At 43.8% G+C, this 115548-nt stretch overlaps 2 protein-coding genes across 4 annotated transcripts; one reads left to right on the forward strand and one right to left on the reverse strand.

The window, feature by feature from the left end:
* The first annotated feature begins 930 nt into the window (after positions 1–930).
* Positions 931–73585, forward strand: APC6 (anaphase promoting complex 6). Of its 2 annotated transcripts, XM_087392715.1 has the most exons (17): positions 931–1038; positions 1125–1684; positions 1796–1930; positions 4769–4842; positions 24272–24311; positions 36091–36136; positions 44082–44161; positions 44572–44753; positions 44867–44992; positions 70031–70105; positions 70346–70471; positions 70567–70636; positions 71744–71826; positions 71953–72066; positions 72245–72344; positions 72423–72458; positions 72782–73585. In XM_087392715.1, the coding sequence occupies exons 2-17, from the start codon at positions 1436–1438 to the stop codon at positions 72911–72913; spliced, it is 1668 nt and encodes a 555-aa protein (XP_087248841.1). In that variant the 5' UTR covers positions 931–1038; positions 1125–1435; the 3' UTR covers positions 72914–73585. The 2 variants fall into 2 exon arrangements, with proteins under 2 accessions (XP_087248841.1, XP_087248842.1); XM_087392716.1 differs by lacking the exon at positions 931–1038 and having other exon boundaries at positions 1563–1692.
* A 24422-nt stretch (positions 73586–98007) lies between these two features.
* LOC147888961 (nuclear envelope-associated protein 2-like) lies at positions 98008–112753 on the reverse strand. Of its 2 annotated transcripts, XM_087392865.1 has the most exons (5): positions 112119–112753; positions 111892–111999; positions 101322–101783; positions 101096–101197; positions 98008–98348 (listed from the first exon to the last, which is right to left on the reverse strand). In XM_087392865.1, the coding sequence occupies exons 1-5, from the start codon at positions 112302–112304 to the stop codon at positions 98181–98183; spliced, it is 1026 nt and encodes a 341-aa protein (XP_087248991.1). In that variant the 5' UTR covers positions 112305–112753; the 3' UTR covers positions 98008–98180. The 2 variants fall into 2 exon arrangements, with proteins under 2 accessions (XP_087248991.1, XP_087248992.1); XM_087392866.1 differs by lacking the exon at positions 111892–111999.
* Positions 112754–115548: the final 2795 nt, after the last annotated feature.

Raw genomic sequence — 115548 nt, forward strand, 5'->3', positions numbered from 1 at the left:
GAGTGGCGATGGCAAAGAAAGGGATGCACTGAGACGGATGCGAGGAGAGAGTAGGAGGGAGAGGGGAGGGGAAGGAGAGATCCAAGGAATGCTGATGAGAGAGGAGGGAGAGGGAAGACAAGAAGGAAGAAGGTGGTTGAGGCAACGAAGGATAAGTAGTGACGAGAGAGTGGAGGGCAGCGGCTCGACAGGCTGAGGCGTCGAAGGAGAAATAGCGACAAGAGAGTAGGGAGAGGATTAATAAGGGCATTTAAACGAACGATTAGCTTAGGTTGATTGAAAATTTTCGGGGGGGGGGGGGCGGGATCACTTGTTAATTGGGCAACAAATTGGAGGGGGAACCAACTAATTAATTGGATTTTCTATCTTTTTGTTCGCTTGGGGGACATAAATCACCACTCACCTCTCTTTACATAATCACCTTCACTTGCTTTTTTTAGCACTGCCTCTCTCTTGAGAGTTTTTGCAACAAAGTGTCCTCCCAATAGAATTTGGCCTTGTCAACTACTTTCTATTTTAGTCTCTCTCTCTCCCCCCCCCCTAATCAACTCATCAACATTATCGTGTTTTATTGATATACTCCAACACTCCATAAAAGCTAAAAAGTTTGAAATAATGAAGAGAGTGCTGTCAAGCAAATCATGCACTCTTTTTTTTTCAACCCCCCCCCTTTTCCGCATCGCTTTGCAAAATTTGCAAGCAAACTTCAAAGCAAGCGGTTGCACTCAAACTTTCCAATGGTTCTACACCCTGCTTCCATGGGAGGTGCTCCAAAGTAATCATCCATTCATCTTCACGATCATTTGCATCTAGTGCTCACGAGTACTTACTTATACTTGCTTGTCTCTTTCCCTTTCCTTCCTGGTTTCTCTTTTAGGAGTTATTGGAAATATTTAATCACATTCCACCTTGTTTCAACATCTCACTTTCACTATCTGTTGCATGGCGGACAGCAAATATGAACACACTCTGTTGCTTATCATCTCCACAGAGAGAGCAAGGAGATGTCATATACCATATGCCCAAGCTCAAAACACGGTACATTCAAAACCATCGATAAGTAGGCATTCCCTATTTGAAGAAGGTGATGGAGATCTGAACTGGACCTCCGTGACTTCATGCAGCTTCGCAATGAAAGGCAGAAGTTTCATGCAAATACGCTGCCTACCCTAATCCTACGCAACAGCTTCAGCACTCCACACGGACACTGGGACTCCTAATTGCGTGACTCCAGACTGATGGATTCATAAAAAAAAAACTTAAGGATTGCATTTGACCTCTATCGACGTTCAGCTCCCTCTCTTTTTTGAAACTCTTGTGGAGCTAGTATAAGCAAATCCTGCATTTGAACATCGAGCTTCCACAAGTCACCTCTCATAAAAACTGCAGTAAACCCTTCGAAGCATCTCCTACACCGCATTCGTCATCGCCAAATATGCGAGAAAAGGAGTTGGAGAAGCTGCGGGCAATCGTTCGCGACTGCTTGAGCAAGCATCTTTACTCCTCCGCCATATTTTTCGCCGATAAACTTGTCACCATGGCTGGAAATACCACTCAGGATCTTTACATGCACGCTCAGGCGCTCTTTCTAGGGAAGCAGTACCGCAGGGCTCTCCATTTGCTCAGAAGACATCAGCTAGTTTCTGCGGATCTCCGCTTTCGATACCTTGCGGCTAAATGTCTGGTATGCAAGTAATGGACTCAATATCATAACATTTCAACGACTGTTGTCTTAACTTGCCTGCTTTGGCCTCATTGACGTAAAAAGGACTAAATGGTTTGATCTTCTGGCTAGGAGGAGGTTAAAGAATGGGGTGAATGCTTGGTCATGCTAGGAGACACTGATGTCGACGAGCAGGGGAACGTTAATATGTCAGATGATCAAGATGCTGATTTTTTAGACAAGGACGGAGAAGATCGGGAAATAAATGTAAGTCCGCATTGGTTAGCTCAATAAATCTGTACGGGAAGCGATTAAACCAAGTTTCTTCAAAATCTGACATAGATTGTCTTAAATATTCTGCACAGAGTTTGACCCTACTATTTTTGTGAAACAATGGAAGGGATTTATTGCTCGGTTCATGTTTCTTGTAGCAATTCAGTCGAAGTTCAGCAGTCACATTTGAGTTAGGATAGGGAAAAGAAGTTAGGGGCAACTGTTTACGGACCATATCACAGCTCCTGAGTATGTGGGCTTGGGTATGGTAGTATTCTTATAGTTGCTGGTTTTAGAAAACTCAGCTTGGGAAGATGAAAATGTGCTAAAGTCCTTGACTTTGTGAAGGTTTGTGACCACCTAGAATGATGCATCAAGCTATAGAGGGCAGCCCGAAACTCTGCCAGCAGGGTGTGGAATTGACTGATGGCTTCCTACGGATATCTGAGCAAGACGTACAACCTGTAGTCTGTCAACACACCGGAACAATCTGTCTCAAATTGATCTACCCCCTAGCAAGTACTGCCTTACATCCCAGCTGGGTGAACACGAGAGTCGAAGAGGAGAGACTTGGTCCTAGGATCCTGAAAATGGGACTGAAAGTGCTGGTGCTCTAGTCTGGCAAGTGCAGGATACTCTTTGCTCAATTGAGCTCCCATGTATGCATAAGATGCAACAATCTCAATTGGCTTCCCATCAAAGGTGAACTTCTCTCGATGGGTGGCTGCTCGAGACGTGTGTCTCACAGAAAGTGCGAAGTGCATCCAAGTGTCGCTGGAGAGGAGAGAGTAACACCACGTCATCTGCATATAGTAGAATCAGGATCATAGATCCTATTAAGGATGAGCCTCATCTGCCTAGTGTCGTGATGAATGATCTGAGGACCGAGCTCATCAATGTATAGACCAAAAAGGTTGGTGATAAAGGGTAATCCTTTTTGACTCAAATTGGGCTCATGATCTCTTGTGTCCATTCGGTCATTTTCCTGATGCTGCCTGATACCTGCTCATAGAGTGCATGAACTGCCCAAATAAAATCTCGGCTGTATCCTAAATCATGTGTTTCCACATCTTGGCATGAAAATGTGGCCCATCTTCTCGTATTTTGCTCAAAATCTTGCTTGTCCAATAGCTTTGAAACCTTCCTACTCAGCAAATTGACTAATTTGAGTGTTAAGTGTTGAGGCATAAATCTTGGATATGACATGCCCAATCATAATGGTCTTGTAGTTTTCTGGACTCATGGGATCCTGTCCCTTATGGATCATGGTATCAAGGGTTCAAGTGTGAGGGTACGTGTGCTAACTGCTTCGTCAAATAGCTTTGCTAAGATGATCGGAGCTAGAGTACTAAGTCCATATGCAGTATACTTAGTGCATAGCGTCTCATGATCTTTGCCTTGGCCATTGGGTGATATCACCGGTGGTGATAAGCGAACAAGAGGCAGTGCGAGATAATCTATCAAAGGTCTGGTGTCAGCTGGTGAGGGATGCCATAGAGGGTGCGTGCATGTGTGTGCCAGATGATTGGATTATTGAGGGGGACGTGGATCTCCACTCGCCAAAAGTTCTTGGAGTTATTACTAAACAGAATGTTCATAATTCCTTCTCATTTTGGCAAATAAAGTCCCTCTTCTTCCGAATCTATAAAAATGGCCTTCATAACATCAGTTTAAGCTAGCGAGTCTTTGGGTTTAGTTTGAAATCTCTAATTAAAGCTATTTCATCTCGCAGCCCATTTTCCAGCTTTACGTGCGTCTTTCATTTGGTAAGCTCGACATTCCTTTGTATCAGCTGAGTTGGTAGTTCCTCGGAGATCCAAATTCTTGTGCCCTTCAGCTTGTTTGTCTGTCAAAGAATCTTAAGTCTTCCTGCCTTTTCTCTGAAAACACCTGTACTTGCATTCCCGTTTGGGAGACACAGTTGATATCATTTTAAACCCTCTCTACTTGTGGTATTTCCTTTTCGAGGCATGCAATCTTTTAATCTTCTGTGTACTCCTCTTCTACACTAAAGCAGCCAAGACAACCCTTGGGCAGTCCTTCAATGCGTAGTATCTTCTTATTATGTACTATGGCCTGCTGCTCTTTTACTTCTGTGTAAAGATCTGCCTTGTTAAGTTTGCTGTTGGCAACAATGGCCATCTCTTCTTTGGCTGAACTGACGCGAGTATTGATCATTTCCTTGACCTTGGAGACAAGTATTGGTGCTGGTGGAAATGTGCTGCATTTCTCCATAACTTCTGCAATGATTTCCTGCTTGCCTTTGCTCTCCATCTCATTCATCTTTTTGCTAAGAGCTGCAACTATGAGCCTGAGCTCTCTAATTTCATGCTCCAGATAATAAATGCGTTCCTAGGGGTCTGATCTGATCCTTCTCTTGTAGGTCAGCGCAAAGGGGCTGGGTGTAGCTGCGATAGTTGAGTACGACGGCTTGTTGGTTGGGGTAGAGGCAAATAGCTTCGTTTTGGGGAACTCCATGCTGGCCTTCCTAAACCTGGAGGCCCTTTGCTAGAACCCCTAGAACTGGGCCAAGGGTTCAGCCCACCCGGAGTGACCTCAAGAGAGCTACCTGCGCTGCGCCGCTCCCTTATGCTTCAAAAAGATTTGGGGCTCATGTACGGCATAGGTATGGTGTAGGTACGTGCACTAGTTGATGTACGACGTAGGTACGGTTGAGGTACGGTGCATGTATGACACATGTATGACTGAGGTACGGACGAAGAGGGCTGATGGATGATGGCTGAGCAGGTTGGGACGGACGAGCAGGTATGTGAGAGAGAGAGAGAGAGAGAGAGAGAGAGAGAGAGAGAGAGAGAATTTACACCCCCCTAGATAACTGCAGCAATATGTTTACTTCGTGGACGTGCTTTTGAAGCGTTGGAGAATCGTGCACAAGCTTTGAGATGGTACACATTTCTTGCCTACCTTTAGATGGACTCTTATGTGGTTGACATCTAAGAAACATATGTAATTTCTTCTAAACATTTATTTTGGAATGATGAATTTTATTGAATGTGGTTTACAGTAGTAAATAAACAATCTCTAGATGGACTCTTATGTGGTTGAAATCTAAGAAACATATCTAAACATTTCTTCTAAACATTTATTTTGGAATGATGAATTTTATTTTGCCTACCTTTAGATGGATTCTTATGTGGTTGAAATCTAAGAAACATATGTAAGTTCTTCTCAACATCTATTTTGGAATGATGAATTTTATTGAATGTGGTTTACAACAGTAAATAAACAATCTATTGTTGTACAATCTTTTATTCTTTTTGTAATGAGTGAGCTATGTTAATGAGATGTCAATAAATTATGGTCACCTTGCCATAACTAGGCCCCAACCTAGCCATTCTCCTATGGCCAGCTCTTATCCTAACCTCATCGGGGGCAGGCATAGGCCCTCACCATCTATTGTATACCTGAGATGCCATCTCTAACACCCTCTTTGCAGCTCATGGTGTACAAAAGACTCCTAAGAAGCAAGCCTATGAAGATGCAACCATGGGCCCTCTAGTACCATGACTACTGGATACTCCTCGGTGAAAGCAATTTGTTGCTTGCATCCTTGAAGCAGAATGCCACCTAGAACGGCAAAGAAGTTACCCCCTCCAGCTTTGATTTCCCGTAGTAGTTTGCATTGGGTTCCCAAGGAGTAATATGGACTGTGGAACACACCAGCCCAATATTCTTGTGGTGAACACATCACATACAGGAACCTTGAACATACGAACTCCGGAACACACCAGGTCTGTAGTCTCTGCGACATCCAGCAATGAACTCCTGAACACATCTGGTCCATAACTGTACATCATTACCTTGCCTGCCAGACTTCCAACTGATAGGAGCTGCAATCAGCCCTCTCTCCCGCCCACACCCCCTGTCTCGCTGTGACACGTGGGGGGAAGTTTGCCTTGGCCTATCCAGTGTTCTTGGGTAGTCTTTGCTGCTGCAGCCTTGGAACGACCTAAGAGGATTTGGATGACATGTTTGGATCTTGAGATTGATCCTTGGACCTACAGCCCCTTTGCTAGCTGCCCTCTCTTCCTGCACTCGTAGCACCTGCTCCTTGTTTTCTCGTGCAATGATGAAAAGGTCTCGCCACCACTTTGAGTGACCTGCAACTTACCCTGCGACAACAGAACCTTCTCCTTCTCAAGCATAAGGGAGCGTAGGTCATTGAAATCCATTTGATACCTCATGACCTGGCACTGCAATGCATGGGAGACCATATCATACTCGGTGGGGCGCTTGGTGAGGATGAGCGCTGCCAACTGGTAACTTGATGGCTACATCATTGATAACTTTAATGATTCGAAAGGGGCCAAAGCTTCGATGTGAGAGCCTAGGGCATTTCGTCCCAAATTCCTTAAGTCGCTTCTTCACGATCCGAAGATAGACCCACTTACCCTCTTTGTAGCCCACATCATTCCTGTGTTTGTTGGCTTGCATTTGGTAGGCCTCCTGGCCTTTCGCAATGCGATCTTTCCACGATCTGCTCATATGACTTTGTGTTGCGATCGGCCTCGTACATCTTCTCGAAAGTCCTAGCGAGAAGGGACTTGAATTTCTTGCTGACGGGCTGTGGAACTCTCTCCCTTTCCTCGTCTCCTTGTGGGCGGAGTAGAGAAGAGAAGGAGACGATCCCATTCTCCCTTCGCCTCCCAAGCCGTGTGGTCTTTGAGCTCCTAGGCTTCTTGAGCCTCTCGATTGCGCTCTTCCTTGGCCTACTGCACTGCTCTCTCGCTCTCTCTGGTGGCCTTCTCATGATTTTCCCGCATCTCCTGGAGCTAAAGCATGTGTGAAAAAAGGCTCTCTGATTGCTGTTGCTGCATCTGCATCATGGGCTGCATCATGGCTACCATGTCGGAAGCTGTCATTGGGGCTTCTATGGCCAGGGGTGGTATCTGTGGTAGAGGGGCTGGGGAGGCAACTTCTGTTAGAAAAGACCCAACAGAGGGTATGCACAGCGGAAGACTGATAGTAATGCCCAGGAGCTCACACAGTGTGATGTGGGGTGTGGAATCACAAACTTCTTAACTTATGTGCATAGATGTGCAAGCCAGTAAATAGACAATGCTCAGAGACAAATATAGAAGCAACACTTTATATTTCCGTCTGTCCAGAAACTAGGACAGGATACAATACCAAAAGGTTCTTCAACTACAAGACTGGCACTTCTAGATCTCTGAGCCCGCGTGCTCCACCTCGAGCATATGTAGACTCTCTGTCTAGATCCCTTCCACCTTGCTGTCTGGAAGCCGGCCTAGGTGGGCAGCCACTCTAGCTCAGTCTGCAGCTTCTCCTAGGTCACCTTGTCCTCTTGAATGTAGGCCTAAGGCTCCCCCTTTGCTGCTCCTGTCTGCTGTCCTGAGGGCTGCTCCAAGTGATGTTGATCTCAGCAACCTTCTGCCCTAGAAGACAGTCTAGGTTCAGCCTCTTCCTGGAGCTAAGTATGCAGCAACACCTCTCTCCTTCACTTCCTGTTTAGAGGCCCAAGGATGGTGGATGTGCTGCTCCTTTCTGCTCCTCCCAAAGCTGCTCTGCTGGATGTGAAATGAGGCCTGAGGCCTCTCCTTTTATAGGCCCCTAAGGGGCTGTCATAAAACCAACCAGCCAGCCTCATCCTGGCCGACCTGGTTGGCTGGTCCAACCAGCCCTATATAAGGGCCCTAGCCAAGCCCTTTTGGGCTGCTGCTAGGCTGCCCTTAATTGCTGCTGGAGACCCTCCTGCAGGCTGTATACCTGCCCATAGACCTCCGCCATGTTGCGTCATGCTGCAGCCCTTTGCCGGCGCCATGTCCTTCCCGTACACCTTCCGTACACTGCCCTGCAGCAGCCCGTACAGATCCGGACAGTGGCTGACATCATCGTGCCTTCGTTCCTTGATGGAGATGCTGCATAGATCTGCTCTGCTCTGTCCTTGAGAGTCACCTGGCCATTCTCTGCCAGATCTGCCCTCGAGGCAAGCTTTCTTCTGCCAGGTACTCTCCTTTCTTTGTGTGAGGTGCTGCCCATGTGGCAGCCCCCTCCCTCTTTCTTTTCCTAGGTTCACCCCCCCATGCTCTCCTCATATGGGGGCTTACAGATGGGGAGGTGACCATTCCAACAACTTCTTCATCCACACGGGGTTGTCACTGGTACTCATGGTGTCCCTTCCGGATCTTGTCTGTACCATAAAACAGCGGCTGCTTTGAGGGCTGCTCGGATGTAGACCCTGCTGCTGCTTCCGGGGTTGAGACAAGCCTACAGGAACACTCCTACAGGAACACTCTAGGGGTCATAAATGGGGGGCTGATTTGCTGCGCCTTAATCTCGGCCTGATCCTGCCATAGAACATTGTTGCTAGCTGAGGGTTTCTGCCCCAACTCTAGCTTGGAGCAAGGATGAAGAATGAGCCCATGGGTGCTGGCTTTTATAGGCCCCCCAAATAGACAGACCCAGGCCCTAGAATAAATTGACCTGGGCCTGGTCTGTCCCAACCGGCCGAGTCTGTTGACCAACTGACCTGGCTGGTTGACCGCCACGTGCTAGCTGGCATGTCACGCCTGTGTGGTGTGGCACCTGTCCTATCCTCTGGAGCTGTTGCAGAAGCCTGTTGCCTGTGCCGCCATAGCCGACATGGCCATGGGCTGCATCTACCCATGGCACAAACTTTGCTTTTATCCCATTTCTAGCCGTGATTGGGCCCTGCTCAATTGATGGAGCTAATGAAGAAAAAAATCAAGATCTTTGTATGAAGGATGGGGGCATAGTTTCCAGATTCCATTTGAGAGAGGCTTCTAAGCTTTCCTTGGGAGGAGTAAAGAGGGGTGTAATATCGAAAAATTTCAAAATCAAAATTGGAGAATTAATTCCGTCAAATCCTTTCTAGCTGTTTGAATGAGGTCCTTTTTGTTTCCATAGAAGATAATTTTGACATGGTTTTTTTCATTGCTATTGTAAAAACTATATTGAGTCATCCATCTTCTTTCTCTTATCCTCATTTGGTATTAGAGCTAAGGGTTGTGTATAGGCAGAGGGTAACGAGCGAGAAAGACCAAGGCCCTAGCTTATGAGGTGTCATGTTGTTGGCATTATGAACAACAGTTAAAAAAGGAATGGCACGCTCCAATAGCCCTTAACCCAAGAGAAGAATCCAATAGCTTGTAGTACTATTTCTTTGCAAGGAGGTCTGAGGTGTGGAGGGCAGAGAGACTTGTGTCCAACACAATTGCTAGAAGCTTTCCAATTTCAAAAATTGCACACCAATCAAGGTTGTGGATGCAAGGAGAGTGGAAAGGCCCAAGTGCAAACTGAGTATAAGCACAACTTTGAAAGTGACTTGGACATACCCGGATGACGACCTCACTCTCTTACAGCAAGGGCATAGGAGGGAGGGAATGGTAGGAGTGATGGCAGCAAGAGAAGCGGGGAAATGGGCTGCCTACAGGGATGGCAGAGTGATTCCATGAGAAGCCTATATGAATAGCATTCGCCAGGCTGCACAGGATCTAGATTGTCTAAAGGCTATCATAAACAAGTTAGAACAGACCAGTCTCAAATGCACACCACTTGAAAGTAAAAATAAGCACAATGATACTAACAAATGAACAATGAAGTTTTAGTTGAATGAAGCTGGGATAAAACTGTAACGCCCACAATTTTAAAATGTTCACCCTTCAAGCCTAAACAGCCTAGTCCAAACGTTTACATACATTGCTTGTAATTGTGACTTTGGAATCCACATTCTCTCTACGAAAGTAAATCTTCATTGAAGGAGTCACGTATTCTTCCACAAGTAAAAAAACAAGCAACAACTTCTTAATCGAAACAAGATGGTTGATTCTTGCTCTTGGAAATGTAACGGTCTAGAATCATATAAATGGAAGCTTATACATGAGATGTCAGGAAACTACATAGTGAAGTGTAGATCTGTCCATAGCAGTGGTCTTGTTGGTGTGTCTATCTTACCCACCCTCCAAGCTGTCTCGCACGTGAGATTGACCCCCATCTTGGTGAACAAGTCTTTAGCATCTGCCATTGGGGTGTCTCCCACTGTTATCCACCCTTCATTTTGGAGACGGCTCGTCCTTGTGGTTGATCTCCAAGAAGCCAGATCTGGCTTTGATACCATGTTATGAAGAGAATTGCTTTCTACAAGCAACCCTAACACAACGGAATAAAGAAAGGCCTTGAGATCTCACAATTTCTGTGCTTATAGGGTGAACGATTCAGATGTGGAGAGAATACACAGATATTCAGCCAAAGCAAATCTTACAAGTACAAGTAATATCCAAGTACAAAATTAGCCAAAACTGTCACAACACCTTCAGCAAACATAGCTAAGGTAAGCCACCAACAACAGTCTCGGTTTGTTGATCATCCCTGTGTCCCTGATGGAATTTAGTTAGTGCTCTAGGTTGAACACTCTTGCAAAACTATGCTTTGTTTTGTGCTGCAGACAAAACTCTGTTTCATGTGTGGTCCTTATGCTCTCCTACAGGTGTAGGTTTGCACGTACGTTTGCTGCAAGTGTCAGGGACTTCTCTTCTTGCAAAGTACTGTTTGATGTTGATCCCTAGGTACAGTGCTGCATTCCTGCCCTCCACGATGCTCTGCAGCAGGTTGCTGGTCTGCAGGCTGGAGTGGACAAAGGTGCTCAGCTCTTCAACCTTTGAATGGATGAAATGCCTCCAAAGGAAGGTCTATATATAGACCAAGCCTTTGGTGCTGTACTGCCGACCTGGGGCCAGGCCTATAAATGGCCCCAGCCCCCCATATCAGTTGCCGCTCCTTTGCTGGTCCTACACCAGCGCCAAAGCTCCATGTATGGCCACATGGCTGTGACTGCTCGAGCCCCACGGTCAGCCCTAAATGTGGGCAGATAGTCAGCCCTCCATGCTGGCCAAGGTGGCTCATTGGGCTGCCCCTGAATAACGTAAACAAGGAGTCAGATCTGCTGCCCATGTGTGCTCACAGGTGGGGCATTGACCCTATACCTTCAACACAGCTGGTGCAATTAGTCTCATTTGAGCTTGCTGCCTATCGCGGGGTTTAAGTCCTTGCTGAGGTGTACCAGGAGCATCTCCTGGACGGGCATCTTCACCTGTAACAAAACCCCATAGAATTTTTTTTTGCAACCTACAGATTGTTTATCATAAACTCCATAGGGAATAATTGGTGCCATACAAGTTATCATCCTGGACTAAAACTCCAAATACATTTCTCGGATTTTATTCTGATTCTGAGCCAGCTTGAAAGGTGAATGCACAAACAACCTAAAAAATTCACGTGGTGTGAATTTTACTGCTTTGTCACAAGCCAATGCTTGGCAAGGCAAGTGCAATGTGACTGTAGTATAGAACTAACAGCTTTTGTAGAGATTTCAGTGCCGAAACTGATGTAGAATGCCTTGAAAACAGCAGGAACACCTCCAAAAACAGCAAGAATGCTCTGAATTCTGCACCTGATTCAGTTGCAGGGGTTCAAAACAGCACTAGAATTGCACCTGAACATGTCCAAAGCTTTGAATTGCTGGATGAAAGAGGCCACCTGCAGTTAAAACAGCAGAGGTTTCCGCTATGGAATTCCTGTCCCAAGCTGGGAATGGAATGAGTAGTGCAGGGGCAGGGTCACAAGCAGGCTTTAGAGATAACATAGAGGAGCAAGAATGAGATTACAAGGGTAAAAACTCTATACCCTAGGTTAACCCACACTAGGGTCAAAACTCACACAAACCTGAAATCAACCACTAACTGTGGTTAGGGGGAAAAGCCTTAAAAGAAAAAATGCTCCTAACCCTCCTAACTAATTAATATATTGTCCATTCCCTTAAATATTACAGTATTTCCAACACTTTCTTCTTGGAGGGGAGGAGCTTCTTATTTATAGACTACATGAGATTCGGTTAGAGCTAGGAGAGGCTTCGGAGCCTAGCCATATTTGATTTTACCCCTATGAGGGCTTCTCAAGTCAGCAGGAGTTCATTGAAGAGATTTTCAGCAGCAGTCCTTAGAGCTTGTGGCTCAGTGAGAGGAGCTCTCCTTTAGAGACACCCCATGTTTGTTGACGAAAGGAGGCGTTGGCCTCTTCACCTTCAATAGCATCATCAAGATTGACACAAGTCACATTCTTGGAGCTAGACCTTACTAATCTTGGGGAAGCTTCATCATGAGAGTGGCTGCTAGAGTGGGAGAGTGGATGACCTTTACGGAGTTGCGTGCAGACTTAGAAACAGAGAGGACAGGGACTCAGAGGCACCCAGATCGTGTTACAGGAGTCAGAAAGAGTGTTCACGGATGAGTGGATAGTAGATGTAGTTGGTATGCACTCTTGGGTCGGTTTTCTTTGCTAGGTACGAGATTGTACTTTTGGTGCTGGGTACCTTAGGACTCTCTTCCCTTACGTTTTGAGTTCTAGGTAATGGTAGACTCCTCAAAGAGAGGATAATAAGGAGGAGACCAGGAGGGTTGTGTTCCGTTTAGAGAGTCTGGATGGTAGCTCAGTGTGGATTAGGTACATAGATCCGGACCCCCTCACTGCACAGAACAAAGATAGGAGTTTCTGGATATGGAATTGGAGGCATTTTGGATGCATCAGACTTCTCCTTTTTTAGCTATTGGGTCAAACTAGGAAGGAGGATTCAGATGTAGAGAATTGATAACATATAGCGGACACATGGCTAGGATATGGATGGGGGATTTCCATTTTCCGAGCAAAAGCCCTCGAGCGACAAGCGGACAAACGCTGGGAGGGGTCAAAATAAATAGTCTCAAGTCATTTTTGGGAAGCAAAAAATTTCAAATTATTTCAAGGAGTATGTAAGTAAATATGAAATATTGATAAATAGATATAGATATAAATATACCTTTATATAATATACATATATAATGTCCAAGTGGTGACTTATTTTATGACTTTAAAAAATCCTTTCTTTTTCTTTCACCATTGGTTGGATCATGAAATTTTGAGCAAATATCCTCTTTACAGTTCCTCAGGATGACCTAAGAAAATATATAATGCCTTTTTAATAGACTCTCTATGTGTATTTAGCCAGAGAAATATAGTTTGAAGAGCTTGCCCCAACCCTATTCTGCTGGCGGAATACCCTTGGAGAGCCTACACAGAAGGAGTCATAACTTTTGCTTCTTAGCTCAGATTGAGGAACTGTAAAAAGGAAAAATGTTCAAAATTTCATGATCTATGCAATGGTAGGCTTAAATTTATAATTTTTATAGTTGTAAAAGAGATAAATTGGGCATTATCAATATAATAAATATGCTGCGGTGGGGGGGGGGGGATCGGATGAATAATGCTCAATTGCACCTTTGCTCAGAGATATGCAAGCAAGTCTCTTTCAGTTCAGTTATGCTTATGCTCTAGTGAGATAACTGTATGGGCTAGTCGGAGACTAGGTTACTAAAAGCTTGGCTTTTTGTAAAAGTAGCTTTTAGAAAGCAGGCCCTAGCTTTTTGCTAGACCTACTCTATAAAAGAAAGGCCTCTGGCCTTCCAGATTTATTCATAATTGTACTTAGTTCTGTGCTCTTTGAAGAGCCAGTTGTACAAAGATTATTCTATTGCAATAAAGATCTTCGGGGGGGTCCAGCCCTTATTTCTTGGCCCTAGTGTTGTGTTCCTTACCCTTCTTTCCCAGCACTCTATCTTATTAGCGATTCAATTTCCACAGCTCCAGCACGTATCTCGAGAAGTGTATGGAATTTTCAACGCCAAGTATCCTTGCCTCGGGTACTGCGATTTGCGTAGGAAGAGTCCCGCGTTGATTGCGACTATCCCACGGTGCTGAAGTGACTTGCGAATTTTATCTAGTTTGGGTTACAATGGTATTAGAGCGTGGTTTTGCTACTTTCTTGGTAGCAACGGTCCACAGACCTCGGTAAAGACGTCTGGTAGGTGCATATTGGGAGACCTCGGAAATCACACCGGTTTGTTGGCGCATATCAGAGACCTCGGCTCTTAGCAGGTGGACGGAACATCCGTGTAGGCAGACCGATCAAGTTCACTACTTTTAATGGAAAGTATGGAGCCACTCAAATTGCTTTGCAGTTTATTCGTCAATTTGATATAGCCTTCAAAACGGGGCACTATCGCGAGAAGTCCAAGTTAAAGATTGTAAGTGTCCACCTTGCAAATTGTGCCAGTGCTTGGTGGGGAGCTCTTCTAGTTGCAGAAGAGGCTCCAAAGATATGGAAAGACTTTAAGAAGCAGTTTTATGAGCAGGTTTTGCCCAAGAATTTCTTTGATGATGTTCATACAGCCTAGGAAAGTATGTGCATGAAAGCGTCTGACACCATCGAGACATATAATTAAAAGTTTTGGACAGCTTACCTGCAGATCACACCCTTCAAAGAAATTTCAGAAAAGACGAAGCTTCGAAAGTATAGAGCTGGATTGCTTCCCAACATAGGAACTCAAGTAAGCATTGATTCAAAGAAGACGAAGCTCCGAGATTTGATGCATTTAGCTTCCGTGGTTGAACTGTTAAGGGAAGACCTCCTTCACACTAGGACGACCCAAGATTGGGGAGAAAAGCACATAAAGCAGATCCCACAAGGCTCAAGGAAGGACAAGGGGGACGCCTCTTTAAAAGAGGACCCACAAGATTAAAAAGGCGCCCAAAAGCTCCAGAGCACCAAATTTAAAAGGAAAAAGACTAAAAGCTTGGCTTTTTGTAAAAGTAGCTTTTAGAAAGTAGGCCCTAGCTTTTTGCTAGGCCTAGTCTATAAAAGAAAGGCCTCACTTATCAGTTCTTTGCTCTTTCAAGAGCCAGTTGTACAAAGATTATTCTCTTGCAATAAAGACCTTCAGGGGGGTCCAGCCCTTATTTCTTGGCCCTAGTGTTGTGTTTTGCTCCTTACCCTTCTCTCCTAGCACTCTACCTTATTGGCGATTCAGTTTCCATAGCTCCAGCACGTATCTCGAGAATTGTACGGAATTTCCAGCGCCATGTATCCTTGCCTTGGGTACGGCAATTTGTGTCAGAAGAGTCCCGCGTTGATCGCGACTGTCCCACGGTGCCGAAGTGAATTGCAAATTTTATCTGGTTCGGGTTACGAAGGACATGGTTTTTTGTATGTTCAGTTTCATTTTATGTTACTAGGAACATATCATTACATAAATCATAGGAGTTCTTAACTCCAGAGTTGAATTCTTTGCATGTACTAGATTTGTCCTCACATCTATCACATTTAACGTTTGCACTTGCATTTTCATCTTATTATGCAATTCACGTTGCTAATATCTCAGTTCAATCGTGCCTTTGCGACATGCTATGGTCCCGGCCTCCCTTCGCGGGTTCTGGTGAGTCCCATGCTTGTATGCCATTCCGGCCTCGCATTTTTTGACCGCAGATGATCCAACGGCCGCCCCCCTCCTTCGGGCCCCCTAGGCCACTCTGTGAACCATGAGCTCGACGAGCTCTATTGAGGATGGACTCACAAATTACAATAGCATCCCTTTTTTAATGAGATTGAGTGCGTGCGGATGGACTCACAAATTACAATAGCATCCCTTTTTTAATGAGATTGAGTGCGTGCCCCCATATAATGCCAAACAGAGTATTACATCAATATCTTTCCTCTCTTGTGAGATCTTTAGTATGTTGCTGGTTCTTATTGAAATGCATTTGGTGGCATTAATCTCCATATTGCATAGAATAGATGAGCTACAAACTCTTAATCTAGGAACATAGACATTAAAAGCGAACTGTGTACTTGCATGGTTTTGATGTGTTTGTTTGAAACTCTATATTAGGTCTACATGGAGCAAATTCCAGCCTCTACAATTGAGAAGTAGTGATCTAGACAAATTCTAGTAACTGTAGAAGGTAGAAATTCATCAGGGATCAGGGAAATGGATAGAATTGAAGAGGATGGACAAGGCTCTCCAAAGATAAAGAGTAAATTATAGCAATGGTAAAACATTTACTCACCTTTGGTGGGTGGCACAATCTTCAAGCATTCGTCATTTTGAATCATGCCATAAGATACATAACTTTAGAGTAAATGAGGAACACCGAAACGCCTCATATGTACTTCAGATTTGATCTCAAAGGAGTTCAGAAAGAGATTCCTAAAAATCAATTGAAGGAACATGGTGGGGAGAGGGAGAGGGAGAGAGAGAGAGTAGGCTAGGGAGAGAGAAGATAATACTCAAATGGAAACATAATGAAAGTGAAAGGAAATGGAAATGAGCAATAGACCAAAATGGAAAGACTCACATTGATAAGCTTGATGTAGACTCCTTGATGTGTATTGATGTGACACACAAGTACAATCATATATAGGATAGAACACACACTAGAATACCAAAGTGTATATGGGATATGTCCCAATATGACACGTGGCACACACACATAAGACTCTACTAGAACTCCTAGTAGAACACACTTAAACACACTCAACTTGAATTCATGTTCTAACACCCCACCGTGAAGGAAAGGTGAGGGACTATTGGAATGGAACCAAGAGCAGAACATGACAATGACGGACTACTAATCTATGCACTCCAAGTAACTTAGAGGCTAAAGTCAGAGCATGTTCAGGGGTTGATCCAAGCACTCTCATGGCTTGAGACTCAACATGACTCAAAGGCTCATGTCTTAGCATGGCTACATGACTAGCTCATAGATCTAGGAATACACCAACATCCTGGAACTCGGCTAGGCCTGATAACGAGACCCTATCAAAGCCAATACATGGCTCCCGAACACCATATATAGCAAAACATCATTTTAGGAGGACTATCCAAGGCTCATAATCTTTATTGACTCAAAGAGATCATTACATTCAATTTTTGGGGGACTTCCCAAGGCAGAGTACCCATATACATCAAGCTCATGGACATATTTTAGAAGACATATTCATCATTCTCATCTATCTCCTGAAGGAAGGATAGATTTCGGAGATGAGCAGTGAGAGCAAAAGTTAGTGTCGGAGTGTCATCTTCTTCTTCTTCACTAGTGGTAGTTGCAGCCAAGTTAGCATGCTCCTTGGATTGTTGTTTGGCAATCTTCTGAAAACAACGGTCCTCTATATGGCCAAGCTTCTTACAATACGTACATTTGAAAGGTTTGAATGGCTTCTTACCCTTGGAATACAATGCCTGCTCCTCATGGATATCCTTGTGCCTTCGTTCATGATCGAGAAACATTGCAACCATTTCATCGAAGAACATATCCCGTGCTTCATGAAGCATTGGTATGATATCACGATACTGAGGAATATCCTCAATGCTGAAAAGGAGGACAGCCACCTGATCATCTTCCCCAATAGGGACCTTCAAAGCAGCAAGTTGGGTGATGAGGGATTCCATATGATTTAAATGAGCATTAAGAGAATCTTCATGCTTTATATGGAGCTTAAAGAATTCTTGTCTGAGGAATACTTTGGAATTGATCATTTTGTTACCCTTGGAATATAATGCCTGCTCCTCATGGATATCCTTGTGCCTTCGTTCATGATCGAGAAGCATTGCAACCATTTCATCGAAGAACATATCCCGTGCTACATGAAGCGTTTGTATGATATCACGATACTGAGGAATATTCTCAATGCTGAAAAAGACAGCCACTTGATCATCTTTTCCAATAGGGGCCTTCAATGCAGCAAGTTGGGTGATGAGGGATTCCATATGATTTAAATGAGCATTAAGAGAATCTTCATGCTTCATATGGAGCTTAAAGAATTCTTGTCTAGAAATTCTTTGGAATTGATCATTTTGTTGCCAAATAAGCACTCGAGCTTGTCCCAAAACTCATGTGCAGTGTCATCAAAATCCAAGTGATGAATAACGTCATCAAACAAACCCAAACCAATGATAGAAAGACCTTTGTCCTTGAGAGTTTCCCACGCTAGAATTTTCTTTTCATCAGATTCAGGTTTCTTGTCTTTGCCACTAACCACCTTCCACTTACCTTCCTTGATAAGCAGAAGCCTCAGCTTGGTTTGCCAAGTTGGAAAGTTCTTACTAGAAAACTTTTCAATGACAATTCCCGCCACTAATGCTGTCATGACAAGAGAAATCACTAATCCGTGATTAGTAGACATTAAAACATTATTATATATTATACGCCAATGGTGTAACATGTATATGTATTTATGATGGACATCAATCGATTTGTTATGGTGGTGGATCATATCAGTAGATAGGACTAGTCGAGCTGGAGCCACTGCTTCAGACGGCATCGAATTTGGACATGTGATACTTATTCTATTAATAAAAATGTGCACACACGTGTCTAGGTCCTAGGGGTAATAGGAAGGGAAGGGTGCATTAAGGTGCATTGAATGGTAGATGCATGGGTCATAGGCTAAGGGTAGGTATAAATGGGAAGATGAAACTTGAGTGATCTCAAGGGACATTAATGAAAGGGTATCACCCTTTGATTGTGAATCTCACGTAGCATTCTTCATTCACCTTGCATTCATCCGCCATCTCTCACACACCTTGCATGTAGTGTGAGTGGAGAGTGAGTGAGAGAGAGCAAGAGAGAGTGTGAGAGCTGGAAGCTTGGAAGCTGAAAGCTTAGTTGCAATAGAAGAGTGTGAGAGTACAACACACTGAAAGAAAGATAAGGTTTGGTCTAGTGACAAAACCTTAGTAGTCACTAACCATAGTTAGTGAACTAACTGCGGTTAGGGGGAAAAACCTCTTAAAGAGGGAAAAGTGCCCCTAACTAGCTTATTATATTACATTGGTCACTGCTGAATTATATCTATAATTCTAACACCCCCCTGCAGTGCCAATGTCATGTACAAGGCTGATCAATCACCAAACGGATATAAGTTCAGGGCACTGCGAAATGCCTCAAACTTTTCACGTGGTAGTGCTTTGGTGAAAATATCTACAATGTTGTCATGTGTGGACACAAAGATCATACTGATCTCTCCTGCATGCAACTTCTCTCTGACGTAGTGATAGTGAACCTCGATGTGTTTCGTGCGAGCATGAAACACTGGATTCTTTGCCACTGAGAATTGGAGAGGGACCCTCCAAAGACAGATGAAGATCAGCAAATAGACGTCGCAGCCAGACACATTCAACTGTTGCTGTGAAAGCTGCCCTGTACTCAGCTTCACATGAGGTAGCCACTGTAGATTGTTTCTTGCTCAGCCATGAAATGCAAGATTTACCCAAAAAGAAACAATTGCCACTAGTGGACTGCCTAGTGTCATAATCACCAGCCCAATCTGAATCACTGTAGGCATGCATCTGCAAGTCACCCCCCTTGGGAAATAGTAAGCCAAAAGACTTTGTGCCTTGCAAATAACGGAAGATGCGCTTAACTGCCTGCCAATGCATAGTTTTTGGGCTGTGCATGTACCTGCTCACCTGAGATACTGCAAACTGAATATCAGGTCTAGTGTTGCAGAGATATATGAGGCATCCAACAGCCTGACTGTAAAGTGTGGCATCAACTGATTCTCCTGCATCATGCATTGTGAGTTTCAGCCCCGGCTCCATAGGAATGGCTATGGGCTTACACTCTTGCATGTTAAATCTGTCCAAGAGTTTCTGAACATACTTGGACTGAGACATAACAGTGCCACGTTTCTCTTGAGAGAACTGGATCCCCAAATAAAAGTGAAGCAGCCCCAAATCTGACATGTCAAAGTTGGTCTGCAAATCAGCTTTGAAATTTGCAATTTTTTCTTCATTGGACCCTGTGAGCAGTAAGTCATCGACATAAAGAAGGATGACTAATATTTCCCCCCCATCCATCTTGATGTAGAGGGTGGTCTCAGTAGGGCTATTGTGCAGCCCCTTGCTGGTCCTGGCATACCATGCAGGAGGGGCCTGTTTCAGCCCATATAAAGCTTTGTTGAGCTTGCACACTCGAAGTGCATTTGCTGTAATTTCAAAGCCCGGAGGTGGTTTGACATACACCTCTTCCAGCAAGTCCCCATTTAAGAAGGCTGTTTTTATGTCCAATTGATGAACATTCCACTCAAAATGTACAGCCATTGCAATTACTGATCGGATGGTGGTCATCCGGGATGTAGGAGCGAATGTCTCCTCATAATCTATGCCCTTTTTCTGAGCATAGCCCTTAGCAACCAGCCTGGCCTTATATCTGTCATGGAGCCATCTGGCTTCCGTTTGACTTTGAATACCCATCGTGTGCCAATGGCATGTTTACCCTGTGGCAAGTCCACAACATCCCAAGTCTGATTTTTTGCAATGGACTGCAACTCATCGTGCATGGCATTCATCCAATGCACATTATCCTTTGCCTCTTCGAATGTGGCAGGCTCCTCCTCGTCAAGGAGAGTACCTGCATATGCTGATTCCACTGAATTAGCACCTTCCATGTGCCTTGCTGCACTGCGAGTTCTGCCAGATAACGGAGCATCAAGTTTACTCTCCCTGAGAGTCTGTAACAGCCAGTTTGGGACTGTATTTGCTGCATGTATGTCTGCAATTTCTTGCTGCACCACCTGTTCCACTGCCTGTGGAGGGGGCAAGACATCCTGTGGCTGAACTGAAGCATCTGGAGGTTGCTGTAAATTCTGATTTGGATAAGAAAAATCAGCAGGGGAACCCAAAGCAATGGGTAGCAACCCTTCAAAGACATCCTCTGAAGACGAAGGCAGATGAAAATCAGCCTGAGTGTGAGCTGAATTTTCAGAAAATATCACATCTCTACTTACTATGATTTTGCGTGTAGCAGGATTGTAGAGACAGTACCCCTTGCTTTCTGCACTGTATCCAACAAATATGCATTTGATGGCTTTATCTGACAATTTGTGCCTAAATTCAACTGGCACATGTGCATAGGCAAGGCATCCAAAGACTCGGAAGTGATCCACTGAAGGCTTCCTGTCATTCCAGACCTCAAAAGGAGTTTTTGTTTTTAAAGCCTTAGTGGGAGCCCTGTTCAAAATGTAATTGGCACACATCAAACCCTCTAGCCAGAATTTATGAGGCATGTGTTTGCTTTTCAGCATACATCTGTCCATCTCCATGAGGGTTCTATTTTTCCTCTCAGCTTTGCCATTTTGCTGAGGGGTCAGCCTGACTGTGAGCTGATGCACAATACCTTTGCCCTTGAGAAAAGCATTAAATTCTGCAGATAGGTATTCCCCACCTCTATCCGTGCGCAATGTCTGTATCTTGAGTCCGGTTTCATTTTCAACCATGGCTGAAAAGTGTTTAAACACCGTGAACACTTCAGATTTCTTTTTCAGCCCATAAACCCAAGTAAAATTGGAGTAGTCATCAATAAATGTAACGAAGTAGAGATGACCACCCAACGACGGAGTCCTCATGGGACCACAGACATCACTGTGTATAAGCTGCAATTTGCGAACAGCTTTAACTGAACCATCCTTCTTGAAGGTGAATCTATGCATCTTACCTAAAATGCACCCTTCACAGGCATGTGGAGGAGGTATCTCAAGAGGTGGCAATGCATCAACCATTGAAAACTTCTGAAGTGTCATCAAGCTGTTGTAATGCATTTGGCCATATCTGGCATGCCATAATTCTGCATTTTGCATGGCAGCTGTAGGGGTAGAAACTGCCAGAGCATGGGCTGCTCTTTTCTAAAAAATATCAAGCTGAAAAAGCCCACGCAGCAGAGTACCAGATAACCTTAAGGCATAGTCAGCTTCCCTGTCTCGGACAGCACATTTGTCATCCTCAAAGATGACCTGAAATCCCCCTCTGTTAAGAGTGGACACTGAAAGGAGATTTTTGGTTATGCAAGGCACATATAAGACATCTGAAAGTTTGAAAATTGAGCCATCAATGGCAGTGAGCTCAACCTCTCCTGTGCCACGTACTGAATATGACGAGTTGTTGGCACAAGTGACTTTTTTACCAACGGGAGGTGGATGCAAGGAAGTAAAAAGACACTTCCTAGAAGTGATGTGCTTGGATGCACCGCTGTCAAAATACCATGTGTTCAGTGTTTCATTAACACTGAAAGCAGATGCATCTGTAGAAGAGTCAAAGCTGCAAGTCAAAAATGCATATGTATCATCACTGCAAGAGGCTGTACTATCCCGAGCATCTGGAACAGCCAACCTAGAATCTGAAATGCAGGATAAAAAGGCATAATCCTGTCCAACAAAGTTGGCTGCAGCATCCCCACTGTCAGATGCATGAGGGGCTGAATCTGAAACAGCCATACCTGAGCTGTTTTTCTTTTCTTTTGCAAGCCTTTTCCTGCATTCTGCTATGTGATGACCTGGCTTTTTGCAGTAGTGACAAAAACCCTTCTTTTTGGGCTTACTTGCATCATTTTTAGCCTTTTGTGAAGGCTGTCCCGACCCACTGGAAGGCTGATTTACTGATGTCTTTGCCTATCCCTTTGTTTTTGATTTAAATTTTGAGAGCATGGCTTGTTCACCTGCACGTGAAGCCAAATTTTTCCTGGTCTGCTCTTTCTGAAGCAGAAGTCCTATCAACTCATGAAAAGTGAGGGGATTTGCACCCCCCCTCAATGATAAGTTCAGCGAAGTGTGAAAGCTGAGATAAGACTCAAGAAGAGAATTCAGAGTGGTTGTAATCATCTCTGAATCAGGAATAATTTCATCTATGTTTAGCAATTGCTCTCTGAGATCCTGTAGCTTTGTGAGGTGGATTGACATGGAGTCACCCTCCTCCATATGTGTATTGCTCAACTCTCTTTTCAAGAAAGATACCCTTGCATCATTTCGAGCTGCATACATGCTTTCCAAGATATCCCACGCTGCCCTGGAGGTCTTACACGACCGGATATGTGGAATGATAGATCTTTTCACTGAAAGAGAGATGCATGACAAAGCTAAGGCATCCCGTGAATCCCATCTCTTCTACTCTAGAGTATTGACTGTAGCTGCACCAACAACTTGTCCTGCAGCTGCACCCTGTGCACGACCTCTTCCACCTCCTTGCTGAGGAGGGGTAGCAGGTGCAATATCTGCTGGTCGGATCTCATCCCCATTGACATAATCCCATAAATTTCGAGAGATCAGAATATTACGTACCATGAAACTCCAGAGGGAGTAGCTGGTACCATCCAACTTGTCTTCTTGTGAAAGACCACCGAACTGGAACTCATTCTGATTTTGATGGGCCATTTCTGAGAAAAAGATTGAAGCAGATACAAAGCTGAATTCCCTTACTGGGAATGAAATGCACAACTCCCAAAAAACACAGCCAAGCACGGGCTGTAAATGCAACTTAGATTTCTGTACTTGCACTGTCAAAAATCTGTCCAAGCATCAGAAAACTCTCCAAAATCTGCCAAAAGTGCTTCAAACACTCCAAGAAAGGCAGTATGAGCTGAATACTCCAAAAAATGCTCTCTCAACACAAAAGCCCCAATTTGTGGCTTGAAATTGCAACCAGAAAGGGGCAAAATTACTAAAAGCCCCAAATCTGCAATTTTTGAACAAAAGCCCCAAATTTCAGACTAGATCTGCAGATCTGTCTGTAAAAGCCCCAAATTTTAAACAAAATCTGCAATTTTGCTCCAGATGTAGCTCCGAAACTACACAATGATTGCAATGTCTGCAATATACAAAATGCCCCAAATGTACTCCCAGAATACTGAGCCAAACAATGGCTGTCTGCAAAATTTTCTTGCCAAAGATCACCTACTAGTTCTCTTGTACGAAACCAAGTAGCTACCTGTTGTACGGAAGCAGAATAAGTACGGAATCACTGTACTGAAAACAGTACGAAAGTGCCGTACAGTTGGTACGGCACTGTACGGATTGTACGGCTGGTACGGCGAGCAGGTACGAGGACAGATGTACGTGCAGGTACGGAAGTGATTGCAATGTACGGCGAATCTGTACGGTATTTGGGGGAATGGGAATAGATATAGAACACATGCTCGAAGATGTACTAGCTATAAAGTACCAAGTCATGGATGAAATATTGCCTGAATTGGAACAGAAAATGGGACTTCTGTAGCGAGGCATTTAATACCATCGTTATTTATGAAGGACAACCTTCCTCCAAGATGGGATCTCAATCCATAAAAGAAAGATGCTGTGCTAGGTAAAAGTCAGTTCGCATGATCTAGAAATCGGAAGTGGCTATGAAGGAATGCTATCTGTGAAGGGAGGATAGGGAAGCTTTGCACTAACAAGACATAATTGGCATTACTCTCATTTTTAGTTTGTTTTGTAACCAAAGTCTAGAAGAATCATGAATTGATGAATGGATAATAACTCCACGTCTCTTGTTAGTCGTGGGATGAAAATGGCTTTCCTCATTGCATTTCACAATTTCATATCAATCATCATAATGTTTTCCACATTTGTAATAATTCGCAATCATCATTAATGTTTTTAAAAATTGTAACGGTTTGCTGGGAAAAAATATCTATGTGCAGGTATCAAGCTGCTTTGAAGGCAGATCCTTATTGTTATGAGGTATCCATCCCATCCTGCCTCCCCTCTCTTCCTTTTTTTTGTGGGTTTGGTGACAAAATGTTAATCTTTTCCTTGTAGCGTTTTGGCTAAGATCATCCAATCTGATCTTACCTCATCAGATCACCAAAGATCATAACATCCATAATGCTTTCACTCACATGCACCTATGCTTTCCCTCACATCTTATCACCAATTCTCCCCCTTCAAATGAGTATTAATAGTATTTGATTCCCCTTTAAATGTTCATTCTTTATCGAATTAATTATTAGCAGTTTTGGGAGGGGAAATTCACTACAAAGTGTTACTTTCGTCAATTCTAGCAATTAGACAAGTCTGATATAATCTTAATCATTGTATCATTTTGGCATAGTGATCTATTGTTTTACAGTTTATCAATCTTCATGGGTGAAGCACCCTTGTTTGTAGGCAAGTTGGATATATCCGTGGTAGTGCCTAGTGGCTGCCATATTGTGAGTATGCTGGCTCGTAGCCTATATCTATCCAACCACGTGTACAAGTTTTAATTTGGCATAACTTGGTGATTGTGACCCTTTATATCTTGTAACATGTAGTGTACTAGCTCTTGTTGGAGTATTGACTTGTATTATTTGTGGTTTTGGTTATCGACATGTACGATTTAATTAATGGTTTAAGTTGTTTGTTTTACATGAGGCCTGATTTAGATTCACTTGTCATGAATCCACGAGGTATTTTCTAATTGTGTAATTCCATGAAATCCCATCTTGTCGTATGCTGGAATTCACAAGTGTTTAGTCTCATTAAGTCTTTCTCACTGATCTACCCATTTTTGTTGAAAGTTTTTAGTAAATGAATTCCCAAGGTCTATTGGCCTATGAATGCCTTGCTTTCTAAGGTTTAGGCACTTCCACTTTGTCATAGAGGCATTTGTTGACACTTGCAACCTTGAGATGTCTTACGATTTGCCTTGCTCAATTTCATAATACAAATTGCCAATGGTAATGGTCTCTATGCTAATATTGGACATGAAAAGTCATAGAGGCCGCTTAGTGTGAGCTGGCAATATCACGTGGCAAGTCGCCACACAACTCATCACTTTCTTCTATCTGCAAGAAGTTGAGGAGGTGGATTGGGGGTGCGGATGCGGACCGTGCATGACATAGTCATCTTGTAGGCTCCATGGACCAGCTTAGTATATGTAGCAACCCAAGTGCTCCTAGTGGTTTTTTGTTTGTGTCAAGCCCGTGCACATCTAATTGCTGTCACTCTCTTCAATACATCAATGCAGGCCCCCTAGTTTTAAAAAAACAAAGAAAGGAATCTTCTATTAATGCTTGAAAGATTTCATACAAGACAGCAGCCCCGAAGGTGCTAAGTATGGAAAAAACCGAAAAAAGGTTGAAAGAAAGAATCGGCCTATTCCAGAGAAACCTAGCTCATTGCCTAGGGGATCTCTAGTACTGGGGCTAACAGCCAAGTGGGGGGGGACTATACAACCAGCGAATCCCTCGCGGGGTGAAGATGTAGAAAACTCCTGCAGGCCAAGCCTTGTAGAAACAAGCACGCCTCTCGATAGTCGCCCTGGAGCCTGGAGTCCCACGCTCCCAGGTGGATTGTAGTGTGTATATGATGTCTTGCCAGATGGCGACTAGGGTAGCCGAGGGTGGAACCGGGTGCTCACCCATCACGAGACTGCGATTAGCCACCCAAATGTTCCACGCCGTGATGCTGGGTACCACCTCCCAAACGCTGTCCTCCCTAGGAGAAGGGGGAGCAAGGCTGTCAGGAGCGACTGCCTCATGGAGTGCTATCCTCTGGATGCTCTGTCCCTGTATCCGGTAGGTTGGGGAGATCTCATCAATCTGAAACACGCGTCCTCCCTCTGTCAACTAGGCCACCATCCCCTAGGTGTAGACTCTCTGAAGACTCTGCATACGTGTCATGATCCTGAGGGCTCCCATCCAAATCCTCGCTGCGCTACGACAGCTCCACAGGCGCTGCGGGATAGTCTCCAGGAGACCATCGGAGCAACAATGGCACTGCCCCTCCAGTCGCATCTGCTTCAAACACAGTCCGATGGGTAAGCCTCTGTGGGCGGCCAGCCAGAAGAAGTAGGATATCTTCCTCGGCCGCAAACAAGACCATAACCGCGTCCAAAAACTAGAACAAACATCCCGGGGCACTCTCTAGGTCACCCAATGCGTCTCCCTCGAGGGGGTCCACCTTGACGAGTCCCTCTGAAGCCTCCTACCAATCCATGTGGTGTAGGAAAAGAAGGGGCACCTCATCCACCTGCTCGGCTAGGCCACCCTTGGAAGGCCAGAACCACTCCCGAATCCCACTGGACCTCCCTCAAGGGTCTACCCTCCCACAGCCAACGGTGCCATCTAGGGGCATCTTGCCCTGAGATACTGGGAGGGTCAATGTGCCACTCCTTCCCCAAACATCCCACCACTCTGATGATCTGCCCATCAAGACTCCCATCCATTTCAGGGTCTCTCTCAATGAGTGGCTGAAGTAGGCCTCCAGGTCCTACACAGAAGAAGCCGGGGTGTGTGCTGCCTCGCTGCATCAACATCCTCAAGGGGATACTAGTACAAGAAAACTACCCCGACCATCTGCCGTCTCTCCATACGCGAAGTCCCTCTCACCAAGACTCAGGAATGGCTAAGGCAATCTCGTTCATGTGCTGCCTTGCCCCTCGCAGATGCGCTAGGGCGTCAAGCCTCTCCTCTGCTTCCATGGGTAATCTGCTCCAACGGCCAAAGGACCTGGCCGGACCACTGTCCCACTGTGCCCAACCAATGCGAGTCTGCTGTTCGAGCATACGCCCCTCCTGATCACTGATCTCTAGGTGCTATATAAGGGGCTGACGCTCAAACTCCTCTATGCATTTGAGCGTAGCACGAATGAGACCCACTGCTAGTCTCTGCTAGACCCTGTGGAGGCTCCTCATCAAGGGGGAACCCTTCCCCGTAAGGTGGGCCTCTGAGAAGATCCATCTGTGTGAAGGATACCACTGTCCCCGAGTGCGTGGGGTGTTCCTTAGAAGCCCTCGCTGTAAGAGGAGCTTCCAAGGCTCTGCACCTGGGGTGAGGCTGCGAACAACCAACTTGCCCAGGAGGGCTCTGCTCTGCATCTCCGGCTGAATGATACCCAAGCCTCCTAGTGCCTGCGGCATGATCACCGTCTGCCAAGCTACCCGAGCTCTAGCGTTCCTCGTGCCGTCCGAACTTGCCCAAAGAAAGGCGATATACCAAGCTGTGGCAAGGACCTGGTTTGCCACTAAGGCACGACCTGTTAGAGAGAGTTTGGCGGAGCTCCAGTAGAGAAGCTTGTGGCAAACACTCTCAAGGACGGGGGTGATCTGCTGCTCTGCTGTAATGTCAATACCAACTTGGCATTCGAGGTATCTTGCTGTCTCGCCCTGCTCACGAATCTCTTGTGTCTCCTTAAAGCTTGTGAAGAAACCTATGGATTTTGTTGAGTTGATCCGTGCACTTGAGGCCTCGCAGTAGATAGCCAGGGCACCCCTGACTCTCTCCAGACTCACTCCGATAAGCATCTGACTAGAGCTCCCCGCATAAAGCATAGAAACTCCTCTGACCCATCTGTATGAGAAACCCAATCTACGCATAGTACCCTCTAGGAAGGACCACTCCACCCTGTCGTAGGCCTTCTCAAAATCCAAGAGAAGGACGACCAGCGGCTGTGACGACTCCTTGAACCAATCCACTGCCACCCAGAACGTGAAGATGTTGTCGAGGATGATGTCGGTAAGATGGGGCCTTAACCGCAAGGTCAAGACTTGGCGAGGATCTTGTATGCAGTATCAAGCAAAGTGATCGGTCTCCACTGTCGAATGTCTAACCTATCTCCCTCTTTCGGGATCAAACAAATCCACCCCCTGCTCAAGGACTGAGGGAGGGAGCCTGTGTCAAATATCTCTTGGCATGTTAACTGGAAAGGAGAGATAATCTCCCAGAAGTTCCTCCTCCGGGGCCTCTCGGTCAACCCTGTCTCTCCTTCTCTCTACGTCTAGCCCTCTGCTTGGGTTTTTTCTTTTTAACTTGGGTCTAGTCCCCTTCGTAGGGGGTAACCCAGGGGGTTTGAGACTCCTGCTGCTCCTGCCTGAGAGGGTGCTAGACTTGGGCCTGCTGACTCTACCTGCTCTGCGGAGATTGGGGGGGAGGCACTTGGCCATGGCCACGGGGGCAATCTTTGGCTTAGTGACCCATCAGTCTGCAACGGAGACACTAGCGTGGTAACCCAAAAATCTCCACTTGCTAGCGAAGTGTACCCCCTTCAAGGGTCTCTAGAAGAATCAACTCTGGGAGGGACTCTAGGCTCTCAACCACCAGTATGATCTTGGGGACCCCGTCATCTGCTACCACTGCTGCAGTCGAATTTGGGGGAGAGTTGAGCACTGTGCCAAATGCCTGACCAATGGAGGGGAGGATGGTTGTGTACTCCTTTGGGATCCCTGGGAAGCGAAGCGTAATCGGGAAGCGGGGAACATGGTGTGTCGTGTCCATGTCCTCCACTATTAAGCCATGGTACCAAGGAAAGAGGTACACCAAATGCAGGCCAAGGAGGATGGGGCTTTGCTCCACAAGTGTAAAGGTTGTATCGGGGGAGCTCAGTTGGATGAGGAAGATGCCTCTCCCATAGATAGTGACCTCTTGAATGTGGTCGCCCTCTAGTGCCAAGCTCGCCTAGGTCCACTCTCGTACATGTCGCCTTGTCGGTGTGAGACCCACAATTTTGCCCACTGTCGCCTTCCTAAAGGGACTGAATTGCTAGCTGAACCTGTTGTTTGTTGACTGGAGAAAGAAGGACCTTAACGGCTGTGGGATTCGAGGGTGCTGCGATAGAGCCCCTATGGCCAGACCAAAGGTCACCACCAGGATCTTCTTCCTTCTGACAAACACAAATGCTCTTGCTGCTGGTGAAGAATGAAGTGGAATGGACAATGCGAGAGGGCGGAGGCGAAGAAGGGAGATGAAAAAGAAGAAGCGGAGCGGGCAAGACGAAAAAGCAACGGGGGGGGCCAGGAAGAGGGCGGAAGGGAGGTGGAGGGGGAAGGAAGCACGGGGGGGATGGAGAGGAGGCGGGAGGGGGCGAAAAAGGAGGCGGGGTGAAGGTGCGAAGGGGCGGGAGGGAGGTGAAAAGAAGGCAGGGGAAGAGGAGGAGGTGGAGTCGGGAGGGGAAGGCGGGTTGAAGCGGATGGCGGGAGGGCGAGCAGGCTGGGAGGTGGAGCAAAAGGCGGAAGGGGAGGCGAAGGCGGGGAGGGATGGCGAGAAGGCGGAAGGGCGTTGGAAGGAGGGGCGAAGAGGAGACAGGGCGCGGATCGGTGGCCGAGGCATGGGCGGAGGGTCAAGGCGGGGCGGAAGATGGGGAGGAGGCGAGGCGGAGAGGCAGAGGGGAGGCTAGGGGCGGGATGGCGATGGCGTGCGCAGTGGGAGCAGCCAGGTCTGCAGCAGGGCGCAGAGAGAGCAGCTAGGTCCGCAATAGGGCTCTCTCTCTCTCTCTTTCCCGTTTTTGTTACTCACCAAGTAGGCCCCCTGGTTGAAAATGCTATGCAAGGAAAGAAGACAGCTGTGAGTAAACTTCTTGGTTGTGTGCTCCAACTAAGGTAGAGGATCACGAGAGCTCTAGGACCACACACAAACACCTCGCCTACTTACTTTGAGTATACAACATTCTATGATCTTCGACACACATACAACACTGCACCCAAGGGGAGATCACTTTAATAGATCCATTGGCATGGTATCAATTGATGATGACAATACATCGGCCCAGTTACATTACGTTGTGTCCATCTCCATAGTATGAGAGGGTGACTGCATACCTCACTAATACATGGTAGTCTTAAGGGTTTAGCCATAGTGGCCCTTGTTGAAATTTTCATGCTAGTGTGTGCACGTGCATGCGTATGCTTTTCCTTTTTTGTTTGGGGGGGATTTTCAGCATGAATTGTTGTAGTTTAGCAATGTCTTGACTAGTGACTAGTTTTGCATATTGGCCTAGGTTGGAAGTAGTTATGCTTCCCTTGAACCAGTTTGCCAAGCGGATTGTAGGGTGTGAAAATTACCAAGTTAAGGTGATAGTCACTCAGCGGAATTGATAATATCCTGTGAGACTTACAAAGTCTTGATGCTCTCAATTGAAATTTGGGATTTGTTTATTGCACTGTGTTGTTTTCTGTGTCGTAGCAAGAGAAGCGCTTACGCTCTCCTACCTTCTGGTATTTAATGTGTTGTATTGTACTTTGTTATAGCCCATGTTGCACGTCTTATGGCACACACACACAACTTGGCTGGCACCTCGCGAGCTTCCTATGAAAAGGAGTGCTCTTCAGCATAGAAGATATCACAACCAGCAAAATGGCCTATCTGACCAGCATACATATGTTGATTATGCTCTTGCAAAGCAACTATATCAGGCTGCGATTGCCTGATATACATCCAAACCAGTTTCCATTTGCGACCATCACACATTCCCTGTACATTGAGAGTAACACACTTCAGATGATTAAGCATATTTATAGTTATGGGATACAGCAACTAATGGGCTGTCTACGTTTGCATTTCCACCTCAATATCCGGGCCTGTGCCCTGGAATGAAGCATCAGCTTGAGGAGAGGACAAAAGTGCAGCAAGTTCTTCTTCAGGAAACAAGGTCCGGTGTTTTCCCATGAGAGGATGCACCACCCCAAGTCCGAGAAGGCAAAGGTCGCGTGGGAGAGATGACTTTGCGAGAAGTTTGCCATCCATCAGTCAAAATTTTTTCCCCTTCCCCTGAGGTGGAGAGGACAAAGGCACATGAAAAGAAGCATTACCATTTGAGACAGCCAGGGCTTTGACTTTGTCTTGCACGGAGAAAAATTGTTTGACCTCTTTGTTTATTACCACAAAAGAGGCATTTGCATTCTTATTCAAAGGCTGAACCATTTCAGCTTGCACTGGCATCCGTGGAGCTCAAGAAGGGCATTGTGAAGCCATGTGCCCAAATTGCTTGCATTCAAAGCAAGCACCTGCAAATAGCGCCCACTTGAGCTTGTAAAAGGCACTCCCCATGGAAACATTATTCATAGTAACCGAATATGAAGCTGGAGTGGGATGATCTGTATCCTAGAAAAAATCGGAGAACCCGAACCGGATGGGTGCGTGATCCTACCACGCTAATACCCCCTTTCAAGGCTGCAAGATCAGGATGGTCAGTTCCAAGGGCATGGGATACTTGTAAAGGACTCCAAATACTTCCACGGTCCCAATCTCCAAAACTTCCTCGATAAAGGCAGCCCAGCTCGCAGGCGATAATCTGAGTGTTAGGCAGCTACTCCCTCTTCCCCAAAGGTGTGTGAGGAAGCTTGTCCTGTGAGCCAGCTATTGTCGTGGAGAGGTCAGTGAGGTCGCCTTAGCCTTGCACTTGCTCAAGGGTGGGGGATCAGCAACCGTTCCGGATGGGATGCGCGAGGAAAAGGCATCGGGCAGGTCGGTTGCTATTGGGAGGGATGGCGGGAAGCGGGAGGGGAGGGGGGGAGGGGAACTCTTGGCATAGCCCATGAGATCCAAAGATTGAGGAGACCACGTCCTCCGCCATCGTGTAGAAGTGATTCGAATTTCCATTGGGTTGCGGTGGACATACCACCTTACCGAGGGAAGCTGCAATTTTAGGTAGAAGAGAAGACAAGCATTGAGGAAAATCCACAACTTCTACCCAAACAGGGCAACGATGCCGAATCAATGCCTGATAATCCCAGGTGGGAGACCAAGGCAGGACATGGACCATCTGCTGGCCATAGAAGAGAGGAAAGTGCTCCAGCAAAACCTGATGGCGCTCCTCATCAGCCATGATGATCTAAAAAATGTCCCTCGTTGCATAATGAACTTTTTTGACATAAGAACCACCTAGGGTTCGAGTCAACCAATTCCCAACATCTGCTGCAGCAGGCATCCGTCCTGGGAAGAAAATTATAATGGCATGCTTTGCATACTCCTTAACTGGATCAAAGATATCATCCACTTTCACCATAATGCCAATGGTGGGAAGTGGATCTTTCCAACCTTTGAAGGTGTCTTCAAACCCTTCATGCATAACCTCATAAACAAGTTGAGCCTCAGGAGAGTCATGAAGGGAATCATCTGAATCCATCACCTGTTTTTGTTTCTTGTTGGAAACCGACTTGTCTTTGTGAAAGGTTTTCTCATAGGAATAACCCGCCATTCAAGTCAAGGAAAAGGCTTGGAATCAGCAAAGCTTTACAAGGAGGAAAGCACAATAGGTACAACAGTAGCAGAATTAGTACGGACGAATCTGTACGAAAATCTGATAGTATGGATTTTCAAACAGTACGGATTTTTTATTGTACGAACGAAAGTGTACGGAAAATTTTGACTGTACAAACGAAACTGTACGGACTGTACGGATTTTTCATGGCTGTACGGACAGAATCATACGGATTTTTGATAGTACGAAAATTTTTTTCCCCGAATTTCGAGGGAATCTCGAGGGCGTCAAACTGAGGGAGAAACAAGCAGCTGCAGTGTGGGAGCATGAGAGCTAGCACGGGATCTCTCTCTTACACCACACACACACCATCACCCAACACTCACACACACCTCTCTCACCATCTACTACTACTACTACTACACACACACACACACACACACACACACACACTCCTATTGCTTTTTGGATTTTTGTTATCCCCTCATTTTCACACGCACACACACATGCGTGCGCACATGCTTACTAACAAGGATGGTACACAGACTTTTGGATGCTGTTGGAATGAGGTGCATGTTATCATTAAAGCCATGGCATTGCTCTTCATATCTCTACGGTTGGCCGACATGGGTGTACCTTAACATCGCGCCATTGGCAAGGTCAGGGCACGGATGGATGGCAATACATCTCTTTCTAGAGAGAGCTTCTCTCTCTCTCTTTCTCTCTCTCTCTTGTGTCTGTGTGTGGACAACCAAGTGCTAGTTCCGTACATCATTCCATTGATTCCAGATTGAGGTCGAATAAGAGGTGGCAGCCATAGAATACCCTTGAGACTAGAGACTATGCACTTTACCACATCCATGAGGTGCAGAGAGAGGGGTATGTATGGATGAGATGCCCCATGCACCATTAGCTCTTAGGCTAATGCCAGTGCTTGTTCCACAAGGGGTTTCTAGACATGTGCCAAATAATCGAGTGCTCTGGACCAGTGTTGCATTATCCTATTTGTATGTGAGGTCATCAGGTATAGATAGACTCATGAGACTGTAGATGAAGGACCTTGACATCAGCTGATCACATATTATAAGACCAACGTGCTCTCGTCCCATTGAGACATACTCATTGCAGCATCACAACATTTTGCTAACTCATGATGCCCATAGGTTGTTCCACAGAGCGGAGCAAGGGATGACAGTCACATATCTCCAATATGTTCTAGGGACACCGATTCTTTGTAGGAACATGAGTGGACCCACTTAGAGCTTATATTACCTGTTGCTGATACGTGACAGATATTAGATCTTGAGGGTTATGCATCACCCCTCAAGTCCCCCTACTAGGGATGCTTTGCCCGTAACTTGGCCTCATAGGTTTTCAGACCTTCTGCAAATGTCAATAATTCCTTGGTCCGCCCAGCAGGGATGTATGGCAGCCCTTGTTGGGGGTTAGACTTGTTGGATATAGAGTGGGATCGTGTGGAGTGGCTACAGGTTCTCATGCTATCGCGGATGATTCGCGGCGGTAAGCAATCCGTTCCTCACCTGATCATTCAGGCTGACTTTGGGTCATCCCAATTACAACTAGATGCGGCATTTCAGGTCATCACGTGTCTGTATCGAGTCAGGGAGTACAAGGATTACACTTTTGGGTGCAGCAAACTACCATGGCTAGCATTCTCCTCCTCTATGGCACTTTCAGCAAGAGGGGACCAAAGATGTTGGTATGCACACACAGAGAAATGGTTTGAGCGACTAGGGCTCCACATGGATAGACTCCCTTCCTTCTAGTACAGTATGGACGCTCCATTTTCTCCCCTCTTGTCACACGAGATCAACTAGGTCATCCGTGAGGATCTGTTACAGCTACGCACAATCTTGACGTGGCTGGGACCGAGCGAGCTTCCAGTGAAGCTCAGCTTCTACAGAGATCACTGCTTGCATATCACAGAGGAGGGTTTCATTTACCCATTAGGATACATACCTAACCGCCCAACCCCGCAACATAACCTCGATATGATCGTGACCCAGAGCCAATGACTCGACAGCTTAGACAGAGGGTTGACGCGCAGATTACACTTGGGGATATCCCTTCTCTATTCAGAGTTGGAGCCCGGCCAACAGGGGTTAATGTAGCCCTTGTTAGGCGCAGAGCGATGACAAGGAGACGTCACAGGGCCACACCCATGAGCAGTCGACAGCGCTCTATCGCCGATTTCATGCCTCCATTGCCTCATCCACCCCGATGTCCTGATGATGCTGATGATAATTATGATGATGATGATGATGAGATTGATATGTAGTCGACCATATGTAGTCGACCATTGACATGACTATGTTGTACTTAACACTATCATTTTGCATTTATTTGCATTCTGCATAGGTATGGATGTTCGTTTGGTAGCTCCCCCCTCACAGCTCATTTGTACCAGGATTTTCAGAGTCTCATAGACCCATCAGTCTTCCGAAGACTTTAATATACTTTCTTTCTTTCTTTCTCTCTCTCTCTCTGCTCCACACCCCCCCCCCCCCCTCGGGCCTCGTTTCCCTCCCTTGTTGTGCCTTTTGCCCTTGCCCCTTTCCCTCTTCCTCTCCTTGCTTTTTCATCACCAAATTTCTCTACATTATTCCTGTGCCCAATAAACCATGGTATCATCTATCTGAAGTTTAGACTACACAATTTCAACTTTTGGATCCTGCTTTCTTGTGTCAATTCTAACAATGTTTGTTTGCTTCGTACAATTTATGATTTAAGTATTTACTCTAGCACCTCTAGATTCAACTTATTTCTTCCACATATCCACATGATGTAGTGGCATACTTTTGTATGTGATATGTGTTTTGAGGCTTCTATTTTCAATATAGCTAGTTTGGATCTCACCCCACATGATTTCAAGGATTGAGGAAGTGGGGTTTCTACTTGTATTGAACATTTGAAATTTTTTACATCCTTGTGGCATTACACTTTTGGAGTCAAACAAATTGAAACTAAGAGTAATTTAAAGGTTAGCGAATGGAGTGTGATGCCTTTATTATTAGTGTTGAATTAAAGAGAGAGAGGACAGAAGCTGTGAATCTATGGTGAAGTGCTCAACCGTTTTAATTAGCAAAAGCTATAGGAAATTGTTTGAATTTGTTGTTGCCATATCATAATTAGTAGTGTATATTTGTTATTGCTTGACCTTTGGTCACTTCATGAAGCGTTCAACCTTGATGCGGCTTGGGTGATTCGTGGATCTATTAGAACTTAGAAGTCTGAGCTTCAACTTTTTGCTTCCAAAAGGGAATTGTGATGATCCGGTATTTCACTCATTATGGCCAGTTTTCTCTTGATTTGTGGACAGTCTGCTTGGCCAGTCTTTTTGGAGATTCCTCAAACCAAAAAATTCCCATTCATACATCTATGTTTTCTATTTTTCTTATGTGATGGGACCTCAGATTGTTTAGAAATGTGGGTTGAGGATAGTATTTGTACCGTATTAGGCATGCCCATTTTTCATTATTTAACCTCCATGTTGCTTCGGAAATGAATAGCTGATGTAGGTTCTGTATGATGGATTTGGATGTAGGCTTTTGAGCGGCTTATTGAGAATCATATGCTGACCAGTGATGAAGGTACAATCTGACTGTCATAGAAGCTTTTTAACAAGAGTTAGACATGCTAAAGTGTGAATTCAAGTCCTTTTTAAGAGCAGCTGAACGTTCAAGGGGGTTTCTTTTGTAGAAATGATGAAGTGTGAATTCAAGCTCTTTTTAAATGCACCCAAAGTTCAAGTGGGTTTCTATTGTAGATGATACTGAGTCCTGACCAGCAATATGGCACACTTTGATGGTTATAGAACTTTTCAATAAGAGTGTTCAATTCTTTTTAACCTGCTAATTCAAGTTTTTTCTTTTGCATTAAAGAATAGGTTTCCTTTGTATATGATGCATGTAGAATTCTATACGTGTGATCATATATATATTTTCAAGGGAAGAGTGATTGCCGTTTCATATGTTTTCAATTGCTTGGCAAAATCATTCAATAGTTACATCTATCTAGCTAGCTATATTCAATGTATTTTGACATAGGTTAATTTCTGTCAGTCTTGTATACCTTTGAGGTTTTGTTTTGACTTTCAGCAGTATCATTGTAACTGGGAGACTATGTAGGTCCATAAAATTGGTCTGCTACGTAAAAACTTGTTATTGCCCTGCAACATGAACTCGTAAAATCCAGTGGTTTAGAGGGTTAACAGCTCTGATTCAAAATTTGGTGGGCCTTGTTATCGTGCGCAGTGCTGGGCATTTCCTGTTGCTTGAAGATTCTTATCACTTATTTCAAAGTTCTACTAATGCCCTTGCATTTCTTGAAGGATACTTGCCAGTCTAGTCAGAAAAGTATGTTGGTGATGTACTTCTACTGCAATGGAGAGTTAGCTTAGTACTAGAACCAAATCGGAGATCAACCTTCCTCTAAGACACCTGACTCACTCCTTCTGCAACACCTTATTTCACTTCAAGCTTGACAATAAAGTTTGGGTGTACAGACGGACTCCTAATAATTTTTGTGAAGGAAGGTTGGAGATCTTCTTGCACTCAGGTTATTGGCCAACTTAATGTTCAAGCCAATTCTTCCGAGGGTCTTTTAGAAAATGGCAGTTAGTCTAGGAATGAATGTAGTTTTTAAATACTTTTCAGGAAAAGGATGATATCTGCTACCTGGGATTTGAACAGCAGTCTTCAGATAAATTTTCTGGACTCACCAACGTACTACTACTGCAATGGAGAGTTAGCTTGGTACTAGAACCAAATGGCAGATCAATCTAAGACACCTGACTCCCTCCTTCTGCAACACCTTATTTCACTTCAAGCTTGAAAATAAAGTTTGGGTGTTCAGACGGACTCCTAATTTTTGTGAAGGAAGGTAGGAGATCTTCTTGCGCTCAAGTTATTGGCCAACTTAATGTTCAAGCCAATTCTTCGGAGGGTCTTTTACGAAATGGCAATTAGTCTAGGAATGAATGTAGTTTTTTAACACTTTTCAGGAAAAGGATGATATCTGTTTCCTGGGATTTGGACAGTCTTCAGGTAAACTTTCTGGAGGACCTACTCTCTCAAGATTTATCTGCATTGTGTTGCCTTCTTTCGTCACTTTTTAGTCTGAAACCCCTTCCTAGTGTAACATGCAAGCTCTCCAAATCTGCTTCCTACATGAGTATTTCTACTTCATATCGATGTTTTGTCAAAATTTTGATGTCTTGGTGTGTCCGTGCAAGAGTAGATGGATTTTTCAGAATGTAAGGGTCAACTCCCCAAATAAGGAGAGCATGGGGGAGTGACATCTGTAGAAGAGTAGGGGGAAGGTTGAGGGATGAAGTGGCCACCACATGGGCAGCACACAGGCTGCCGTGTGGACAGCAAGCAGCTGTGCTTCTTAGGTTTTGCATGGACCCACCCTCCAGGGCAGATCTGTGCTAGAAGGGACAGCCATGGTGTTGTGGGCCACACATTGCCCTGATAGAAATCAGGCTTGCAACCAGGTTGTGGCTCCAAAGGAGGTGGCATGGAGGCCGGAGGGCTGCACAAGGCCTGCATACAGGCAGGTACAATACCCATAATGTGGACAATAAATGCTGGGGCAGAGCCCAGCTAGAATGAGACCTGGGTGGGTGGTTAACATGCCCTGACCTACAGCTGGTCAGCCAGCCTACAGACTGGGTCGGCCAATCCTTAGTCTGTCAGCTGAGCTGACATGCAGTCTGCCAGCTCCAGGGGCATTCCAGCCCCTATATAAATCCCCTGTTGGGGCCAGAACATGTATTAAGTCCAGCACTTGCAGGCTGCAGTTCAACCACCCAGGAGTGCTCATCTGAGGCAATAGAGCAAGCAAGTCTAGGCAGAAGCAAGGTGCAGAGAATCCATCCATTTGTCCAGCTGTCAGATGTGCTTCCTTGCACAAGAGAAGGTGGATGCAAGGTACCAGCAGGGTGCAGGCACCAGCAGATCCGGTAGATCCAGCAGCCCTTAGCCTTCATGAAGAGCGCAATTGAGCAGATCACCTCAGGGCAGAAAGGGTGCTGACGGAGAATATCGGGCTCCACTGAAGACGTCATAGGAGACGCACGAAAGAAGAGTGAGAAGCAGATTGGGCAACTGTGTGTGGCCTCAGTTGCAGCACGAGTAAGCAGCACCCCACTGTCAACGTATTGTGGTTTGTGAATGCACCTTTTGTATCTGTTTTGGGTCCTATCTTTGGACATCATCATTCAGTTATTGGCTGGCATATCATGCTGTCTACTTCAGATATGAGCATGCTACTCATTTGTACACTTGTGAAGTTGTGTGCACGATGGAGAGCCTAGAGGGAGTTCTCGGGTGTGATCTCATGGACGATTTACTTTCTGCTGTGTGTTAGATCTAACATGGTACTGGAAATCATGATGTGAGCAGATTATATATTTTCCAATAGCATTATTCAAGAGATCCTTAGGAGATCACATCTATCTTCCTCCGTATATGGATTCTAAGGGCTTAAAATCCCTTTACCCTATGCATGTGTTCCCTTTCTTATTTCATATGATGTTTACTTGAGGTCTTTAATCTCCCCAGATTTTGGGTACTTTTTAGGTCGTCTGTAATCACCTTCTGCCAAGCGACCCTGGCTCTAGAGTTCCTTGTACCAGCCAAACCTGCCCACAAGAAATTGTGTATTAGGCGCCTGAGCTAACTCATACAACCTCTGTGAAAACACCAGCAGGCGGCTATGTACCAAGGTGTAGCCAAGCATATGTGATTGGCCACAAGGGCCCTATATGTTAGAGAGAGTTTGGCCAAGCTCTAGTACAAACGCTTGCCTCACACTCTTTAGTACTTGGGCAAGCTGCTGCTTTGTCGAAATATCGACTAACAATCTAAATATCTCGTTGTATGTCTGCATGGAATCTACTGGACGAGTCCAGCCTTCTAACCAAGGATCTCTTGAACCTCCTCAGCTGCTATGAAGAAGCTGGCTGATTTTATCCACTTAATCTTGGCTCCAGAAGCCAAGCGATATGTCTCATGGCTCCCCGGACTTCCTCTAGGCTCTGCATCGTGCCCTCCACAAAGAGTGCGGTACAGTCGAGTAGCTCCTCCCTCTGATGAATCAAGAACCACATCCATGTGAAGTTTGCTGCCTAAAAGTGCACAAAGTAACCTAGAACCTCTACCACGAAGAGGAAGAGGAAGGGAGTGAAGGGGCAGCTGTGACGAACTGCGTGAGAAAGAGTGAAGGCCTGACCGCTGATGAGCATCTGCTTGCATACATGGCCCAAATTCCCCGAATCCATCAGTCTGAAAAGCTCGTGCCCTCCAAAAAAGACCAGTCCACCCTATCATAAGCCTTCTCAAAATCCAGAAGAAGGATCGTGATAGGTTGCGCCCAATCAATAGCCTCCTAGAAGGTGAAGATATTGACCAAGATATTGTGTTTCTAAACAAATCTTGGGTGCATTGTGAGTGATATCCGCGAGGTGGGGCCACAACCGCAAGCTCAAGACCTTGGTAAGATCTTGTAAGTGGTGTCCAATAGAGTAATCAGTCTCCAGTAGTGAATGTCTAACCAATCCCTCTCCTTTGGAATCAAAGAAATCCAACCTTGACTCAAGTATCTTGTAAGTGGTATCCAACAGAGTAATCGGTCTCCAGTAGCGAATGTCTAACCGATTCCTCCCCCTCAAGGTCAAAGAAATCCAGAGTCGAAAATGTCGTAAACTGGAAATGAAATGAAATGGAAGGAAAGGCAAGAACCAAAATGAAATCACTTAAATGACCAAAAGCTCCACTAAGTTGATTGATGTGACAAGTGAAGGTGCAACATTCATATAGAGTGGACACACACACTCAAGTACCATATGTATGTGGGATAACTCCCAATATGCCACATGGCACTTTTGTAGGCTAATGAGAAGAGTTCTTTGATCATATATAGGCAAGTTTGTGATTGTGTTCTTCGATGATATTTTTGTTTATAGCCAAAGTAAAGAAGAACACAAGCAACATCTCATGCAAGTGATGGAGTTGGTGTCATCAACGAACATGGAAATCAAATTGATCTAGCCAAAGTGAAAGTAATAAAGGAACGGTGTGTATGGGTACCTTCTTAGAGGATGTTTTATTACTTTTCTTGGTTTACGCAATTATTAAAGAAGGCTCATCTTGAACTTCTCCAAGATTGCATTTGTCACTTACTAATTTCCTTAAGAAGTAATTTGTGTATCATTGGGATGATAGTTATTTTAGTGCCTTTGAAAATTTAAAGACTTACTCTAATGTCTGGTCTTGAGTAAATCTTGTCAGACTTCGAGAAGTCTTTCTTTGTTGTATGTATGGATGCTAGTGGTTCGTCCATAATGCAAGAGGGACATCCTATAGCCTTTGAAAGTTGGAAACTTCAAGGTGCGGCACTTAAGTGCAGTACACATGAGAAAGAATTATTAGCCATAGTTCATGCCTTGAATTTATGGCAACATTACCTTTATGGGTCCGACTTTAAGGTTAAAATAGATTGCCAGAGTATTAAGCATTTGTTCTCCCAAACTGTAGTTTCACCTTGGCAAATCAAATGGGCTTCATATCTTGAAGGGTTTGGGCAGCCTGAATTAGGATACCATCTTGGTAAGGGGAATATAGTTGTTGATGCACTAAGTGGTAGACCAAGTTAGTTATGTTTCAGTAGTAAAAGAGCAATCTCTTAGTATGATGAAGAACACCTACGAAGGTGATAAAGGATTCGGGACTACTTATGATGACTTATTTTAAGGACAAGGTGATTCTCTAGAGGGATATGCAATTGATGATGGGTACCTTCTTAGAGGATGTTTTATGTGCTTACCATCCACCTTTCGATCCCTAGTCTTTGAAGTGATGCATAGTGGTTCTTATGCAGGACATTAGGTATTAGAGGAACCATTGCTATTATTGAAAGACATTTCTATTAGTGAGCATTGAGAAAGGATGTAACTACTTTAGTTCAACAATGCTTAATGAGGTAGAATTGAAGAGTGATCATGGCAAGACCCCTAGATTACTTCAGCCTAGTGAAAGATGGGAATATATTTTTATGGATTTTGTGTTAGGATTCCCAAAGACTAAGACACAAAATGAGCCAATTCTCATGGTTGTAGATAGGCTTAGTAAGCAAGCACATTCGTAAGAAGAACATCACAACTATGGAATCATTAGGGAAATCTTTAGATTACATGGATTACCTAAGCCTATTACATCGGAGTGTTGACAAAAACTCAGTACAAAGACTTTGTGTAAATGGATGCTCAAGTATGTGTGGGTGTGTGGATTTGTATGTATGAGCATATATTTATACTATGGTCTACACCCAATGTTGGGCGCTAATGATGTCATAGTAGCTAGTCCCTGATATGCGTGATGGAGTTTATGGTTTTCAACCTTATGAGTGACTATCATGAGATTGAAATTGTACTATGTTGTGGTTTTAGAGGATGAGTTTGGGCATGTTCCTGGATTCATCTAGATATATGCTTCGGCCGTATTAGCGGACATGCAAATTTCACCTTGTGAAATTTTCGGCCATGTTGCAGCCTGCTGGTATTGCTATAATTCTTTCTATATTAAGTGGTGCATTGCCCTATCAGCTAGATTTAGATGCTCGTCTGGGAGAGACTAAAATGAAATAATTTAGTCCTCACAAGCAATTCTAGCTTGAATGAAGAGATTTTGGACTACCTTTTTATTATCCTTCTCCTTTAGTGCCAACCTGAGTCTGCCCTTCACCTTTGGAGTCTGACAAAAACTCAGTACGAGGACTTTGTATAAATGGATGCTCAAGTATGTGTGGGTGTGTGGATTTGTATGTGTGAGAGCATATGTTTATACTATGGTCTACACCCACTGTTGGGCGCTGATGATGTTAGTGGGGATGTCATAGTAGCTAGTCTCTACTATGCGTGATGGAGTTTATGGTTTTCAATCTTATGAGTGACTATCATGAGATTGAAATTGCACTATATTGTGTTTTTAGAGGATGAGTTTGGGCACGTTCTTGGATTCATCTAGATATAAGCTTATCACATTGGACAACGATCCTAAGTTCCAAAGCCACTTTTGGTTAGCTTTCTTTGAAAACTTAGGAACTAAGTTACAATTCTCTACTAAGTGAGAGCAATTTCACCTCTATCAGAGTTTTCCTTATAGCAACTCCATCCAACTCAGCTACTGCAAGGCACCGTTTAGAAGATAGGATATTGGCTGCTGATCAATTTTCTGACGATGTGCAGAAGGTACTCACATAGGTTAAAGTGCACATACATCAAACTCAAGAAGTCTACAAGAAGGCTGTGAACAAGAAGCAGAAAGATGCACAATATCAGAAAGGAGGTTGGGTTTTTTTGAAGACTAAAAAAAGGCAATCCTAGGAAATACTAAGTTTATGAAGCTAGCAATGAAGTATTATAGACCTTTTCCAGGTTTCCGATATCCTGCACCCTTCTCTTATCTACACCTGTTATGATAAATTAATGAACAGAAGTCTTGCTTCTTCCTGGGCATCTCTCAGCTTAATGATCATCTGCAAGGTTGTTACTGTAAAGACATGACTTGCTCTTCAAGGATTCATACTTCACCAGTCAAGGCTAGTGTTAGTTCCCAATGTTCTACCTTAAGGGCTCTTTGCCTTGTGTCTTGTTTCCCTTTCAGCCAGCTTGCATACTCAACCAAGCATTTTGTCACTCCAACTTTCTATTTTATGGGTTTAATTACACTTGAGCTTTCTTTTAATGCCAATTTTGCTGTTGTAAATACATGACTTGTTCTTCAAGGCTCATTTTTTTCTTCCCTTTTACATTTTGACTCTTCTCACTCTGCTATGTTAGCCTAGCTGTCTATCCTGCAGGAGGTATATGCTCTCCTGTTTCATCTCACAGCATGACTCAGACATGATTTCAAGCACAATGACACTGCATTGCATTGTGCTTGTGCCATGGAAAGGTTTATGATATTCCCTGCTCTGTCCTCTCTGGAGCTCTCTGAAATCAATGCATTCCCTAAGAATTCTGTATCTTTACATGAATGTATCACAACCTTGCGTTTAATCCTTATTTGGAATTTCGGACGTGAATCTAAGACATAAATATTTATAAATACAAATATAAAAACACACACACATGCACGCGCACACGTTCGCATGTGTGTGTATGTATGTATGTATGTTGTTCCCATACCATGTGTGAGGCATCAGTCATGCATACCTTGAGCTCCTCGTGGGTACAATGGGAAGTCCTGGTGTCTTTGTAATGTATCCAAGATTTGCTTTTGATGGTATCATTCGCTTCTTGCTGAGGAGTTTACTTATGGCTGACGTGAGGTGGCTCGATTGGGGGGAGAGAGAGAGAGAGAGAGGGGGGGGGGGAGAGATGCATATGTGCATAGATGCATGCAGTTTGATCTTCCCTCGTACACAGTTGCTAGCATTTGCGTGCATGTATGCTGAACATACATGCTTTTGTACTTCTTTCACTATGTTGACGTTTATGTGTTTTGTGGAAAATGTACTTTTTGCCTACAGAGACAAATGTGCTTTCCTCATTGAAATTTGATCAAGAGGATCGGTGGCTCTTCCTTCTTTATTCTTGCCATATGAAAAAGGTGAGCGGTTGGTGGATATATTTGTTTTTCCATTACGTACTTGGAAAGCTTTTAAAATTTGGTAGGTTTAGACATGAGTAGAAAAGGAACCTAGGGGAAAGTATGTAATATTTATAACCTTTTTGCTCATATGTAAGAATGGTGATAGGTCCCATGTAGCATGAAGAGGTGCATGTGAGGTTTGTGCAACATGTGATGATAGGAATGGGAATCATGCACATTCAACAAAAATGGGAATTCTATGTAATTGTTGTCTTCCTTGCTGCTTTTTGAAAGTGAATAGGATGAAATTAAAAGGTAGAATCAGTTGAAATCACTTGCTCATTGTATGTCATCTTTTTCCTAATATTATCAAACAGGCATTAAATTTACCATAACGTATTTGCTTTTGTTGTCATGTTCCCAAACAGTATGATCAATCGAGTGCAATTGAGTCAAAATTCTTGGAGTTGGAAAGAGAGTCTAGTGACTCCTGCTCTGATAGTGATGGTGTGGTTTGTTTGCTCAAGGAAAACTCTGATTTGATAGCTTGTAAATCTGACTATTATTACCACAGGGGGGAGTATCAGAAGTGTTATGAAACAACCAAAACGTAAGCTCATTGTAGCCATTGCTTTTGACCAAAGAAGGTTTTCTTTCTTGTAAAATACTAACTTCAAGGTCTAGAACTTTAATGCAAGTGCATTGTTTCTTTTATTTTTGCAGGCTGCTGGAAATGGATCCTTATCACTTAAAGTGTATGCCTACGCATTTAGTTTCTGCTTTGGAGCTTGGTCGCAAAAATGAGTTGTTTTTGAAGGCGCATAGTCTAGTCCAAGAGTACCCCCAAAAGTGAGGATATACCAGTGCTTGTGTTAAGTCTGAATTTGTTGTTAGAAGCTTACTTGATGGCGTACACTCAAAATTCGTTAAAGCATAGTTTTTTGGCAAATGCAACATTCATGCACGACGGCACATTCATAGAGATTGTAAGCACGTGTATATGGAGATAAATAGAGAAATCATGATACTAGGTCAATGGATTGAGTGTTTAAAGTACCTCTATGGGCAGGTTCGTCATGTCTTGTAGAAGCACGTGCCAACTCAATGGATAAGATGGAGTCGACTACACACACACACACAGACACAACCACTTTTTTTTGGGGTGAAACCACTGTATTTATATCAAGAAAAAGTTTTTACAAGGAGAATAGTCTAAGGAAAATACTCTTTTGAAAAATCAAAAGCAGTGGGAAAACACCTCTAAAGATGATGCATCCAAGTCATCATGATGACAAGCATCATACATAGATTGCCGTAATGATGTTCTAAAAAACTCATAAGGTTGGAGCAATGACTGCCCCAAGAACACCTGATTCCTCTGCTTCCAAATGGTCCATAGTGCCAAGAATCTGACCCAATGAAAAAAGAGAGAGTATTGGGCCTGTACTGTAGTAAACTTGCCAAAGATCTAGAAATATTTCCCAAAACGATGACCAGGGAAACGCAGTCGAAGACAGTGGGAAATAAACCTTTCCTGCAAGATTTTGTCTTTCAAAAAAGCTCCATCTCATGCGACATGAAAGCATTGATGTCTTTGGAATTCCAATGTAAAAGCGGCAGATAGAATTGAACATGAGCCATAACAATGGATTGTACAATTCTGAGGTGAACATGCAGAGGCCATGTAGATAATTTCCAATAATCCAATTTCTTATTAAGCTTCTCAGACACCCCTATACCATTTGCTGTTTAATAGTAATATTCCAGCCCATAGGATAGCCCAAATGCCTGACAATTTGATCAAGAGGCAAAATTTGACCAAGCCAAAGAAGCGAGTGCCAATCGCAAGCTTTGAAGGGCAAAAGCTTAGATTTGTCAAAATTAATATGCAGACCAGCAGCCAATCCAAAATCAGAAAGAGTACTCATGAGAAGCCTAATTTCAGCAGGACTATTTTGCGGCATGAGAAAAGAATCATCAGCATACACCTGTGCCAAAAAAGATTGAGCTCCAGGTAGTTGAAGACTATGCATTGAGATAATCCATATATAACAACAATGGATGTGTAGCAATGGCATATAACAAAGCAATGAAGGAGCAACCTTGCCACACAGATCTGAACAAAGTCCAAGGCCTAGACAAGTGTCTGCCAATTATGCATTGAGCAGTGTAAGCTGAATATAAAAGATAGATGACATGGATCATTTTAGATCCAAAACCCATTCTAGACATGGTACTAGAAATAAAATCTCAGTGAACGTGGGGCTAAACAAGGCCACAACAAGCCCTGTTTTGCCCCACTAATGTTTTTTTTAAAGTAATTACGAAAGAATGTTGTTTGTTACAAAATTTCCCTTGTGAAAGGGGTGATACAAAATCACTCAAACGAGCCGAGAGACAGAAGCATATACATTAATATGGTTTCACTCTTAGGGTACAAGCTCAAACGTCCCATCAGCGGAGGTGAGCGGTGATGACAAGGGATTTGGCTTACATGGCTTCGACGAGGGCCAGGGATCAAACGTAGCTCACGAGGGCCAGGGATCAAGCCAGCACAACCACGACAACGACGAGGACGACGTTGACGATTCAGATGAGCAGCATAAATCTTGGATGCAATCCATGATGCAAAATCCCCTTAACTCTATACACAATCATCTTAGCAAGGAGCTTATAAATAACAAGCATCAGAGTGATTGGTCTGCAATCAAAGAAAGTTTCACACAAGCGTTTCTTGGGGACCAATTTCACCATGCCATGCTTCCAAGCACGAGGAAGGTGTTGCTTCTGCCAGGCCAAATTAATCATTTTCAGAAGAATATCTTTCAACTCAGCCCAGAAAGCCACAAAAAATTCCACTGTTAAACCATCCCAGCTTGGAGATTCGCCTTTTGCCAAATGTGGTAAAGCATCATCAAGTTCAGTGGCTGAAAAAGGCCTTTCAAGATCTGCAGAAACATCGGAAGTCATGATCGGAGTGACACAATCCAGAAATCTGCACCGCGCTTGTAACTGATCAAAAAAGAACACAGGCTGAGAGAAAATGTGTTTGAAATGCTGCACACAAACATCTTCCAATTGAGATTGAGAGTGCCATCCTGATTTTTAATTCTTTGAATTGATTGTCTCTGTCTTCCTGCATGCAAACTCTTGAAAAACGATTTGGAAGAACAGCCTTTATCCAACGACGGCTTAACCCTAGCTCTAATTTGCCATTTACGAAGCTTTCTTTGATCATCTTGAGTTCAAAAAATTTCGAGCTATTGAAAGAGTATCTAACTCATTAGGAGTAAGATGTTTGTCATGACTAATATGAGTGAGGCATTGACATTGATGCTGAGCCCAATGTCTTTTTTGTCGTAAGTCAACCATATGCCACTTGCCATAATCCTTAATGATTAACTGAACACGACAACCGCAACTCTCCCATGCATAATCCACATCCTCATAAGCATGCAACCGAAGAGGGCGGATAGCAAGTTAGATAGCTTCCTGAAATTGCTTGTGTGAAAGTTTGATACGCATTGTTCATGTGAAGCATTCTAGCACTTGATGGCTGCAAATAATCTACTGTGTGGGCAAAACATAACTCCAGCCATAAGGGAGCATGATCCAACAGTTGAAGAGAATAGTCAACCCACAAATTATAGGTGAAAGCATCAAACTCCGAGGGCATTTCTACTGCCTCTTCAGAGATAGCTATGGGATTTTGTCCCAATTCCTCTCCTATCCAGATCAGAGATGCTTGGCAGGCTTCATTCATGAGGTAGTCAGGTACCGTGGGAGGATACTTTGATCACGGAGACAGGAGTAGACATCTTCCTTGCCAAATCCCTCTCAGAGCTCTATCACGGAGTTCTTTCAGCCATATCACGTGGACTCCCCTGAGACGAGACCTTGACATGATCAGGACCTAGAGCCAGTGACTCGACTGCTCAGACAGAGGACGGACACGCAGATTACACTTGGGGATATCCCCTCCATGTTTCGCATTGGAGCCCGACCGACAAGGGTTACTGTAGTCCTTGTTAGGCGTAGAGCTATGACCAAGAGATGTCACAAGACCGCACCCTCGAGTGGTCGACAGCACTCTATCGCTGATTTCATGCCATGACTATGTTGTACTTAGTGCTTAGTACTACCGTTCTGAATTTTTGTGCATTCTGCATTAGTGTGGATGCTCGTTTAGTAGATCCACCCTCACAGCTCACTTGTATCAGGATTTTCACAGTCTCATAGACCCATCGGTAACTTCCTTTTTTTCTCACCCTGGCCTGCTCTCTCTCTCTCTATCTCTATCTCCCCCCCCCCCCCCTCCTCAACACGATGTTTGTAACAGGGGTATCTCCATTGCAGTTAGATGCGGCATTTCATACAATCACTTATCTATACCATGTGCGAGACTATGGCTCCTGTACTGTAGGGTGACGTAGGTTATCTTGGTCGGCGTTGTCCTCGTCTATGGCATTAGCAGCTCAAGGCGATTAGACATGTTGGTATGCACACATTTAAATGGTTCGAGCGATTGGGTTTCCATATAGATAAGTTGCCACCCTTTCAGTATAGCATTGACGCTCCGTTTGTCTCATTTTGGGACATCCGAGAGGATTTGCTCCAGCTACACATATTCAAGACTTGGCTGGGATCCTTGTGAAGCTGAGCTTCTATAGGGACAATGCATTGCCTACACATCTCCGAGGAGGGGTACATTGTCCTGCGGGGTACCCTCAGATCCACCTACCACACTCGCTTAGGATTGCCATTGGGCAATTCCGGGTTTCATCACATTGACTCCATATCGAGAGTGGGCGGACAGAGGGGATTCCCAGAGAGAGTCTTATCTTTACACTGTGTGATCGGCATGAGGTCTAGTCGGAGGAGCACTTTGCCTTCCGTTGCCCAGCCTACTACGAGATTTGTGGGCGATATTACTACCTCTTTAGAGATGGCTTCGGGCCTCTTTCCAGGCTCCTCTCATACCCAAAGGAGAGGTGCCTCACGACTTTCATTCATGAGGCAGTCCGACATAGAGAGTGTCTCATCAGATCACAAAGACAGGGATGGGAGACCTTATCAGACCCATCTTAGAAGGTGATCACGGAGTTCTTCCAGCGAGATCACATTGTCCCCCCAATCACAAATAGCAGGCTAGGCAGAGACCCTGAGACCAAGACGCGACACACTCGACAAAGGACATATGTGCATATCATGCTCGTTGACATCTCATCTATGTTTAGACCTGGGATACAGCCAACCGGGGTTACTGTGGCGCTTGTCAGGTGTAGAACCTCTGCCAGGAGATCACGATCGGCTACACTTCTAGATAGTAGACAACAATCTATCACGGGGTTTTTGCTTGCACAGCCTCTTGCTTTGACGTTTTGTGCCGCGTGCGCGCTGTGTTGCATTGTATTGACTATGGTGACATTGATGATCATGACATTGACTATGTCCTACACAATTCTTTAGCATGAGTTAGGATGCTCATTTAGTAGCTCCACCTTTTTGCTCATTGTATCAGGTTTTCTATCAGTCTCATAGACCCATCGGTCTTTAGTAGAGTTTAATAAAGTTTTTTTCTTTCTACATTTATCTTAACCTTTTTTTGCTTCCATAGCTTTTCAGCTCCTGCTTCTTGCTAGCTCTCCTTGCCATATTGTGCTTCTTTCTACCAAATCATCATCCCTAGCCCCTCTAGGACTTGCCCTCTAGTTTTGCTGACTTGGAAGACAATGTTTGCATGTAGGTTATGCAGAAAAAGATCTAGAATCCAAGTTGTCGTGTATTTTACGGAGCTGTTGCCATCTTGCGACATTTGGTGCTCTCAGGCACTATATTCTTGGTTCGTACACACAGTTTTGAAGGAATATGTAACAAATAAATTGATTTCTACCTTGGAATTCTTTTTGTATCTGAGTGTTGAAGCTGTGGCTATAGGGTTTTCCTAGCTCAGAGTGTAACAAGGGGCTAGTTTAGCTGGCTGTATAATTAGTGCCAAGTAATCTTGGCTAAGCAGCGGTTGCCAGTTGCACTTTTGGGTATTATCCCGCATATGCAATTGTAAAACAGTTGCTACAGTGATTTGCATATGTTTTTGCGGATCTTCCCCATCACGTACCTCCTCAAGAGGGATATTGACCAATCAATTAATCTGGAGCCAGGGTCAAAACCAGTGAATAAAGCACCCTAGAGGCTCTCAAAGGCTGAAAGAGAGGAGGTGGCAAGACAAATCCAGGAGCTCTTGGACAGAGAATTTATCACTCACATCCAGTCCCCTTTTCCTTCCCTTGCTTGTCCTCTTGGTGAAGAAGAAAGATGGTTCTAGAGGATGTGCATTGTGATTACAGGGATCTTAAAAAAATGACTGAAGAATAGTTTCCTATACCAAAACTTGATGACATATTAGATGAATGAAGGGTGCCAAGTTCTTTACAAAGATTTATTTAATATCAGGCTACCATCAAATAAGGGTGAAAGAGGAGGATGAGCAAAACTGTCTTTAGAACTGAATGAGGTTTATATCAGTCAAAGGTGATGCATTTGGCCTCACTAATGCTGCAGCCAAGCACTCATGAATAAGATCCTATGAGCTTACCTTCTTTGATGATATCCTTATATACAGTATTATAAAGAGGAGCACGTGATGCATGCTAAGCAATTTCTATAAATATTAAGGACACACCGACTCTTTGCCACAGCAGACAAATTTACATTTATGGCAAGTGCGGCGGTTTTGTCAGCAGTAGTGGAATTAGAGTGGACCGCAATAAGGTCCATTGTGTAAGTGAATGGTCACGCCCTCAAAATACCACTCAGTTAAGGTTTCCCTCTTTCTATAGGATGTTCATCAACCACTTGCTAAAATAGCAGCACATCTTACCGACCAGCTTAAAAAGGAGGCTTTCTTTTTGACAGCAAGCGCAGAAAAGAGTTTGCAAGACTTGAATTCTGAGCTCATGGAGAAGATGGGGGCGGGCAACACTGTGATGGTCATCTGGAAGCTGGTTGAGAGATCAAGCCTAAAGGGGGGAAAGGGAGGGAAGGGGAGGGTGCGGGTGCAGGGGGAAGGATGATGTATGGAGTTTCCGTGGCATAAGCCCGTCATAGAGCATTGATGGTTCTCGGTAGGGATGGTTTACTGTGGTCTCCTAGCTATGGCCTTGCGTCAAACATGTGCCACTATCACTCCCTTCGGCCGTACCTTTGGCGAGCATGGAGAAGGTCTCCTAGTCTAATTTGTGCCTCAACCCGCAGCAGAGTGTGCCATGTCTCTCGCTCTGGTCCTCGGATTTGTCGTCTCTCTGAGCTCTACTAGTTAGTGCTGTCAGGTTGGAAAAACTCACTAATCATGCTCTAAATGGAGTCTGGCTGTATATGCTGATCACGTCTTTGCGTCTTGAACAAATGCTTCTTGTGTTGGATGGCCTCATGGATGACGGTTGCCAAGCATCTCTAATCTTGGTAGGACAAGAAGGTAGATAGGGGTCGGAAACCATCCCTAAAGAAAGTGATATTAACCTTGGATCTCATAGCATATAGGGCATTTGAAAGCAAAGTGCTCCTCTAACTCACTCTCCTACTAATCACATAGAGTGCAGATGCAACCCTCTCTGGGTATGCCCACTGTCCGTCCACTCCAATGCGAAGTCAATGTGATGAAACGTGGAACTGCCTTTCGATATCTTCAAGTAGTGAGGGAGATGGATTCGTTTGTATCCTAGTGGATCAATGAAGCCCTCTGCTGAAATCCGTAGCAGTGGTCTCTGTAGAAGCTGTGCTAGCCATTGTAAAGCTTTAGGGCTGTGTGTTTGACCCCACTGGTAGTGAAAATTGTGCAGGAGGCAAGGCGTGGTAAGTGCAAGAGATCAGGTGCTAGTTGGTCAGGTACATCATGTAGTGTGTGTGAATAAGAGTGCCAGAGTGTGGTGTTCATAAGTGCAAATGGGGATTTCAGAGTTTTTTTTTGCGCAAAAAGTAGTGCTAGTTATATTACTTGAAAACGAGAGTACAAGAGGGCCTAAAGGCCAGCGGGCTGCAATCACAAAATGGATACAGCCCGAGGAGCCAAAATGCTAATTACAAGCCTCTCAGGGCATAATCATCAGAGAGTGGACAAACAGCCACGGTGGGGGGGAGTAATGCCACTGAAGACTCTGAGCAGAGTGCTGGAAGAACAGCTCTCGGTGGTCCCAGTTGCGAAGGAAGCGCCTGTTGGAGAGGTCACTGCCCCATCTGTAAGCCCCCATATGAGGAGAGCATGGGGGGGGTGAACCTAAGCACAAAAGCGTGGTACCCAGGTACCAGTGAAGGGACTGGCAGAGGCAGCTCAAGGCGTCTTCATGGCAGGATGCAGTCACGGAAGAAGCGACCTGGATGGCAAGGGTTGCAGGCAGGATCTCGACCTGCAGCAAGCCCTGAACAAGGCGCATTGACAGCAGCAGGAACAGCAGTACTTTGGGGCCTGGAAACAAACCTGGCAGGCCAGCACAGCAGGCTGGAACAGGCCTCACATGGAGGCAGACAGTGGCGCAGGGTCACGCAGCAAAGAGGGGGATCAGAGGCTGGACTGGACCCTATATTTATAGGGCATCTGCCCTTGAAAGGTGGGCCAAGGGCCCTTGTAATGTGTGCCCCAAAAGGGCAGCCCACAGTCCCATAAATAGGGAGCTGTGGGTCGGTTTTGGTCGGCCAGGGGCAGGTGGCTGAACCGACCAGCAGTCGGCCCTTTCTAGGGCTGCTGGGTCGGTTGGCTGGCCAGGCCCTTGAGGGCTATATAAGGGGGCCATTCAGGCCTCATTTCACATCATCTGGAGCAGCAATTCCACCAGCAGAAGGAGCAGCAGCAGGGCTATCTTTGGGCCTACAGTCGGGAGGAGAAAGAAGTACCTTGTGCTGCAGACTTAGCTAACAGGAAGCTGCCCACCTAGACTGGTTTCCAGACAGCAAGGTGGAGAAGATCATTCTAGACAGAAAGTTTACTTACGCTCGAGGTGGAGCACGCGGACTCTAGTCTAGAGATAGCCAGCAGATAGGAGAAGGACTTTGTGGTAAGATCAGAGGACCACACCATTGGTGGGACTCTGGATCTGTCTCTTTTGTATTGTGTCCATAGTTGTGGACGGAAATATATTATTTTGGTGGTTTCTCTATCTAGTTTGGTTCATTGTCTATTCATGAGTCTGCACACCTATTGAATGCACATAAGTAAAGAAGTTTGTGATTCCACACCCACACCGCACACTGTGTGAGCTCCTGGGCATTATTTCCGCTGCGTGTACCCTCTGTTGGGTCTTTTCTAACTGCGCCGTCTCTTTTCCTTCCTTGGCCAGGACTCCCCTTGAATCTGATCCCACTGACCCTTGAGCGTGTGAATGATCGTGCTCCAAATGTCTGCTAGGGTCTGGGTAGCAGAAGAAGCCTGATCTCCTAAGGTCTGCGCGCATCTGGAAGTCCAGATATGCCAGCTTGCAATGCTTCCTATGATCTCCCAAACTGGGTGCCGAGTCATCGCTCCTGCATCTGTCTCTGTCAGATGCCAAGGGAAGCTGTCCATGTATGCCCAAGTGGCCTGCGTGATGAAGAAGACTGGATCCTGCCTAGAGAACTCATAAGCCAAGTGATGTCCCATCTCGGTGCTGTACCAGCAAACGGCTCCCCAAGTGACCGGTCCTAGCTCGGGTGCAGCCCTCACTAAGATTCCCACGACTCCCTTCCAAACTGTCTGCGCATGAAAGCAGCTCCAAAGGCAGTGCTTCAGGGACGACTCCTCTTGAAAACACATCTGGCAGTGCCCCTCCTGCCCCATCTGCCTCAGCCAGCTGCCAACTGGTAGCCCCTTGTGTGCCACCATCCAAAGAAAGTAAGAGATCTTCCTCGGCCGCCAGCTTGCCCAAAGAGTCTTCCAGAATGTGCGAAGAAAGACCAGAGATATCCCTTGGGCATACCAACTATGTGCGTGTGTGGGTAGCCCGCACTGGATAGCCCCAAGAGCACGCCTACCAGTACGCGCACTGTAAGAGAAGAAGGGGGTAGGGTTCTCTGAGGTCTCCAATGGTGGCCAGCGCCACTCCCCTGGGTCCCACTCCACCTCTGTCAAGGAACGGCCCTCCCATATCCAGAGTCTCCAGTCCTGGTCCTGCATAAGTCTCTATGCCACGTTTTCCCTTGCAGCCCTATGATGCGAAGGTGCTGCCAGGGAAGCTGGGGGTCGATCACGGCCTCTCTGCTCTGGAGGCGGCTATCATCGGCGACGGAGAAGAAGTGGATCGAGGAGTCTGAGAAAAGGCTTGCAACCACCAAAGGGATGCCCCGGGGTGTGAACTGTCCTAGCTATCTCTCATCTCCCGGGAAGAGCTGTCTGGTGACCATGGGAATCCTCCAATCTGTAGGAATGGTAGCATCGATCTCCGCTCGCCGAGCCTGGATCCCACGTGCCGTACCTACTATTGCTGCCAGCTCGCCTAGGCTCAGCTAGCTGTAGACGTCCCTCCAAACCCGGAGCGAGGGCGCGGGCCCACGCGCCCAGAGAGCCCAAGGGATATGGGATCTCTCTCCAAGCTGGCGACCTGTATCATCTGTCGCCTGGCTACTCCAGATCAGGGGCTGTCTGTCTATCTCCTCTCGGCAGCTAGGGGAAACCTGGGAGAGGTTGTGTCGCAACTTCCTCCAGACTAAGACGAGGCTACGGAGGAAGGGGGAATGGGGCTGAGTCAATGGGGCAGAAGTGAAGATCCACCGGATAGATGGCTGCCAATCACCCCCTCTGTGGGGGGTACACGCGCTGAGACCATGCTGAAGCAAGAGCTTCCACGTTTGCCCTCTTGGGGTCAGACCGCGGATGACTAACTTGCCAAGTAGTGCCCGACTCTGTAGTTCTGGATCTATGATGCCAAGGCCGCCCTCTGTCTGGGGGAGAATGATTGTCTGCCAGGCGACCCGGGCTCTAGTGGTGCCGGAACCATCTGAGCTAGACCAAAGGAAGTTCCGCACCAGTCTCCTCAGCTGGGCTAACACATGATCTCGAGGAACACCAGCAAGAGGCCACATTCCAAGCGGTGGCAAGAAGGACCTGGTTGACCACAAGGGCCCTGCTTGCCAAGGATAGCCGAGCCGTGCTCCAGAAGGCTAGCTTCCGTCGTATGGAGGCTAGGACCGGTAAGAACTGCTGAGTCAGCGTGATGTCCAGGCCTACCTGGAATCCTAGGTATCGTGTCATCTGTCCTCTAGGGATCCAGCGAAACCCCAAGAAAATACCCCACTGTGAGCTGGCTCCCGGATCCGTAAGAAAACCAACTGACTTATGCCAATTGATTTTCACCCCAGCGGTTAGGCAAAAAACCTCTAAGGACAGTCTCACTCGCTCCAGTGACTCGATATCATCCTGCACATATAGGGCTGTGTCGTCTGCATACTCGGAGTCCAAAAGTTTTGCATCGTCTCGAATAGGGAGACGCATCCCGCGAAGACCAGTGGTACGGGCTCGTGGTCATGGCCTCCGCAAAAAATAGGAAGAGGTAGGGTGCAAGTAGGCAGCCGTGACGCACCGAGTGCTGGAGGGTGAGTCTCTCCCCCATCCTGCCGCTGATGATAACCCGGCTGGAGGCCGACTTAGTAGAGGCTAGCAATACCTCTGATCCACTCGTTCAGAAAACCGAACCGAGAGAGTGTACCTTCCAAGAAGGACCAGTCTACCCTGTCGTACGCCTTCTCAAAGTCAAGGAGTATGGCAAGGTGCTGGCCACTGTGCTGGGCCCACTCCGTCGCCTCTGAGAAAGTGAAGATGTTGTCCAAAATGCTGAGATCTTGGACAAAACCAGTCTGGGTGTCATGGATCAAGTCGTGTAGCAGGGGGCGAATGCGGCTACTGATCATCTTGGCGAGGATTTTTTAGGCAGTCGGGAGGAGGGTGATAGGGCGCCACTGTCTAATCTCCTGACGGTCCCCCCCTTTGGGGATGAGGCAAATCAAGCCTGTCGCAAGGCTCTCTGGCATCTGTCCGCTGGAGAAGATATGCTGGAAGGCTGCGAGCAAGGGCTGGTGGACCTGCTCCCAGAAGGTGGTGAAGAAAGCTCTAGAGAGGCCATCCTCACCTGGGCATTTCTGCCCATCAATAGCGCTCACCGCATCCTGCATCTCTGCCACGGTGTAAGGGGCGAGAAGGGAATCACTCATGCTAGGCTGCACGAGCAGTGGTGTATACCTCCACACCTCCTCCCTGCATAGGCGGCCACGAGGGTGTGGGGGCTCCTGCTGGAACAGGGATCTGTAGAAATCTGTCGCCAAGTCCCGGACCTCGTCGTGATCTGTCCTGACACTACCATCGTGCGCTCTAAGAGATCGGAGCTGTTCCCCTGTTGACCTCTGGCCATGAGTCCTGAAGAACTCTCTGCACATCCTGTCGCCTTTCCTAGCCCAGAAGGACTTGGAAGCATGAAACGAGAACTTTGAACGTCGCTGGATGATCTCCTCTAGCATGGCTCGGGCTCGAACCTCCTGTCGTCTGAGCTCCTCAAAGCGTGGAGAAGAATGCTGCATCCGCTGAATTGAGTCGAGATCTCGTCTGAGACCCCTCTCCTTCGCCCACCACTGCTGCCTGACCTGAATCGCCTCCTGCTGACAGATGAGACTAGATTCGGCAAGCGCCTGAGCTACCTGTGCTGCCATATCCCCCATGGGGTCCCAATCCTGCTCCCACAGGTCCACTATCCTGCTGCGAACTGCTGCTCTGGAGTAGATGGAGTCTGGGATCCGGCATGAGCGTGGAGGTGAGGAGTGAGAGGCTGAGTCCATGACTAGGATGACTGGGGCATGGTCAGAGAGTGTCATCCCTAGAACCACTCCTGACTCTCCACCTCTGCCAAGCGCCCAATCGCTGACATAGAAACGGTCCAGCCGCTCCAGAAGTCTGCCTCCCTCCCTCCTGTAACCCCAAGAGAAGTCCAGACTCCCTGTCCATCTGCGAAAGGAAGGCTCCCTCCAGCTGTCCCGACCTCCCACTGCGAACATGAAGGAGTCCCAATCTGCCTGCTCCACTCGAGCTATACTGAGGAACTCTGGGCCCCGTCCTTGCTGATCCTCTAAGGTCTCAAGGTTGTTGAAGTCCCCTCCTACAATCCAAGAATCCATCTCTGGCAATAAGTCTGTCAAAGAGCTCCAAAAAGCGGCTCTCCATCTGAGGTCGGTCGGGGCATAGATATTGAGGATGCCGATACGGGATCCCTCAATATTCAAGCCCACCCAAAGCGCACGTCCTGGGATCAGGGTGCCAAAACCACACACATGTTGAACTAGAGAAGCGTCGATGGAGGTACAGACACCCCCGCTGCTCCGCTGCTCGCCAATCGAAGGTTCCCAGTAGGTGTGGGAGCGTCCTGTGAGGACCTTCCCACAATTACTGGTCTGAGAAGCCGAAAGCTTGTGTTTCTGCAATAGGAGCACATCTACCCTTCCCACCAAGGCTGGCTGGAGCTCTTGTCTGAGCACCATCTTCCTGGGGTCGCGGGTTCCTGATGAGTGGAACCCATTGACGTTCCAAAAGATAATGCGTATACTCATGAAGAGGGGAGATGGGCCACAAACAGCTGTCTGCTTGCGGTCGATGTCGAGGTGGTCGGAGGATGTCCAGTGTGCAGACGAAGGCACTTCTGTGAGGGTTTCGAAGGAGAGGCTGGATCATCGGAGCCATCCTCTAAAACCTTCAACAGAGGGGAGAGGCCCTTCGTCCCATGGTGGTAAACTCTCTCTAACCAGCTCGACGCCTCTGCCAAGGAAATACTGTAGAAGCCCGCTACCTCTGAGGTCCTCCATGGGCGGAGCCCTTCTGCGTAGACCTACTCCAGAGGCAGCCGAATAATGACCAAAAGGCGGAATTGTTTGGCGTTGTGGCGCCATCTCAGACGAACGTCACCCTCCTTCCACTGCTGCTGAAGAAGCTCCGCTGCTCTCCTACCGATCCAGTCCTGCACCTGCTCCTGGGACTGATCTCGAATCGTCTCCCAAACATTTTCATTCGTCCATTGCTCATTCCCGTCATTGGTGATAGTGAAGGAATAGCTAGGACCATCGTGGGGGGCAAGGATGGACACCTTACCCTCCGCCCCCTTGCGGAGGAAGAAGATGATGATGTCTAGGCATGCAGGGAAGGAGCCAATACCCGCTGCATCCAGATAATCCGAAGGTCCTGCTCGGTAAAACTCCAAAGGTAGAGCTCTAGGAGCAGCCCTTGGGTGTGGGGACGAGGATGAGGAGTTTGAACCAGAGAGAGGGGTGCTGGCTGTCGAACAAGCTGGAGTGGTGCTGGCCTTCTGCGGGGAAGGGCCTCTCCCCTCCGTCGGGCCAGGAGGGATAGGCGCGGGGGAGGTCTGTGCTGGCTTCGGGGCTGCAGGTGGCGCAGGCGGAGAGGGGGGTTCCCTCTGGATCATGCTCGAGGAAGAGAGGGGAGCGGAAACCACCGATGGTGGGGGGGATCCTGGAGGGGGTGGAGGTCGGGGGACCAAGGAGGTGGGAGGAGGGGAGGGAGGGCGGGGTGAAGGATGAGGGGGAGGCTGGCTGATCTTCTCCTTCCCTTTCTCCTTCCCCTTACCAGGCTGTTGCTGATTGGTGACCACCGGGGGGGGCTCTTGCTGTAGATGGGAAGGCTTTTTTGTTCTTGCTTTGTTTCCTTTCCGTTTTCTTTTGACCTCAGTCCAGCCTTCCCCTTCGGGAGGGGGTGTCAATGCCTGGCGGGGGGGATCCTGAGTTGCTTGGATGGGGGCCTTCTGAGGTTCTGTCCTCGTGAAGCGAGGGCAGGAGCGCGCCTGGTGCCCGAAACCGTGGCATCTCAGACACTGATCTGGGCGACGAGTGACCATAATGCGTTGCATCACCACACCTGTGTCCGTCTCGATCTCAAACTCCGAGGGGATACTCTGCGGATCTAGGACCGCCACTTTGACACGTGGCACCCCTTGGGCTGCCGCCGCATCAACGTAGGTGTCCTGCATGGGCCAGCCAAAGTGCACCCCCAGGTCCTTGATGATCGGGCGAAGCTCGGTTGCGAGGCCTGGGAAAATGAGGGTGAGAGGGGGAGAACAGTGGAAGAGAGCAAGAGAGTGAGAGTGAGAGAGAGTGACACTCTAGTGCGGGTGTGAAGAATGATGAGCCACACCACAAACTCACTTGTGTTTTATTAGGATTAGGTTTACCCTATGACTGTCTTAAGACAGTCATAGGTGTCCTATCTTTTAATGAAGGGTTGGCAATGTGCCTTTACCCCAACAACCTCCCACCTAAAGGCCAATGTGTCTAAAGGGGAGAAAAGAATAAAAATTACAGCAATATACAGTTACTGTATACAAGACCATAAAATAAGAATGGTCTCAACCTAATCCCATGATGTGGCGGCAATGTGCAAACCGCTCTGTAGGCAGGCTCTTAGTGAGCAAATCTGCAGGATTATCATCAGTGTGCACTTTCACAAGCTCAAGTCGCTTGTCTTCCAGTACCTCCCTGATGAAATGATATTTCACTTCTATGTGCTTGGTCTTCTGATGAAAGACCGGATTCTTTGCCAACATGATAGCACTCTGACTATCACAATGCAAAACTGGCATATCTCCTGTAATGCCCAAATCTCCCACCAGCCGAGTAAGCCATATTGCTTCCTTGCAGGCCTCAGTGGCTGCAACATATTCAGCTTCTGTGGTTGACAGTGCAACGCATTTCTGCAACCGAGACACCCATGATATAGCACCTCCTGCAAATGTGAAAATATAACCGGTAGTAGACTTCCGGTTATCTGCATTCCCTGCATAGTCTGAATCTGTAAAACCATGCACCAATGCATCTTGCCTACCATAGCATATGCACAAGTCTTTGGTACCCTTGAGATACCTCAAGACACCTTTCACTGCTTCCCAATGCCGCTTGCCTGGATTTGCCATATACCTGCTGATGACTCCCACCGCAAAAGCAATATCCGGACGAGTGGCAACCATGGCATACATCAAAGATCCAACTGCAGATGCATACGGAACCTTGGCCATTTCAGCCTTATCATCATCTGATCTGGGGCTGTCCTTACTGTTGAGTTTTAAATGTGGAGGCAACGGGGTACTAATGGACTTCCCCCCCTCCATTTTAAACCTCTGCAGTACTTTGTCAATATACTCTTTCTGTGACAGAAACAAAAGTCCCTTGGACTTGTCACGAGTAATACGCATGCCAAGAATATGATTTGCATCACCCAAGTCTTTCATGTCAAAAGACTTATGCAGTTGTTTCTTCAAAGCACTAATCTCATGCTGAGATTTACTGGCAATAAGCATGTCTTCCACATATAGAATGAGTAGCATCAAACTGCCATCCTTTGCCCGTTTGGTGTACAAGCAATGATCGGTCTCACACCGATGATACCCTTGGGACTGCATGAAGGCATCAAACTTCTTGTACCATTCCCTTGGCGCCTGCTTGAGTCCATACAAGCTCCTCTTGAGCTTACACACAAGCTGTTCTTTCCCTTTAACAGCATATCCCTCTGGTTGACTCATATAGATCTCATCATGAAGATCTCCGTGAAGAAAGGCTGTCTTCACATCCATCTGACATAAATCCATGTCGTCATGAGCAACAAGAGCTAACACTGCTCTCAAAGTAGTCATCTTGACTACCGGGGAAAAAATCTCATCAAAGTCAATGCCCTTCTCCTGCTTAAATCCCTTGGCAATCAATCTGGCCTTATACCGAGGTAAAGCATTTGAATCCACTTTGACTTTGTAAACCCACTTGCATGGCAAAACCTTTCTGCCTGTAGGTAGCTGCACCAAGTCCCATGTATCATTCTGAAGTAGGGAGTCAATTTCTGACTGCATGGCTTTCTCCCACTTCTTTTTCTCTGCTCTTCCCATAGCTTCCTTGAAGCTGGAAGGCTCACCACAATCTGTCAGCATGATAAAATCAGCCACATTATTGGCTCCTGGAACAAACCTGGCAGGAGGCCGTTGTGCACGGGTGCTCCTCCTAACAAAATGTTCCGGATTAGGCTGCTGTCCAGCCTGTTCTTCATGCATGACGGGTGGCTGTACCACCATATCTGGCTGTACTACAGCCCCATCTATTTGCACATCTAGTGGTGCATCACTGGCAAAATTATCTGGCTGATTTTCAGCCTGTATACCCTCTTGAACAGGGTGATCTGCAGCAGGCTGCTGCTGCATATAAATGGGCATTCTTTGCTGTCCAACATCATCATAAATAACCCTCCTGTATTCCACAGGTTGCACGGGTTCCTTGTGTACACAATCTTCTTTAAAGATGACATCATTGCTGCGTATAATCTTCCGTTTAACGGGATCCCATAACCTGTACCCCATTTCACCTTCGTCACCATAACCCATAAAGATGCATCTGATAGACTTTGGATCCAGTTTGGTGCGTAGATCTTTGCGTACATGAGCAAAGCACTCGCAGCCAAATACACGTAAGTGCTTATATGAGGGTGGCTTGCCAGACCACACCTCCTCTGGCACTTTCAACTCCAAAGCCTTATTTGGTGACCTGTTAATAATGTGAACTGCTGTTTGCACGGCTTCTGCCCAAAAGCCATGGGGTAATGCAGCATAAGACAACATACATCGAACCTTCTCCTGAATAGTTCGATTCATCCGCTCACTTGCACCATTTTGAGATGCATTATGAGGAGCTGTGAGTTCCTGTTTGATGCCCTTAGCTTGGCAAAACTGCACAAAAGCATGTGACACATACTCACCCCCATTATCGGATCTGAGGCATTTCAACCTACGACCTGTCCGATTCTCAACCTGAGCGACAAACTTCTTGAAAGCATCTAAGGCATCTCCCTTATGCTTCAAGGGAGAACAGTGGAAGAGAGCAAGAGAGTGAGAGTGAGAGAGAGTGACACTCTAGTGCGGGTGTGAAGAATGATGAGCCACACCACAAACTCACTTGTGTTTTATTAGGATTAGGTTTACCCTATGACTGTCTTAAGACAGTCATAGGTGTCCTATCTTTTAATGAAGGGTTGGCAATGTGCCTTTACCCCAACAGAGGGTAACTGGATGGCGAGGAATGCGAAAGCGGGCATCGAAGTCCACTACACTGAAACCCCTATACCATGGGACCATAAGGATGATCTTCCCACCCACAGAAGTAGGGGATCGTCTGACCATATCGCTCGCAGCCTGTGCTGAGGAGAGCTTGAGCCAGAAGATACCACATCCCATGAGTGCAACCTCCTCAATGTGGTTGTCCTCAAGGTAGAGGGTGGACTGCAACCAGTCCCTGATGTCTGCTCGTGAAGGGGAGTAGCCAATGACTCTCCCATAAACGGATGTCTCGGAGAAGTCCGTGGCGGCTTGCTTCACCAAGGAGACCTGGTGCTCTGTCAGTGTTACGCGGTAGGCTGATGGAGGGGGGGGTGCGTGTGGGCCGCCGGTTTCGGGCTCTTGGCCGCCATACCGCATCGACAAACTGCGAACGCTCCAAAGTCGGGGGAAAGAGAAGGAAACGGCAGAGACGAAGGAGGGGGGGAGTGGTACGGAGGCGGGGGAGGGAAGAGGGAGGGATGGAGAGGTACGGGGAAGTGGGGGGGGAGAGGTGTGAAGAGGGAGCAGGTGGCGGAGGGAAGGAAGGAGGAGAGAGGGGGGGGGCAGCGCAGCGCAGGGAGGGGGAGAGGAGGGAAAGGGAGGGGGTGTGGTAGCGCCGCACGAGAGGGGGCGAGGAGGAGAGGCGAGGAAGGAGGGGGAGGGGGGGGCAGCGTTGCGCCGCAGCGGGGGGGAGGGGGCGGGGGGGAGTGGTAGCGCAACGCGAGGGGGGGGAGGCGGGGAGGGAACGAAGAGCGGAGAGGGGAGGAGCGGAGCGGGGGGGAGGTGGGGAGGGAACGGAGAGGGGAGGAGCAGAGCGGGGGGGGACGGCGGGCAGAGAGGGAGGAGAGGGGGACGGAGGGCCGCGGCGGGAGGCGACAGTGAGGGAGGAGGGGGAGGGGAGGGGCTGCGCAGCGCGAGGGGGGGTAGACAGGAGCGAGGGAGGGGGGGGCGTTCGCAGGAGCTGTGAATTTCCTTGATTGTTGATTTCAGAGTTATTACTAAGCTATTTCTTCTAGTGTACCAGACGACGGTACTCGCATATCGTCTCGTCCTCATTGGAAGACAATGCTTAGTCTCGGATCTGAGTTGCTGGCGTAAAGCCTTACACTCATCATTCTACCAACTATTATCGCAAGGTACTAAAGAGATGGTGGGCAAATGGAGCTTGTGTGAAAAGTGTGTGGGGAACTTCATGGGTAGAGTAGGTGATGAGAGCTGCTCAATCCTCTAGAAGCGGTATGTGATCAACATATGTGAGTAACGTGGAAAGGTGTGCATAGTACATATGTGAGAGACTATGATCAAAATGTATGTTGTGATATGTAGTGTGTGTGTGAGCAGTGTCGTGGTATGCGTTGTAAAATGTGGGATGGATATAATAAAAACAAGTAAGTGTGATCAGCTCTTGGAGGTGGTGGTGAGATAGAGAAATATGTGATATGTGAGGTGAAGGCAGGGGATCCGATGAGATAGTCAACTATACCAAAGCCCCTCCCATGTGGGAAACAAGTGAAACCATTTGAGGAGAACCATCGATCTAGACCATTATAAATGATAAGATCATGTATCCTACCCGTGGGGAGTGCAGCCATAGGATGTGACTAGTGCTTGTCTATCTGCAGACATCCCAAGCTTGTCTAGATCAACATCTGATAATAAGATAGAATCATCTCGAAAATCTAGAAGCGGTACTCGACTTGTGCCCGTCCTCGCATCGAAGCGCCCCAAGAGGACAACTTCCCCTTGACTCAAGAAATCCATGATGCCCAGGTATAGGGATGCGTATTGTGAAGTCTTAGTCTCCTCGCATAGGTCTCGAGTAAGGTTTGAGGCTTAGGGAGGGAAGTAACATATTGCAATGAATATTGCAATGAGAGGTACTCTCGAGAAGGGCATTGAATCCAAATCCATAGAAATCTGACATGTTTGTCGCGCCTCTCAAATGGGGATTGTCCCAACCATTCCTTGAAGTGAAATGCCTCCAGCTTTTTTCTCCAAAGTATACAAAATCTCCTTCCTCCAATCATCAATGAAGGTCACAAAGTACACTAAGTGATGGGCTAGTTATATTACCGCCAATATTTGTGTGAGTTAATTGCAGGACACTGTTAGCCATGAAGTTGGCTTCTACATGCAGCTATCCATAAAGCTCATGCCATAGCCTTTTGGAGTCGATGTTGGCCTGAATAGTCAAGGCCATCATCCTATAGAGACCCTTTTCGAAATATACCCCTATCATGTTCTCGTCGAAGATCTATCTTCATTCTATTGCTTGTGATTGCACAAAAAGAAGAGAATGATATGTAATGAACTACCACTCCCCGTACTCTACCTTGTCTACTCGAAATTCGGCCTCCCAAGCGTATCCACTTACTATAGGCAAAGGGCACTCTGGGCTCTAATAGGTCTCTGTGTAAAAGGCTATATCTCATCCTATGTAAGACTGTAGGGAAGCTAATTGATGACCGTTCGGGGCCTATTAGGAGCTGCCCACCTCAAACCATTGTCGGCTTCCCCTCCTTGCGGGCCACATCCCGCTGCTATAGAAGGGTGTGCCACTCCTCTACCTATAAAGAGATAGCCAAAGTTAGGGCAAGTTTTGCTTCACAAACTTTGCATCTCCTATTTAGAATTAAACAGTAGAAATGTGCCAATATACATCCTTGGCAGGACCTCGAAGATACCCATTATTACTAATGTGGTAATGAAATTGGAGGATGTTTGGTATATAGATTGTGGTGCCACCAGCCACATGGCCAAAAAGAAGGGAGTAATACAGCTTAGTGCAAGGTGTAGCATTGTAGGATTTACCACAAGCATAGGTGAGACAAAGGTATTAGCTGATGTTCTTCTTGCTCCCAAACTGTGTAAATGAAACTCGAAAGACATTGAATTTAGAGAGGAGGAGAATTCTTATTAACACAGTTTAATCATTTTTGCAACTCAAAAGGATCAGCATTAGCAATGATAGCTCTTGCTCCATCAAGGTGTGCTTTCTAGATGGTACATGAGGACTTTAGCACATCAATTGATCATTCTTGGATTCGATTCAGACCGCTTGGAGGTCTTAGAGATTATGAATCCAAGACAACCAATCTCACTTGCTTTGATAACTTTCAGAATTTGCTTGGTTCGGACCAAAACAATAGTCTAGATATTGGACATTGAAGGGCGGCCGTCGGGGGGGAGGGGATACTCCATCGATTGTAATGCACCTAGATCTAAATTCTTTCTAGTAAGGGCGGCCGTCGGGGGGGGGAGGGGATACTCCATCGATTGTAATGCACCTAGATCTAAATTCTTACATGACGATGATGCAAGGAGCATTAGGATATGTGATGACTGGTGCATCTCCATCTTGTATTCTTCCACCCATCTCATGGACAGCTACAGGGGGGTGACATGGTACCAAGATGGGTTGCCATGGGGTTGTTGACATGGCAATTGTGTAGATGTTGTGGCACTACCGTATATCTGATGTGGTATCTATACACAATGAGGAAATGGATTTGATTGGTTGGCAGTAACACTGTAGTCTGTTGATCATGTGTCAAGTAACTTGATGTGATCGTCGAGTCAACCTGTCAAGTTGGCTGATGTGATAGGTCAGCCACATGTCATATCGGGATGCTAGATGTTAACGCTCAAGTTGAGGCAACATGACCTCGGAAGGGTCAGTCGACATTTTCCTTTGTAAAGAATCAATGTTTGTATTATATTTATTTGGGCTTCATGTAAATGGTCAAAGGGGTTAATGTCAAGGTCCTTGATGAGGGTGACAAGGCACTGACTAGATGGGTCTAAGGCAATGGATCTTAAATGCATTAAGTGGGAAATGTGCCTAGGGGCAAGTGAATAAATTAATATCCCAAGAGAGGGGTTGTAAATATGCTTTTAAGAGGTACCCTAGAATGTAGACATGTGGCATACTAGATCCATCTGGGGAATTGGGGCTTGGTGGAATATGCAAGTTGGAGCCTTCACGTAAGGTGTGGTTTTGAGAGTTTGCTACCACCGAGAATTGGCTGGGAGGAAAAATTGAGTGCCTGCCCCGTGATTGATCGTTGGCTAGGGAGGATTGAACAGGTGGTACGTTAGCTGACTTTGACATTTGGAATCAGAGCGTTAGGTTACAAAGGTGCAGGAAGGCTTGGTCAACGAGCTCTCTGTGTATGAACGTATAAAGGCACCTACATCGGGATGCTAGAGTGGTGATGTCGAGATTATCCTGAAAGGCAAATGATTGTAATATCCACGGCTGCAAGCAGGAAAATCCGGACGTGAAAGGTTTGCCCGCTTTAAAGGAGGGTGCGATGGGTGAAGCGTATCAAGTGGTTGGTATTGCTACCTCAAATTTGCATGACGCATGCGTAGTGTGCGTTTGAAAAAGAAGCTCTCTATCGATATCCACCTTAAGCTTGAGCAAACGTTGAAAGGTGGAGAGATTTGTGGGGAGCCTGTCAGACCATAGAGGTTGCATGGATGCAGGAGTTCACGTCGTTGTTATAGTGTTAGTTTGCAGGTGGTTGGTGAACTCGTTCGTGATCGTGTGGTTGACGGATGCTATGCCCACATGGCTGTTCATCGCTTCATTGTACAACTTATTTGTTTAGCAACACACCAACCTTAGTCTGTTGGGAGCCTCGTGTGCAGTAACAAAAGAGAGGCTGGAGCCTGGGTATTTGTTTATAACGGCTGATCTTCTCTTGAATCCAACGTAAAGGCAGGTGGTTGCAGGACAGATCATAAATACAGATTGGGAGTGGCTTACAGGGAGCTTGGTTGCAATACAGTTTGCCCAAGAGGAAAAAAAAAAAATTGATCAAGGAATTTCCGTCGATCACTGACGGAATCCCGTTTTTTTCGTCCGAATATTGACGGAACTTGACGGAACTTGACGGAAAATCAGTTTAGAGGCGCTTTTGAGTGGATTTGGATGTATCGAAGTGGCATGGTGTTGAATAGGGGCGATCAGGAGCCTGAACACTGAAGTTTGGACGAGGGAGCTTTCTATTTCTTTATGCCTTGGAGTTGTTTGAGTTTCGAAATTTTATTGTGGGTTTGGTTATCTCCCATTACTAAAGATTACTGATATCTCCCTAGTATTTTTAAATTGCGAAGTTGTAGTTGTCTGGATTGCAGGCAGTCCCTAGCATAGGGAAGTTGTGACAGTTTGTACTTACACTTTATATAGAGTGCTATTTATTTTATTTTATTTTAAAAAAAACCCAATCGACCTAAATGGAAGTGGAAGAAGAAGCTTCAAGGGTGCATCTCGTAGAATCGGGAGTCCAACCGACCCCGCAGGTGTCGCGCCCAGTAGGCCATACACTGTCTGGTAGAATTGCATTATTGGAGGATGCCTTGCAACAGATTTTAGCGCAACAATTACAAGCAAATGTAGGGCAATCCGAGCTCAGAAAAATGGTTCATAGTATGTCTGCTAGACCATCTCGTGAAGAGAAGGGTAAAGCACCAATGGAGCCTGAATTCAGTGCTCATACGGTCGAGCCTAGGAGGGCTAAGGTGCCTAATATTGCCACCAATTACATATATTATTTGTTATCAAAGCTTTGCATGTATGATTCTCTCTCTCTCTTGTTGGAATGGTCACCTCCTCATCTGTAAGCCCCCATATGAGGAGAGCATGGGGGGGGTGAACCTAGGAAAAGAAAGAGGGAGGGGGCTGCCACATGGGCAGTACCTCACACAAAGAAAGGTACCTGGCAGAAGGAAGCTTGCCTCGAGGGCAGATCTGGCAGAGAATGGCCAGGTGACTGTCAAGGGCAGAGCAGAGCAGATCTGCACAGCATCTCGATCAAGGAACGAAGGCGCGATGATGTTAGCCACTGTATGAATCTGTACGGGCTGCTGCAGGGCAGTGTACGGAAGGTCTCCAGCAGCAGCAAAGGGCAGCCTAGCACTGGGGGTGAAGGAGAGTGGAAGGTGTGCTACAAACTGAGTTCCCTAGAGGCTTGACCTTGGCTGTCTTCTAGGGCAGCAAGGTATTGTGATCATCATATCTTCTGGAGCAACCCTTCAGCCAACAGATAGGAGCAGCACTAGACCTACCTTGGGCCTATATCCAGGAGGTGAAGGAGGTACAGAGAAGCTGCAGACTAAGTTGAGAAGGCCTGCCCACCTAGGCTGGTTTCCAGACAGCAAGGTGGAGAGGATCACTCTAGACAGCTTGCACATCTATGCACATTAGTTGAAGAAGTTTGTGATTCCACACCCCCCCACACGCACACTGTGTGAGCTCCTGGGCATTACTATTAGTCTTCCGCTGTGCGTACCCTCTGTTGGGACTTTATCATTGAGGACGCTGATGCCTAAAGAGGGAAGGAATGTTACGCTCAAGTTGAGGCAACATGACCTCGGAAGGGTCAGTCGACATTTTCCTTTGTAAAGGATCAATGTTTGTATTATATTTATTTGGGCTTTATGTAAATGGTCAAAGGGGTTAACGTCAAGGTCCTTGATGAGGGTGACAAGGCACTGACTAGATGGGTCTAAGGCAATGGGTCTTAAATGCATTAAGTGGGAAATGTGCCTAGAGGCAAGTGAATAAATTGATATCCCAAGAGAGGGGTAGTAAATATGCTTTTAAGAGGTACCCTAGAATGTAGACATGTGGCATACTAGATCTATCTAAGGAATTGGGGCTTGGTGGAATATGCAAGCTGGAGCTTCACGTAAGGTGTGGTTTTGAGAGTTTGCTGTCACAAGAATTGGCTGGGAGGAATTATTGAGTGCCTGCCCCGTGATTGATCGTTGGCTAGGGAGGATTGAACAGGTGGTACGTTAGCTGACTTTGACACTAGAGGTGAACCTAACCCTAGACTTGTCCTTAGGCATAGTCTATAAAAGCTGGGGGTTCACTCCCCTCTTCACACGTGACACAATCTCATCTCAGTTTCTCAAAAGAAGTTGGGATATGAAGTGTAGTGAGCACTTGGGTATCAATCTGTCCATCAATCGAAGTTGATATACAAGTAGGAGAGTGTGCTTACTCATTGTATTGGTGGAGCTTCTATGTCAGCCTATTCAAGCAACGACTATACAGATCCACTTGTTTTTCTTCTTCCTGTCCACGTGTGGACCGTTCTCGCTTCTGTCTACTCGCATAAGTGCATGTGATTTTTCTCACAAATGTGCCTATGAGCAAAGGTCTTGGCTTGTTCTGTTGTAAAGTCTGGACATCATTTAGTATAAGATTTACTGAATAATTAAGGAAATACACCAAGTATTCAACCTTGGTGGGGAAAGTGGCTTCAATAGTACCCCATCCTTTCCCTTTCATGCAAGTATGAGTTATTTCAATTCTCTAAATTGTGTTTTTAATTCAGGTAAATATTTGTGTGATAATGTGAATCCTAAAATGCTTTTTTATGCTCTAGGAATGAAGTTGAGGACATATATAATCTACTAGATCACTTTTCATTTTACTCTTCTCACTATTACAATCTCAACTGTTCTAGTGGTTTAATGTTCAAAGATACTTTGCAGGTCAAATTGATCCTCTAATTTTTCATTCCATGCCAATGCCTGATAGAGGAAGGTTTTACTAAAGTGGATCAAGTACGCAGAAACCCAAAGAATGCTATCTAGCTGTAGGTTGTGTCCTTTGGTACTGAGGGCTACCTATAAGCTATGTTGACTCCAAATGTCTATCGTGGTGATAACTTCTTTAGATGTTATGTTAGAGTTTAGTTAGGATCGATATTGTGTTGCATCTACTCCTATTGAAATTTGTATAAAGGTTGCTACCTTTCTATATCACTCTAAGCATAGCTTATGTATGCAGGGCAATTGCTTGGTTTGCAGTGGGATGCTATTACCTTTGCATACGTCAATTTGATCATGCACGTCGTTATTTCTGGTATCTACTGTTTTGCAATATGGTTTTTCCTACCTTGTTTTTAAATGGCATCAGGTAAAGGTGATTTTGTGGGGTTTGTAGATTGTGGATAGCTCAATCTTGTCGTGAAATACATCTCATGTGTATGTGATATGTTGCATAGGGACTTGAATGTCTTTCGTAGGAGCTTCCAAAATACTTACAAAGGGAGAATTTTGTATCCTCAAAATAAAAGATTTGTATTGTAATCATGTATTGCAGCAAAGCGACATCTTTGGATGGTGCATTTGCTTCTGCCTGGATAGGGTTCGGGCATGCTTATGCAGCTCAAGATGAGAGTGATCAAGCAATGGCTGCTTATCGAACTGCAGCTCGTGTCTTTGCAGGGTTTGTAATTTTTCACTATAGCAACTGATTTAAATTCAGTGTAGCTTTTTTCTGGATATTGATGGTGGGGCTTATTGCAACAATGTGCCTTGCAGATGTCATCTACCAGCCCTATGCATTGGTATGGAGTATCTTCGAACAAACAATCTCAACCTTGCTCAGCAAGTATGTTAAGAAATAACAATAGTAATGAATAAATAAAGGGGGTGCTTTTGCTCACATGGTTTGACACATTCGTGTTGTGGGTGAATGTATGAGACACCTATGGGATTGGGTGAGAACATGTTCTTTATACAATGATTTTGACCACTGTAGGTACTAATGAAGTCGATGGGGTGTCACATAGCTACTTTGATGTTTTGCCACTGTGGGTGCACGTTGATTTTTGGGAAGTTTCTGAATTTGTATAGATAAATACCTATGGGTGCACGATGATTTTTGGGAAGTTTCTGAATTTATATAGATAAATACCTACGACATTTCTGTATTTGATATTTTGTTTGCCGTACAATGGCATCCATCCTTTTGGAACCATATGTTAAACATAGAAGTCTCTTGAATGTTTATCTGGAGACTTCTACAACTTGGGAGAAGTCCTGGTTGATCATGGCTGTTCTCTTGTTTGTTGTTTTTGAAAACAAGACAAGATTCATCAGAGCAAATCTTCCAGGTTTAGTAAGAACCGTTGCATGTAAAGATACCTTGGATGTTTAGCATGTAATCTTTAGGATGTCTGAGTCTGCTTCCCTTCTCGTTACACCTGACATTTGAGGGAAACCCACAAATTGTATTGAGTCAACCATGTTAGTCCCTGTCCGATGGTCCTGCCACCAAAAGCTTGAGGGATCAGAATCTAACTATGGAAGAAAACCCACCAAATCTTATTGCACAAGGATCTATCGAATGATGGTTGAATTCCCATATACAAAGAATAGATTCATTGAATCGAAGGAAGAAATGTTTCTCTTGAAGGCCGGTGAAAAGGCCTTATGCTTCTCCGCCAGGTCTGAAGGACCAGCATCACAGTTTATGCATATCATATGACTGCTGGTGGAAATTTTTCATGATTTGTGGGGTTTCCCACATCCCTAATGTTAAGTTGAAATTTCTATGGAACCCTTTTCTTCGACACCTATTGTATGGAACATACTGTACTTGTACTGTACTTGTACAGTACCTCAAGGCCCTGGCCATTCAATTGAAAAAAAAAAGGCTACCTGATGTCATGAAATGGTCTTCTTATCACTGCCTCATTTTCTTTTTGGACTGCAGTTTTTTATGCAAGCACGAAGAATATGCCCAACAGATCCTCTCATTTTCAATGAAATGGGTGTAATGGCCTATCGAAATGAAGAGTAAGCTGCATTATTGTGTTCTGATAGACAATTTCTGTTCTTTGAGGTCTAGTGTGCCTTTTTTTAATAACAGGCAGCTGTCACCAGCTGGCTCTTTCTAAGATACATATTTTGGTGATTTTGCAGATATGAAGCAGCTGTCCGAAATTTTCGGAAAACATTGCAGCTGATTCCTGCACCTTTGACAGATGCCTGGGAGCCCACTGTAGTGAACTTGGCACACTCACTGCGGAAACTCAGGTATGTCATATATATATCCCCCCCCCCGCCCCATATCACCCCACTCTCTTTCCACTCTCTCTCTTCTTCTTTTTCCCCCTTCTTTTTCTTTTTTTAAAGGGAGGGGGGGTTTGAGAAATGGCAACCTCAAAGCTCTGGTACCCTCAACTCTTGATCCTGCCAAATGTTGTATTGGCAGGTTTTATGCAGAAGCAATAAATTTCTATGAGAAAGCCTTAGCTCTTTCTTCAAGAGGAGCGGGTACTTATGCTGCTCTGGGTTTCACTCATCATTTGCAGGTGAGTATATGGACAGGGTCAAAGCTTCTTTGGATAAATCATGTAATCCTGTGTTTCTAACAGAAAATGTGGTTGCAGGGTAATACTACTCTTGCCATAGACTATTATCACAAGGTAAATGGAATTACCCTAAGGTGTGGGCTGTCTGTATGTTGAGCGTCTGCTGCACAGGGTGGCTGAGTATAATTTTACTGGTAGAGTGTATGCGCTAGTTGATAGTCATAACATGGTGTCTGTGGTTTGGTGATATCGAGCTGTTGTGTATTTAAGGGACCTTACTTTGGTTTTCACAGTACTTCCCTCCGCATGCCTACTTTTTACTTTTGGAAATATGGCTGAATGTATCTGATGTGTTGATCTGGGTATTTTCCCTTTTTTCTATCAAGTCGAATTTTCAAGTTTAGATAAATTATGTTTCTTTCCAATCTTGCACCTAGGCTCTTGGTCTGAAGCCCGACGACACGTTCACAGCTGAGATGCTTACCAATGCCCTAATGGATGAATGTCTTCGTCCATCTTCTGCTCGTGACTCACAATATCACTCAATTGGAATGGGGCTTGTGCAGTAGAACATAAACTGACTGAAAGTCAGATGAGAACCTTGAATGCTAGAACAGAACATAAAGGGGCTGTGTCCAACATTACAGTGGATGTTTTTCCAGAGAGAACCATATTGTCTTCCTCTCAAAAGATTGCCCTCATAGAAAAGGGCTTGGCAGATACAGCGATATATTCATTCTTCAACTTTGGAGAGGATCATTATTCGAGATAATAGCCACACCTTCTGAAATGATGGTCTATGGGGAGATTGCTTACAAGTGTACAATTGAAAACTCAAGGTGGATGGTTGTTTTTTCCCTTCGTTATTGAAGATTATTGGTAGAGTTCCAGAGTTGGGGCATTGCATTGTAGTAGTTACTGGTAGACTTGCAACCCTAAAGCTTATGATTCCAAATTAGAATTCCACGCAGGGATTTTAGGTGTATGTTGAGTTGACATCTGTGGAATATGTACGCATGATGTAGCGAATCATGTCAATTGACATGAATGTCGTTTTAAGAGCTCAGTTTGTGAGGTAAATCCATGTCTGATAAGAGGAACTCTTTTCCGACTATATCACGTTACAGTTGATAGTCCATAGGTACAGTGTGTACGCACGCAACATTAAAAACGAGGGATTGTGTGTGATATCAGGTATTCAGCAGTAAGCAAATTTGTGGTTGAGCTTTTGTTCAAATGGAAACGTATTCTTACAAAAAATTCCTAACTCGTGACAAACAGAATCGCATGGTCATCATATTTGATGCTTTCAGAATCTCAAAATTACCGTTTTTTCTTTTTTTCTTGCTTTTGGTTCAGTCTCGATATTGCCTTTGTTGGCTTTATCTAGATGCACTCTAGATGTGAGCTAAGAGTTGTAGGCATATTGCTGTAGGGATGTAATAGTAAAAAGGTTTGACTTTTGGGTTATATCAAAATTCTTAGTTATTGTGCTATATATGTGGCTTTGTGTAAACCCTCAGGTTAAAGATAGTAGTGTTACTTATTGTGATGGGTCAACCAAGTTAGTGTCGAGACAATATGTCAATTTTGTGCATACACAGAGCTAAACATGTAAACCGTCATCCCTTGCAGTATGGCACAGGTGGGATATGAATATCCTTTTCCTTTTTCAATAAATGTGAGGGCGTACATGGTAAGGTCTCTTCTCCTCCCTCCATATTTCCATCTTAATTGCACTACCACTAGAGTATTTTACCCAAGACCTGATAATTGCTTAGGCTGATTTCCCACCTTTTAAAAACGTCTCTCTCCCCAAACACATTCGTACTCTCTTGCATTTGTGGAGCACATTCAGCGTGGTAAGGTTTGTTCAAGTGATAGTAAAGGTCCGTTTTATGTCCTAAGATGCACAGAAGTGTCTTGTTGTCATCCAATTGTTTTAATATATGTTGTGCACCATTGTGCCAAAAGGAGAGCGAGATAACATTGATAAGAATTGTTGTCAAAGGTTGTGAGAGGAGTCTTTGAGCATAACTAGAGAGCTTAGAGAAGCAACTAAGCTATTGCATAAGGAGAAAAAATAACAATGTAGAGAGGCGTATTGCAACTAAGAAAGCGGAGAGGCAAGCCTATCTCATGGTTTTGGTTGTAGGACAGAGATGAGGTACGAAGTAATGCAAGACATATGCTAGGTAAGAGAACCAATAATCTAATTTTATAGTGTAAGTAGCATGCATTTGCTACACCCAAGATAACTAGTCGCACCACAAATTACACAAAAAAATCAACAAATGAAATAATGTAGATTGAGGGTCAAGTACTCAATCAAAGAATCAAAAGCATCTATGTATACATAAAGGTCTATCACATGTAACAAAACATAAAATGAGAGCCTAGATTTAGGAAGAATATCTCAATCAATTGCACAAATGTTATAAAGATAAGAACAACACATGGTGAAGCTACAAGAATCATCAATTGCTAGAATCCTAATCACTACTTGTGAGCTTTCTAAAGAGTCAAGGGGACATCATAGATAGTAGAGGCATGCTTGCACACTAATTAATGATCTAAATGTAGGAGTTTTTATACAAGGGATTATGAGGAAAAAGTTGAGGTTTGGTAAAGAGAGCAAAGGAAAAGCCTTGAAGCTATGAGACCTTTGGCATCATTTGTATGAGGCTTAGGGATTCCCATGTCTTGAGTTAAGTGGTCATACATTCCCATATTAGTCATAGTCTAACACCTCGAGCAACGTAATACTTTGTGGTGAGGAATTTATGTCTAAGAAAAATTCAGCATTGAAGTTAAGGGAACAAGAAGTGATGTAATAAAGAGCATGACAATTGGCAAGAGAGGGTTTGTTGGAGAGATAGTAGAGGAGGATAGGGAAGTTTTGATGTTCAGGGTTAGGCATGTGTGTAGGGAAGGGGTAGGGTGTAGATTAGAGAAAGAGGATAGAGGAGAGGAAGGAAGAGGAAGGGGTTGGGGAGAGAGAGAGAGAGAGAGAGAGTGGGTTGCAAGTAGGAGGGAGGAGGGGGATTAGACAGATTAGATGTCACATCAAAAGTACAGAATGAGTGGTGGATATGGACTTATATAGGCCCTCCACATTTTCTACCTAATTTGTTACTAAAAGTAGCCCTTCCCCCCCCTTCATTTCGGCCATCCCTTCCCATAGAATTTTGCCCTCGCTACGCAAGGGTGTTGGGACATCAAAGAGATGTTGATCAGTCTAGTAAAAGATAGGGGTACTCCTGGACAATACTCTTTTGTTGCCATGATTGTTCATCCTTTGGAAGCCCTTTCCATCTTATGAGGTACTCAATGTATACCCTGTTGCAGAGTACTTGATCTTTGAAGTCCACAATGCACTTCGGAACATAGAGGATATGACCCTCCTTATACAAGGGATGATCTTGTAAGGGCCATGATACCGGCAATGACGTAGTTGTGTTGGTATTACCCCTCTATGAACCATAATGGCTTTTGTGGACACGTAAATGCACATAATCTTTGTCTTTGAAGACCAAATATCTCCTACGTTCATCCACATGTTTCTTCAGCTTGGTTTGGGCATCTTGCATATTCTTTTTAGCCACCATCCTTTCCAAGTCATCTCGTGCTTGTTGATTTTTCATAGCAATGTCGGCAATTGAGGAAGGTATTCCCACTTTACACTCATACATTCCTCAAATAGATTCATGCCAATAGAGAGATACTTGGTATTGTTCTAGCACAATATAGCAAGTGCTAACTAACTTATCCCATGCCCTTTAGCTATCACGACAAAAATGCCTCAAGTATTCCTCCACTTATTTGTTCACCCTTTTTTTATTGTCCATCAGTCTCCGGATGGTATGCAATGCTAGTGTGAGTGAGGATGATTTTTCGATGAGCTTTCTATGGTGAGCTTTTAGGCTCCAAGTAAAATTTAGGTGAGCTTTTAGGGAAATTTAGGGGTATTTTCACCCTAAAACCTCGCCATAATTGTTTGAAAAAGCCCTAAAAGCTCACCTGAATTTACAAGAAAGAGCCCCAAAATATCACTACAATGTTGGTCCCCTTTGTTGAAATAGCAAATGTTCATCTCAATTTCCACTTCCTCATTGATTTGACCATGCTTTCTTGCTGATTTTACCACTTCACAAAGCTTGTTCTTCCCAGCATTTTTGCTATCGTGGGCATGGGTAGTGTGTGGATTACACACCAATCAGATGCGATAAAACTAACAAGTGCTCCGTTTATAACAAGCACGTGAAAAGTCCTACCGGCTATAGGCTGAGAGACTTCTGATTGGATGTCGTGTTTTCGATTCATCTTTGTCAGAGGATGGAGACCACTCTCGGAGCCCATTCTTTGTGTTATCTAGCGCACATAAAATGGGGTTGCAAAGTGGGTTAAAATTGTCGTGTATCGAAACGAAATATTGAGACATTGCTTTGTGCAAAATTACAAAATGCACTACTTAGGAATTTGCAATCTGATGGCGAATAGTACACTTGATCGAGCAAGTAGAAACAAAAGAAATCCATCATGCTTCAAATGAAGACAATAATGCACAAACGGAAGCATTGCACAAATGGAAAATTGTGAAATACTGTCTGCAAGTTTTTATTAAAGGGGAGGTACGTCCCCGGAAATAGACCATAGATACAAAAACTGCCCATGCAAAACGAAAGTCTGCACACTACGCCTATGTCGCCCGGCTACACTCTACTTTTGCCTTCGAAGTGTGGGTCATGCCTTGGCTACCCTCTGATGTGACCTCCAATGCCTCCCTGGGTGTGGCTCGATCGACTTCTGCTTTGGCATTCGGCAGTTGCAGGGGGGTGTGGCCCTCACGAGTTATCATGCACTCGATATCCTCAATTGCATCCTCCAGTGCCTCTCTTAGTCTTGTCTTTGTCCTTTGTATCACTATCGGTATGTCTCCTAAGGAAAAGGAGTAAGATATGCCCTAGAGAGATCACAAGGGTCCACGTCTTCACCCCCACAGATGTCGAAGTACTAATAGTGCAATTCTTGCAAGTGCACAGCCAACTCTTCGTCGATATGAAGAGCATTGCGTGAGAGTTGAACTAGGTGGGATCAGCTTGCTCATGCTCGATGTGGGCCGTTGGGTGAGTGACAAGCCTATGTAATCATTAGTCTAGGAGGTATAGACAATCTACACCAATGAGGTATGATCAAACTATGTATTCAAAACTCCCTTGGTGACTATTAGTGGCAGTGATTAGCATTTACTGCACGTGCGAAAGACGGACAACCTCCATGCGTGCCACATGTTGCCCAAGGGATTTGATACAATAGCGTTTTTAAATATTAAAGTTAATATTAAGGTATAAGCGGGATTGAATGTTTAAAATCCAAAAAACATGCAAATTCTATCGGCAATTCTGTTTACCAAAATCATCTTGGAATTGAACATGAACAGTGTCTTGCACTTTATGAGGGTTGCACGCTAGTGGATTGATCAAATTGGATAGGTAAATCTTCCAAATCCTAGTCCATGGCCACTAAATTCTATAAGATGGGTCTTCTCCTCTTGTCCTTCTCAATGCCAAGATAATGATGACGAGACATGGCCTTGCATTAGCAGCCAAGCTCGCCGTACTACCAGTGAATACGTCAATGACCGCATCCCCAATAGACGTTCGGATCAATAAAACCATACCGAATCACAATAATAGCAACGCTTAAAGTATGGGGGGACATGCTCGCTCAACTTTATTTCATTCCTATTTGTTTTGGAGTGTGGAGGCTAATTAACTTTTGTTTGTCCATGGATTAATTTATTTATTTGGGTTAATTTATTTATTTAAGCTATGCTTAAGAGGAGTGCACATTATTCAAGAGGGTAGGATTCGAGCCCACAATGTTGTCTTTCCCACATGTGAGCCCTACCACTAAGTTATAGAGTGGAAGAGCATACCTAGTGCTAACTAAAATATTATAAATGGTCCCTCCTCCCCCTCCCCCTTTAGTACGTGAGTTCTTCTTTAAAGCCCCTCAAATGGTCCCTAGTACCCCTCCCCTTTTAGCACTTGCGTTCTTCTTTAATTTGTCCTTAAGTGGTCCCTCTTAATTGAAACTCCTCCCTCCCCCCTTTATCCCTTAGTTTAATAATGCCCTTTCCCTTTTCCTTTTCAACCCTCTTTTCTTCTCCACAACTAATTAATGGGAATTTTCCATTTTTCAATGTATGGGGGGACATACTAGCAACGTTTAAAAATGTTGCGATCGTTCAACACCCCCTGTGAACAAATGCATCACCCAACCTCTTACGTTCAAAAGCTAGCCTGCGACCTTCCTCCTAAGCATGTATTAGTCGCTTCGAATAACTGAGCAAACTCTGCCTCCCCACTCTCTCTATCCATCTTCAGTGTCTCACTTGTAGCCTTCCGACAGAAGACACCCATGAATAGGGTCCGAACGTACGAATTGAAGATTAGCACATTTCTTGCCAAAAAGAATCCCTAGGGTAAACATTTAAACTTTCACCTTCTCACGATTGTCAACATAGAGGTAACCAACCTCTAGAGCAATGTGTACATTCTATGCAAAATAAAGCCAGACTTCTTTGCATGAAGGCCAATGCTTTGCAGTTGGTCCGGCAAGCCAAGAGTGATATCCCTCGTCCATAGTGAAGTTGAAGGCGATGATTGCAACTACATATCCTAATTCTCTGGAGTATCCATTCCAATCAAGAGTGCCTATTTTTGGGACAAGCTCAACTGGCAATCCAATGGGGAAATCTGTCCATACGAGCCGTGCGACCTCCACAATACAGACATTCTCATGTGAGAGGTCCAATGCAGTACCACTCTATAAGAATGATTTTATCCTATCAACAAGCGATCCAAAAAGCAACAAGAGTTCATCCAACTATCCGTTCCCCCCCTTCCCAATATTTGACTTCAACTGCTTTACAAGTCTGACCTATCTGGAATAGTTTCCACATCCTGTAGCAAGAGCTCCACATTCGTACCTACTGCACAAATTTATGGGTTGAGGAAAGCATGTATAATATTACATAGCTGTATGATTGAGTGTTGAGGGAGAAGTTGTTACCATTACTGGACCTTACGAGAGACGCATGGAATTGTTTACCATGGTAGAAGTCAAGCACATTTTTAGAATTAATTTTGCACGATGGCTTAGAAGAGTCATTCTTGTGCTTGCACGATACTCCTGTGGGTGTAAGGACGTGTGATTGAGGAAATGCACTCATGAGAGAGGTGCATGCAGTGGTTTGCCACAATGAGCATCCATATCATGTGGCTATTGTTCATTGCACTTCACTTCGACAAATGGATGGTTTTCCTCAAATTGTACAAACATCATATAAAATTTTCAAGCTCCACAAAACACCGGTGGATTTGATCTTATGTTACGTGAGCCCGCTCGCTTGGACTCAATTGACACAATGGGTAGTCCAACCGCTATGGACACACTTTACACTCCCATCGAGAGATAGGTTTCTCTCTCTAATAGGTGGCCACATACTCGACTACCCTTTGCTCGCCATTGGCACACCTAGCATTGTGATGCTCAAGAAGTTTGACTTCGCCAGTGATCAAATCTATCTATGTAGGACCATCATTGTTGTTAGCCCCTACTTTCAAAAGAAAGTGCATCGATACATTCATGATCACAAAAGATGGATGCCTATACACAAGTCTCTTGGAGCAAAGATCAATATGTTTCTTTTGGTTTTGTTGAACTTTTCATGCTAGTCTAGAGCTCATATAAGGCCAACTCCAAATGAGGTGTTCTTTGCTCTTTCCAAAAAATGTTGAGCCCACCAGGAAGCCCCAACCCTTGAGCTTGCAACCCCTCCACCATCTCTTGTCCTCAATGGAACATGTGCTCCCAAAAAGCTTAGGGTGCCAAGTCACTTTAGTAAGAATACCTATCAAAATCTTGAGTATGAGATGAATTTAACAAAATGCCATAAGTAGAAATTAGTAAAATTAGCATGGTTGTGTTCTACACTAAAAGAGCTTCAAAGATGTCTTTACACCTTGAAATTTGGGTAGCACATAAAAAAGTAATATGATTTTTGAAGGAGGTTGGTCTTCATATTTTAGTGTATCTAGGGTTTTACCCCAAAAGAACCCCCTCCCCCCCCCCCCGCCCCTTGGGTCTCACATATTATGAAAATATGTGCAAATCGTAAAACCTTGCATATTTTTCACTGTATATACCTTATGATTTGTGGGATGAGGGACTTGAGAATTTCATATTTTTTCCTTGCATATTTATAATTTTTGTAAGAAATCCATGCATATTCTACATGGGCCTTGTCCGCCCATACCCTAGATTTTGGACGAGGGTAGTAACATAATACATATTGAGTTAGCACCCGAGGCCAAAGTCCTCTTCTTGACAAACATATGCACTTTTTTGTCATCCCTAAAGATGAGGCTTGAAGAGTCTTTAACCTTGGTATTGATCATCATGTGTAATATTTCCTTCTTCCTTCAAAGTGATATAGTTGTGGCCATTAGAAATCATCTCATTGCCGAGACCCATCAAGCAAATGCATACATAATTTCAATCCATACCTCTCTATTCCAAGCCGACTGACACGATGTGTATAATTTTTCCTTTGTTTCATAAACAAGTCCCTTTTGACTCCAGTCAAAGTTGTACAACATCCAAAAGAATCCATCTCTCTTTGTTGCAAAGAATTTGCAATGTGCACTGTCTTGTAAGCTCTATGCTCAAAGGTGGTTTCCACGCCCCTTAGTCCTTTTTTGTACTTTTTAAAATACTCCTCGTTAGAGGGATTGGCCTTTGCGGGCTGTCGTTGCTTTCCTAATGGTTGTAGATAATTCCTCCTGCATGAATATTGTCAATCATAGATACTCCTACAAACTTGTACATCCATGATCAATTGATGAGAAATGAAATACCTTCCACAGTAGATAAGACAATACAAACGTTGGAGCCACGTACCAGGTCGAGGCACTTCTCTTCTTCTCAATAGCCATCTCAATCTCCACCCATCTCTTGTCCTACTTGGTCAAGAGGCCCATTAATGAGGACTGGTTAGCCATCCCAAACGTTTGGAACAAAAAGGTCTCATGTGACAGCATTGGTGTGGCATGCGCCCTAGCCACTTTGTTCACCCAAATGAATGAGTAAACATTGGAAACTTCAACCCAACACAACGATGTTCATAAATGAGGAAAGACATAATCATTTGTGGAATTCAAGGCCAATAGGAGTTCTGTCTTGTGCCCTTTTTTTATGATGACAAATTGGTATTGCAAGGAAATGGATAGTGCTTAGGCTACAAAAGATCCATAGTAAGATTAGGATTCAAAACAAGAGACAAAGGCATGAAAAAAATTGCATAAAAAACTTACCATCTCAAATACAAGCAAGCGAAGATTTTAACTTGTGATTACCATCCAACATGAGGAGCTTGAGGCCCTTCAGGCCTTCCCACTAGCTCATTCTCAACCTTATGATTTACAGTGACCCATGTGGGACCCTATTCAAACAAATCTTGGAGGGCAATTGGCAAGGCTACATTACTTCTTGGCATGTGCAGGGATACACAAAAAGGTGTAGTAGAAGGGATATATCCCTTGCATCAAAACTCTCCCATAGTGCTAAAATCCTAGTTAAAGCTGTGTGTATCGCTTCATTAGGGAGAAGTCTACAAAGTGGTATAAGAGGGGTCTCTATTTGTTTGCAAATAAAGAAGCTGGCCAGTACATCTTGGACTAGCTTCAGTTCAATGTCTTTGCCCAACACCCTGTAGTGGGTTTCAATAAGTTTTTTGGTGCTCAAACCGCCTATGGCAATTGTCTCATTGGGGTTACTTAACCATCCTCCTCCATATGGGGGCCTATCCATCACTTGCCTTAGAGACCGTGGCAACTCACTATCTCCTTCACATTCATCTCCTTCCTCTTCATGTCCTTAAATGCATCCATTCCTATCTATGCCCCCTCTATCTCCATCCCCTCGTTGTGGGGCTGGTGTCCAACATCTCTATCCTCCAATAAAACTTCCTTCTCATTGGCCTTGATGGTGATTCCAGTGTGTTGAGATAGAGCATGTCTATTTGATGCCCTCGACATTGCCTGATTATTTGAAGTAGCCTCGTCGCATATTGTTCTACATCAGTTCTCCCAAAGTGCAAAGTATAGCCTTCTAGACTCCTTGATAAATTAATTAAAATTACATCCCTCCACGAAAACTCAAAGTTGCATGTAAATCTAGCATAGTGACTTACAATAAGTAGATTTGTGATCCCCTATTCTTTCCTGTCTTCTTATCTCTATCTATGTCCAAGTAGTACCTATGGATGGTAGACCACCTATGCATTAGCCGAACTTGGTTGAGAGGGAGTAGCCAAGGGGATGATACAATGAGGTGCAATCGGTATACTTCCCCACCACATCAATGGGGGAATTACAAAGCCTGTTCCGAAAGGCACATGCATGTTTTGTGGCACAATAGTGTGAGCTTTTAGATTCTTTATCTTGATGTCGAATTGTCCTCTTCAGCCTTGACCAGGTGCTCTTCAAAGCTTGTTTTGGATGTGTGCTAGCGCACATCCAAAATGGGCATTGGGTACCATTGTTTTCCACCTCATACGAATCCCATTTCAGCATACCTCCATCCATCCCAAACGAAATTTGGGAAACCCTATTTTCCACCCCTAGTGGAGTTGAATATAGCTGGAGAGAGGAAGATATATACAGAAGGTGGATCTCCTCGAAGCAATCTAGTAGGAAATACTTGAAGAAGAAGACCCTTGTCAATAATGTAAGTTGGCCTTTCAATTATGTGATATTTTATAAAACTGTGTATTTGTGATATAGATATGAGCTAATCAATGTATTCTATTGTGTTTCAAAGGACGAAATGAGAAAAGTTCAAAAAAATCTGGAGCCTGAAACAACTCCTCCTTGTATTGACAGGTCTCCACATAATCTGATCCCAGAGAAGGTATGTTCATATCAATACCTTTAATGGTTCTCTAGAATGAAGTAAAATTTTGTATTTATAGGCATAATTTGTGTGACTTCTTACTTGGATTATTTAACTCTTTGGTAGTCTATTGGAGATTCAATTTCTATTAGAGGGGAATTTTATGAGCAAGGATATCCAACATCTGAGGTTGTTGAAGTATTTGAAATATAAGATATCTTTTTTTTGTTTTTTAGAATATTGTATACCAATTGAACAAAGTTCTCATTCCTTTGGATTTCAAAATGATATATAAGAGTTAAATAAAATTTTCTATGTCTATTTGAAACTTTGTAGAGAAATATGGAGCCTCAAGCAACTACTCCTTGTATTGACGAGTATCCACGTAATGCAATTTCAAAGAAGGTATGTTTATATTAATACCTTTAATGGTTCTCTACTTAGGTATTAATGGTTCTCTACTTTTAGTTACAAATTATACTTATTTTTGTAAATTATGTGACATCTTACTTAAATTATTTAATTCTTTAGCAATCTATTGGAGATTCAATTTCTATTGGAGGAGAATTTTATGGACAAGGATATCCAACATATGAGGTTTTTGAAGCATTTCCAATATAATATATCGTTTGTTTTATTTCTTAGAAAATGAAATGCTTTCTTTAATTCAATCATATGGTCTTTTATTGTTATTACGAGAAAGTATTTCTCAAAGCTCTTGTTTGAAATGACGTAAAGTATTTATAGGATCGCACCAGACGTGACGGGGGTTCTATTTAATACTCACATTAATGGATGGTCATTTGTAAAGACCATTACTTAGCATGATTGGCCAATCATTTGATGTATATCATTGTGCTAAGTATTTGACTAATGGTGGATTGGTTTATTGAATACAGGAAATGAGATGGACGGATGGGAGTAAACAAGCTCAAGGGAATAAAGGCTAAATGCCATGGTTTTATGCTAGCACTATGTAATGTATTAAATGGCCAAGGGTCATTACATTTTTTATAAGGGAGAGTGCTTAAAAGCCTTCCACTTTTGACATGTAATTTTGGATGAGTACGTGAGTAAAGGAGTGACAAAGAGAAAAGTATGGTAAAAGGATGCTCAAGAGAAAAGTATGGAAAAGGAATGTTCAAGAGATGAATACATATCAATGGCTCATGCTCTTATTAAAATATTATAAATACTCTCGGTGTGGGATCGTGAGCCACACACCTCGAGGGGGGAGATTGTACCCAGTGATTGACTCTTGTCTTTTCATGAGTTTCGTGCATATTCAATTTTTGGTGCTATTGTATGTGTTAGAATTGTTATTCACGTTTCAATCGTATTTGAGCTCTTGGTACGCTCCACAAGGACCTAAGATTGAGAGGTACTTCTCCAAAGAATTGTTGGGAAGAGAGCTGAAGGAGCCATCGACTCAGATTTCGAAAAGGGAGCTTCAAATAGTACGTGGAGAGTGGTAAATGTGAGTCAAATTTTTGGGGCCTTATGTCTTTAGTTAAAGTCTCTCTTTCTTTTGAAAAGAAAATAGAGAACTTCCTCTCTATTACATATCACCACGCGACGGGCCGCCTCTCTCCTCTTGCTTTGCCATTCTCCTCTATCTCTTGCTCCAATGCATAAGCCTTTAAGCTTCCCTCCAAAGCCTCTCCAAAACGGCTGAAAATAGCCCTTGAGAAGAAATTGCTTCTTGTTACTCTTTCTGTGACGGACGACTACGTGAGGAAGAAGAAGATCATGGCATAAAAATTTGGCAACGAATTGGTCTCTAGAGCTGGCTATAGGGTTTTCAAACCCTCTGAATGCATTCCCTCGATCCGTTTGAGCTATGGTGGAGCAAATCAGCGGGTTCAAACGCGCTTATCAAGGGAGAAAAGCTCACAAATTGTGGAAGAAGATGATAAGTGAAGTTTCTTTTCATTGATAAGAGAGAAGAGAGTATCTGATAAGTTATCAAGCCCTCAACAACTTATCAAGCCTCTAGTCCTCTTCTACCCCTCTTATTTTCGCAATGTTTTTCTCAAAACTCAAGCAAATGGATAGCTTTCTTCAAGCTGATTTTTGGAGGCTCTTCTTCTCTAGCAACGTCATATTCAGCAACATCCAAAAGTCGTAAATATCTTGTCACTAAGCATCAAGAAGGTTCTCTCACACATTGATATCATCGTAAAGTTGGTATTGCAAATCTTGGCGAAGACGATTGGCAATGCTAGTGGGCACTCTCAACTTGGGTGGCGAGCGCACAAGAGATAAGTACATGATTGAGTAAATTTTGTTTCATTGACTGTAAGAGAGTTTATTTGCTTTCACAAAATGGCTCAGCATCTTCCACGTTCTCCAACGATTTAAGAGCAAATTAATGAACTTCACCTTCAACTTTTGCAAGAGAGAGATCAACGAGAAAAATTAGAAAATGAGCTTGAGAGATCTAAGAACAAGAAAAGGAAGAGACATGCGAGAGATGAGAGTACTTCAGGATCTGATTCTAAGGGAGTAATTCGTAGAGCCGTTAAAAGCCACCAGAAAGACTTGCATTGGAAAGTATACATTGTAACCTTTCCTAAATGGTGCAGTTCATCTTTTCTATAGCTGGATTTTGCTCCAGAGTACGAGGGGACGTAAGCTCCCTCTTGATCTCACATGTATCACCAAAATGCTAAAAATCATGAGAGAGATATTGTCCACCATTGTTAGTCTGTAGACATTTAAGCATTCTACCTAACCGATTTTCAACCAAAGCCAACCATTTTTGAAATACCTAGAACACATCGCTCTTCTGAGCCATAGCATAAGGCCACACTTTCCTAGTTGCATTATCAAAATGAATGTCACATAGTATTCAACCCGCCTAATGACCGTGTAGGCATGGGACCACATATGTTTAAATGCACCAAATCAAGCTTTTCAAGCTCTTTCTTTCCCCTTCTTTTATGGGCTGATTTAGTTTGCTTCCCATAGAGACAATGCTCACAAAATTCAAAGTCAAAAAAACTCAAATTTGGTATATAACCTACACGGCATAAAAGTTTTATTCATGTGTCCCAATCGGCTATGCCACAAAGAAGTACTTGGCTGCTCGGTTATTGCAACAATATGATCAGACACCCCTAATACATGTAAGAGATACAATGTCCCACACTTGGCACCTCTTGCTAAAACCATAGAGCACTTTTGAATTTTCCAACTTTGAAAGCCAAAGGTTATCTAAAAACCAGCATCATCTAGGTGACCCACTGAAATGAGACTCTTGGTTAGCTTAGGCACATGTCTCACATTTTTCAAAACAAAAGCAAACCCATTTGCAAAAGAAAATTTTATGTCCCTTGCTCTCACTATGTCACATGCATAATTATTTCCAAGATGCACACAATCTGTCTTTCCATTGTCATAAGTGGAGAACCATTTCCTATGGTGAGTAAGATGGAATGAAGCACCAGAATCTAGAATCCAATATTGGGAATATATATCATCTAAAGTGGTAAGCAGCTTTGCAGGTAGACTAGACATGGTGAGAATGTCATTGTGACTATCATCAGTGCCTGCATTGATCTCCTCAATCTTCACTTTTCCTTTGTCCTCCCTTGGACTCTCTTCCATTTTATTTGCACACCAATTAGCATTTTTTTTCTTATCCTTTTGCTCTCTTTTCAACTTGTAGCAATCCCTGTCATGTGGCCCTTCTTGCCACAATGGTAACAATCAATGTTCCATGCCCTGGATTTGCTTCAAGACTTCCCTCTTTCTTGGGAGTTCCCCCTAAATTGTGATCTATCCCTTTGCACATTTAAGGCTGCATCATGCTTTTTTCCATCCATAGAATTCCATCTAATCTCCTCGGCCAACAAGCTACCCACAACATCATCAAACTTTAGTACTCCACTAGGTGTAGAAACTGTACGAAAGGTATCCCATGAGGATGGCAATGAAACAAGAGGAATATTGCCTTAGTCTCCATATCAAAATTCAGCTTTTGAGCCTGAAGTTGGCTAAAAATAATATTGAATTCATTCAAGTGAGAAGCAATGGAGACCCCTTCCTTCATCTGCAGCTCAAATAATGTTTTCATGAGGTAAACTTTATTAGGGGCATTATGTAAGATGAAGTCTAATAGTAGACTTTCCTAATGCATCCAACTCATTCCAATCATCCTCAGACATAATTACAGGCTTAGCTACAATCCCTTCCAAGGGTTTAATATGCTTCTTTTGAATAAGCACATCCCTTATCTATTCTTTCCCACAGAGAAAAGTTTGTCCCATTAAACTTTTTAATGCTGAAAAACTCCTTTTTCAGACATGGAAGAGGATGCCATTATGCAAATAAAGCAAAATCCCAAATGCTAGTGCCTGCAAGAGAGAAATCACACCAAATACCAAGTGCACCCAAATATGTATGCCATAATGGAAGGTAGTATCACCACATAAAAAAATGCAATATATCCTTTTTGTGTGTGTGTGTGTGTGTGTGTGTGAAGACTTGACAAAACCCCATTTCATAGTGAAATGAAAGTAATTTTGGTAATAGAAACCAAAGGGAAAACTGCAATGAGATGTTACAAAAAATCGAGAGGAGTATAATTGGCAAAATTACTTATATAATGCATGATTGTACGGACAAGTTTTGCTTTGATAAGTCGTCACAAGCCTCACTTTTATTGAAGAGGGGGGTTTGCATACCTGCCACCATCCAACAAGAAAAATGGTAAGAACCATGTTTTAACTTAGTTGGGAAGACAATTGTCATAAACACCCCTCCTCATTATCGGGATCACAATAAAAATAGCTGCTTATGCTATAGACTTATAAAGCTAATTTTTAATATTATGCTTTAAGTGAAAATAATTGGGGTGAGTTTAAGGAAAAGTAAATAAATGGTTATGTAAGGTGGAAAAACTGTGTATTTAGGTGTGTGAACATAAAGGAGAAGAAGGGGAGAAATTGCTAATAAATGTATTTTTAAGATTTAGAGCATAAGGAAATGAGAATTTATAAGAAAGAGAAGCTTAAAGGAATTTGAAAGATATTTTTAAGAATTTTAAAAAAGAAGACAATTAAAGAAAGAAATTTAAAGAAGTAATTTCAAAGAAGGGAAAGTTAGAAAATTGGGAAGAATTACAAAAAATAGAAAGGATTTGAATGAATTAGGAAAAATATGAAGCAATATGGAGTTAAAGGGAACAAGGTAGAAATAATAAGCATTTACATTGCAAATACAACATTATGATATGGAAATGGAGAAAATAATTATCACTTATAGATTTTGAAGGGTACAAGGTAGAAATAGGTGGAGAGAGAGAGAGAGAGAGCAATACATGAATTGCAAAGACATGAGGACAATTCTAATTAAAGAATCTAGGGAGTATGGATGTAGCGGGTTCTTATAAGGTGAGACAGTTAAGTATTATCATAAACAAACTAGGCGTGCATAACCAAACAAAGGGAAATAAAAGTGTTTGCAACATCTCAAATCATGCCTAATGAGTTTCACAAGGGGGGGAGAGAGAGAGATAGATAGATAGATAGATAGATAGATAGATAGAGAGAGAGAGAGAGAGAGAGAGAGAGAGAGAGAGAGAGAGAGAGCTCAGAGCACATGCATGTGCACATGTGAATGCATTTGACCTATGTTACTTTGCTACATAAACCGGCTTAGCGATTCATTAGGTACCTATGTTACTTTGCTACATAAATATGATTAGAAATTCATTAGGTGGCAGATAGATCTATCATCTTTATTTTTGTTAGGCTATTATAGGATCCTTGGTTGCTTTCCTATGGTCAGCTATGAGCTTGAAGTAGTGCTATGGTGACATCTCTAGTCTTGTCATTTGCAATCCTCACCAGGTATGACCGATTTGGCAGATCATTTGCTTTATTATTCACATTTTGTAAGGGTTTATTTTGACATTCTTTGCTTGTGTTGAGCCCCTCTCCTAGGTGTAGGTTCGAGCAGTCGCCTAGGGTTAGGATCCTTTTTTTCCATTTGTGCCATATCAAAATGATTTTGTCCTAGATTAGGATTTTTCCACAATTGAAATTCGTCCTCTTAGAGAACACCCATGTAGAATTGGACGTTGATGTTATTATTCAAGCTAACAGTAGAGACTTTTTCTTTGTCTTGTAACTTAGTTACATTTTTCTCCTTTTTTGGTTGAAGCATCAACAATGGTTCTTTGTTACTACAAGATGTTTGTGAGATATAGTCGTTTTTCCATTTTAGATTTGAAATAAGGGCAAGAGTGAGGAGAGGGTTTGCTTACTTGAAGCTCCATAGGAAAAAAGTTTCTCTTTCGTTTTGCAAGGGTATAAATTTTGCCCCCATCCAATGCCCCCACTTGATTCCATTAAAAGCCCTTAGATAACCCGTGATATGTTTAGAATGGGGATTTTTTCATATGAGTATCCTATGAGGTAATGAGGGAGTCCCTATAGCTTCCTTGCAGAAAATTTTCCATTGACAAGCCATTCTCCTTTGTACAAGAAACAAAGTCTGATATTTGATCCGAGCCTTATCTTGGATATTAAACCTAGATATTTTAAGATCTCCTAGTTCTAACCTTAAGATTTAAGACTCCTTGCTCCTAGGTAGGATGGCAATAATAGCGATCCCTCAACCATATAGTCTAAGGCTACTAAAAAAATGTTTTCTTTTGGTTCCCAATTCATACTCTAGGTGAAAGCATGAAGTAATGGGTGACTGTCAAGGGAACACATTCATCTTGATTTTTTAATGCTTTTAAAAAAGTAGTCGATCACTCCTTGAAGCCCTTGATGATTAGTAGGGAAGCTAATCTTTCCCTCAATTGATGTCAATAAAACCTTGTCAATGCTAGCATAAATTAATTTCCTCTCAATGATCTCATTCTTCACCTTTCATTGGGCATGCAAGCACCATTCTTAAATTAATGGTAGCCATTTTATGCATACTATTCATGATTTCATCACCATTCCTATTTCCATAGTGTTTTTGTTATCATCTAGAATTTTGATAATGGTATCAGACTGAGTCATCCCAATTCCTTGCTCTAACTAATTTTCTTCCGTGAATATAGATCCATCTTCATAGTGTATTCTCTGTTGGAGACAGCTATACTATTAGTGGCCCAATCCTCAAATATGTAGGTTTCCCTCATCTATGACCTTCCCAGAATAGCATCACATGCACCAAGAGTATTAGGGACACAAAGCTAACAATGAAGAAAAGTTTGGCTATCCGCATTACTATATCTCATATGAGTCCCAATAGGATTAACTTGTTTTGGTGAACAAGCTTGAGGAATCCCCCATAGCTTATAAAGTTTTGATGTGATCACATATTGAGACTAGCTCCTTCATCAAACATTGCCCCCCCCCCCCTCCCACACACACACACACGTAGAGTCTTTTATTTTGGCAAAACCATTGATTTTAATTAATGTAATGTACAACCACTACCACCCATAGTGGGGGTAGCTAGAAACAATGGGAAAACACTTCTAAGGAGGCATGTCAGGATGTTTGATGCGTGTTAGATGGTCTAGAATGAAATAAATCTAACCCAAGAAAACAAATGGGGATTGTCAATTCGAGAGGAGTGAAACCTCCCAAATAGCTAAAAATGCTTGGAGAAATAGGGTGAAGGCAAACAAATATGGAGTCTTGCCTATTGACAATGTCAAAAGAGGATGCTGGGGGTAGTTGAGCCACAAAGCCAGAAGAGATGGCTAATGGTCTCTCTAGGGCAAGAAATCACTCACAATGTGCAAATGCAAAAGCAAACTATTCATACCAAAGTAGAGCCCTTCCAAAGGGGTACATGATCAAAAATCATGAGCGAGTAGTCCTCCCACATGTCACATGTGAAACATCATGCAAGTCCACATGGATCAAGTGCCATCTATCGAATTAGCCTAGTGCTGAGAATATGTTTTGTGATTTAAGAAAAGCCTTTGTCATGGGGTGTACAATTTTAAAAATTGATTTTGCTTAAGTACTCATTGTGTCTATTATAAATAGCCACTATAAACTATAGTTCTACTTTCATTATTAATATCTTACACAACAATTTCTTATTTTTTATAATCAATAGTCATTCAACTTAAAAAATAGATTGTGGGCAGGCGTGGTCATGCACTGTTAGTTGTCAAATTCAATGTATTGAGTCCTTCCATTACCAATAGCCCCTAGGGGGATAGAACAATAATGGGTAAAAAGTGGGATGGGCTCTAAGGGCTGCTAGGCCATCCTCCAAAAGTGGGAGTCCTTCCATTACCAATAGCCCCTAGGGGGATTAACAATAATGGGTAAAAGCTGGGATGGGCTCTAAGGGCCGCTAGGCCATCCTCCAAAAGTGGAGGAGAGGTTCGTCATCCTACTTGGCCCACTAGGTGAGACGAGCCCAAACACTAACAAAAAAGGATTTTGTCTCTCATACGAAGGCCACCTAGCTCCTTGGGCAAGAGAAGCAAAAGTTGTTGGTTGTGGGTATTGAACCCCTACCACTTGGTCGTGAAGACCACCTTCAATTGCTAGACCAATCAACCTTTGATGCAACTATGGGGCAACCTTTATTTTAAATTATGACCACTAGGTGGTGTGAAGCACCACACTCGGTGGCCATCCTCCTCCATGGCTGGGTGGGTGGTGTGAAGCTGTCCTAAGTATGGGGTCATGTTCTCCACTTTTCCTTATCACTAGAATACCATATAAAATCTCTTAGGACCTTTGACTAAGACCGTCCTATATCACATTAATCTAAATCATTCTTGTTAAATTTTATATAATAGAAGACTCCATTATCTTCTCCAATAGCATTTAAAGTAAAGTTATCCTCCATTTTGAGTTTATACCTACTTTAAATACATCCCCGACAAATGCCCAAGTATAAATCTCCTTATAAAAGATTCCCATAAAGGAGTTTCTTATAGTCAAAGACATTACACCCTTTTCCAATGCTAAGTTAGTATCCAAGATACTCTCTTCTTATACAAAGGTCAAAACATTGGCATCCTTGTATATGTGCTTATATGTGAGCCATGTTCCCTCTTATTATGTTAATATACTTTCCCTAATAATTCTTAACATTTCGTACACAATCTATATATAGTATAAATCCTAGGGAAGAAAGTACATCTAAAGGTGACCCAAGTGTTGTCATTCATAAAAATATCCCTCAACCCTTCAAAGAACCCATTCTTCTTATTTGGAAGGGATTTAGTGGCTCACGGGGGTAGGCATCATGTACCAAAATACTTCCACAAGTAAATGACAAATCTAAACGTCCCCTACTATTGTATGGGGATCAAAGCAAGTGTGTGTGTGTGTGTGTGTGTGTGTGTGTGTGTGTGTGAGAGAGAGAGAGAGAGAGAGAGAGAGTGCATGCGTGCATGTGGGTGCGTGTACGTGCGTGCGTGTGTTTGCATGCACTTGCTTGCATGTGCATGCACGTGTGCATGCATGCATGGATGCATGTGTGCACTTGCATTTGTGTGTGTGCATGCATGAATGTGTGTGTGTGTGTGTGTGTGTGTGTGTGTACACATGCCTTATACAAAGACACGCCTTGATAATGTCAGGTTACTACACACTTGTCCCATTGATATGCCCAATCGATACCACAAAAAAAGATAGTACGTATAAACTTTGAAAAGAGATAGTATGCATGACAACACTTATGAGATAAAAAGAGAGGATTACAAAGGTACTCATTTAAATGATTCCAAAACCTAGGATAGCTCTAAGGAGAGGATACCTACATCCATCCAAAATACATGCCACAATCAGACTCGTTTATGGGTACTACAAGAGTCAATGACCATATTTATGCTTATCCAATATATTTACCCTACAAACGTCTTTGTTGATTTGCATCTTAAAAAATATAGTGGTTTGTTCCCATACCTTGGTATTTGGTTATATACATATGTAGATGTTGGTCTTCTAATGTAGTTCACATTACAGAAGATGTTCTTGAGCTTATAGTGGCTGGGTCTTTAGACATGTAGTAATGTTTGAGATATGATGCTTCTTGTAATCTACTAGTCGATTCTTCATTTATTAGTTTCGTAATCTGCGTGACAAGAGGGGCAAATGCATACCATTTGGCTCTGTTTAAGGATTCTATTACTGTGATTACTTTTAGGATAGTGGATGTGAATGTATCTGGTTATATATGGAAATACAACATGTTGTGATGTATTGGCAAAGTAGCGTATAACATGCCTTGGATTTGCAAGTAGCGTATAACATGTTGTGATGGATTGGCAAGTAGCATACAACATGTTGTGATGGATTGGCAAGGAGTGTATAACATGCCTTGAATATGGTTGCTTGGATTGACTAGTACAGAGATGAAAAGTGAGATAACCATGGGTTTTAGAACATAAAGAAAAATATTAAAACATCCACATGAAGTTACGTTATCTTTCTCTCATCTTTCTATTGAGAATCGTATTAATCTCTGTGGTTTAAAGTCTATCACTATAATTAATCTTAAGCTACACAAGATCAAAGGCCACACACTTGACTCTGGTTGCTTAGGTCTTTGTCTATTCATTCATTTTCTAGATGATACCTTGGACCCGTTGTTCTTGAATATAGTGATACTTACAAGTACTATTATGTGTCGATTGGGCATGACCTTTATGGGTAGCATTGATCTCTAGATTGTCAATGGAAGTTACGGAAGATTACATATTATGGTATGTACATACTCCTTGTGATGTTAACTTATGATGCACCCATGAATGGTGGGAGAAAAAAGGAAAGCTTTTCTTCATAAGAATGATGGAAAAAAAGCCTTAAGATCTGGCTGGCATGATTTTATACAAGTGTAGCTAGACTTTTTGCAACATGTGGTTACAAGCAACACTCAACCTCTTAACCTCGTGACCACACACTTGGTAAAGATGATCAACATGTCCACTGATTTCTAGTTGCAAATAATAGATTGCAAAATGGAATGTGTAAATATTCGCTTAGTAAGATTTATGCTTGTGAATACATGTGAAAGTTTGGTAACTAGGCTTGTAAGTTCTCAATGACATGTTTCTACATTTTTTATGAAAGCCTACAGGTGATGGGATAGTGTAAGCCTACAAAGGGGTGCTTGTGGATGCGACATGCTTTGATTTTATAGTGGGTGTGTGCGTGCATGTGCATGCACATATGTGGGGGTGTGTGCGTGCATGCGCATGTGTGTGTCAGAATAGATAAACACACTCGTGCATGTGTGCACACAAGCATGAATATCTTAATCAATCCAACCCCTGCAATTAATGAAGATAAACTGCCTCCAAGGGCCTCTTTCCACTCCAAGGGTTTATGCAGAAGATGACAGTGTCAGGCTTTGTCCTCAAGAAACCCTAGGATGTTGAAAGCATCTCCAATAACCCAACAAATTACATCTACCAAGTAATTGGTAAGTTATTACTAGCAGGGTCATGTACGACTTCCAAGTTGATACATGATGCGGTCGCCTACTCAAACCCATCCAAACAGTGTGTCCACCAATGAGCTATCCTTGAAAGACAAAGATGCTAGCAAGAACTCGAGTTCAACAGCACCCTTAGAATCCCTTCGAGCAACGCCAACACAATTGATAGTTATGAGGGTTGGACCGCTTCTACATTGAAGATTGGGCTATGTAGAGAGGAGGAGCCACTTTCTTACTGAGCAAACGGTGTTAGATCAAAGTTCCATTGTTCTATTTAGAGCATATTGCCTCAAAGAGAATTGGGGATTCTACATGACCTTTACTACTACACAAGTGTGAGACATGCTATCTTATAAATGTGGACCTTGAAAAGTAGCACTCCTCAAGGTCCGATTACATAAGAGATGGTAACCCGGAACACAAAGGGATGGCATGCTATCTCCATAGGAAGGGTGTTCCCCACCTATCTAGTTCATTAAGAGACAATTATGAGCCAAGATATTCAGGGGGTTACTCCACCCTCCCAAAAGCGCCACAAGTTCTCTTTATCTAATGTGATTGTTTCCAACATCATGGCTTGGAACATCTAGATAGACTCGTGATGGGGGGGACAGTAGGTTCATCATGCCTCCACTCTCATCAAAATATGGCTAGGAGAGAGGTACAAGGGTTTCAAGATGTTGAAAATGGAAGCAAGAGTTAAAGAGACTAAGGTGAAGCAAGCCGCAATGAGATTGCAAAACAAGAATAGTGATAGAGACAAAACCCTAGGATGGGTCAAAACATGTGTGGTGATTAACTCACCCATAAACTTGATTCGCTAACTGAGGTTAGGGGAAAAAAACTTATAAAAGGGAAAAAGTGCCCCTAGCCCCTTATTATATTGGCCATTGTCTTAGAGATTAATATTTCTAACACCCCCACAATGTCAAAATCTACGAGGTATAATCTCAATCACTGAATGGAAACTTTTGCGGAAAGCCTCTAACTTTGGATGAGCTACTGCTTTGGTGAGAAGGTTTTGATGTGTAGGGCAGAAGATCAAGCTGATCTCTCTAGCATGTAACTACTCCTTGGCATAGTGATAATGTATCTACTTTAGTGAAAAGGTTTGCCACATTTTGATGTGTAGGGGAGAAGATCAAGCTGATCTCTCTTGCATGTAACTACTACTTGACATAGTGATGATAATGTATATCTTTGTGTTCCGTACGTGCATGAAACACATGATTTCCCACCATGGCAATGACACTCTTGACTATCAGTGAGACAAAATCCTCAACCAAACAGACTCCACTATGGTTGTGAAAACGGTCCTATACTCAATCTCACACAATGAGGTAGCAATCGTCAATTGTTCTTTGCACTAAGAAATGTATGTCCAAGAAAGAAACAATTAGAGGTGGTTGACTGCTTAGGGTCAAAGTCACCTGCCAATCCTCGTTGATGTAAGCATGTAAATGCAACTTAATTTCCCTTGAGAAACAACAGACCAAGAGAAGTACCTTGAAGGTATCGAAACACACACTTCACAACCAAAAGACTGTGCATAAATCTTCTTAGATAGGATATAATGCTAGGTTGTGTATTACACAAGTAAATGAGACATCCTATAGCATGGCTATAAATGTCAGCATCAAACCATTCACTGTCATCATGCATGAACAACTTGATCCTTGTCTCCATAAGAGTTGAGATGGGCTTGAAATCTGACCCATTCAAGCAATTTCCCAATGCCTTTCTCATCTTGCAACAAAACCAATGCCTTTCTCATCTTGCACAATTTGAATGGCCAAGTAATAATGTAGCAGCCCCAAATCAAACATTTCAAATGTCTGCTATTTGAAACCTACAAATATTGTAGCATTTCTACCCAAGATCAGCATGTCATCGACATATTAAAGAATCTATGCCTTAACTACCCAATACTTGGCTCAACAAGGCATATACCCACTGACAATTGCATGTTTTCCTCCTCATTTATGAGCATAGTTACCAAAAACGGCCGTTACTGGCCTAAAAACAAAAACGTTGAAACGAAAATGCCGTTTCGTAATCTCTATTTTTTTTTTTTTAAACGGCCCTCTTTTGATTAAACTGTTTTTGCCTTCTTTTGATTAAAAGGTTTGTTGCCAATTCATCGCCTCCCATGTTGTTGCTCTCCATCTTGCGCCTCTCTATCTTTGTCATTTGATTCATGGGCCTTGGCACTCATAGCTTGCTCTCCTTTCCATCCCCCCATCTTGCAACCTAGCAGCTACTCTCCAACCTCAACCTACTCTCAACTCTCCATCCCTTCTTACCTCTCCATCCTCCTGCTACCTCTAATCCTCCTCCGACTCCTAAGTCTCCATCCTCTTTCACCTCCCCATCCTCCTTCTACCTCTCCATCCTTTCTCACTTCTCCATCCTCCCTCTCACCTCTCCATTCTCCCTCTCAAACTTCAAATTGTTTTAACTTAGAAGTTAGAACTTAGTTCATGACACATGTTGATAGTGGAAGTATTATTCATCGATAATAGATGATACTAGATAGATCAATCATCATAGGAATTTAGAATCATAAAAGCCTGCATGATGCTTCAAGTATAGATAATTGTATTATGTATAATTTGCACTCTATTAATAATTGTATTATGTATAAATTGCACCATATTGCCGTTTCTTCCGTTTCCATTTCTACGGAGACCGAAAACTCCGTTTCCTCGGTTTTTCCCATTTCCGTTTACATTTCGACTAGCAACACACATTGATTGGTGCATCAAATGACTGAAATTCCATTAGTTGTATAGCCCATCAACTAGTGGTTGGCACCGACTCCTAGGTCACAATAGGCAATGAGCAAGTGGAGAAGCAAGCTTCAGACTGCCTCTCAGATAGCTGTCTTTGTATTGTTTTGGATGCATGTAATTAGAGGTAACTTTTTCTTGGAAAAATGAAACTGAACAAAATAGAACATGAACAAGGCACAAGGTTACAGGCCCCATACTAGCACATAACAGCTCACATCAATTTATACGAAGTCATGCTCTCTGACTCTTTTCGTTCTTGGTGCAGGCTTCATAATTGCCCAAACATAATGCACTATGTTGTCAACAGCAGTCTAGGCCTTTTCTTCACTCTTTCTTGCAATGACTTCCACAGGTATAAGTTTGTCATCCTCACGTATGCTAGTGTATGCCTTTCTGCAATCCATAATGAAACCTTGAATACATAAATTGCTGACTAGTAATAGTCACTAGCATTCAGAAGCAGAGATGAGGACGACTTAGACAACATATTACAAAAAAAGAGCCTCCAATAGTATATAGTTCAGCTCTAAAAGATCATTAAGTGTCGACAACATACAACAAATGTAGGCTTTTGATGAAGTATGCGCATTGGAAGAAGTACTTTGGCAGAGTACATTTTGCTGTCATATAACATTTATAATACATGGATAGTCAGAAAGCATTATCGTTTTGCAAGGAAGGCAAGCACGACAACTGATACTGATGTCAATAATTTAAATTTGGAGCTGCCCCAGAATCTTCGTACTCTATTTGGAGCAGTAGCCTTTGTGTCTTGACGCCATAATTGAGCTCGAAGATCTTTCATCTCTTTTTCCCTTCTTTCCTCCACCTGTAAAGCAGCCATCAAGCTTAAGAAAGTTTGCTGCATAAGTGCAAGAAGATTTCATTATTTCTTTATTAAGCTATACAGTCAGTATTAAGATGGTACCCTTTTTTTTTTTGGGAAGTGGGGGGAAGGAGGAGAAGGGAATCCACTAAGCAACTACAGTTAAGGTATCAATTAGAAACAAAAATAGTCAAAGATTCAGCACCGCATCCAGCTAATCTAGCACTCCAGAATCTTTACCCAAAATCAGTTACATTAAAATCTATACCATGGTTCTAACAAAGAGCACATATTTTGCTTGACATGCACTAGTGAAGCTCAGTAAGTTCAATTAAAAAACACCACCACCATCTAGCTCTTCCAAATTAAAACACCCCTGCATCATATATTGCAAAAAAGAAATGCACATAGTTCTGGACTCTCTTGGAGAGTTATGGAGAACTCTCTCTTGGAGAGTAGAACTTTTTAGCAAATCAAATACCCTAACTAGTGGGACGGTGATTAAAATGAAAGTTATGCTATTGCATCTCTAAATTCCTGCACAAATAGCACATACTTTGCTTGCAATGCTCCAACCCAGGACCACAGTTGGAAGTGAAAGCTCATTTAACTCAATTAAAAGACAACACCTCCATAATATTCTTCCGAATTAAAAGCATCATCCTGATTGCAAAGATGAAGTAAATGCATATAGAGTTTTAAAGAAAGACTCTCTTGGAGAGTTTAACTTTAGCAAAGCAAAAACCCTAAAATTTAGAATGAAATTAACGATATTGTAAATTGCTAAGAAACATTCTCAGCATCAATATTCAAGTAAAACAAGGCTGCCCATAATCATCTACCCTCTTTGGGTTTCCTTATAATGAACAGAAGGATTGGATCAGAAAAGCTGAAGGAGTACACGCTGCAGACTATGTATTGATGTTAGACATGTACGCAGAAGATGGGGTACCTTGTGTTCAATGCATAGTCTGCAGCGTACATGTCTAACATCAATGCAGACAAATGCATTGTCTAGTACCAAAGTGGACAGTACTTTTGGAGGAGAGACTAGAGGTTACCTACTAAGGATGTTTGGGCAGGACATCACATACAACCATGTAGTTTATGTAATAAACTATTCAATGCACAGCAGGGACTAGCCTACTATGACATCCCCACCGACATCATCAGCGCCCAACCATGAATGTAGACCATAGGATAAACATAGGGTCTCACAAATCCATATACCCACCACCCTTGAGCATCTATTTATAGAAAGGTCTCTGATAGAAGATCCTGGGCACTGAGCAACAAGGCAAGTGGATACAAAACGCCAAAATAATCAAGAGAAGCAGGAAACAAACACAGCCAAGCTGACAATGGACATCCCCTCTTTTGCTTAACTTTGAAACCCCCTGTAGTATGGGTTCACGGTTGTCCATTGTGAGTACCAATAGTTTGCTCAGATTTTGGATACAGGATTTAGTTATGACAAATGTGGGCCAGCTACACTTCTATCTTGGCATTCAGTTTGCTCATGTTGAGGGGGGTATTCTGATGAGTCAGTCAAATACACTGGACAGCTCCTACACAAATTTGAGTTCGAGGCCTACAAATCAGTTTATACACCTGTGGAGTATTCTCCATGGATGATGTTGTTGAGCCCTTTGATGCCACTCTCTATCAACAAGCTACTGGCTGCCTAACATATGTGTCACAATGGCCAGATCTTTAATATGTTGTTTCCCAGATTCATGCATTGTCCCAGTACACAACATTGATCCATACTTGAAAGGCACTCAATGTCAAGGTATCATTCATTTCCTGAAGCAGCCTATAGTTGTGACTTCTAGCTGTGAAGCTGAGTACAGAACAGCTTTTACAGCCACGGTGTAATGTATCTGGCTATGGAAACTACAGCAAATCTCTCCTTCTTGAGACTGATCGAGGAGCCTCAAGGGCTCAACTACTCTTGCTTAGGGGGTATGTCTTCTTGGAAAAGGATTGCCCTCTTGGGGAGTTCACAGGTTCTCCAAGGATGGCTCTGATACCATAAAAGAGAATGTGGGAGATTGCCTTCCATACACATGTAGGAATAGATGTACACACAAAATGACACTGTTGTAAATGAATGCCAACACTAGCTACAATGGATGGACGACAGTGAGATGCAACAATTGAAGCAAAAATGAACAATGCACCCATCACATAGATTATCCTAACTAAGGAGGAGGAGGTGTGAGGGAGAAGCCTCTTAGTGCTTCTCACAAAAGCTAGGGCTTCAACCCCATCCTATGTGGCACATTGATATAGTGTCCCCAAACAAAAAGCAAACATATGCATAAATGATGTACTTCCAATTGGATGCCCTAGAGTGTGTGGCATAGTGAGTGCAATACCTATGTGACATATACACACGCACACATACAGATATATGTATAGCAAAAATTAACTAAACAGGTACCTAAGAGTAGATAAAATCCAGAGATAGAACAAACCTAAGAAGATAGAATAAACCTCCTCTAAAGCCAAAACAATAGTGCAGTTTCAAGTGATCCACAAGCTTCAAGACCATAAACTCCATAAAGCTTAGCAAGGACTAGCTATCATGACATCCCCACCAACGTCACCTGTGTTTCATAAAGCCTTAGACTTCCCCTGAGTGGCCAAATGCAATGTTGCAAAATGTAATGAAATTGCTAGTTGAGCCAATCGCTAGAATGGGCTGCAAAGCTTAACACTTGGCGGCAGGGATTTCAATGGCATACCCTTTGAAGCTTGCGAGTTTGAGTTCGGACTTCTTGTAGCCAAAACTCCAGCTTGCTAACCCTTTTCTTCAACTCCTGATCTGCGCTACATTGTTTCTCCATCTGTTGATACAGCAAATTTATATAAAGACATTGCATTAGAGAAACTGAAGCACATTGGGCACATCATGTGAACAAAGGGCTGTCCCAATCACAAGCAACTACAGAGGAAAAGGGCATGTCAAACCTGTACTTCAATTTCTTGAGATTTCGACCTGAGTTGAGCTGATATTAGCTTAATCTCTTCTCTCAATTCCATTATCTCTTCATCTCTCATGCTTAAGCACTTTGCCATGTGCTCAACATTCCTTGCAGACAATTCTTCTGAAATTTTCCTCAGCTCAAAATCCCTGTTTGCCGTTACTTTCACAAATGCTAGCTTTATCTCTGCCTCCAACCTTTCCAACTTATCTTTCAACTGCTTATCAGAGCTGTCTCTTAGTCTTAGATCATGCTGCATTTTAGTGAGTTGCTGCCCAAGCTGTGTCACATGGTTCTCGTGTTCCTGCAAGGCCTCGTTTTTCTTCTCTATTGCCTTCAGTAAAGTCTTGCATTGTAATCGAGTTGTACTTGCAGATGCAGAACTAGCCTCTGCAGCATCCTGAGCAGATCCTAGCTTTGCCCTCACATCTACAAGTTCTCTCAAATACTGCAATTCCAAACACAGCAGCAGGTATCATTACAGTTCTGCAAGTCATTAATTATAACTCACTCATGATCAAGATCAACATTCACATCAATGAAACGGTACAATATGATCACAGGTAAAAGGGACTAGATCATCTCAAAGAACTTGCCTTACACAAATTCTAGCACAACTTATTCCTTAGCAGATACGATTTAACAATACTACTCATTTTACTTTTCTAATTATCAGCCAAACCTTTATCTGGCTTCATGCGCAAAATGCAAAGACATTTTCAAATTAAGATTCAAAAATAGAATGAGAACAACAATATATGATAAGTATACATTCATAAGACTATTATATATCCAGTCTTACAAATTATTATTATTTAATAAAACAAGCAAAGAGAAAAAGAGGGGAGGGAAGAAGAGGGTATGTAAGAGACATCAAACAAGACTCAAAGTAAAAGAGATTTTTACTTTAAAAAACTTAGTAAGCAAAGCTATGCTTATCTTTTCATCAGTAATCTCAGGTCTAGGTTTTCAAATATTCCACAATCTGCTGGGTAAACCAAATGCTTATTAAGCTAAAGAATACCCACCCAATTTCCAAATAACAAAAAGTACCACAATAAAAAGGAAGATAACAAAGAAGAAGAAATGAGAGAGAGAGAGAGAGAGAGAGGGGGGGGGGGGGGGGGGGGACACCCTTGCTTCACCCCTATATCCCTGCTTATGACAACTTTCCCCTCTTGGAACATGATCTATCTACTAGCGGATGTGCTAGCTCTGCTAAAACGCTCATATAATTGATATGTTGCTTCTCTAAGTTCTAGAGGGACTTGAAGTTCTAGCCTTTCCCATAATTTCTTACGTGGGACTGTATCAAATACTTTCTTGAAATCAACAAAGCAACAATAGACGACGTCCTTCTTATGTTCGAGTACTCTTGCTACAGCTCTAATGACCACTAGATGGTCAACCATGGAGTGTTTAGGACGGAATCCTACTTGGGATTGTGCTCTTTGTCTGCCCATTTGCTGATTTTCTACAAGGATGGTTCCATATAGCTTTGCCATTAAAATATTTACTTGGCCAGCACTAGGACGTTTTTCCAAATTCTGAAATCCTGTGCTTCCACATGGCACAATATACACCCTTAGATTTTTTAAATTCTGAAAGCCCAAAAGCTTTGAAAGCTTTTGAAAAGCTGCGTAAAAAGCCAAGGCAAAACCTTTAAATATAGGTGAAACGGACGAACGTAAGCCAAAAACAACGTAGATTGCTTTATCGGCATCATCATACACGACCATAGTCTACATCTTTGATCGTTGGATTGTGTATAGCTTTTGTGCTTGAATTTATCATCTTTAGGAAATTGCACATATGCTAACCAACATATCCAAACATGCAGAACATGAGGAATGCATATTGACTAATCATGATTGTTTTTCAGATTCCAACATTCCAGCAAAGAAATAGGCGACTTCTCGTCGAGCTGTGGACGTCACAAAGGATACTCCACGTAAGTAGAATGTACGGTCATTTCAATTCTGAAATGTTTCTGCACCGTCTGTTGCTCTAGTTTGCATTAATGCGCTACACCTCCAACACTGGAGGTGACTATTCGAAACGCGGGGATGGCACGTTCCCCTATGATATATAATTTTTGGAGAGACATGTGCCGGCTCTCCACCATACATTACGTATGGTTTTTTTTTTTTAACACCTCATCTTGAGCACGCACACTTCTTCGCACATTCTGTTTCCGCAAGGGAACATTACATTTGCTTGGTTCGACCAACATACTAATCATGTCTACAACACTTCTGTTTTCGAGATGTTTACAGCCTCCAAACGAGTGTCTTCTCCTAAAGGTACGCACAACAAAATGTATTTGCTTGATTCAAGTTATTTTATCAATTCTTTCACCTTCTAAAGATAGAGGTTCAGTCCATTTTGTTTTTCCTGTTGCGTTTAGATAAAACCACGTGAGTGGAATTGTAGCAAAGTTTCGGATGGTTTTTATTATTAATCCTTGTAGGTGTTTAAACCCGAACATAAGACATCGATTCATGTCACGATGTAGAAATGACCACCGGAAACTCCTTCGAACATGACCATTCGTCAACGCTCAGAGCAGCCAGAGGTCGAGCTATTCAACTTGATATAACATCAAGAAAGATGTCCTTGAGGCCACCTACGTCATCGTGGTTGACCATCGCAGATAGATACAAGCAATGGGTTAGTAATTGCGCGGCTATTTTCTCTAGCATTCAAATCTGCAGTGTTTGTGGCATAATCACGCTACTGTCTGTAAACCAAAGGATCGTTTCTTCGCAAGGCATAGGCATCTCGAGCCACAGCGCCGCACTCGGAAACATGATACTGACCACACGGACCAATTGATCAATATGATATTGCAAAAGGTTGCGATCATCTGAGACTACCCGATGGAAGTGCCTAACATCGACCAACAAACCGTCGAAGGGCCAACACGTGCGAGGATGTTGGAAAAAATGGCCGAGTTTCGCACCGTCGCCAATGCCGCATTGACAGTAGAACAACAAAGAGTCTTCGAAAGCCTAGCTTCAACAAGCTCGAGGCTGCACGTTGTCTGTGGAACACCAGGTAGCAGCAAAAGCTTCTTGATACGGTACTATGTTTCGCATCTGGTAGCGCAAAACAAAACGGCAATACTCTGTGCATCAACAGGGGCGGCTGCGACGCGGCTGAGCGGGATTGCAACCACTGTACACTACCAATTCAAGATCCCTGTGCGCAGCAGTCAGTACCCACTGAACATCCATGAGATGGATGAGCGACACCTCGCAATCAAGGAAGCCAACGCGATCATCATTGACGAGATGTCCATGCTAACAAGGATGACTTTCGATCTCGTGGTAAGACAAATCGTCAATGTGACTAATGGCACATTGCATGAGCCATTCAGACACAAAATGCTCATATTTTTTGGTGACTTGGCGCAATTACCGCCAGTCTGCAAACACCGCGAGGATCTCTGCGAGCCGTGCCACATCACGTCCTCCGCGCACTGGGCTCAAGCGAAAATGTACCACATGCAATTCTCGGTGCGACATGCATGAGACATGCCGTTCCTAGCATTCTTGCATACCATAAGACTCAGGACGCCCACAACTGACGAGATTTCCGACTGTTTGGGGCAGTGCATTGTCGACAAGGAAGGTGCATGCCACTTCATTGATGCCGAAACAACCATCATTTGCACGCACAGAGTTGATGTCGCTACCTTCAACGATGAGCTTGTGGAGAAATTCAACACTCCCGAGATGATTGCGCATGTTCAAATACACAGTAACGCCGCGAGCGAACCAGCGCTCAAAGAATGGTTGGAGGACAAAAGCTTCAACGAGATAGGAAAAATTTGCGTGGGGGCGAAGGCAATGATAACGGAAAACATCGACCTCGCAATAGGTGCCGCAAATGGAGCAATGTGCAAAATCAAGAGCATCAATGCAACTAGCAGGGGAGAAATCAACGGTATCACTGTCATCGTGGACACAACAGCGGCCGTGCTCACATTACGACGCTCGAAGCATCAGCGAAAGGCAATAAATGGAAAATGGTTCCACAAGTCCACATTTCCACTAACCCTAGCATACGCTATCACGGGACACAAATCCCAAGGCGCAACCATATCCAACAAAGCGCTGCTCATATTTCGAGGAGTGTTTGCCCCTGGCCTAGCATACGTGGTGTTGTCCAGAGTGACTAAGAGAACGAGGCTGCGCATACTACATTGCCCACATCCAGACATATTCAGACCAATTCCACGAGAGTTCTCACAGCCGACAACACAACCACGCGCATAAAGGTATTCACTACCAGAGATTGAAAAAGGCAGAGACAAGTCATGAATATATTACGTCAAACATGCGTGCAAGGAAAATGGTTTTAATATCTTGTCTGTTGTCGAGAACAGGTGCAGAGAATCAAAAAGCTCGGGACATTGCAGCATAAGACATGGACGCAGACAAGGTAAATTCCACCAGCATGAAAGAATCTTTTTTTCTTGAAGATTTAAAAAGACGGCTCATTTGAAAAGACGGTGTAATAAGTCGTGCCTGCAAGCAGCTATTTGAGCTATATAAAAGCAACGCAAAGGCAACAAAACCTCCACCAGCAAAGAGGAGGTTCTTCCTAACCACAAAGCAATTCCGGCTAGCAAACAATGCAGGAGAACGTCCGGGAGCTTACATCAACGGCTTCAACACGTATGCGGAACTACGCGACTTCATTGACAATTGCAATAGGCGTTTGCCAGCTAAAAGAGAGCCGGGAGGCTTGAGATTCGCAAATGGTACGTAATGCTTCCGAAAATTAAAAAAAACCGCAACAATTGAGAAAAAGAATTAACAAGTTGCAAGAACAACAAACTCATCATGGATTGCACTTCTCCTGCAGGACTCCTCAAAGAAATCCTTGTCGAGCTTGACATTGAGTTCGATGAGACCGATAGGATGATGGAAAGTTTGGAGGGGGAGAAGCTACTAGACACGAAGACGAAAGGGATCACAGCGTATGCGTGCGAACTGCTGCATTACGGGTACAACGTATCCTTGGAGTTGCTGAGGGACACGACGCGCGATCAAGGAACGGCTATACTCGAACAATTCATGAAACAATTTGGAGGGACGCACGACGCGATGCACCCGGTGACGACAATGGAGAAGCTTACGTATATTTTCGACAGGGACTTATACGAGGAGCGCTTCGGTATTGGAAACGATCCTTTAACACCAACAGAGAAAAACCAGGGCAAGTAAATAAATGCATTCTATTATGGACCTCAAACGAAAAAAAAAAGATCGAAAACCTCGATGACTAACGTAATTGTCAATGTTGACGCAGGTACGACATTGAAAGACGCGAGCCTCGAGATGAAGGAGGAGCCTCCACTGAAGCGCCCGCGCAAGGGAATCATGCGAGCCTCGTCGTCTACTGCATCACGTGCAAGCCCAACAACAGAAAATACATAGGGAGCAGGACGGACCTGCCGCGGAGGATCAAACAGCACAATAAAAAACCACCGGTGAAAATGAAAGAGGACTTGTAGCATTACAAGCCCTTCAAAGAAAATTTCGAAATCAAAGTTTTGGAAACAACAGACACTGTAGACAAAGCACGAACTTTAGAGCAGTACTACATAAGGAGCCACAACACAGTAGGTCCATTAGGTTACAACACGCTCGAGGGCCATCCGGCTAGAGCGCGGAAGTACTATTTCCTAAAGCGCAAGAACATCATTTGACCCAAAAAATAAACATTTGTGCCTTCGAAAAAAGGGATCCAATGAAGTTGCAAATGGTACTGGAACTTTTGTTGTACATGCAATGCAGCTTTGGGTTTGGATTATTCCTGTCACAGTTGCATGCTTCTGTCTCAATTTCGTTTTCATTTAATATTTATACATTTCTGAAATACATCTCCCCGTCGTTCGCTCGAAGTGGAATGACAATAGATTTGCTTACAGTGCAAAGAATAGGAATTTGTCTTCCTCCGAAAAAAAGAAAAACTACGTTTTACTGTCGACATGAACAACATCAAGTGCAAGCAGGACTGGATGATAACGAAATCTCTAGAAAAGGTTGCATGCAATTGAACATCAATCTTCTGCATCATTTCTGACAACGTGACTCATGTGAACCTCAACAAGATAGCAAAAGAGAGAAGTATTCATCAAGAGCCCAGCTGGCCAAGCAATCTATTTACCATGATTGTCCAATAATTATTTGTTGCTATCCCCCTCCTTATGGATCGGCACAATCCTACTGAGCTGCCATTCTAGAGGGAACCCTTCTTCTAGAGCCATATTCATAAGTCTGGTAAGCATTTTCTTTGTCTTCTCGCCTCCCCATTTCAACATTTCTGCTACCAACCCTTACGTGTTTGGAGCTTTCCCATTAGCTAGCTTTTTCACACCTTTACCCACGTCCTGCTCAGTTATGATTGCATTAGATGCCTTGATAATGTAACTGTGTTTGATTTTCTCTTCCCCTTCTCTTTCATAAAGGCTTTGACAAACTGTATCATTTCTTCCCATTGTGCTTTCCGCTCTTCAGATTTGTTTCCATGCACTTTCTGAAAAAATTTCTTGGGATTTTGTTTCAGCCCCTCGTAACTCTCAATATACACCTAGATGAATCCATGAACATTCCCAAACTAATCCTCTAAAAACACAACATAGTGCAGTTTCAATCTCACGATAGTGCAGTAACTCTCAAGCTGTTAGCGCTTGAGAAATATCCTTTTCTTACGCCTTACTGTTTGTTTATATGTCTGTGATTTGTTTTCTCTCTCTGCTGTATCTGCTGCTTTCCACCCGTTATTGGTCGCACAAGTGATTGCATGGCATTCCCACACTTCTCCCCTTGCTCTAATTGAAGCATTTTTCAGCTGTTGATAGCAGTTATCTGTTATGTATTTGCTCATTCCTTGACATGTAGTTGGCATTTGTCCATGTGTCATCACTGCCTCTACCTCGCTTTCGTAGATATAAGCCTTTTTGAAATCCATTCTTAACCTGGGATGTGTGGGAGACATTGCTATATGTGATCAGACTCGAGACCTTCTTCCTCAAGTTTGTTTTGCATGTGGGCTCGTGATCACATGGACAGCTACGCTTGATCCTTGAACTGTCTTGCATGCACAGTCCTCCATGTTTTGAAAACTTGATTTCCCATTACAGATTTGCAGCCCAAAGCCTTCCCATATGAGTGATTTCCCAGTTATCCTTCCATGTCCTTTTCCATCTCTTCTTTCTTCATTTTCTCTTCCACTTCCTCCATGCATATGGGGTCTCTTCCCTCTGTTGTTATGATGCCTTGCATTGACCTTGTTCATGCATTAAAATCTCCTGCAAGAATAATGTCCTTATCTATATCCTCTCCTAAATGCATGAAGGGATCTTCTTGGGATATGTCACATTGGTGATTGCGGGGGTCTGATATTCCCTTGTCGTTAATCCACATATATTGTTATGTGGGCCTTCTTTAACGACCTTTGCTGTTTTTTCCCATGTCTCTCGGATGCGCATGCTATTCCACCAAATCCTCGCCCTCCCATCTGTGTTTTCACATTGATATGTTCATAAATCCTTGAATATCTGGTGATGCATGCCCCTCATATTCCCAAGTTTCAAGAATTATGAGCATGTCTGTCTTAGCTATTGCCTCTTCTAGTTCGATGACCTTATCCAAGTCCATCCTCCCCATGTTCCATACTTTGATCCTAAGGGTCTCGTGTCCCTATTCTTGTTCCCTCAGACTTTTAAACAACCTTGACATCTTTCATGTATGCATGTTTACCTTCCTCTTTGCTATTCTCAAGCTCCTTGAGCTTTTGGGCGTATCGACTCCTCATAAGGTCTTCATTAATCCATATGGAGTGCCCTTCAGGGTGATGTTTGTGGTTGAGCACCTTGAGGCGAGATTGGTTGTCCTGAAATTTGACAAGTATTTGACTTGGCTTTTCTCCTTTCCTTCCCACCCGGAAGGCATGGGTGAGAACTTTCTCCATGTCTTCATCCTCCCTTTTTCTACTCCTACAATCTGGATGTTGAGTGCTTTCTCCTTCTGTTCTTGCTATTCTTTTCTAGTGATTCGTCCATTTTGCCCTTTACCAGGTCATCAATAGTGCTTATGATATCGTTTTCTGGTGTACCTTGCATTTTTATGATATCATTTTCTGGTGTACCTTGCGTTTTTATGATTCATTTTCTGGTGTACCTTGAGAGAGAGAACTATGACAACATTTACTAAAAACAAAAGATACCATGCTAACACAAGGCACCAAAACGTAAGTCAACACAAATACAAGAAAACAAGCGAAACACTAACTCAAACACAAGGAAAGAATTTTAAAAAATTACATTTATTTTGTTTAATTTCAAAAATAATAAGAAATAAATAAGGAGCTAGGTGGGATACCTTAATAAAACTAGATGATCTCCCAAAATAGTACAAACCTAAGCTGCGGTAGATAGGGCCACAGTTTGTGGCCTCTGTCCCAGCAATAGTAAGCAGCACCCTGCTATCTGTGCAGTGTGGTTTGAGACCTTATGCAAAACATTTGGGTCCTCTCGTTGGACATTTTTATTCAATTATTGGTTGCCATATCTTGCTGTCTATTCCAAGTCTGAGCATGATTTACCTTTCTATGATGTGTGCACAACCCAAGTAGGATCTAGAGTTCTTATGTGTGATCTTGTGGATGATTCAACTTTCCGTTGTATGTTATGACACAGTACCAGAAGCTAGGACTTGAGCTCTACTATACTAGGACTTGAGCTCTACTATAGTACATGTTCAGAAATCTTCCAAACATGGTATCAAAGCCATGTCACAAGTGAAAGTTGCAGGAGCCGATTAAGGTGGCTGAGCTCCAAGGACACATAGATCCACACAGGAGTGGATCAGAGTTGAGCTCAGAGGGTGTGTTTGAAGAAAGAAAAAGATCAGCAAAGTGTGCTATCTGTCAGTTTAATTTCCAGTTTCTTTCAGGATCCGATAGCTTCACAAATACCGTTACCCACGGGAAAATAGAGCGAGAATTACTCGATCTGGAAGGTGAAGATAAGGAGCCACACACTGGCTAGGAAGATTTAAAAGAATCAAAGTGGATGCCACGGGTACAGTAGTGACACTTGCTGAACAAGTACAGGTGGTAAAATGGGAGGAGGACACGAAGGCAACATCTCTAATTATTGCCACAACGTCAGATGCAATGACTCCAAAAATTCAGTTGGCAGATACTTCAGAGGAGGCTTGGACCATACTGAAAGACTTGTACGAGAACTCCATCTATTGTACTCATTCAAACTGTTATAGCTAATCATCTCCAATCATCCTAATCTAATACCACAGCTTACAGTGCAATTACCTAAGGCGTTTTAACCACTAAATATCCGTACATGAAGCTGTCCTCTTTGCAGCTTGAGTAAGTTACACAAGGCCGGGGGTAATCTATATACCCTCCGTTCAGCTCCTAGGTCCTGATCCTAAAGAAGCATCCTTTGCAAAGCAAAGCGCATTGTGGTTTCCCCGCTTACCAAAAAGATCTTATCAGCCAATCCAAGTTTAGATTGCTTCAAAGAGTACTTGAGACTCAGCATTCTGCCAATTCAGCATGATTAAACCATTGCTGACCATGCAAAATTTCCCTTTCTCCGTCAGATCCTTGTACTACAGGAAAGACATGTGCCTTGATGCAAGTTGCAGATATCACAATATAACCTACTCCTTGAATTTGTGATTACCCGGTCCTCTGCAACAAGAAGGAATACCGACTCTGCCACTCCCTGCTCAGGGCTTCCCTTCACCGAAAGGTGTGCATTCATGCGCTCCACCCGGTAATTGTTAGCTTCTTAGGGCACTCCTGCACGCCAAACCATGGCAAAAATTCCTTAGTTTGGCACTCAAGCTCGAATAGCAAGTGTCCCTTCCTCACAGAAGTCAAGATTTGGGCGCCCTCCAGTCCGTCTGCCTCTCTCATTTCTTTATTTGACACCCTCGTCCAGGCAGCCTAGCCGAGCGAGAACCCCACCTGGTTTTCATCTTGCACAGTTTCTCCAGCAGACATGTTCGTTATCACAGGCTGCCGCCTCACGTGGGCATAGTTCGACAAGTCTTTTGTCGACTTAAATTTCCCCACTTCGTCACAAATAACTTCATCTGCAATACAAAGGCATACGGTTCCTTAAGGTTTGCACGCTTCGCCCACACAAGTGAAGAAACATCTTCGTTCATTCTTTTCTCTTTTATCGCACAAATATTGCTCTTCAAGCATCATAAAAACCATAGGAGAGTCTTTTACATCAACCGGCGTATCATCCAGAAGTCTTATATACGAAACCAGTCTCCCCAACTCTCCACAGCAGAAGTAGCAATAGAAGAACCTGGAGATAAGGCAATGTGGCCCCATAACCTGTTAGAAACTCCTACGCTCGTAGTCTCTCATTTTCCGACTTGACCAACGGACGTATGCGCCATCGAGTTTAGTTTGGAATAAGCTCAGTCCCTTTCTGTATTAAATTCCACTGAGCAGCTAGTCAACAAGCTCGATTCCAGAAATCAGCGTTACGGAACTACCTGCTCCGCGACTGATGCCGTGGATATCGCCTGAGAGGCTCTTTCCGCCAAACTTTTGTGCAACAGCTCAAGTTTCTTTTCCATGCTATTTGCCTTCGCTTCCGCAGACTAAGAAAACAAAAATAGGTTCTGGTTTGCGAACAAAAAGTGTACTCCTTCCTTCCCCGAACACATACAGGATAAACGCAAGACAACGACGAGATACAGGATAGACAAGACCACAGCACCTGTCTTCCGGCGGTTTGCTGCTCCAGAGTAAATCCTTGGGTAGCCATGCGGCCACGCACGTCCCGCAGTTCAGATGCCATGGTACCAACCTCGTTTGCGATCCGCTTAAGATTCTGCTTCTTTTCGAACAAATCCTTGAGAAGAACATTAGGTTCCGACGAAGAGGCTCTGTCAGGAGTTGTCATACTGAATTAAGGGGGTGGCAACTGCGAACGACGTAGTTATTAAGGAAAGGCTCCTCCCGAGTCAGAGGATCCAGCCAAAGGCTGGCCACCGGTACTCATTGCCGAACAAGCTTAGAGAAAGAGCGGCAGGCATCGGCAGAGCGACTGTAAGAGCAACACGAAAGGCTCAATGCAAAAGGGAGGAGATGAAACAGAAGGGAAACGAAGAAAAAACAAAGAGAGAGTAGGAGAAGGGGAGAAGGAGCATCGCCAGGCAAAGGAGGGGTGATGATGAAACAGAAAGGAAAGGAAGAAAGAAAAAAGTGAAAGAGGGGCTACAAAGAGAAGCAATGGGGGAGGGGGAGGTTCGCCATGGCCAAGGCTGATGCCCAGGCCACGGCCACAAACAGAGGCAGAGGCCGAGGCAGAGGCTGAGCTCTGCCTCGAGACCACAAAAAAAAACAATAAGAGACTCTCTCCTTCGACCTACACAACCTTATACCCATCATTCTTCACCTTTGCCTCTTTGCAGCTTCTCACATCCTAATTTCCAATGCTCGAGGGCCCTCCCCACTCCCCCCCACCTAGGGCCCTAGCACACACGGCCCACAAATAAAATAATCATAGGGCTCTCTTCCCATATTGAGAATGTATGAGCTGGTTTTTATATGCTAGGGGATGCATAAGGTGGAGGGGAAAATAGTGGCAACTCGTGTGTGTGTGTGTGTGTGTATCCTCACACGTGTGCACAGATTTCCAGTATTAGCCCCCACAAGAATTAAGCTAAGGTTCTTAGCGAGATACGATCCAACTAAGATTAGAGCTATGATCCGAGCTCTTGCTTTAACCTTCTCAAAGTGCCTCTCTCCCTCTATAAATCTCCCTCTCCTCATCTCTCTCTCTCTCTCTCTCTCTCTCAACTTCAACTCCCTCTAACTCTCAACCAACTGCTTCTCTCACTAGCCTCTTTCTCTCAACCAACTACCAGCCTCCTTCTCTCAACTAGCTACTTCTCTCACCTACCTCTTTCTCTCAACTGACTAAGCTAATTAATTGAGCACAACCATACGTTAATCAAATATCAAAATAATGCAAAGTATTAACGAAGAGAGGGGGAGCAGTGGAGGGGGAGAGAGCTTAGGAATGGTTTTGTAGCTTCAAGCAAATCTGATGCTCTCAACTAAGAACCGTGATAACACAAACTTAAGAGCTATGACACCATTGACAACCATACAAAACATGGCAAGCGGATTACTCACTTCTAGAAAGCAAAATTCCAAGTGAACAATACTCTATATGGATTTTTAAAAGCCAATTTTAGCACAGTTTATGAAATTGTATGTAGATCTGAGGCAGAGGCAAGGGACTAGCGAGGTAGAGGCAAAGGCAGACTGCCAAACCCCTGCCTCAAAACCACAAAGGTGCAAAAAGAGAGGAACATTCCTTTGACCTAGGCAATCTTATACCAAAATTCTCTTTTCCGTTTTCACATTTACCTTGGCCTCTTTGCTCTACTTTCTTGTAAAATCTAATTTAGAATTTCTATGAACATGATAAGATTTTTGGCCCACCTCAGAGAACCTTCCCTCAAGGTTGCCAAGGTTGAAATTCCAGCATTGAAATGCAAAAGCTAGCATGACCCTAACGGGTTCACATGAAGGCTTTGCCTCATCTCAAAGTGACATTTGTGAGGCTTGGCCGAGGTTTTATAGAGTGACAGACAGACTAATTGACTAATAGCCTAGAAGATGGATACATTTGAGCCAATCCCAATGCTTGGGCATTGCAATATTCTGCTAGCACACCCTCAAACAAGGTGATGTAGGGCTAGGAAAAATGCTACTCTAGCATTCCAACTAGCATGGGACCTTGAACTTTAGCCACTAGTAGGGTTGGGCTAGCCCTTCTAGCAGACGTGAGGAAGCTCTTTTTTTGGACTAGGGTGAGATGGTTGGTTTTTGGTCTAAAGGACCTTTCATGTTTTCACTTTGTATTTGGTGGTTAAGGGGGTCATTAGTGTTTTAAATGACTTTCAAATGTTAAGTTAGCTTAGTTATCCATCTACTCTTCCTTTAATTAAAGGCTTATCCATCGTGGTTTTGCTACCTGTTTGCATTTTTTGGTTTAAAAATTCCATGCTAGAAAACCACTTGCCATTGCATTTTGTAAATTCACATTAATTAAGTAGATCTTGATTGATTAATTAGGTTGGGTAGGCAGCCTTTAGACTAGAGTAGAAGACTAGACACCAAGTAAGAAGCACAAACATTTTTATTAAAAAAAGACACTAACATAATCATAACAAAATAAAGTGGTGTGAGATTATGGCTCTTTAAAAAAATAACCCAAAAAAAAGACAATAACATAATCATAACAAAATAAAGTGTTGCGAGATTATGGCTCTTTAAATGACTTTTAAAGTAGCATAGTGCCTTGATAAGCACTTTCCTTGTTCATTCTTATCATTCAATCATTCATTGATCCCTCCCTATATTTCACAATCCTTGGCATTCATTCATTAATTAATTAATTCATTGGTCGCTTTCTATACTTCACAGTCCGACAATCGTGTTTCGACCTTGGGCAGCACATCAATAGAAGCAAATAGGATTCATGCAAAGGGCACTCAAGAAGGAGATGAGATGGGAAAAAATCTCGCTACTGCAAGCTATGATATCTACAACGAAGTCATTTTGGATAAGTCTCCTGAGGAGGTTCATGGAAGAAAAACAATGCTGATGGCAACAATTTGAGATTGGATTCGTGTGACAAACATCTCAAATTGTATGGGCTATCAACCTCTCAAAGAATTCTCTACTTGCATGTCAGAAAGGCTTTCCCTACCTCTTTTCCAGCATGTTGCATCGTGGTTTATCTCTATTTCATGTTGATTAACATCCATTGTGAAATACTCGTACAAGCTCGTGAATTTCTGAATCGAGCCTCTTGCTAAAACCACTCAAGCCCTCTTTGGACCTCTTCAAACTGAGTAATTCTTGCTCACTCCTGCCACATTTATCTTACCAATGTGGGCTTAGAAAAAACAAGAAGAGATTGTGACATGTGGCTTCATGTGGGCTTAGAAAATGAAAACTTCCCTCTAGTCTTCCTACCGTAAAGAGGTTCATTACATAAATGCACACAAGATCTGCTAGCCTAACCTAACCTAACCCAACCCAACCTACCTAGCCTAGCCTAACCTAGCATAAGATTGTTGTATGTGGAGATTGATCTTTTTTCAAAGATTTTTTTTTTGCTGTGCTTT

The sequence above is a fragment of the Dipteris shenzhenensis genome, chromosome 21 (genome assembly GCF_047967505.1).
Source record: "Dipteris shenzhenensis isolate YYH24624 ecotype China chromosome 21, Dip_SZ_1.0, whole genome shotgun sequence".
Lineage (NCBI taxonomy): Eukaryota > Viridiplantae > Streptophyta > Polypodiopsida > Gleicheniales > Dipteridaceae > Dipteris > Dipteris shenzhenensis.

Bases quoted from the DNA above. Each gene is read 5' to 3' on its own strand.
- APC6 (XM_087392715.1), top strand. From the start codon at position 1,436: ATGCGAGAAAAGGAGTTGGAGAAGCTGCGGGCAATCGTTCGCGACTGC. The intron at 36,137-44,081 runs GTACAATCTGAC...TTTTGCCTACAG, and splicing joins TATGCTGACCAGTGATGAAG to AGACAAATGTGCTTTCCTCA. The intron at 44,993-70,030 runs GTGAGGATATAC...TTATGTATGCAG, and splicing joins GTCCAAGAGTACCCCCAAAA to GGCAATTGCTTGGTTTGCAG.
- LOC147888961 (XM_087392865.1), bottom strand. From the start codon at position 112,304: ATGACAACTCCTGACAGAGCCTCTTCGTCGGAACCTAATGTTCTTCTC. The intron at 112,000-112,118 runs GTGCTGTGGTCT...TTGTTTTCTTAG, and splicing joins AGCAAACCGCCGGAAGACAG to TCTGCGGAAGCGAAGGCAAA. The intron at 98,349-101,095 runs GTATGCCATTGA...GCTGCTTTACAG, and splicing joins AAACTCGCAAGCTTCAAAGG to GTGGAGGAAAGAAGGGAAAA.